The following is a 144,179-nucleotide window of genomic DNA, read 5'->3' on the forward strand; positions in this document are numbered from 1 at the left end:
ATGATGAATTGTTACTAAAGCAAATTGAAAAAGCAGCAGGAGTAGGAGACATAGTAGTGATGGGAGATTTTAACTATCCAGAGATAAACTGGAAAAACGATTCATGTGATACTGCTAGGGGCAGTATGTTTTTAAACACACTAAATGATAACTACCTAGTCCAACTAATTGAGGAACCAACTAGGTACAATGCAATCTTAGACCTGGTATTAACAAACAATCAGGATTTGGTATCGGGTATTATAGTAGGGGAACCCATAGGAAACAGCGACCACAATATGGTCACATTCAATATCAGTTTCTACAAACAGCCCTATACTGGCTCAACTAGGACTTTAAACTTTAGCAAAGCAAATTTTGAAAAGATGAGGGTGTTTTTCAGGGATATTGAATGGGAAGGTTTGTTTTTAGGAAAAAATACTACGGAGAAATGGGAGGTACTCAAATTCCTGCTAGCTAAAAATACACTCAAATATATTCCTATGATTAGCAAAAAAGGGATTAAAAATCATAAACCGATGTGGCTTAACAAAAAGATTAAGGAATTTATGGGCAAGAAAAGGCGAGCATTTAAAAAATAGGATTTTACTTACCGATAAATCTATTTCTCATAGTCCGTAGTGGATGCTGGGGACTCCGTCAGGACCATGGGGAATAGCAGCTCCGCAGGAGACAGGGCACAAAAGCAAGCTTTTAGGATCACATGGTGTGTACTGGCTCCTCCCCCTATGACCCTCCTCCAAGCCTCAGTTAGGTACTGTGCCCGGACGAGCGTACACAATAAGGAAGGATCTTGAATCCCGGGTAAGACTCATACCAGCCACACCAATCACACCGTACAACTTGTGATTTTAACCCAGTTAACAGTATGATAACAATGAAGTAGCCTCTAAAAAAGATGGCTCACAACAATAATAACCCGATTTTTTTGTAACAATAACTATGTACAAGTAATGCAGACAATCCGCACTTGGGATGGGCGCCCAGCATCCACTACGGACTATGAGAAATAGATTTATCGGTAAGTAAAATCTTATTTTCTCTAACGTCCTAGTGGATGCTGGGGACTCCGTCAGGACCATGGGGATTATACCAAAGCTCCCAAACGGGCGGGAGAGTGCGGATGACTCTGCAGCACCAAATGAGAGAACTCCAGGTCCTCCTCAGCCAGGGTATCAAATTTGTAGAATTTAGCAAACGTGTTTGCCCCTGACTAAGTAGCTGCTCGGCAAAGTTGTAAAGCCGAGACCCCTCGGGCAGCCGCCCAAGATGAGCCCACCTTCCTTGTGGAATGGGCATTTACAGATTTTGGCTGTGGCAGGCCTGCCACAGAATGTGCAAGCTGAATTGTACTACAAATCCAACGAGCAATAGTCTGCTTAGAAGCAGGAGCACCCAGCTTTTTGGGTGCCTACAATATAAACAGCAAGTCAGACTTTCTGACTCCAGCCGTCCTGGAATTATATATATATATATTTTCAGGGCCCTGACAACGTCTAGCAACTTGGAGTCCTCCAAGTCCCTAATAGCCGCAGGCACCACAATAGGTTGTTTCAGGTGAAACGCTGACACCACCTTAGGAAGAAACTGGGGACGAGTCCGCAGTTCTGCCCTGTCCGAATGGAAAATCAAATATGGGCTTTTGTAAGACAAAGCCGCCAATTTTGACAATCGCCTGGCCTAGGCCAGGGCCAACAGCATGGTCACTTTCCATGTGAGATATTTCAAATCCACAGATTTGAGTGGTTCAAACCAATATGATTTGAGGAATCCCAACACTACGTTGAGATCCCACGGTGCCACTGGAGGCACACAAGGCTTGTATATGCAATACTCCCTTGACAAACGTCTGGACTTCAGGAACTGAAGCCAATTCTTTTTGGAAGAAAATCTATAGGGCCGAAACTTGAACCGTAATGGACCCAATTTTAGGCTCATAGACACTCCTGTTTGCAGGAAGTGCAGAAATCGACCTAGTTGAAATTTTTTCGTGGGGCCTTCCTGGCCTCACCCACGCAACATATTTTTACCACATGTGGTGATAACGTTGTGCGGTCACCTCCTTCCTGGCTTTGACCAGGGTAGGTATGACCTCTTCCGGAATGCCTTTTCCCTTAGGATCCGGCGTTCAAACCGCCATGCCGTCAAACGCAGTCGCGGTAAGTCTTGGAACAGACAAGGTCCCTGCTGGAGCAGGTCCTTTCTTAAAGGCCGATGCCACGGTTCCTCTTGGAACAGACATGGTACTTGCTGAAAGCAAATCCCTTCTTAGCTCCCGAGGCCATTAGTCCTCTGTGAGCATCTCTTGAAGTTCCGGTTACCAAGTCCCTCTTGGCCAATCCGGAGCCACGAGTATAGTTCTTACTCCTCTATGTCTTATAATTCTCAATACCTTGGTTATGAGAAGCAGAGGAGGGAACACATACACCGACTGTTACACCCACGGTGTTACCAGGACGTCCACAGCTATCGCCTGAAGGTCTCGTGACCTGGCGCAATACCTGTCCCATTTTTTGTTCGGGCGGGACGCCATCATGTCCACCTTTGGTCTTTCCCAACGGTTCACAATCATGCGGAAAACTTCCCGATGAAGTTCCCACTCTCCCGGGTGGAGGTCGTGCCTGCTGAGGAAGTTTGCTTCCCAGTCGTCCACTCCCGGAATGAACACTGCTGACAGTGTTATCACATGATTTTCCGCCTAGCGAAAAATCCTTGCAGTTTTGCCACTGCCCTCCTGCTTCTTGTGCCGCCCTTTCTGTTTACGTGGGCGACTGCCGTGATGTTATCCCACTGGATCAATACCGGCTGACCTTGAAGCAGAGGTCTTGCTAAGCTTAGAGCATTATAAATTTGCTCTTAGCTCCAGTATATTTATGTGGAGAGAATTCTCCAGACTTGATCACACTCCTTGTGTGACTGCTCCCCAGCCTCTCAGGCTGGCCTCCGTGGTCACGAGCATCCAATCCTGAATGCCGAATCTGCGGCCCTCTAGAAGATGAGCACTCTGTAATCACCACAGGAGAGACACCCTTGTCCTTGGATATAGGGTTATCCGCTGATGCATCTGAAGATGCGATCCGGACCATTTGTCCAGCAGATCCCACTGAAGAGTTCTTGCGTGAAATCTGCCGAATGGAAGCGCTTCGTAATAAGCCACCATTTTTACCAGGACTCTTGTGCAATGATGCACTGACACTTTTCCTGGTTTTAGGAGGATCCTGATTAGCTCGGATAACTCCCTGGCTTTCTCCTCTGGGAGAAACACCTTTTCCTGGACTGTGTCCAGAATCATCCCTAGGATCAGCAGACGTGTCGTCGGAACAACTGCGGTTTTGGAATATTTAGAATCCACCCGTGCTGTCGTAGAACTACTTGAGATAGTGCTACTCCGACCTCCAACTGTTCTCTGGACCTTGTTCTTATCAGGAGGTCGTCCATTTTCTTTGAAGACGAATCCTCCTTTCGGTCATTACCTTGGTAAGGACCCGGGGTGCCTTGGACAATCCAACGGCATCGTCTTGAAACTGATAGTGACAGTTCTGTACCACGAACCTGAGGTACCCTTGGTGAGAAAAGGCAAATTTTGGGACATGGAGGTAAGCATCCCTGATGTCCCGGGACACCATCTAGTCCCCTTGTTCTTTGCTATCACTGCTCTGAGTGACTCCATCTGGATTTGAACCCTTGTAAGTGTTCAAATTTTTCAGATTTAGAATAGGTCTCACCTAGCCTTCAGTACCACCATATAGTGTGGAGTAATACCCCTTTCCTTGTTGTCGGAGGGGTAATTTTATTATCACCTGCTGGGAATACAGCTTGTGAATTGTTTTCAATACTGCCTCCCTGTCGGAGGGAGACATTGGTACAGCAGACTACAGGAACCTGCGAGGGGGGAAACCTCTCGACATTCCAATCTGTACCCCTTGGATACTACTTGTAGGATCCAGGGGTCCTGTACGGTCCCAGCGTCATGCTGAGAACTTGGTAGAAGCGGTGGAAGGCTTCTGTTCCTGGGAATGGGCTGCCTGCTGCAGTCTTCTTCCCTTTCCTCTATCCCTGGGCAGATATGACTCTTATAGGGACGAAATGACTGAGGCTGAAAAGACGGTGTCTTTTTCTGCAGAGATGTGACTTAGGGTAAAAAACGGTGGATTTTCCAGCAGTTGCCCTGGCCACCAGGTCCCATGGACCGACCCCAAATAACTCCTCCCCTTTATACGGCAATACATCTTTGTGCCGTTTGGAATCTGCATCACCTGACCACTGTTGTGTCCATAAACATCTTCTTGCAGATATGGACATCGCATTTACTCTTGATGCCAGAGTGCAAATATCCCTCTGCGCATCTCGCATATATAGAAATGCATCCTTTAAATGCTCTATAGTCAATAAAATACTGTCCCTGTCAAAGGTATCAATATTTTTAGTCAGGGAATCCGACCAAGCCACCTCAGCTCTGCACATCCAGGCTGAGGCGATCGCTGGTCGCAGTATAACACCAGCATGTGTGTGTATACTTTTTAGGATATTTTTCAGCCTCCTATCAGCTGGCTCCTTAAGTACGGCCCTATCCGTAGATGGTACCGCTACTTGTTCTGATAAGCGTGTGAGCGCCTTATCCACCCTGAGGGGTGTTTCCCACCGCGCCTTAACTTCAGGCGGGAAAGGGTATACCGCCAATAATTTTCTATCGGGGGAAACCCACGCATCATCACACACTTCATTTAATTTATCTGATTCAGGAAAAACTACAGGTAGTTTTTTCACCTCACACATAATACCCTTTTTTGTGGTACTTGGAGTATCAGAAATATGTAACACCTCCTTCATTGCCCTTAACGTGTGGCCCTAAAAGAAAATACGTTTGTTTCTTCACCGTCGACACTGAAATCAGTGTCCGTGTCTGGGTCTGTGTCGACCGACTGAGGTAAATGGGCATTTTACAGCCCCTGACGGTGTTTGAGACGCCTGGACAGATACTAATTTGTTCGCCGGCCCTCTCATGTCGTCAACCGGCTTGCAGCGTGTTGACATTGTCACGTAATTTCCATAAATAAGCCATCCATTCCGGTGTCGACTCCCTAGAGAGTGACATCACCATACAGGCAATTTGCTCCGCCTCCTCACCAATATTTTCCTCATACATGTCGACACACACGTACCGACATACAGCACACACATAGGGAATGCTCTGATAGAGGACAGGACCCACTAGCCCTTTGGGGAGACAGAGGGAGAGTTTGCCAGCACACACCAAAACGCTATTATTATCCAGGGACAACCTTTATATAAGTGTTCCTCCCTTATAGCATTTTAATATATATACATATCGCCAAATCAGTGCCCCCCCTCTCTGTTTTAACCCTGTTTCTGTAGTGCAGTGCAGGGGAGAGCATGGGAGCCTTCCCACCAGCCTTTCTGTGAGGGAAAATGGCGCTGTGTGCTGAGGAGAATAGGCCCCGCCCCCTTTTCGGCGGGCTTCTTCTCCAGAGTTTTAGATATCTGGCTGGGGTTAAATACATCCATATAGCCTCAAGGGCTATATGTGATGTATTTTTCGCCATACAGGTATTATACATTGCTGCCCAGGGCGCCCCCCTTCAGCGCCCTGCACCCTCCGTGACCGCTGTGTGAAGTGTGCTGACAACAATGGCGCACAGCTGCAGTGCTGTGCGCTACCTGATGAAGACTGAGAGTCTTCTGCCGCCTGGTTCCGGACCTCTTCATCTTCAGCGTCTGCAAGGGGGGTCGGCGGCGCGGCTCCGGGACGAACCCCAGGGCGAGCCCTGTGTTCCGACTCCCTCTGGAGCTATGTCCAGTAGCCTAAGAATCCAATCCATCCTGCACGCAGGTGAGTTGAAAATCTCTCCCCTAAGTCCCTCGATGCAGTGAGCCTGTTGCCAGCAGGACTCACTGAAAATAAAGAACCTAAAAACTTTTTCTAAGTAACTCTTTAAGAGAGCCACCTAGATTGCACCCTTCTCGGCCGGGCACAAAAACCTAACTGAGGCTTGGAGGAGGGTCATAGGGGGAGGAGCCAGTACACACCATGTGATCCTAAAAGCTTGCTTTTGTGCCCTGTCTCCTGCGGAGCCGCTATTCCCCATGGTCCTGACGGAGTCCCCAGCATCCACTAGGACGTTAGAGAAAATACAAATCTGACGGGGAAGCAGAGTCATTTCAGCACTATAAGGAATGTAACAAAAATTGCAAAAAGGAAATAAGAGCGGCTAAAGTAGAAACTGAAAAACTAGTAGCAAAGGAAAGCAAAGCGAATCCCAAAAAATTATTTAAATACATTAATAGCAAGAGATTAAAAAAGGAGAGTATAGGCCCTTTGAAAGACAAGTTGGGAGTCTTAAGCAAAAATGATAATGACATAGCGGACACACTAAATGAGTTTTTTTCAACAGTATTCACTAGGGAGGGCCCAATTCAGGGACTGACACACAATCTCAATAATGACAATATTACACTGATAGGTACTTATTTAAGCAAGGAAGTAGTCTGTGACCGATTAAAACATTTAAAGATTAATAAATCACCAGGGCCCGATGGTATTCATCCAAGGGTTCTAATGGAGCTTCACTCTGAACTGGCAAAACCGCTATCTTTGATCTTTGAGGATTCAGTTATATCAGGTATGGTTCCCAAAGACTGGCGTATAGCGGAAGTAGTGCCTATATTCAAAAAGGGAAGTAAAGCTGAACCAGGTAATTATAGACCAGTTAGTCTTACATCTATAGTGGGGAAAGTATTGGAAGGTATTCTAAGAGATAGTATTCAGAAGTTCCTTGAAACCAATAAGGTCATTAAAAGGAATCAACATGGGTTTATGAAGGACAGATCCTGTCAAACCAACTTACTTGGCTTTTATGAAACAGTAAGCGCAAACCTAGATCAGGGTAAAGACGTGGATGTAATCTTTTTAGACTTTGCCAAAGCGTTCGATACTGTACCACACATGAGACTTATATACAAGCTACAAGAATCAGGGCTAGGAAGCACAATATGCACTTGGGTCAAAAACTGGTTAGATAATAGGAAGCAGCGCGTTGTGGTTAATGGATCTTTTTCAACTTGGACTGAAGTGCTAAGTGGTGTGCCGCAAGGCTCAGTATTAGGACCGCTATTGTTCAATATTTTCATTAACGACCTAACAGAAGGTCTAGAGAGCATGGTGTCAATTTTTGCAGATGATACCAAATTGTGTAAGGCTATAAATACAAAGGAGGATGCCGAGTCTCTTCAGAACGACTTAGTTAAATTAGAAGCATGGGCAGCCAAATGGAGAATGCGCTTCAACACAGACAAGTGTAAGGTAATGCACTGTGGTAACAAGAACAAAAATTACACCTACCTACTAAATGGGGTAAAATTAGGGGATTCTGTACTGGAAAAGGACTTAGGTGTCCTCATAGATAGCAAGCTAAGCAGTAGTACCCAAAGTAGGACTGCAGCAAAGAAGGCTAATAAGATATTAGCATGCATAAAACGGGGTATTGATGCTAGGGACGAGAGTATTATACTCCCGTTATATAAATCACTAGTGAGGCCACACCTCGAATACTGTGTACAGTTCTGGGCACCGTACTACAAAAAGGATATCCTGGAGCTGGAAAAGGTACAGAGGAGGGCGACCAAACTAATTAAGGGCATGGAGACGATGGAATACAAGGAAAGGCTTGAAAGACTAGGCATGTTTACATTGGAAAAGCGGAGACTAAGAGGGGATATGATCAACATCTACAAATATATAAGGGGACAATACACAGAGCTTGCGCGGGACCTGTTTTTGGTTAGATCAACACAGAGGACTCGTGGACACTCGCTCAGGTTAGAGGAGAGGAGATTCTGCACAATACGGCGTAAAGGCTTTTTCACGGTAAGGACAATACGTGTTTGGAATTCCCTGCCCGAGGGAGTTGTAATGGCGGAATCTGTCAACACCTTTAAAAATGGGTTAGATAAATTCCTATTGGATAAGGATATCCAGGGGTATGGTGCATAGTCATGCATTTTAGTTACTATTAATAGGGATAAAATGCAATGGCTGACAGCAGCATCAGTCAGAAATTTTAGTCAAATCATCATGCATAGGACACCACAAATAGGTTGAACTCGATGGACAATTGTCTTTTTTCAACCTCAGATACTATGTTACTATGTTACATGACTTGCCAGGTAAGTTTACACACATTTTTTTTTTTTAAATTTAAACAAAAATCTCATATTGTTTTTATCTACTCTTTTTCCACTCATTCTTCTATTTGCTTTGCACATAACACAGCACAGGGCGGTGAGCAGGTAGAGTCACAGGAGGGTTATGTGGCTGAGGCTGAGGTGGAGGGACCTAGTGTGTCTGGCAGTGTGGGACCACAAATCCCACCCATCCAGATTCCAACTGGCCCCCCCACCCAACCCTCTGCTATCCCGGAAATCCTGACTGAAATAGCCAGGTATGGTGAGAGCCTGAATGCTTTTCAGGACAGGATGCTCCGGGAGGTAAGCCAGATACCTATCCGGCTCACTGAGCACAGAACAAGGTGTGGAGCAAGGTGTAGCTCAACTCTTCCAAGGTCTGGCAGAGATCAGGCAGGGACAAGATCAACTCGCCTCCTCCTTCCATGAACTTGCCACTTCCATTCGGCAAGGGCTCCAGGACATCGCTGTCTCCCTTGCCCACAGTGGCAGAGAGCCAGCCACATCGGCTCCCTCCCCTCCCCCTGCCCAGGAAGAACATCCCACTGGGCAGGGCCCTCGAAGGTCGCTCCGCAGACCAAGCCGAGAAGAACATCATCAGGCGGAGAAAAAAAAGAGAAAGTGATGTCTCTCAAGATGGGCAGCACCCATGTTTTACATGTTGCCTCGATGTATTTTTTTTATTTTGGCTTGTGTGGCCAGAATGTAGAACTCCCTCAAAGTGAAATGTTTTCTTTAAATTGTAGCCTGTGAGTTATTTGTGCCTACACCTGAGCCATCTTCCTCTTCCTAGCGTGCTGTGTATGTTTGTGTTTGTGTGTTGGTTCCGGAATCTACCTCAGTTCCCCTAAAAGTTTAGTCTGGCTGGGGTTTCACTTACTTAATTGAAAAAAAAACAAATTCTGGCAGAATAAGGGGTTACCATAGTACTGGGTTCTGCTATGTGCATTTGATCAATGCCATCTGCTTGCTGCTATGTCCATCTCTGTATGTGATGCTCATTTGTAGCCATGTTGTGTTGATTTTGAACTTTATTTGAAGTAAAAAAAAATAACTTTACAATTGTTTGTGTGTTTTATTAAAGGTTATGCAAACTGTGCCCTGTAAACTTGAACATGGCATATTGACATTTGTGGAACAAGGGAACAATCAGAATATTAAGGCAAACATTGCATAGTGTAATTTTAAATCTGTATGCCTTGCACAACACTTAAATTAACATATACAAAAAAATTAACCAAAAAAAACCTTGGGTTACTAGGGGCAACATGCCATAGTATTAGATATGGACACATATTTTTAAATTATTTATTTATTTATTTAAAAAAAAAATAAGTTACATTAAATGTAGGCTGCATTATGGTGCTCATGTTATTTGGTATGTACAAAGGAATATGTCTATGTTGAGAAGATTTAGCTGATGTAGTTTATTAGTTAGTTTTGTCACATTTGAGATTATAAAACAAATAATTTAAACATGCATTTAACATTAGTTAATTTTTATTGGTTCAAAAAATGCAGTGCATTATTTGTGAGTGTGTCAGATTTGTTTGTGCTAACAATACAAATATGAAGTGGCCATATAATTGCTGCTTGTATTATTTTGTAAGAGCAGTGTTTTGCAAGTAAATGCTCAACAGGTGAATTCAGTTGCTAATTAATTGCTAATTAGAGCACACACACACTTGTAACAGTACTTTGCAAGTGCTGAGTAGCTGCAGACTCACTCTTCTGCTGCGTGAAGATAGCGAAAATTTGTTATGTACTTTTAACATAGGATACGCATTTTTGCCAAAAACACGCCTACTGCTGGATGCATACTCCCACACTAGCCGCCCACTTTCACGCCCATGTCATAGGATTGCGAAGCCGTGCCTCTGCCACGCCTCCGTCACTCCCCGTTTTCGTTTGTGTAGTACGAGCAGTTTTCTTTGTAGTAATTCTGCACAAGTGTCGTATCGCTATGCTTGCGCATGCGTATTTTCGCTTTTGCGCATACGCAGTGTGTGGGTTTCCTGCCGTTTGCGATGCGATGATCCGCTGCGAACAACTCGGAATGAGGGCCTAAGAGGCTACACATTCACTCATAACTAACATTAGGCTTACCCAGACAAGCCTGGAGAATACATTTAGCCTGGGTGGAGGAACATAAAACAGTAATCACCCCACAACATAGAGCTAGTAAGCAGTGCCGTTTCTTGCAGCGGGCAAGCCATGCAACCGCATGGTGCGCCCGCCGCGGCACTTCTGGTGCTCTTTGCTTCCCCCCTCCCGAGTACCTAGCTCGGGGGGCGTAGTTTCGTGGAATGACGCGGTTGCTTCGTGACTTCACGACGCAATCGCGTCATTCTGCGAAACTCCGCCCCCTGAGCTGGGTACTCGGGAGGAGGGGGAGCCAAGCTGCAGGAAGGGGCGGCGCGACGACGATGAGGGAGAGGCGGTGAAGAGCGGGAAGAACCGCTTCAAACGTAAGTCTCTCTCCCCCCCCCGTGCCACCTCCCGGAATGTGTAAAATGGGGACACTCGCCTGCCTAATTTGTAAAATGGGGACACTCGCCTGCCTAATGTGTAAAATGGGGACACTCGTCTGCCGTCATGTGTACAATGGGGACACTCGTCTGCCGTCATGTGTAAAATGGGGACTCTTGCATGCGTAATGTGTAAAATGGGGACACTTGCATGCGTAATGTGTAAAATGGGGACTCTTGCCTGCCATAATGTGTAAAATTGGGACTCTTGCCTGCCGTAATGTGTAAAATGGGGACTCTTGTCTGCCGTAATGTGCAAAATGGGGACTTTTGCATGCGTAATGTGTAAAATGGGGACTCTTGCCTGCCGTAATGTGTAAAATGGGGACACTTGCATGCGTAATGTGTAAAATGGGGACTCTTGCATGCGTAATGTGTAAAATGGGGACTCTTGCCTGCCATTATGTGTAAAATGTGGACTCTTGCCTGCGGTAATGTGTAAAATGGGGACACTTGCATGCGTAATGTGTAAAATGGGGACTCTTGCCTGCCGTAATGTGTAAAATGGGGACTCTTGCCTGCCGTAATGTGTAAAATGGGGACACTTGCCTGCCGTAATGTGTAAAATGGGGATTTAATGTATCAAGCATAATATTTTTTATTTTATTTTTTTCCTGTGGTCGCTGTGATCTGCCGGTGCAAGGTCAGAAACTGGGGTGTAAGGTAGTCTTTTCAGACGAGGCCATGCCCATTTTAACGAGACCATGCCCCCTTGCCGGGAGTGCGCACGTCGAAGGCGCACACATACCTTTTCCTTTTTAGATCTATATGGGGGGACGCATTTTTTTTTTTTTATGTCAATGGTGCTGCAAACACCTAATCACAGACACTGGGCCAGATGTAATGTGGTCTGAGTTTGCCTTACTTGCGGGATGCTGGCCAAACTCAGATGATTTTTTAAAGGGGCAATCATTTATAAGGCATAGTTAAGCCTTGTAAATTACTGCCCTTTTAAAAAAAAGTCCAAGTTCGTCTGGCAACCCACATGTCGGGCATCTCAGATGGCATTACATCCGGCCCCTAAATTCTGAACTAGCATTTACCTGCGGCTTCGCTCGTGTGGATGTCAGCTATTGCTCTGGAAATAATTCTACAAAGACAGTAGCGCTGTCTAATATTGTGATGTATATTTTATATTGTACACATTGATCACAAAATGTATTGTTTATTTTAACGTGAGCAAGCCATATAAAACTGCCCATGGGAGAAACAGCTGGTCCTGAGATCTACACCTGCAGCCCTAAGCATTTGCCCCTGAGATTATATCAAATTGCATCATGCGTAACCATAGCAAGTAGTAGTTGTCTTGGTGCACCATCTACTGGATTGACTTGTAAACTTAAACTTCTTGGGTCAAGATAACCTGCCTAATTTGTGATTGATATATAGTCAGATTTTCATGTGAAATGCATATTGTATATTGCTATGTATTTATATACGCATACATATATAACTCTTTGCGTATGGGGTGTGCAATATTGTATATATATGGTCGAGTTATATTATTATGACCATCTCCTATATTTGACGTCGGCACCACGTAGCCCATGAAGTACGTTTTGTGCGCTGGCTTGGTGGGTATATAAGGTATGCAATAGGGCGTCTGCACGGGTGGTCTTCAGTTTGCTGGCTGTCGGAATCCCGGCACACAGTATACCAGCGCCGGAATCTTGACAGCCGGCATACCGACTCTTTTTCTCCCTCTTGGGGGTCCACGACTCCCCTGGAGGGAGAATAGATAGTGTGGCACGCATGGAGCACGTAGCGAGCCCGCAAGGGGCTCATTTGCGCTCGCCATGCTGTCGGTATAACGGCAGTCAGGATTCCGGCGCCGGTATGCTGGTTGCTGGGAGCCCGGCCACCGGCAAACACTACTACACCCCGTCTGCACAAATATCACTCATTACTGACATGGGTAAAAGGGGCAATTTATCCGAGTTGCAAAAAGGAATGATTATTAGCATTCGGGCCAAGGGTGGCAGTATTTCTGAAGCAGCGCAGTTTGTGTCACTGTTCACATGCTGCTGTGGTGAAGGTGTATCGTGACTGTATAAATGGCACCATAGCGAATAACCGAAATGGAAACTACAAAGCACAAGGTGCCATTGATGTGAGAGGTGAATGTCAGCTACAAAGGTGTGTGACAGCAGACCAACACGCTACAGTGGAGCAGCTTACCATCATAATCAACCTGGGGCTACCAGACATGTGTCTAAAATATCAGTTCAGCCTGTCTATCTGCTGTCCGTGCTGCATACGGCGGTTCTTCAGACTATTAGCTGGTGGTCAAAATAATGTGACTCGACCGTGTGTGTATATATATATATATATATTAAAATTTTGTTGACTCCATAGCAAAATTTTGAAAGGGCTCCACCGCTGTCACTACAATGCCCTGAAAGCTGGTTACACACTTTATACTTAACACTTTGATCTTTTAAATTATATCGCAGGCAGACGAACAGGGGCATAGATGGATGGACAGAGCGCCAAATTGCGGTACAGACTGAAAGACAGAGCGGCTTTGGGCAGTAGCAGTGGCTCCTCCTCCTTCCACAGAGCATCTCCAGGAAGGTTCCGGGCAGCGGCTCCTCCAACCACCCCTCCACAGAGCGGCTCCAGGCAGATTCCGGGCAGTGGCAACTCCAAACCCCCTCCACGGAGCGGCTCCAGGCAGGCTCTGGGCAGTGGTTCCTCCTCCCTTCCCTCTGAGATCACTAGCGGCTTCCAGGCAGTGGCTCCGCCTTCCTCCTTCCCTCCCAGATAGCCAAACCAGTGCAGTGCAAAAATACAGAAAGGGTGCAGGGGATTGCCTGCTGGGACTTGGGGCCCTCCAAGCGACCAGGACTTGGAGCCTGCACACTGCATCTTGTTTTTCCTTCATTGCTCCTCTCCCTGATGTCATATCAAGATCATACCTATCTCCATTTCTTTCTAGGTCACTAAGCTATAGAATGGTGAAAAAGCAATCCAAATTCATCCAGTAGTTTTTGCGGCTGTGGTATGCATGACCGGTGGTCAGGAGACCGCCGGTCAGCATACCGATGCCAGGATCCTGGCAGCAGAATCCCGGCGGGGGGTGGCAGGTGCAGCAAGCTTGTGGGCTTGGTGGTGACTTACGGTCACCACGGGTTCTATTTCTACTTTATGGGTGTCATGGACACCCACGAGTGGGAATAGTCCCTGTTGGTCGGCATGCCGACCGTCGGGATTGTTAGGGGGTGGGATGTAGGGGGAGGCTGCCGGTTACATAACTGCATTCCGTTTTTGCATGGATGCTGAAATGAACAGACAAAAATTCAGATTTTTTTTTTACCATCTTCACAGTTCATAAACAGTCCCTAGAAGTAGATTTCTAGAAAAAATTCTATATACAGGCACAACCCTTACTTTTTTTTATATGTGTAGATTGTCTTTATGTTATAATTCACTATCTATTCTAATCATAAAAAGAAACAACACAATGCTATTCAAAGAAAAAAAGTGCTCAGATATTGTCATTTTTTAGTGAGTGAATTACAGATGGAGCCACGCTAGTCGCCCGGGCGCACCTATTGTCGAGAGCGTCCCTGTCCGGCTGGGAATGCGCGCCCACGACGGAGACGCACCCCATTCACTTGAATGGAGAGTGTCTCCATAAGCGCGCCCAGACAGAGACGTCTCTGTGCACTCCCGGCGTGACTAGACGGACGGATCGCCTAGTCACGCCGGGAATGCACATTTGCGATGGAGCCGCCTCAGACGAGGGTGGATCCATCTGTAGATGAAGAACATGTATTTAACCTTATCCAAAACTCTCTGGAGGACTTTACTAATCTGATGAAGAGTCAAAGCTCTGTCTAAGGGGTCTATTCATGTAAGAATGCGATGTTTATGTTTAACTTTTCACTAAACATCGCATTCTTATTTCAGAGTTTTTTCAGATTTCTAACGCAATTCATTAATACTTACCTGTTCCCAGATGCGATGCGGTATCCGGCTGTTCCGCGATCCCGGCTTCTCCAGTCTTCTCTCTTCATACCGCGGCTGGGGTCTTCTGCACATGCGCAGTGTCCCCCTCCTGCCTCCAGGTGTCATCTGCACATGCGCCGGGGAAACAAGACCCCCAGTGGCGGGCAAGGGCAGCAAGGAGGAGGTGACCCGGCATATGCAAATGCATATGCCCTGGGCTCCTCTGATTGGCTCTTGTCACGGAAGGAGGCCGGGAGAAGGCAGGAGACTGACGTCTTCATTGCTCTTCTCCTGTACAAGCCTCCCCATCGCCTGTCTGAGATGGCGATGGGGTTTTGTGAAGGGTAACGGAAAGCTGGGCTTTCCGTTCCTACATGAATTGCAGTCACCATACAAACGTATGGTGATGCGATTCAGCCACAGAGCGGGGGTGCCGCTGGGGAAGTTAGGGACTTCTCCACGGTAACCCGCTCTATGAATTGCGGTAAGCAGAGAAAAGCCCTGTTTAACGCAAAACAGGGCTTTTCTCTGCTGCATGAATAGACCCCTAAGAATCACAAATGCAGGATACAGATCAAAATTTGTGGATATCATGGGGCATCTTAGGTGAAAAAATGTGCAGCCTGTTGGCCTCCCAGCAAAGGATGAGGGTTTTGCCCCAGAAAAATTCTTAGAGGACTGGCTTATGCAACTGTTTGGAAGAAATTAATTCACAGCACAATTTGCAGTGAAACTAACACATCATGGGGTTATTCCGAGTTGATCTGAGCTGTGCTAAATTTAGCACAGCTGCTATCATCTTCCCTGACATGCGGGGGGACGCCCAGCACAGGGCTAGTCCGCCCCGCATGTCAGTGCCGGCTCCCCTCCTCCACACACACACAAATACAAAAGCATCGCACAGAGGCGATGCCTTTGTATTTGAGGAGTAACTCCCGGCCAGCGCAGCTCCTGCGGCTGGCCGGGAGTTAATTGTCGCTGCCGCTGGCCACAGCGGATGCGTGAGATGTCACGCAGCCGCCGCGGCCCCCCCCCCCCCCCCCCCAACGGTCCGGCCACGCCTGACTTGGCCACACCACTCCCCCTAACGCCACCATTCAGCCCCCTCCCGCCCAGCGACCGCCTCTGTCTCAGAAGTGTCTCTCTTGAAGCATTGCTGCAAGGGCCCTTCAAAATGTTGCTATGGGGCACATTAAATTCTGGCTACGCCCCTGACACACATTATTGCCCAGATCCTCCATTTCCGAGCCGTTACACCATTCTCATACTAGCACATCTAAAGTATTTTGACCTCACAGCCATAGGTAAGATTAGCCCCCCTTTAACTGTTGTCTATTTTGACTTTAGTTTTGGGATAATAATAAAGTAAAGGGCCATATTCACGGCCCGATTTGGGGAGAGATGTGTGCTGAGCAAACCGCTCAGCACACATCTCTCCCCCCGCTCAGCCCAAAGCGATGTGTGCTGAAAGTGCGGGGGTGGATGGGGGGGGCGCTCATTTCATCCAGCGGGTGAAATGAGCGACCTGCTAGATTGAGCCAGCATGCCAGCCAATCTAGCACCAGCGATAGCGAAGCGTGGTGCTGCGCATCGCTATCACTGAGGGGGTACACATGGAGAGATCACTGCTTAAAATCTAAGTAATCTAGTCAGATTGCTTAGATTTTAAGCAGCGATCGCTCCGTGAGCACCCCCCTTAAGAGTAGAGGTTTAATTTAGTTTGGGATCAGGTATACTATGTTGGGGTCTGGTATGCAGGGGGGGAGGGAAGAGGGGTTATGGGTTTACTATTTTGCTTACACTTTTTTTTCTCTTTCCAAAATAAAGACTCCCGAACCAGTATAGTGTATTTCCAAAGTGTTCTCCTTCCCCTGTCTCTTCTTATATGGTTTGCTATCAACACACTTCCTAATTAACTGGGAGTGCTACCCATGGCCTAAGGACCCAATCTATCAACACACAGAAAAAGAGGCCATTTACTGGGTGCACTGAGAACCTGACAAATAACAAATAAATGACTAAAACATATCCTTTATTATTCTCTCTTTAAAATGTATTAGCCTTATGAAATATGAAAAATAAATAAAGTAAGTGAAAAAGTTAGAAATAGTGATATTAAAAATTATCAGAGACTGCTATACAGTATGTATTCCAAGGGTATATTCCCTATTATAGGCAATTATAGCCCCCACTGCCAATATACATTGCCCTATGAGATCCTATCAATCACAGTGTTTCAATTGTATTATGTTATCTAGGATATCTCATTAGAGATCTTATACACTCATAATGAACCTTGATATATATCGATATATTATAATGTATCAATAAAGTGTCTTGTAATTCCTCATATGTTTCAGTGAGCGAATTTTTATGTGTGTTACATTCATGTGTAATTCATTATTATCCCATCTAATAGAAGATACAATTGCACGGCCACAAGTTATCCATCGTGTTGCTAATTTTCAATTGTGCATGATATACACATAAATCACAGTGCAGATGGCTAGTGAAATAAATTATGACATTGTGTCTTGTGTTTATATCTGATCATTCAAGACTCACTCTATTCCAGCACAAACACATGTCACATTTTAATAGATCTACTTCCGTTTGTAAATGTAATTAATTAAATTACTATGGGGTCTATTCATGAAGCAGTGAAAAGAGTGGAGAAGTGAGCCTGTGGAGAAGTTGCCAATGGGAACCAATCAGCTACTCCATACAATTGTATAGTATGCAAATTATAAATCTTCCTTCAATGCTGATTGGTTACCATGGTCAACTTCTCCACTGGCTCACTTCTCCACACTTTTTACTGCTTCATGAATAGACCCCTATATGTGATATGAGTAGTTTTTTTTAGGTATATATCACTCTTTTGTTTTTACAATGAACTTATTCACTGGTGATCACCTCTACTCCCTCATACACCAAGGCTCACTATTATGACATATCCGTACTGTTATAGATGTCGGCATGTCTTTCAGCCGCACCTATATTGCGATGAATCCCCTCACAGCGCCGTCAGCCGAGCCTCATGCAGCGGCTGCAGACCCACCGCTGTGTGTGGCCGGCTGCTGCTCTTGTAATCTCGCCGCCCACGCTGCTCCGGGACCGTCCGCCAAACACAGCTGATTATAGACGAACGCTCTCACCGTCCAAGCTTGTTAATGGCGGTACCTGGACCAGGGCCGTGCGGTGGGTCACTCAATCTTAATGCAGCTTAGAATACACATGAATCTAATAATGGCAGAAGTTCTATAGGTTTATAGCAGTCTCTGAAAACGCCAACGCGCGTTTCACAGAGGCTTTGTCAGGTCATCCAGTCGCACGGCCCCGGTCCAGGTACCGCCATTAAAAAGCTGGGACGGTGAGAGCATTCGTCTATAATCAGCGGTGTTTGGCGGCCGGTACTGGAGCAGCGTGGGCGGCGAGATTACAAGAGCAGCAGCCGGCCACAGTAGCGGTGGGTCTGCAGCCGCTGCATGAGGCTCGGCTGACGGCGCTGTGAGGGGATTCATCGCAATATAGGTGCGGCTGAAAGACATGCCGACATCTATAACAGTACGGATATGTCATAATAGTGAGCCTTGGTGTATGAGGGAGTAGAGGTGATCACCAGTGAATAAGTTCATTGTAAAAACAAAAGAGTGATATATACCTAAAAAAAACTACTCATATCACAATAGGGGTCTATTCATGTAAGAATGCGATGTTTATGTTTAACTTTTCACTAAACATTGCATTCTTATTTCAGTTTTTTTTCTTCCAGATTTCTAACGCAATTCATTAATACTTACCTGTTCCCTGATGCAATGCGGTATCCGGCTGTTCCGCGATCCCGGCTTCTCCAGTCTTCTCTCTTCATACCGCGGCTGGGGTCTTCTGCACATGCGCAGTGTCGTGTCCCCCCCCCCCCCCCCCGCCTCCAGGTGTCATCTGCGCATGCGCCGGGGAAACGAGACCTCCAGCGGCGGGCAAGGGCAGCAAGGAGGAGGTGACCCGGCATATGCAAATGCATATGCCCTGGGCTCCTCTGATTGGCTCTTGTCACGGAAGGGGGCGGGGAGAAGGCAGGAGATGGACGTCTTCATTGCTCTTCTCCTGTACAAGCCTCCCCATCGCCTGTCTGAGATGGCGATGGGGTTTGGTTTTGCGAAGGGTAACGGAAAGCTGGGCTTTCCGTTCCTACATGAATTGCAGTCACCATACAAACGTATGGTGATGCGATTCAGCCACAGAGCGGGGGTGCCGCTGGGGAAGTTAGGGACTTCTCCACGGTAACCCGCTCTGTGAATTGCGGTTAGCAGAGAAAAGCCATGTTTACCGCAAAACAGGGATTTTCTCTGCTGCATGAATAGACCCCATAGGGGTCTATTCATGCAGCAGAGAAAAGCCCTGTTTTGCGTTAAACAGGGCTTTTCTCTGCCTACTGCAATTCACAGAGCCGGTTACCGTGGAGAAGTCTCTGACTTCTCCAGCGGTACCCCCGCTCTGTGCCTGAATCGCATCACTATACCTATACTATACTCCATGGAGTTCAGGTTCGCCATCTCAGGACGGCGTAACCTGAACTGTAGTGCGGAGACATCAGGGAAGCTCAATGCTTCCCTGATCGCTGCTCTGCACCTCGTGCTGGCTCTGCCCCCTGACCTCCCAGCAACCACTGCGGCCTGCCGGGAGGTCAACACCCTGCGCATGCGCAAAGGGACCCGCTGCTGGACCCCGCGCATCGCTGGGAAGGACCGCTGGAGATGACCTCACCGCAGGAGCCCCAGACACCGCAGCGCATCGTCGGAAGGGTGAGTATACATGAATTGCTACTGTACTTATTACAGCTATACATCGCATCGAAGCGATGCGATGTATAGTGATAAGTAGCAATTCTGTTTTCGTTTTCTGTATGAATAGACCCCATAGTAATTTAATTAATTAAATTTACAAACGGAAGTAGATCTATTAAAATGTGACATGTGTTTGTGCTGGAATAGAGTGAGTCTTGAATGATCAGATATAAACACAAGACACAATGTCATAATTTATCTCACTAGCCATCTGCACTGTGATTTATGTGTATATTATGCACAATTGAAAATTAGCAACACGATGGATAACTTGTGGCCGTGCAATTGTATCTTCTATTAGATGGGATAATAATGAATTACACATGAATGTAACACACATAAAAATCACTAATTGAAACATATGAGGAATTACAAGACACTTTATTGATACAGTACATTATAATATATCGCTATATATCAAGGTTCATTATGAGTGTATAAGATCTCTATTAAGATATCCTAGATAACATAATACAATTGAAACACTGTGATTGATAGGATCTCATAGGGCAATGTATATTGGCAGTGGGGGCTATAATTGCCTATAATAGGGAATATACCCTTGGAATACATATAGCAGTCTCTGATATTTTTTAATATCACTATTTCTAACTTTTTCACTTACTTTATTTATTTTTAATTTTTCATAAGGCTAATAAAGAGAGAATAATAAAGGATATGTTTTAGTCATTTATTTGTTATTTGTCAGGTTCTCAGTGCACCCAGTAAATGGCCTCTTTTTCTGTGTGTTGATACTTTTTTTTCTCTGTTTTCACTGTTTAGTACTAATATGATGTTTTTGGTGTTGTTTTTTTTCTAATTATTATACTATTGTTTGGCTTGGCAGGTGTTCACATGCACAATGTGATCCTCTGACTCTCTGTTTCATGGCACTGGTTCCTATAGTCCAATTCTTTTTATTTTGGGATTAACTGTTTTGCCCTGGAAAGCCCAGGGACTCAGTGATATGATAAAGAGATCCCTAATGATCCCCCATGTTAAATCCTATAAACCTGACATTGTATGCCTTCTTGAAACTCATTTAATTGGCAATAGAGTCCTGGCCTTAAAAAAACAAAACAACCCATGGGTGGGCTGGTGTTGCCACTCCACCTTTCACCCAAACTCTAGGGGAATTTATGTGATATAAGTGTGTTAGACTCTCTGTTCTAAGAGTCCAAACAGACCCATTAGGCATATTTATTATCCTTAATACCTTGATTAACTCTCATACACTTATATTATTTGTAGTCTATGTTCCTCCACCTTTCAACCCAGATGTCCTTAAGCTATGCTGTGATTTTCTTTCCTCCTTCCCGCGGGGGTTCCTGTGCTATATGTTGGGAACTTTAATAATGTGTTGATGTTGCCATGGACAGGTGGCGGGGAAGTAGAACCAATATCATTTCCACATCAACTAGCCTTTCAGCTTTGTTAGATGAGATGGGAAGTGTGGATGCCTGGTGGCTACAGCATCCTGGCATTCAACAATTCTCTTATTTTTCCTCATCACATTGTTCCTTCTCCAGAATTGATCTTGCTTTATTCTCTTGTTCATTAATGCCTGCCATATGTAGTGTACAGTATCAGCCTTGGAATATTTCCGATCATTCCCCCATTGTGTTGTGTGTTGTCAATGTCGAAAAATATTGTAATACATCTGCCTTGTACTAACCCCATGCACATGCCCGCTGCTCGTGCACTCAGTCCTCCGTTCGTGCACATATCCGCAATTTGCGTCGGATCGCTCCGGCGATCATGCGCGTGATATGGGTATTTACGGCGGAGTTTGTGAGCGCGTAGAGGGTTATTAGAACATTACATATTTAACCCAAATAGTGCACATTGTACACATAGCTCCCTGCACCACATCAGAAAGAAATAGCTGTTTAAAATGATAACAGAACAAAGGGATTCACCTTTACAGGATAGGAGGGGACAGAACAAGGTTACAAGGTGGTGTTTGGTATCCAGCTGTAGGGTATTTTAAGGGAAACATTCTGGTGTTGGTTTGAGAAAGATCGCTTGTTCCTGCGTATAGTTATGTGCAAAAGTAGAATATGAACATTAACTGTGTTTACTGTATATTATGTATGCGGGGGGAATCCAGAGGAGACCACCCACAAGAGCAGTTGAGAAAGACATAGCCCACCTTTTCAAATCAACCTATGACCTCTCCCGTAATGAAAAGGTACATCTCTGTGTCCAATAGACATAGGGATTACAGTGACCATTGTATTGTTTTGGATGAAGTGAATAAAGAGAGCTTGCAGCAGGCTTGGACACACTAGACTCTGAACGCTATCTGTATGACCAGCGGAGGACCGACTCGGGTTGCGCTTGCGAACATTCTCACGTATGTACATTCTCTGTAGCCATTATTCTGTTTAGATTTACTTGTTAGCCTGTAGTGTATGATTTGTACTGTTTTACCTTTTGGAACAAATCCACGGTTGCCTTAGAACCCTGTGGTTGCAACTACAAATCAGTGTTGTGTTTTCACTTTCCTGCATGGGCTTTAGAGTGTATTTATCTGTATAAGGTGTATAAGTATCGATAAGGTGTACGCACTGCGGTTACTTTATACCGTCAGTGCTACTTAAGGTTTAAGGTATAACATCATTGCAGTACTTTGCTATTAAGGGTTTAAAGTGTAAGCAAATCATTACATTGTATCATTAACAAGGTCTAAAGGTTATCAATTGTGTGTGCGCTTGCTGTGTGTACTCTGTACACTCGGCGCGGCGTGTGTACGCCAAGTGCGTACCTCGTGCAGGACTCTGTACGCAAATAGCGTGCAAAGTGCGTAGCACGTGTATTCAGTCTAGCGGCTCCACGGTAAAAGTGTAATTAGAGGTATAGCTTTACGGTCTAAGATAATATCGACATTATCAGTGTCAAGTTAAATCATGATAAGGGTGCATCCTTTTGGAGGTTCAACCCATTCTGACTCACTAGAATGGGAACTGGGTCCGAGTTAGTGGCAGCCTGGGTGAGTTATTTTTCTATTAATGAAAACTCTACTTAAAGCATTTCTCACAGGAACATAAATATATAGAGTAGCACATGGTTTTTTAAAGTGCCATCCTGTCTGACACTGCCGTATAAGTCCAGGGGTACTGCTGTATTAGTCCTGGGGTACTGCCGTATAAGTCCAACAATTGCAGAATATTTGAAAAATTACAGGGGCATACATGAGTTACTGTCAGTGGACTGAAGAACTGCAGGCCACTTTCAACATTCAGCCACTGCATGCCACTACTAGATGGGCCAGGTAGTTGTGTCGCTTAGCTTAGTCATACAGCAACCTCGGTGCACTTCTTTTACATCTTTGCATGATGTGCTGTTTGGGGCCTTTTTTTTTTATATCTGCCATCCTGTCTGCCAGTGCAGTGCCACTCCTAGATGGGCCAGGTGTTTGTGCCGCACACTTGTGTCGCTTAGCTTCGTCATACAGCCACCTCGGTGCAACCTTTTAAAACAAAAAAAAAAGTATTCTTTATTGAAACAACGTGACATTGTACAGAGTCAAACCATGGTAGGGTCGAAGCATCAGTATAGTATATGGCTTGATGACACAATATAGCATTGTAAACATATAAATAGTAGTAGCCAGCGCAGCAGGCCATAATACAGTGAAACCAAAGAGTTACATGCATTATCACATTGAAGTAAAAGGAATTACGTCAAACATGCCCATATCAAAATAGAATTAATTTCCATAGACCTAGTACACCGAATATGCAAATATTCCTTATTTTTTTAATTTATACAAAACTAAAAATAACTAAAAAACAAAACTATTCCCCTAACCCACACTAACAAAAATAAAATAATAGTATATGTATATAGCAAGAAGCATGGTAAGTTCCAAGAGTGCAATTCAGCAGATCTAGCTAATCAATCAATCTCCTGGCCTTCGTGAACTAATAGAAAGCACCTGCAATCCTAGTGCGCAAAACCAGCACGCAGCGGGCAGCATTGAAGACAGAAGAATAAGATGTCAAACAAGTTAAACCTTGGTTGTATATGGGGATTCCATCCACCTGGCCCAAACATTATGGAATTTGGTAATAGTTCCGCAGGACATATATGTAAATTTTTCATGCTCTATGGAATCGTTTACCAGGGCTATCCACGCCCCAAAAGTAGGGCCTGTCTGCGCAAGCCACGAGCAGGCAATACAAACCTTGGCCAAGGCACATAAGTTTTGAAAGTACTGTATATCCGGGCCATGAAGTGTCCCGCCAACTCTAGCCCCCAACGCACATGCCTTGGGCGTGAGTACCTCAGCAGGATGCCTGTAGCTACAATAGCGCCCTTAACCTGGGTCTAAAAACTGGAGACCACTGGGCACTGTCAGAGCAAGTGCCAAAAGGAGCCGCTGGCCGAGTTACATTTAGGGCAAGAGGATTGCCCACCAAACTTCACTAATCTAGGAGTTACATAGGTTCTATGTAAAATAAACAGTTGTATCTGTTGGTACCTAATAGAGGCGATGGCCTTGCAAGGAAACAGTCTGGCTGCATCCCACTCCTCATCACTAAGCGAACCAAGACTATCCTCCCATCGTCCCTGCAACTCAGGGAGATCAGTTTTATGGTGACTATTAATTAAAAAAGAGTAAGCCAGAGAAATAGACTTAGCCCTTCCCAATCCGACAATAAAGGTTTTCAGAGGAGAGGGAGAAAGGGTTGGTACTATATCCCGGAACTGGACCTGAAGAGCATGCCGTAATTGTAAATATCGGTAAAAAAGGAATGCGGTATATGAAATTCGTCTTTCCGCTTTTGAAAAGATTTAAGGGCATCATTACTGTATAATTGACCTATCGCAACGATCCCCCAAGTTCCCCACACCTGCCAGCCAGAAAACGTATCTAATTCAGAAAACCTATGGGAATGCCAGAGGGGGGTGTCGGGATCAAACTCATCAGACTTAAATAGAGTCCCAACCTCCTGCTAAACCCGGAGGGCCTGAGAGAAAATAGGCGGAGCATGAGGAAACGTTGTGCCACTAAGAAGTACTTGCAGCAAGGCAACAGATAAAGACATCGGGCCACCATCTCTAAACCATAATCCTATGTGGGCCAGCTGAGAGGCAAAGTAATAAAGCTTAAAGTGAGGTAGTGCCAGACCAACCTCTGTTTTGGGTCTAGTGAGGGTATTGATACTAATCCTGGGACGTTTATTGGCCCAGATGAGGGATGACACAATACTGTTCAACTTCCTAAAGATGGAGGCTGGAATATAAATTGGGGATTGTTGTAACACATATAAAATTTTAGGTTGCACTACCATCTTAATAAGATTTATTCACCCAGTTACATTAAGAGGAAGTTTACCCCATGTTTTGGATTTATCCTTTAACCAGTCTAGTAATGGTAGCAAATTATTAGGGAGAAAGTCAGCAGAGTCATTGGTGACCAGTATCCCTAAGTATTTGAATTGATCAACCCAGCGCAATGGTAAGGGCACCTCAGGTTCGGAGGGAGAAGGACCACGCAAGGGCATAATAGAGGATTTAGTCCAATTAATAGTCAAACCAGAATATCTACCAAAAGTTTCAATAATATCCAGAGCAGCTGGCATAGCAGACCCAGGGCCGGTTCCGGGGCTTCTGGCGCCCCGGGCGGCATTAGGGTGTGTGGCTTCATACAGGGGGCGTGGTCAGCTACGCCCCCTGTACTGTTGTAGGATGTGCGGTGCGCGATGACATCATCGCGCACCGCACAGCAAAGGTCCTCTCCACGAAGGTAAACTAGACGCTAAGCGTCTAGTTCCCTTCGTGGAGAGGACCTTTGCTTTGCGTGCGCGATGACGTGAACGCGCACCGCACATCATTACAGTGAAGGTCCTCTCCAGGAAGGGAAACTAGACCCGTAGCGTCTAGTTTCCCTTCACAGCGGGCAGCCCACGAAGGGAAACTAGACGCATAGCGTCTAGTTTCCTTTCACAGCGGACAGCGGGCCGCAGCGGGCACCACAGCAGCAGCGGATCTTGCCATGGTGCGGCGCCCTCCGGATGGCGGCGCCCCGGTCAAAAGTCCTGCATGCCCGTGGCAAGATCCGCTACTGAGCAGACCTATAGTCACTTAAAAACAATAGAAGGACCACGCAAGGGCATAATAGAGGATTTAGTCCAATTAATAGTCAAACCAGAATATCTACCAAAAGTTTCAATAATATCCAGAGCAGCTGGCATAGCAGACCCAGGGCCGGTTCCGGGGCTTCTGGCGCCCCGGGCGGCATTAGGGTGTGTGGCTTCATACAGGGGGCGTGGTCAGCTACGCCCCCTGTACTGTTGTAGGATGTGCGGTGCGCGATGACGTCATCGCGCACCGCACAGCAAAGGTCCTCTCCACGAAGGTAAACTAGACGCTAAGCGTCTAGTTCCCTTCGTGGAGAGGACCTTTGCTTTGCGTGCGCGATGACGTCAACGCGCACCGCACATCATTACAGTGAAGGTCCTCTCCAGGAAGGGAAACTAGACCCGTAGCGTCTAGTTTCCCTTCACAGCGGGCAGCCCACGAAGGGAAACTAGACGCATAGCGTCTAGTTTCCTTTCACAGCGGACAGCGGGCCGCAGCGGGCACCACAGCAGCAGCGGATCTTGCCATGGTGCGGCGCCCTCCAGATGGCGGCGCCCCGGTCAAAAGTCCTGCATGCCCGTGGCAAGATCCGCTACTGAGCAGACCTATAATCACTTAAAAACAATAAAAGGTCGTCTGCGTATAAGGCTACCATATCAAGTCTATCGTGGAATTGTAAACCTAATATATTTGGATTGGATCGTATAAAACAGGCCAACAGTTCAATGGCTATAGCAAATAATGAGGGTGACAGAGGACACTCCTGCCTGGTACCCCTAGATAGCGGAAAGGGTGGAGACACATAGCCATTGACAGAGATCCTGATCGTCGGTCTGAAGTATAAGAGTTGAACCAATTGAATGAAAATGGGGCCAATGCCCAGGCAGCGCATGACCTCCCATAGATATAACCATTCAACAGAGTCAAACGCCTTATTGGCGTCCAAGGAAACTATAGCAGAGTTAGCCTCCCCTTCATGGTCAACCTGGAGATGGGTAAAAAGCCGTCTCAAATTGATAGAGGTAGACATACCCGGCATGAAGCCGGTTTGATCTGGGTGAATTATGGACGTAATCACTTTATTAAGGTGTATAGCTAGGATTTTTGCTAGTATCTTAGCATCTGTAGGGATCAATGCAATTGGTCTATAGGAGTCGGGGAACCTGGGATCCTTTCCGGGCTTCGGCAACACCACTATAATAGCCTCGGACATAGAAGCCGGGAAAGTGCCAGCCTCAAGAAGGTTGTTAAAAAGGGTCAACAGCCTATGGACAAATACTGTAGAGTGTTTTTTGTATAATTCAATTGGTATACCATCAGTACCCGGGGCCTTGCCACCCGGAAAGGATTGGAGCGCCCCATCTACCTCATCCAATCTCAGGGGACTTCTCGATGCAACCTTTTGGCTTAAAAGCAATATTGTGAGGTGTGAGGTGTTCAGAATAGACTGGAAATGAGTGGAAATGAATGTGATTGAGGTTAATATTACTGTAGGATTAAAATTACCCCCAAATTCTGTGATTTCAAAAGTTTTTATGTTGTTGTTTTTTAAATCATCCAGATCCAAAACCAAAACACGAAAGGGTGGTTTTGGCAAAACAAATACAAATACAAAACACGAGCGGGGAATTAGAACCAAAACATGAAAAGTGTTCGCCGCACATCTCTAGTTAAATGCTCCATAACGAAGAACATTGCAAATGTTTTTTATTCTTACTTTAAGGATGTCAAATCCACTACTCTCAATTTGCCCTCTGTAATTACCTTGACGGGATAGTTCTCCCTCAGTTGTATATTGACAGCATAATGTACTTAGATTCCTCTTTTACAGTAGAGGAAATAGTGGATGCTATTAAGTCCTTTCCCAATGACAAGTCTCCTGGAATAGACAGTAATCCCATAGAACTTTAGAAGACTCTTGCCCTTCTCTTTGTCCCCAAACTGTTTAATTCCCTTTCCAAGTTAGAATATGGTAGTCTTCCTCCGTCAATGTCTGAAGCTCTCATTATTGTGCTCCCTAAGATGAGAAAGGATCCTCTATGCACTGATTCTTATCGGCATATTTCCTTATTCTCTACTGACGTTTAAATTCTTGCTAAAATACTGACTACTAGTCTTGGTGCTGTCATTGAAGAAATCATACATCCATAGCAGACACGGTTTATACCAGGAGAATCCACCTCTATAAATCTGAGAAGATTATATTCACTTCATCAATTACATTATCCAGGCAATCCCTCTGCCGCTATTGTGTCCTTCAACTCAGCAAAGGCATTTGATTCAGTAGAATAGCAATATCTTTGGGAGGTGTTCATTGCTTTGGAGCAGGGTCTACATTTATGAGATGGGATCAACTTCTGTATTCTGCACCAGCAGCAAGAATTAATGCTAATGGGTTTGTCACAGAATCCTTCCCTCTGGCTAGGGTACTAAACAGGGGTGCCCACGCTCACCTATGTTGTCTCCAATGGAGATTGAACCTCCTGCAGGTATTATAAGAGATGATTCTTCCCTCAAAGGTCTTATTGTCTCTTCCACGGAAGAGAAAATTTCACTCTATGCGGACAATATGTTGCTATTTTTGGCAGATACATAATTTTCCATTTCAGCCAATCAATTTAATCAATTTGGTTCCTTTTCTGGTGTGAAATTAAACTGGAATAAATCTAGTATGTTTCCTGGATTCAGTATGCTATCCCAGCTGACAGGATGCCAGCAGTCAGAATTCCGACGCCTGCATCCTGATAGTGTAAATCCTGACACGAGGGAAGTAAGACTTCCCCACTCTCCCATACCCCCAACCCTAACCTTTCCTTTCCACAGCCTTTCCCCAACCTCCTCTCTTATACCCCTTTTACACTCGCATGAAAATCCCGGGATATTGCACGTGAACGCGCATCATCCCGGGTTTTTTGTCAGTGTGAAAGGGTACAGGGCATACTTGCCTACCTGACCCTCTCCATGAGGGAGAAAATGCTCTGTTCCTGGACTTTCCTGGTAATGTATGATTGCCATCACCTGTGGTGAAACACCTTTCTTATCAATTAACTAGCTCACCACAGGTGATGGCAATCATACATTACCAGGAAAGACCAGGAACAGAGCATTTTCTCCCTCATGGAGAGGGTCAGGTAGGCAAGTATGGTACAGGGACAATTTCCCGGGTCGAGCATCCCGGGATTTCAACCCAGGTCTCGACCAGGGTTGAATCCGGGACCGTCCCGGGAAGCTGGGTAGTGTGAAAGGGCCCGTCCCGGGATTCACTACCTGGGACTGTTAAAAGGCCTCCGATTGGAGCTTTCATGGGCTCAGAAAAGATGATGTCATCTTCCAGAGCCCTGGGGAGCGTCCTGGATGCGTGTGAGGAAGGCAGCATGGCGACCTGGACAGACCAGGAGGTTAGAGAGTTGCTGAGCATTAGGGGAGAGGAGGAAATAATGAGGCAGATCACAGGCACAGTTAAAGATGCAGTGATTTATAAAAACATCTCCAAGATGCTGGAAGCCAGGGGAATCATCTGCACACAGCAGCAAGTGTTAAACAAAATGAAAACTCTTAAAAAGCAGTTCCTGAAGGTGCATGACAACAACAGGAAAAAGAGCGGTGTTGGCCGTATCGACTGGCAGTACTATGACATCTGTGCCAATATCTTTGGAAACACACCTATATGCAGTCCGGTGAGTCTGTCTTCCAGTTCGCAGTACACTGCTACAGAAGGCACCCCAGAAGAGACACAGACAAGCAGTGACGTCTGTCCGTCATCACCGTTGTTAATTGACGACACACCTGAGGACAGCGACACATCCTCCCAGCCGTTCATAAACACATCCAGAAACGACGACAGCATAACTGCAACCATTGAAGATGTCGTGGATGCTCAGACCAGTGACAGTGGGACTGTACAAAGTACCGTCACCCCAACTTTACAGAAAAACAGTAAGTACATGTTTAGAAATTAACACTCATAGCACAAATCCACAATTGTTAATCATCCGGTTATGTGTGTAGTATGAGTGGCCAGTGTGGCAGCAGCGTGGCGAGCGCAAATGAGTCCCTTGCAGGATCACTGCGCTCATCACGCTGGTGGCACGGTGGCACGCTTTGCAATTTCTGCCCCCACCCAGGGGGGCTTTGCATTTTTATAAATAGTTCAATGTTGCAGAGTAGCTAGCGTGTAGGTGGATTAATGCCACAAACACATGTTTGCTAACGCTGCTATTTTTATATACGCTCATTTTGTATTTCTTCTCTTCACAGTTTACACTGTACCGCCTAGAAGGAAGAAACTGAGCAAAGCGGAGCAAGTGGCTAAAGCCATGTCAAATGTCCTTGTCGACCAACTCCCAGAGATGGACGCTACAATGTCCGCACAGGAGGATGCAAGGCTCGACAGGTTTCTAGAGGCAGAACGCCAAATGCATGATGCATTTCTTTCCCAAGTCATGACAATGCAGGAACGCATGAGTAGAGAGCAGTATGACCGGCACAGGGAATTGCACAAAATGAACATGGCGTTCTATGAGCGTATGAGCAATACCTCAAGAGCACCAATCCAACACCACAACTCACAATACCCTGAGCAGGGTTTTTCATCATTTAATCCTGGCCCATACTATGCCCCAAATACTGCACCATCTAGCGCGCAAAGCACAGAGTTTACTGTATTGCGCAATTTGCCGTGAAACACAGTGAATTTCTTATTGTTGTTATTTGTTGTTAAATAACCACAGTGTGGTCAGTGTTTATGCACAACTGTTTGTGCATTCTTTAATTTTTTTTCTATGTTCTGTTTTGTATAGTGTCTACATTAAAGCACTTTTTATTTATTTTTTACACAGTAATAATATACTGCAGGGACACTGTGGTTTTGTATCTACAAGCCTACCAGTGTTTTTTTTTTTTATGCCAATCAAAACTTGATTGCAAATCTATGCATAACATTCCCACTTGTGCGTAACAGTAGACCATGTTTTCAGTGTTTTCTACATTGTTTCTCCATATATACACAGTTGCTGGCAATGTGTTTTTTTTTGAAAATCATAAATATTGAAACCAAAGATCAAAGGTGGAATACAAAATAAGAATTTACTTACCGATAATTCTATTTCTCATAGTCCGTAGTGGATGCTGGGGACTCCGTCAGGACCATGGGGAATAGCGGGCTCCGCAGGAGACAGGGCACATCTAAAAAAGCTTTTAGGTCACATGGTGCGTACTGGCTCCTCCCCCTATGACCCTCCTCCAAGCCTCAGTTAGGTACTGTGCCCGGACGAGCGTACACAATAAGGAAGGATCTTGAATCCCGGGTAAGACTCATACCAGCCACACCAATCACACCGTACAACTTGTGATCTGAACCCAGTTAACAGTATGATAACAAAACGAAGTAGCCTCTGAAAAGATGGCTCACAACAACAGTAAAAACCCGATTTTGTAACAATAACTATGTACAAGCATTGCAGACAATCCGCACTTGGGATGGGCGCCCAGCATCCACTACGGACTATGAGAAATAGAATTATCGGTAAGTAAATTCTTATTTTCTCTAACGTCCTAGTGGATGCTGGGGACTCCGTCAGGACCATGGGGATTATACCAAAGCTCCCAAACGGGCGGGAGAGTGCGGATGACTCTGCAGCACCGAATGAGAAAACTCCAGGTCCTCTGTAGCCAGAGTATCAAATTTGTAAAATTTTACAAACGTGTTCTCCCCTGACCACGTAGCTGCTCGGCAAAGTTGTAATGCCGAGACCCCTCGGGCAGCCGCCCAAGATGAGCCCACCTTCCTTGTGGAGTGGGCCTTTACCGATTTAGGCTGTGGCACGCCTGCCACAGAATGTGCAAGTTGGATTGTGCTACAGATCCAACGTGCAATCGTCTGTTTAGACGCAGGAGCACCCATCTTGTTGGGTGCATACAATGTAAACAACGAGTCAGTTTTTCTGACTCTAGCTGTCCTTGAAATATATATTTTTAATGCTCTGACAACGTCCAGTAACTTGGAGTCCTCCAAGTCGCTAGTAGCCGCAGGCACCACAATAGGCTGGTTTAAGTGAAATGCCGAAACCACCTTAGGGAGAAATTGAGGACGTGTCCTCAATTCTGCCCTGTCCGAATGGAATATCAGATATGGGCTCTTGTATGACAAAGCTGCCAACTCTGAAACTCTCCTGGCAGAAGCCAGGGCCAACAGCATGGTTACCTTCCATGTAAGGTATTTTAATTCTACCGATTTTAACGGCTCAAACCAATGAGATTTGAGAAAATTTAGAACCACGTTCAAATCCCACGGTGCCACTGGAGGCACTATTGGGGGTTGTATATGTAGTACACCTTTTACAAAAGTTTGTACTTCAGGCACTGACGCCAATTCCTTCTGGAAGAAAATTGATAAGGCCGAAATTTGAACTTTAATGGACCCCAATTTTAGGCCCATAGACAATCCTGCTTGCAGGAAATGTAAGAATCGACCCAATTGAAATTCTTCCGTTGGAGCCTTCTTGGCCTCACACCACGCAACATATTTTCGCCAAATGCGGTGATAATGTTGTACAGTCACTTCCTTTCTAGCCTTAATCAAGGTAGGAATAACTTCCTCTGGAATGCCCTTTTCTTTTAGAATCCGGCGTTCAACCGCCATGCCGTCAAACGCAGACGCGGTAAGTCTTGGAACATACAAGGTCCCTGCTGAAGCAGATCCCGTCTTAGAGGTAGAGGCCACGGATCCTCCGTGAGCATCTCTTGAAGTTCCGGATACCAAGTTCTTCTTGGCCAGTCCGGAGCCACCAGTATCGTTCTTACTCCTCTTTTCCGTATAATTCTCAGTACCTTTGGTATGAGAGGCAGAGGAGGGAACACATACACTGACTGGTACACCCACGGTGTTACCAGAGCGTCCACAGCTATTGCCTGAGGGTCTCTTGACCTGGCGCAATACCTGTCCAATTTTTTGTTGAGGCGAGACGCCATCATGTCCACCTTTGGTTTTTCCCAACGGTTCACAATCATGTGGAAAACTTCTGGATGAAGTCCCCACTCTCCCGGGTGAAGGTCGTGTCTGCTGAGGAAATCTGCTTCCCAGTTGTCCACTCCCGGGATGAACACTGCTGACAGTGCTATGACATGATTCTCCGCCCAGCGCAGAATCCTTGCAGCTTCTGCCATTGCACTCCTGCTTCTCGTGCCGCCTTGTCGGTTTACGTGGGCTACTGCCGTGATGTTGTCGGACTGGATCAACACCGGCTGACCCTGAAGCAGCGGTTTTGCCAGACTTAGAGCATTGTAGATCGCTCTTAGCTCCAGTATATTTATGTGAAGAGACGTCTCCAGGTTTGACCACACGCCCTGGAAGTTTCTTCCCTTTGTGACTGCTCCCCAACCTCGTAGGCTGGCATCCGTAGTCACCAGGACCCAGTCCTGTATGCCGAATCTGCGGCCCACTAACAGATGGGCAGTCTGCAACCACCACAGGAGAGACAACCTTGTTCTCGGTGACAGTGTTATCCGCTGATGCATGTGCAGATGCGATCCGGACCATTTGTCCAGCAGATCCCACTGAAATGTCCGTGCATGGAATCTGCCGAATGGAATCGCTTCGTACGAAGCCACCATCTTTCCCAGGACTCTTGTGCATTGATGTACTGACACAGTTCCTGGTTTTAGGAGGTTCCTGACAAGTTCGGATAACTCCCTTGCTTTCTCCTCCGGGAGAAACACCTTTTTCTGAACCGTGTCCAGAATCATTCCTAGGAACAGCAGACGAGTTGTCGGGGACAATTGAGATTTTGGAAGATTCAGAATCCACCCGTGTTGCTGAAGCACTACCTGGGTTAGTGCTACACCGACTTCCAGCTGTTCTCTGGACTTTGCCCTTATCAGGAGATCGTCCAAGTAAGGGATAATTAATACGCCTTTTCTTCGTAGAAGAACCATCATTCGGTCATTACCTTGGTAAAGACCCGAGGGGCCGTGGACAATCCAAACGGCAGCGTTTGAAACTGATAATGACAGTCTTGTATCACGAACCTGAGATACCCTTGGTGTGAGGGGTAAATTGGGACATGCAGATAAGCATCTTTTATGTCCAGGGACACCATGAAGTCCCCTTCTTCCAGATTCGCTATCACTGCTCTGAGTGACTCCATCTTGAACTTGAATTTCTGTATGTACAGGTTCAAGGATTTCAGGTTTAGAATAGGTCTTACCGAACCGTCCGGCTTCGGTACCACAAATAGTGTGGAATAATACCCCTTTCCCTGTTGTAGGAGGGGTACCTTGACTATCACCTGCTGAGAATACAGCTTGTGAATGGCTTCCAAAACCGACGTCCTTTCTGAGGGAGACGTTGGTAAAGCAGACTTTAGGAACCGGCGAGGGGGAAACCTTTCGAACTCCAGCATGTAACCCTGAGATATTATCTGCAGGACCCACGGGTCCACTTGTGAGTGAGCCCATTGATTGCTGAAAATCTTGAGTCGACCCCCCACCGTTCCTGGGTCCGCTTGTAAAGCCCCAGCGTCATGCTGCTGGCTTTGTAGAAGCCGGGGCGGGCTTCTGTTCCTGGGCAGGGGCTGCGTGCTGCCCTTTCTTACCCTTTCCTCTGCCTCTCGGCAGATAAGACTGTCCTTTTGGTCGCTTTTTATATGAGCGAAAGGACTGCGGCTGAAAAGACGGTGTCCTTTTCTGTTGTGAAGGGGTCTGAGGTAAAAAGGTGGACTTGCCGGCAGTTGCCGTGGTCACCAGGTCCGAAAGACCGACCCCAAACAATTCCTCTCCTTTATATGGCAATACTTCCATATGCCTCTTGGAATCCGCATCACCTGACCACTGTCGCGTCCATAAACTTCTTCTGGCAGATATGGACATCGCGCTTACTCTTGATGCTAGAGTACAAACATCCCTCTGAGCATCTCGCATATAAAGAAAAGCATCCTTTAATTGCTCTAGAGTCAATAAAATACTGTCCCTATCCAGGGTCTCAATATTTTCAGTCAGAGAATCCAACCACACTACCCCAGCACTGCACATCCAGGCTGAGGCTATTGCCGGTCGCAGTATAACACCAGTATGTGTGTATATACTCTTCAGTGTAGTTTCCAGCCTCCTATCTGCTGGATCCTTGAGGGCGGCCGTATCAGGAGACGGCAACGCCACTTGCTTTGATAAACGTGTGAGCGCCTTATCCACCTTAGGGGGTGTTTCCCAGCGCGCCCTAACCTCTGGTGGGAAAGGGTATAATGCCAACAACTTCTTTGAAATTAGCAATTTTCTATCGGGGGTAACCCACGCTTCATCACACACATCATTCAATTCCTCTGATTCTGGGAAAAATACAGGTAGTTTTTTCACCCCCCACATAATACCCCTTTTTGAGGTACCAGCAGTATCAGAGATCTGTAACGCCTCCTTCATTGCCGTGATCATATAACGTGTGGCCCTATTGGAAAATACGTTTGTTTCTTCACCGTCGACACTAGATTCATCTGTGTCGGTACCCGTGTCGACTGACTGAGGTAAAGGACGTTTTACAGCTCCTGACGGTGTCTGAGACGCCTGAACCGGTACTAACTGGTTTGCCGGGCGTCTCATTTCGTCAACTGACTTTTGTAGTGTGCTGACATTATCACGTAATTCCATAACTAAAGCCATCCATTCCGGTGTCGACTCCCTAGGGGGTGACATTACCATCATCGGCAATTGCTCTGCCTCCACACCAACATCGTCCTCATACATGTCGACACACCCGTACCGACACACAGCAGCCACACAGGGAATGCTCTAATCGAAGACAGGACCCCTTAGCCCTTTGGGGAGACAGAGGGAGAGTTTGCCAGCACACACCAAAAGCGCTATAAATGTATATAAACAACCCTAGAAGGTGTTGTTTACTATATATGCGCTCTCAATATATAAATATCGCCAATTTATGCCCCCCTTCTCTTTGTTACCCTGTTTCTGTAGTGCAGTGCAGGGGAGAGTCCTGGGAGCCTTCCTCACCAGCGGAGCTGAGCAGGAAAATGGCGCTGAGTGCTGAGGAGAATAAGCTCCGCCCCTTTTTCGGCGGGATTTTTCTCCCGGTTTTTAAGAAACTGGCCTGGGTCAAAATACATACATATAGCCTTAATGGGTATATGTGATGTATTTCTTTTGCCACTAAAGGTAATTATATTGCTGCCCAGGGCGCCCCCAGCAGCGCCCTGCACCCTCCGTGACTGAGTCAGTGAGCCGTGTGACAACAATGGCGCACAGCTGCAGTGCTGTGCGCTACCTTCATGAAGACTGTGGAGTCTTCTGCCGCCTGTTTTCCGGACCTCCGTACTGCCGTCTCTTCAGCGTCTGTAAGGGGGATCGGCGGCGCGGCTCCGGGACGAACCCCAGGCTGACCTGTGTTCCGACTCCCTCTGGAGCTAAGTGTCCAGTAGCCTAAGACTCCAATCCATCCTGCACGCAGGTGAGTTGGAAATCTCTCCCCTAAGTCCCTCGATGCAGTGATCCTGTTGCCAGCAGGAATCACTGAGATTGAAACCTAAAAAAAAACTTTTCTAAACAGCTCTTTAAGAGAGCCACCTAGATTGCACCCTCTCGGACGGGCACAAAAACCTAACTGGGGCTTGGAGGAGGGTCATAGGGGGAGGAGCCAGTACGCACCATGTGACCTAAAAGCTTTTTTAGATGTGCCCGGTCTCCTGCGGAGCCCGCTATTCCCCATGGTCCTGACGGAGTCCCCAGCATCCACTAGGACGTTAGAGAAAATAAAAAAATTTTAATTCACCAAACATGTGCTGATTCTTAAACACTATTGTACCAGTGCTGCAAGGTTGGACGTAATAGTGTGGCGTATTTGTTCTGCAGCGGAGTTTGAGGCAGTCCCAAACAAAGCACCTTCCACATGTGGGTTCATAACCTCAGGGTCTAGCACAGTCCACTCAGGAAGGAATACCTCATTTTTCAGTTCACAGATGTTGTGCAGTATACAGCACGCAGCTACTACATTAGGCATATTCTTTAGGTCCACATCATTGCGCTTCATCAAACAACGCCATCTTCCTTTTAACCTGCCAAAGGCGTTCTCAACCACCATCCTTGCTGAACTCAGGGTGTAAGTATAGGTTTGTTGCTCTGGGGTTAACTGGACCTGTCCTCCTGCGCAAATATTGGCGGCGACTAGCAGCCCTAGTATCCACCATAAATTGCACCCTCCTCCTCCTCATAAAATATATGTGCAGTATACTGCACAGTGTGACAAGCTGCATCATGCTGTCACTGGCTGTATGAAACATCTGCAAAGCAGAAAGAATCATGAGCTCAGGCATACACACTGGTACTCCGTCGGCCATGACTGCAGCAATGATGTGAGCAGGCACCACCCCTCCCTTTGTTGACTAGTGTGACCTCATCTATGTGAGCCAGAAAAAGGCCATTTCTAATGACATACATATGCATTTGCAAGGATATCCCGGGATCAGTGTAAATGGGGCTGTCCCGGGTCGATCCCAGGTCTTAGTGCAGTGTGAAAGGGGTCAGTCCCGGGAATGCATCCTGGGACGCATCCCGGGAAGCATCCCGGGAGTGACCCGGGTGTGCGAGTGTAAAAGGGGTATTAGTGACTGACTCTAACCTCCACGCAATGGTGCCTAAACCCCTCTTCCCTGCAGCCTAACCCTCCCCCTTACTGTCTAACCCTAACCCTCCCTGGTGGTGCCTAACCCTATCCTCCCACCAGAGGCGTCGGAATGGGAAGGGGGGCAAGGGGGCAGCTCGCTCCCTCCAAAACATGAGAGAGGCGCCAGCCACCCGGTCCCTCGATTGCCCACTGCCGCTACACCCAGTCCGGCCCCAAACTTACCCGAGTCACAGTACGCGGCCGAGGGCACTCCAGCCGCATACCGTGATTCACTGACTTCACTGAGTCAGTGGTAGTGGTGCTGCTGCTGCGGACGCGCCTGTGCTCCCCCTCTTCTCCCGTGTTGGGCCGCATCGATCATGCATATGTAATGAGCGGCGGAACGTCATGACGTCACGCCGCTCATTACATATGCGTAAACTGTGCTGGGGCCGGACATCACAGCGGGACTTGAAAACTTGCTTGAAAATGCGGGGGCCACCCGCTCCTGCACGCCCTCCCATCATTCTGTGGGGGTATGTACTGTTTATCTGGTACTGGGGGTATACGTGTATCTTACACTGGGAGCATATATGTATCTAACACTGTGAGGGCGCATATGCCCATCTGGCACTGGGGGGAATATATGCATCTGGCACTGGGGGCATATGCAAATCTGGTACTGGGGGGCATATGCGTGCGCATCTGGCACTGTGGGGGCATATGCGCATCTGGCACTGTGGGGCATATGCACATCTGGCACTGGGGGCATATGCGTATCTGGCACTGGGGGCATATGTGTACCTGGCACTGGGGGATATGCGTATCTAGCACTGTGGGGGATATGCACATCTGGCACTGTGGGGCATATGCACATCTGGCATATGCGTATCTGGCACTGGGGGCATATGTGTACCTGGCACTGGGGGATATGCGTATCTAGCACTGTGGGGGATATGCACATCTGGCACTGGGGGCATATGTGCATCTGGCACTGGGGGGCATATGCGTACCTGGCTCTGGGGGGCATATGCGTATCTGGCACTGGGGGGCATATGCGCATCTGGCACTGGGGGCATAGGTGTATCTGGCACTATGGGCATAGGCGTATCTGGCACTGGGGGGATATGCGTATCTGGCACTGGGGGGATATGCGTATCTGGCACTAGGGGGCATATGCGCATCTGGCACTGTGGGGGATATGCACATCTGGCACTGGGGGCACATGTGCATCTGGCACTGGGGGGCATATGCGTACCTGGCTCTGGGGGGCATATGCGTATCTGGCAGTGGGGGACATATGCGTATCTGGCTCTGGGGGGCATATGCGTATCTGGCACTGGGGGGATATGCGTATCTGGCACTAGGGGGCATATGCGCATCTGGCACTGGGGGGCATATGCGTATCTGGCACTGGGGGGATATGCGGATGTGGCACTGGGGGGGATATGCACATCTGGCACTGGGGGCATATGCACATCTGGCAGTGGGGGACATATGCGTATCTGGCTCTGGGGGGCATATGCGTATCTGGCACTTGGGGCATATGCGTATCTGGTACTGTGTGGGATATGTGTATTTGACACTGGGGCATATATGTATTTGGCACTGTGGGGGCATATGCGTATCTGGCACTGTGGGGGCATATGCATATCTGGGACTGTGGGGCATATGTGTATCAGGAACTATGGGGACATATGTGTATCTGGCACTGCAGATTGGGGTAAAAGTGTCTGACCACACCCCTTTCTTGTGAGACCACACCCCTTTGTGTGGCGTGCGCACTGTTCCTTTAAGAAGTTTATCCCATAAAAAAGCGCCAAAAATTTTATTTGCTTACGAAAAAAAATTGGCTCTGGCTGGCCCTGGCTACACCCTGTGTAAAGTAATAGCAGCGGTGTTTGATGCACCGCTGCTAATATAGCGCGGGCAGCACTGAAGCTGCCTGCCATGTGTTCTCCGCCCCCACCTCGTCTCCGCCAGTGTCTGAGCTCTGCGACGTGCTGCCAGTGAGGTGACAATGGAGGTAAGCAGCTGCATAGTTGCTTCCTTCTAACATACACCAACAATGTTGCATCAATAATACAGATCAATAGGGCAAACTTATTCAGGCATAAACAGATATAGGTGGTCATTCCGAGTTGATCGCTAGCTGCATTTGTTCACAGCGCAGCAATCAGGCTAAAAAAACGTCACGTCGTTCGGGCACAACGAACGATGTAGTTTTGCACAGGGTCTAGCGAAGCATTTCAGTCGCACTGGTGTCCGCAGAATGATTGACATGAAGTGGGCATTTCTGGGTGTCAACTGACCGTTTTCAGGGAGTGTTCGAAAAAACGCAGGCGTGCCAGGATAAACGCAGGTGTGGCTGGACGAACGCTGGGCGGGTTTGTGACGTCAAAACAGGAACTGAACAGTCTGAAGTGATCGCAAGCACTGAGTAGGTTTTGAGCTACTCTGAAACTGCACAAAAAAACCTTTGTAGCCGCTCTGCAATCCATTCATTCGCACTTCTACTAAGCTAAAATACACTCCCAGTGGGTGGCGGCATAGCGTTTGCATGGCTGCTAAAAACTGCTAGCGAGCGATCAACTCGGAATGACCACTATAATGCATAAATCATATACGTTCCTATCATAGGCTTTTTCCTTTGCATGGAATTCCAACTTTAGGTGCTTCTCATGCAGATCCCTTTTTCCCTTGCGATGTCACTCATAGTCATCATATATAAAACAAGAATACTGTCTATGGAGATCTCATGCAATACGTTTTTTTAATTTGGATGATCAAACAGACAGAAATACCATACGTCACATAAAAAAATGACACATAAAAAACAGTGTAAAATTCTATTAAAAAAATGTCCTCCTGACCATATAATCACAAAGCACACATCGCACAGGTGAGGTCCCAGTATCGGACCAAGAGGGGGTAATTACTAGAGGGTTTGAGAACTGAACCAGTCCTCAAACAGATGTAAAACAATGACTCCAGATGGCCTTCCATATAAGCTATGTTATGGATTTCGATACAGAGCCCCACTGGATCCAAATGTGGTAGTCTCTTGTGCACCGCCAACACGTTTCAAGCCTTTCTAGGCCATTGTCAAGACCATTTGCCGCCACTTTTCACCTGTGCGATATGTGCTTTGTGATTATATGGTCAGGAGGACCTTTTTTTTATAGAATTTTTACACTGTTTTTTATGTGTATTTTTTTATGTGACGTATGGAAGTTCTGTCTGATCGTCTAAATTAAAAAACGTATTGCATGAGATCTCCATATATTCTTGTTTTTTTATATGATGACTATGAGTGACATCGCAAGGGAAAAAAGGATCTGCATGAGTAGCACCTAAAGTTGGAATTCCATGCAAAGAAAAAAGCCTATGATAGGAACTAGGGAGGCCAATCCCGGGCCGATTTTTCAATCCCGGGATTCGCTGGAGGGTGGGTGTAGTGTAGTGACTAGGGAGCAGCGCTGGAGGGTGGGTGTAGTGTAGGGACTAGGGAGCAGCGCTGGATAGTGGGTATAGTGTAGGGACTAGGGAGCAGCGCTGGAGGGTGTAGGAAGTGGAGCGGGAGGGAGGCTGAAGCGAGCACCACAGTGAGGGAGGGTTGGTGTCAGTAAAACTACACTTACTATTAGACGGGCGGCAGGCGGCAGCCATGGACAAGACGCGCTGAGCGCACCAGAGGCCTTTCAAATTGTAGTGCTGGCCGTCAGCCAGTCAGAACGGGCAGTCCGGCAGCCAATCAGGAGCCGCTGCGTCCGCTTCCCTGATTGGCCGCCGGTCCACCAGCTGTGATTGGCTGGCGGCCGGCGCTACATTTGAAATGCCACCGCGGTCTGTGTACATGGCTGCCGCCCGCCTAATACTGCCGCCCGCCTAATAGTAAGTTACTTACACCAACCCTCCCTCGCTGCTGCGTTGCACATGCGCAATGCAATCCCGTGAATCGGGATTTAGGCCCGCCGATCTCGATCCCGGGATTGGCCTCCCTAATAGGAACGTATATAATTACTGCATTATATCTATTTATGCCTGAATAAGTTTGCCTAATTGATCTGTATTAATGATGCAATATTGTGGGTGTATCTTAGAAGGGAGAGCCTGCAATTTCTTTGTGTTATTGCTCACTGGCGTGTGGGAAGCGCCCCACAAGTGTACTAATTGTTAAGGCTGACCCCATTTTGCGCACCAGAGAAAATACCATTTTGTTCTCAGATGCATAGTTGCTGACCATGGGGTAGGGGTAGGGAAGTGGAGCACAGGAATGAGAAGGAGAAGAGAGAGGAATGAGGAGGAGGGCGAGCTCTACAATGTATATAATGGGCTCTGTCAGGCATAATGTGTGTAAGAGGCTCTACCAGAAATAATGTATATAAGGGGCTTTACCAGGCATAATGTGTGCAAGAGGCTCTACCAGAAATAATGTATATAAGGGGCTTTACCAGGCATACTGTGTGTAAGGGAGCTCTACCAGACATAATGTATATAAGGGGTCACTCACTAAGGTGGCCATAAATTAGGGGCGCCAAAAATCTGATTTTATCTTGCCCCCCACATGAAAAACGTTCTGAAGCCCCTGCCTCCCACCCTGCAGCCTAACCATACCCCCCCCCCCCCCCCCTCTCGCAGCCAAAATCTACACCCTCCACACTGGCCCTAACCTGGCCACTATACTTACGGTCTGGATGCCAGCTGTCAAGATTCCAGCATTGGTCTTCTGACCCTGTCGAGGTTCTGGTGTCGGCTTTCTGACGCCTGTCAGGATTCCAGCATCGGTATTCCGACTGCTGGGATCCTGACAGCTGGCATCTTGACCGCATTCCTGTTTCCCTTAGAAACAAATATGTACTCCCTGATCATTTACACTTTCCTCTGAGATGGGTTAATCAATTTTGATTTTTGGGTATTGAAATTTCTCATAACGTGGCAGATTATTTTCAGTTGAAAATGAAACCTCAAATTGTCTTCTTTAAAACCAAGTCTTATGTTTGGAAGAAATTGCCATTGTCAACTGTGGATAGAGTGAACCTTGTAAAAATGGTAATCCACTTGAAGTTTTTATAGACGTTCCAACAGTCCCCGATATTTTTCCACACTCATAACAAATAAATAGATATATTACTTCCTTGGTGTGTGGTGATAAAAGAGCATATACCTGTATACTGTAGGTTCGAAGACAATGTGCAGGACTAGAAATAATGGAGGTATGGCACTTCCCAATTTACATTTATATTACCTAGTTGCTCATTTGGCACATCTCAGAGAGTGGTTACGCCTAGAGATAGTGGCAAATTACCAGAGGCTCCAATTGAACAAGCAGGGTTTTATTACTGCCCTTTACAATTTTTGTTTGCCACTGGCTCAGTTCATGCATACTCCAGAGCCGGATTAAGGGGGGGGCCCAGGGGTTAAGTACCCCGGGCCCCCTGTTTTAAAAGGGCCCCCCAGCACCCGCACACAGTTTGGACCTCCACGCTGCGCTCCCAGCGGCTCCCTATACTGTAGGTTGCCTTGGCAACCTAACAGCAGCGGCGCCGGATAGAAGTACAGGACAGCTGAGCTACGGCTCAGCTGTCCAATCGTGTGTAAAGGCGCTGCGCTCTCAGCGGCTCCCTATAGGTTGCCCTGGCAACCGAACAGCGCTGCCGCTGCTTAGAAGTACAGGACAGCTGAGCGACGGCTCAGCTGTCCAATCGTGTGTTAATGTGCAGCCTGTGGCCCAGTCATTGGCTGGCCGGCAGGCTGCAGAGTGTGGAACCAGCGGAGGGTGTGTGGCGGAGCGAGCTGTCACTCTCCTGTGTCATGAGCTGTGTCTGCCAGCTGCAGAGAAAACATGTAAGCTGGCTGTATTGGGTTTTTTGTTTTTTTTGTTTTATTTACCATGCTGTCATGTTGTTAAATTGGAACTATTGGCGTGTTGGCATTATGTGTGTGTGTGTGTGTGTGTGTGTGTGTGTGTGTGTGTGTGTGTGTGTGTGTGTGTGTGTGTGTGTGTGTGTGTGTGTATGTATGTATATATATATATATATTTTTTTTATATATATATATATATATATATATATATTTACATACGGGATGTAGTTAGGTGACCGGCGGTCAGGAGACCGCTGGTCACCATACTGACGTGGAATCCTGGCTTGGAGTTGGCCGGGGAGGCCACACTGCGGGCTCGGTGGTGTGCTGCGCTCACCACAGGTTCTATTCCCACTCTATGGTTGTCATGGACACAGGAATAGTCCCTGTTAGTCGGCATGCCGACTATCGGGATTGTTAGGGGTCGGGATCCTGGCGTCGGTATTGTGACCAGCGGTCTCCTGGCCGCCGGTCACCTAACTACATCCCGTATATATATATATATATATATCTATATATAAATGTGTATATGTATATGCATGTGTGTATATATATATATATATATATATATATATATATATATAAATTTTCCTGCCTCCTTGTTAGCGGCCCCAACATTTGAAGTGCCCCGGGCCCCCCATAGCCTTAATCTGGCTCTGGCATACTCTCCATTACTGATTCAGACTAGGAAGGTATGCTCACTGCAAAATCTCTCTCTTTTAAATTAGGATTTCACCCTGACTCCCCTCTGTGGAACAATTCTTTATTTCGTAAATTAATATGGTTGGAGGGTGGAATCCTATGAAGACAATATAAGGTAGTGGCTGTGGGACAACTGCATGTAGCGGTTGTTTTGTCAGTTTTAAAACCCTTCAATCAACTTATGGCCTACCAAATTCTTTCTTTTACCACTTCCTTCAACTGCGTCATGCATTGGGTAAGCAGTTTGCACGCAGAGACGTGCAGTCAGTGGAGGCAGAGGAGGCAGTGCCTCCCCTGTCATTAATGATTAAAATAATACAAAGAAGATACTTTTGACACATAGTCTGTGTAATAAGTATCTTCTTTATATTAATCTAATAATTTTCAGAGTACATACCTGTTTAAAATTGATTTCAGAGGCACCGAGAGCGGTGCCTCTCGCTGCCAATTGTAAATGGCCGGAAGCAGGGGGCGGGGCCAAGCAGAGGGCTGTAAAAGCCCATTAATAAAAGCACTGTAAGCGGCACCTATACAAGTGCCTCAGTGCAGGGACGTGCTTTCAGCCCATATGAAAGCACGCCCCTGTCACTGTGATTGGGCAGCAGATTCAGCACTGACAGTGACCTGCATCCGTCTGTCACTGTCAGTGCTGTACAGGGAGGGAGAGATAGTGTCTGCTGCAGTGTGTCAGTGCATGTAAGTGTTTAGTTACAATACACTGTCACACAATTTACACTGTCCTCCTCACCCTCCCCTCCAGTTCCACACATGAAGGTTTTTTATTTTATAAAAATGTGCACTATATTTGCCTGCTCATCACGTTTGATGAGCAGGCACAGTTTGTGTCGCGAGACCCGGCATCGGGTGGTAGTGGGCATTTGGAGCTGTAGCGGGCGGAGGCGGCGGCGGGACAGCTTTAGAGGCAGTGGTGGGACTTAAGCTGCGGCAGTGCCGGCGGGACTTTGGTGGCAGCGGGACTCAGCTGGCATTTTGGCTGCAGGGCTGGATCATGGATCCAGTCCCTGTCAGCCGTTAAGGCACACTTTGTAGGCATTACCCATTTCAAAAATGGTGCCACAGTGCTGCCAGCTCACCAGGCAAAGATGCCGGAAGCCCTGGTGGCCGCCAGTCAACCAGGCGAAGATGTCAGAAGCCCTGATTGGCGCCAGCCCACCAGGCGAAGACGTCGGAAGCCCTGGGGGGTTGGCGGCCGCAAAAAGAAGCTATATGGCCACCAGCCCACCAGGCGAAGACGCTGGAAGCCCTGGTGGGAGCCAGCCCGCCAGATGAAGATGTCGGAAGCCCTGGTGGGTTGGCAGCCGCGAAAAAAGAGCTAGATGGCCGCCAGCTCGCCAGGCGAAGACGCTGGAAACCCTGGTGGGAGCCAGCCACGAAAAAGAGCTATATGGCCGCCAGTCCACCAGACGACCATGTTGGAAGCCCTGGTGGGTTGGCGGCCGTGAAAAAAAGCTATATGGCTGCCAGCTCGCCAGGCAAAGACGCTGGGGGCCCTGATGGGAGCCAGCCTGCCGGATGAAGACATCGGAAGCCCTGGTAGGTTGGCAGCCGCGAAAAAGAGCTATATGGCCGCCAGCTCACCAGGCGAAGATGCCGTAATCCCTGGTGGGTGCCAGCCTGCCAGCAGGGGTGTAGCGAGGGTGGTTCTGGTGGAGTGCAAGCTCCGGGCACCCAAAAAGTTAGAGGGCGCGCTGCCCTACCCTTCCCGTGGGCCACTGGAAGCCACAGAGCAGGAGGAGAAGTAGAGGGGGTGCCCACCCAGTCGGACTCTGAGACTAGGGGGGTCATTCCAAGTTGATCGCTCGCTAGCTAGTTTTAGCAGCCGTGCAAACGCTATGCCACCGCCCACTGGGGAGTGTATTTTAGCTTAGCAGAAGTGCGAACGCATGTGCAGCCGAGCTCTGCAAAACAGTTTGTGCAGTTTCTGAGTAGCTCTGAACCTACTCAGCGCTTGCGATCACTTCAGACTCTTTGTGTCCAGATTTGACGTCATACACCGCCCAGCGAACGCCCAGCCACGCCTGCGTTTTTTCAGATACACCTGCGTTTTTGCAAACACTCCCTGAAAAAGGTCAGTTGACACCCAGAAACGCCCCATTTCTGTCAATCTTCTTGCAGCCATCAGTGCGAAGGAAAACTTTGCTAGAACCTGTGCACAACCACAATGGGCTTTGTACCCGTACGTCGCGCAGAAATGCCGTTTTTTAGCCTGATCGCTGTGCTGTGAACAATGGCAGCTAGAGATCAACTCGGAATGACCCGCTAGGTAGGGAACAGGTCAGACCAGAGGGGACAGCAGGAGACACTGGCAGCCGGCACATGCCGGAGCTCTGCCTTCCTCTTTATACGTCTTACTGTCTGCTTCTGTCCTTCTCTCTCTGCCCTCGCTGCTGCAGCACCGCTCTACTTTCTGGAAGCTGCAGCACTTCTCTACTTCATATGCTGCAGCTGCTCTCTCTACCCTAGCTGCTGCAGCACCTCTTTCTGTCTCGACTTCTGCAGAACATCTTTCTGCTCCGGCTGCTGCAGTACTTATTTCTAATGCAATGTGAATTGGTACTGTTTCGTGGCTATGCACCTGCCCAGTGAAGCCATTATTTGTTTATTGTTACCAGTCGTTAATTTTTGTTGGGAGCCAATTAACCTAGAAGTATATTTTTGTATTGTGGGAGGAAACCGGAGTACCCAGAGGAAACCCACCCAAGCACAGGGAGAATATACAAACTCCACACATGGTGGTACTTGAACCCATGACCTCAGTGCTGTGAGGCAGTAATGTTAACCATTCGTAATGCCACGCCCTTATATTATTGTTGCAAGCGTTTGGCACACACTGATCCTATTTTAAACAATGGGGGGCACCCAAAGGAAACTTTCACCCTGAGCTCCACAAGGTCTAGTTGGCTAGGCCCCCAATTCAGTACAGGAGAGGGGAGCACCAAAACATAACCTTGCTCCGGGCACCATGGCACCTAGCTACACCTCTGCCCGCCAGGCAAAGTCGTCAGAAGCCCTGGTGGGTTGGCGGCTGCGAAAAACAGCTATGTGGCCGCCAGCCACCAGGCAGAGATGCCGGAAGCTCATTAGGTATTATGTTTTTATTTTAATATTTTTTTTACAGGCGGATTATGGGTGCCAATAGGCCCTTAATGTTTGGGCATACTGGCACTTGTGGTTCTTCAAGTGTCGGCATACTGGGGCAGGCTTGTTGGGACTGCCTGTAAAGAATATTAGTATGTCATGAACCCCGCACCCACCACCACCAGGGGTGCGGGGCATAGCACTGGGATGCTGGTTGTTGCTCAGGTGGGGAGACCCTATTTAAATTTTTGGGTTCCCCACTTTCTGAGGAACTCCAGCCCTGGGCTGACTGGTTTGGGGGTGTTAAATGTTATGGTAGGGGACCCCAAACTGAGTGTCTCACCTGCTATGGCATTATCACCCTTGGCTGCTTCAACCTGGTGCTGGTTTTGCTGTAATGAGGGGAACCCTATGCTGGTTTGTTTGCCTTTGGGGCGGAAGGGGGCGGCCTCCGCAATCAACCAGTGACTCACCAGTCACTGACCTCACCGCACGTCACTGGTGTGCAGGTGCTGCTCCCCTTTGAGATTTTTCCTCCATTCTCTGAGGGCCTGTAAATTTGTTTCTAATGTATATTTGTTGAGTGGAGAATTTAATAACCCTTTGCGATTTGGGTATGTTGAGGGATTGGTCTGTCACTTTGGGGTCGCCCCGTAAATCTACTGCATCAGCGAGATTCCAACACAGTCAGACATTTATCCTCCTTAGGGTTTTCTGGACTCTGGTTAGGGCTGGCTAAACAAGTGAGGGGAGCAAGTATGAATTGTAATAAGTGGAAAACCCTTGGGGCAAAATTTTGGCATCTGCTATGGGCCTGTCCTGAAATGTCCAAATTTTGGTATTTAGTAGTAGACGGTGTTATAAAAACAGGAATATGTATTCCTCTTCATCATCCAGGGATTTGAATATTTGGGATTAGCATGGAGTACTTTATGACTTCAATGCTTCAGCTATACGTTAGCAATCTATAAGTATGTTAGCAAAGGTTTGCATAGCAAGACATCGTATGGCTTCTGTCAAGTCCTCTTTCTCAAAATGGGTTGCCCTGGTTAACTCAACTATCGGCCATGAGAGGTTTTTATATGATAGCAGAAAGTGTCTCCTGAAAAATGAAGAAATATGGTCAAGAGGGAAGGTACTTAGGAATCTAGTAAATCTACATGATTTTAGATTTCTAGTTGCCCATGAGTGTTTAAACATTGTTGACTAAGTTATGCTGACACACATACCCCTTTCACACCGCACAAATAACCTGGTATCGACCTGGCATATTGTCGGGTCGACATGGGTCAGCGTGCGGTGTGAAAGCGCCATGTCAGAAATCCCGGGTCACCTGACCCGGCAATTCAACCCGGGAATAAAGCAGTGTTATACCCGGGTTGAATATCGGGTCAATGGCAGCGTAAACAGGCTCCCAGGTCGATGCGACCTGGGACCCGTTTACTTCAACAGGGAGAGGCGGCGTGGAGATGATCTCATCTCCCAGCTCCGCCTCCGCCCCGGCTGCCAGCTCCGCTTTGCTGCTATGGCAACCCGCCCGGCATATTGCCGGGTCGGGGGAAACCAGCAGCAGCGTCCAAAGCTGGATCCCACACGGGAAGGACCCTTTCCAATTCCCGGGTGGGATCCGGCATTGGCGGTGTGAAAGGGGTATTACTGGCTGGGTTTATATTCAATTTTGTAATACGAGTGTCTCTATTTAAGTTATTCAAACTACTATAGCATTTCTTTATTTATGTTCTTATTGAAAGCAGCTTAATTCCTCAGCGGTTGCTCATTAATTTACATTTCCAGGGCGGCTGCTCCGTTGTCCAGCTGCCAGGTGGGGGTGCTGACCAATCAGCAGTGATCGGCAGCTGGCAGACACTAGGGGAGGGTGCAGAGAGGCAGAGGGGCCAGGAGATCTCTCTGGGAGTGGTGGCTGCTAGAAGATTATATTCCGGAAGCCGGACACTCTGTGGACCAAATATATCATAATACTTCAGAATACCAAGACACTTTGGACAATGCTATGCTTGTCTATTCCAATATGACTATGCCCCTGTGAACAAAGCAAGGACTTTAAAGACATGGGCCAAAATTTACTAAGAATTCGAGTTTGTCCGATTTGTGGGTTTTTTTCTAAGTCCCAATCCGGGAATTCACTAAGCACCAATCTCAGCAGTGTTTGGACTATTCGTAATGGTTTGATTAGCAAAGTTCCGAAATACGAATGAATAGACCATCGGTCAAACGCGGCTGTTATTACATACAATACGGGAATTCACTTTTAATTCGTATTTGGGTGTTAGTTTCTGAGTGCTCAATTGCGGTCGTATTTTTTTGCGATTCGTTAAAAAAAGCGGCAAAAAAATAGACCTGCTTTTTTCAATCGTGTTTACATGTGTTGCAACTCAAAAATCAATCACACCTGAATACGGATGCCTATAAAAGGATGTTAGGCCCAATTCAATCCACCTACACTCAGAAATGGCAGCAGGACTGTGGACCAGTGATATTTTGTGTGCTGTGGGATTCCTCAGACTCAGACATCAGCCTGTAAGTAACCAGGGCCAACAAACTGAACATGGTTAGCAGGTTGTACAGGTTCCGCGGAGGCTGCGCAGGCCTCGTTTTTTTAGGGGGCATTTAAACTTGAACGCGTTGTCCGATGATAAGGTCATACAGATGTTCCGTCTAAATCGTAACAACATTTTCCGTATGTATGACCTTGTCAAACTGGGCCTAGACCCTGATACAGCACGCTCTCGCTCTGTCTCAGGCCTGCACAAACTCCTGGCTGTGTTGCACTTTATGGCTACTGGCAGCTTTCAGGCTGTGTCTGGGGATGTCATAGGAATCTCACAGCCCTCATTTTTGAGAATATTAACACAGGTGATGTATACCTAACTACCTCTTCTTTTTTTTTTTTTTTTTTATTTCTCGGTGGCCAGTTCTGTCCTAAAATCTCATGTTTATTGTTCTTTCAAATATACACACAGGTGTTGGCTGTTTTGCAGCCCCACATCGATGCCTCAATCTGCTTCCCTACCCAGGAGTCTCAGTGGCATGCCGTCAGGGTAGATTTCTATGAGCTGGCTGGCATGCCCAATGTGCTTGGAGCCATAGATTGCACACACATTCAGCTGAGACCACCTAGGGGCAGGCAGCACATATATACTAATCGCCATCTAGAACACTCCACAAATGTGCAGGTGGTTTGTGATGCAAATCTCAAAATAATGAGTGTTGTTGCTGGTTACCCTGGGGGCTGCCATGACTCCTTCATCCTAAGTCAGTCATCCCTCTTTGATAAGTTTGAGGATGGACAAATGCCAGATGGATGGCTGCTGGGTATGTAATTTGATGTGTGTAGGCCTGCGTATACTTTGTCCAAATACAGGGGCAGATGCATTAACCTGTAGAAGGCATAAGGAAGTGAGAAACCACTGATATGTGCAGTGATTTTTTTGGGTGCCTGCTTGTCCTGCCCTTTGCCAATAGCACTGTCACGTTGTCGTGCTCTGGTGGAGCATCTTGGTGGTGATGAGACTGGCGTGATATTTGGAGTAGTCGTACCAGAACTGCTGCTTGTTTGCTGTTGGTGCATGGATCTGAGTGTTTCATTCAAGTTAGTGAGGGTGGCATTGAGTTCACGTGTAGCAGCATTTTGATTGTCTACAATTTAGAATAAACTTTCATTAATCTTTTGATTGTTTTAAAAAAATGTTCATATAACTTTGCTGTTGTCTGTGCTGTTCTTCCATTAGTCTGTGCTGTTCTTCCATTATGCGCTGTAAGTTGCCCATGACCTGTGTAATGTCTGTACGCATGAGTTCCATGGTATTGCCAATTCTGGTTGTTTGTTCATTTTGTCTACTCAGATTTCTGGTGATTCTTCTGAGGTGACATGGTAGGCTTGCAAACATTTGTGTCTGCCTACACAGGCAATCTTCATTAGTGGCCTGCTGTCTAGCCCAAATGGTCCAAAACACCTGATCAGGGCCTTGTGTTACTGGTGTTGTTGGGCTGTGTTGTGGTGGTGGTGTGCTTTGCTGTGGTGGTGTACTCACAGGTGCTGGGGGGCTGATTCCTTGGCTTAATGGCTGCATTTTTAAGATGTTTGTCTCCTCCATGTCACTGTGTTGCTGTTGTTGCGGAGGGATGCTGTTACCAGGACTAGAAGCTGAAATGTATAATAAATTGCCGTTAGCTATCCATATGTTTGATAAATGAAAACAAATCACTACAGATGGAACACATGTCATTCACTGTTGCTTTCAGATATTCTGCCTAGCAACATCATCACTCTTAACTTAAATACATACATATGCCTGTTTGTGGCAAATGTTTCTGGTTACTTGTGACAGCAAACACTTTAGTTTTATTGTAGATCAGACATACTCCAACATAAAAACACAATGTAACCCATAATGTGTTACCTTATAGCTTTTCTCAAACAAACATAGTAATGTTTTTATATGTATTTGGCAATGTGAGCACAAACACACATGTTAAAATTTTAAAAACAACCTTACTATTTGCAAAAATTAAACATGAGTTTCTGTTGCAGCATCTTACACACAATGTGCTAGTGTATGCCTCAAGTGGACATACATATCTTTACTGGATGTGGACAAGGCCATTTTGTTTGGATTCCATTTCATGTTTTACTTACTTCGGTAATTATTTATGTTTTTGATGTGTTTTGACTTAATGCGGTTAAGAAAAAGTTTGTTTACGATCTGAAATTGTTTACATTTATTTCAGTTTGATACTCACAATCAAGATGAGGGGAGTGTGGATGACGTCTTGGAGGTGTGTCCAAAATTTGGAGTGGGGGACCGAACATACTGTGGATAATCTTCGTGGCGGGGTAGCCTGTTGTGGTTGGCCCTGGACATCAGCCCTTGCTTTCTTTGCTGCCACAGGCTTTTTGTGGTGGTGTCTTACAGAAGTCCCACTTCTGCTGCTTCTTTTGATGGACCTATTAATGAAAGTTAAATTTTGTTATGCCCATTCCTTTACAAGCATACCCTATACTACAATGGACACTTTACCTGCTTCCGCAGCGTCATCATCATCAGATATGATGGGAGTTACTGGAGGATGAGTAGTACTGCTTTTTTCAAACACTGTAAATAAAAAAAAAATGTATTCATGCTATTGTTGATACATCCACCCATTATGCTTATAAACATTTATTCTTTAAGAAATGTTTGCTTTATTTTTCTGAAAAACATAAGGACCGGAAACCAAAAAACCACTACATAAAATAATAAACATTGTCCAATAGCCATATGCACTATGGAAAGTTCAACACAGGAAAACATGTACAGAACACTGACATAGGCCACAAGTAAAAATACATACATTAACAACCAAAAACACACACATCTTAATTTTGTAATGAAAGGAAAAATATTACAGATGCAATATAGAAATTGCTCTGTGATGTGGCACTCCAAACACACATTACCACTGTATGAGCCAAACCAAAAAAAACCACAAATAAAAAAATTACACTGCAGTGTTGTGTCACGGTACAAATACAAACTCAAACTGAACAAACAAATAGTGGTTTTGATAATAAAAAATATTAGATTCTGTAATAATGACATTACACATGTAAGTGGTTTCCAAACCACTTCCCACTACTACAACCTCTAACATGACAACCACTGTTTTTGAAACATTGCACATGGATAACCTAAATATAAAACATAGGCCAAATTAAAAAAACAAAAATGTCCAAAAGGAAAACATTATTGCAGGACAATTCAATGACACACCAAGTCCAAACTACACATGCAAAATATACTGGAAAAAAACACATGACATACAATAAAGTAAGATGTTACATTGGCTTTTGTATAAAACATTACCCAAAACAATGTATTTGCTGACACACACTTGAAGATGGGAGTCATATGCAACGTGACATGACACACATTTAAAAAAATAAAAAAATAAATAAGGTCATAGGGGTATATTTACTAAGATTCGTAATGTTCAGAATTTGTTTGAAGTTGAAACGCGACTGACATCGGTAGTGTGAATTTGCAACTTTTTGGGTTTTTTACGGCTCATTTACTAAGCGTTCGTAATTTATGTTTTCGTATTTTCCGATGTCGATGTCATTCGTATTTTTTTTATGTGTTCGCGGCCGACTCTTGTTTTTCCGGACGTATTTTGTTGGTCTTTTTTACGAATTCGTATCTTTAATTTCCACGGCAGTGTTTTTGACCCTTCCCGGACGCATTATTTTCTTACTTTCGTTTTCGTCACTCGTCCGTGATTGGTTGTGTTTGTCATGGAGGAGTGTCTGTGCTCATTAGTATAAAAACGCCCCCAACCAGCCGCACCTCGTGGGTTTAGTTAGTGGAGAGGTGAGAGTAAGTTGGTGTTTTTGGAGTTGGTGATTTGTTGGTCGGTTTTGGAGGTTTCTTGCGATTGTTGAGTGCTGTATTGTGTGTGTAAGTAGTCTTGTGGTAATTGTTGTGTGGTCTCTTAAAAGTTTGTGTCATTTTTAGTATTTGTGCATTTTACTTTCAGTCTATTGTCATTGTGTGTGTGTGTGTGTGTGTGTGTGTGTGTGTGTGTGTGTGTGTGTGTGTGTGTGTGTGTGTGTGTGTGTGTTGGTGTGCAGTGGTAGTGGAGGAGTGTGTTTTGTGTTTTTTTTTAATTAGTGTTATTTGTTGTTTGTCATTATTATGTCCCAGTCAGAGGTGAGTGAGAGGGAGGAGGTGAGTGAGGTGGAGGAGGTGAGTGAGGGGGTGGAGGTTAGTGAGGTGGAGGAGGGTGAGGTTGCTGCTGTGGCCTCGAGTGATAGTGACAGTGATGGTGGTGTTGCTCCGCAGCCACGCACCACTACCAAGACGGGCAGAAATGTTAAATTTAGCTTTGCGGAAAATATGGCTTTGGTGCATGAGTTGATGCGCCATCACCGCCAGCTGTTTGGGCGTGATGTGGCCAAGGTGCCTTCGCGCAGGAAAACTGTTCTGTGGGGGAAGGTAGTAGCGGCAGTAAACAGTGAGGGTGTGGTGAAGAGGACCGAGGACACGTGTCGGAAGAGATTCTACGACATCAAGCGCCGTGTCAAGGCCAAGATGGCAAAGGAGGCTAAGTCAGCCAGGCAAACAGGGGGTGGCCATCCCTTTATAGCGTCTTATCGGGAGTGGGAGGAACCTGTGCGGACCCTTATTCCGCATGAAGTTGTTGGTGCGACTAATGTGCGGGATTCGGATCGTCCTAGGCCTGATGGTGAGTTTATTTTTACTAATCTGTTATATCTGCATATGTGTTTATGTCTAATTAGTATTATTTAAATGATATTGTATTGTTAATATATTTTTATGTTCTAAATTGATTATCTATTTCTGTTTTTTTTAAATATTTTGTGTTTGTATAGTGAGGTGTTAGGTAGTAATGGTTTTTTTTGTGATTTTTGTCTAATGTCTGCTGTATTTTACTTGTCTTTGTGGCCAATATGTTAGTGTAGATGGCTAAGTATTGTATGTTTTTTTTTTAATTAAAAAATCTTTTTTTTCGGATTTTATATTTTTTAAAAACAAATTTACTCATTAATGTAATAATGTAAACTATATGGTAATACATGTGTGTATATTCAGCTGTTGGCCATGGAAAATTAGACTACTTGGCTATGTTTATGTCTTTGGAAATGGAACCTCATTAGCCTGTTTACAAAAAATTAAGCAAACCATTGTTTCAACATTTATTGTTAGAAACTGTACCCATAATGGTAAACATATGTCCACATCACTAAATGTTGCTGCTTACAAAAGTACACACTGTAATTAAAGGTCATAAACACCAATGTATCATTTTTACAGTACGAAAGCAAGCCTCCACTTCCAGAACACAAGCAACACTGTCAAGAGCTGTGGATGCTGGCGATACAGGTAACGCAAAAACGACACCTATTAACAGAGCCGGATTAATAATGGGGCGGGTGGAGCTGCAGCTCCAGGCCCCTCCTCAAAATAGGCCCATAGCAGCATGAAGTTGTGGGACAGACAGGAACACTTTTTCCTCCTGTCATCTCCAGCGCCCAGCACCGCAGCCTTCTGCCGTCCAATTCACACACAGGACTGACTCCTGGGGCTCTGGGCACCGCACGGGCAGCACATTGGCGGCGGCACACTATAGCCCGGGAGCAGCCAGCACTTATTCCTGCCTGCAGAGTGCACCTCCGGCTCCTGTGTTCTCGGCTGGGGCAGCGGCGCATGCGCGCACCTGTATTCCCGGACGTGGCTCAAACTAGCGGCAGCGGCACGGAGCTGCTGCTATGACTCTGCCGGCACAGTATGCCGGCTGCCAGGCAGGGAAGAGCCATGGGAGCCAGTGGCTACTGTGATCGGTCACTCAGTGGACAGGAACCTGTGACGGCTGCTGGAGGGTGAGATTGGCGGAGCTGCACGTGCGGGTAACTACTAGGGGAGGGGGCTGCCACTGCTGCACATTATAGGGAGGAGGCAAACTAATATATATACTGGTTAGAAGGGTAAGGGCACACTAATATATATACTGACTGGGAGGGGGCACCCTATATATACACTGACTGGGAGGGGGGACACTAATATATATACTGACGGGGAGTGAGCACACTAATATATATATACCGACGGGGAGGGGGCACACTAATATATATACTGACGGGGAGGGGGCACACTTATATATATACTGACTGGGAGGGGGCACACTAATATATATATATATATATATACACACTGACGGGGAGGGGGGCACACTAATATATATACTGACGGAGAGGGGGCACACTAATATATATACTGACTGGGAGGGGGCACACTATATATACAATGACTGGGAGGGGGCACACTAATATATATATACTGACGGTGAGGGGGCACACTAATATATATACTGACGGGGAGGGGGCACACTAATATATATACTGACTGGGAGGGGGCACCCTATATATACACTGACTGGGAGGGGGGACACTAATATATATACACTGACGGGGAGTGAGCACACTAATATATATATATATATATATATCTATATATATATATACTGGCTAGGAGGAGAGGGGGCACACTAATGTACACTGCTCAAAAAAATAAAGGGAACACTAAAATAACATATCCTAGATCTGAATGAATGAAATATTCTTATTAAATACTTTGTTCTTTACATAGTTGAATGTGCTGACAACAAAATCACACAAAAATTATCAATGGAAATCAAATTTATTAACCCATGGAGGTCTGGATTTGGAGTCACACTCAAAATTAAAGTGGAAAAACACACTACAGGCTGATCCAACTTTGATGTAATGTCCTTAAAACAAGTCAAGATGAGGCTCAGTAGTGTGTGTGGCCTCCACGTGCCTGTATGACCTCCCTACAACGCCTGGGCATGCTCCTGATGAGGTGGCAGATGGTCTCCTGAGAGATCTCCTCCCAGACCTGGACTAAAGCATCCGCCAACTCCTGGACAGTCTGTGGTGCAACGTGGCGTTGGTGGATGGAGCGAGACATGATGTCCCAGATGTGCTCAATTGGATTCAGGTCTGGGGAACGGGCAGGCCAGTCCATAGCATCAATGCCTTCGTCTTGCAGGAACTGCTGACACACTCCAGCCACATGAGGTCTAGCATTGTCTTGCATTAGGAGGAACCCAGGGCCAACCGCACCAGCATATGGTCTCACAAGGAGTCTGAGGATCTCATCTCGGTACCTAATGGCAGTCAGGCTACCTCTGGCGAGCACATGGAGGGCTGTGCGGCCCCCCAAAGAAATGCCACCCCACACCATTACGGACCCACTGCCAAACCGGTCATGCTGGAGGATGTTGCAGGCAGCAGAACGTTCTCCTTGGCGTCTCCAGACTCTGTCACGTCTGTCACATGTGCTCAGTGAGAACCTGCTTTCATCTGTGAAGAGCACAGGGCGCCAGTGGCGAATTTGCCAATCTTGGTGTTCTCTGGCAAATGCCAAACGTCCTGCACGGTGTTGGGCTGTAAGCACAACCCCCACCTGTGGACGTCGGGCCCTCATACCACCCTCATGGAGTCTGTTTCTGATCGTTTGAGTAGACACATGCACATTTGACTTGCTGGAGGTCATTTTGCAGGGCTCTGGCAGTGCTCCTCCTGTTCCTCCTTGCACAAAGGCGGAGGTAGCGGTCCTGCTGCTGGGTTGTTGCCCTCCTATGGCCTCCTCCATGTCTCCTGATGCACTGGCCTGTCTCCTGGTAGCGCCTCCATGCTCTGGACACTACGCTGACAGACACAGCAAACCTTCTTGCCACAGCTCGCATTGATGTGCCATCCTGGATGAGCTGCACTACCTGAGCCACTTGTGTGGGTTGTAGACTCCGTCTCATGCTACCACTAGAGTGAAACCACCGCCAGCTTTCAAAAGTGACCAAAACATCAGCCAGAAAGCATAGGAGCTGAGAAGTGATCTGTGGTCACCACCTGCAGAACAACTCCTTTATTGGGGGAGTCTTGCTAATTGCCTATAATTTCCACCTGTTGTCTATTCCATTTGCACAACAGCATGTGAAATTGATTGTCAATCAGTGTCGCTTCCTAAGTGGACAGTTTGATTTCACAGAAGTGTGATTGACTTGGAGTTACATTGTGTTGTTTAAGTGTTCCCTTTATTTTTTTGAGCTGTGTATATACTGACAAGGAAGGGCGGGGTCACACTAATGTATATACAGACAAGGGAGGGGGGGCACACTACAACATATACTGACTGGGGGGGGGGGGGCATTTTAATGCATATACAGCCTAGTGAGCGGGAGCACACATACATATACAGAATAGGGAGGGGAGGCAAACTGATGAATACTGTATACAGACTAGGGAAATATCCCTAATTCTAACATTATTACTGTTAATATATAATATTTATGTGCCTATGTATAGGTGTCTTGTTGAGTGTGTACATAAATGTAAAATATTTATTATATATGTTTGCCCCATTTTATTTTTTTTATGAACACCATTTGTAGTACGATCTGCCATGGTGTCCCCAGCCAGTGTTGGAATATAGGAGAGCTGCCTCAGGATGAGAAGCTTCTGAATAATACAGATAGCACACGGAGGAATGCATAGCAACAGCTTCATTGGGGTTAATTCAATTTTGCGCGGATTGAATAGCTCCGGGAAGGAGCTCCCGCTGCTATTAAATTCATCACACTGTTATGTCAGAGAAGGCCGGTTCTTGCGGACTAAACAGGGTATTTGGTCGAGAGAACCGGCATTCTCCGACCTAAGTGCCCGGCGTGATGCTATTTCTGCCATGCTAAGGGCAGAAAACAGCATTGCGACAGTACTTTTGTCAGATTTATGCTCGCACGAGAAGAAATCACATCGCTCTGAATTCAATAACTCCGGGAGCTCTATCCCCGGCACTGTTCAATAGGTACTGAATTGAATTGACCTCATTGAGAGATAGGAAAGCTTAATTTAAGAAATAAAGGCCCAGATTCATCAAACCTTGGAGAGGGATAAATTGCACGGTGATAAAATACCAACCAAGCAGATCCTAACTGTCATGCTACAGGCTGTGTTTGAAAAATGACAGGAGCTGGTTGGTTGGTACTTTATCCCCGTGCAATTATCCCCAAGGCTTGATAAATCTGGGCCAAAATGTTTTACTATTCTCTTCTGGTGTTTTTTTTTTCTTCAGATTTTGGAAAGGGTATTTGTGTGTCAGTTATGGATCAGGACATCCTGATGAGTGAGGAGTATGATATTGGGTCAGTTGCAGTATGTGGTCAGGGAGTAGAGGTATAAAGTATTTCAACGTTTTAGAGCAATTGTTCTCAACCTAAAACCTCAGGTTTTCCAAACGGGTCATGTTTTGAGAATTTCTGTCTGTGGAACAGGTGAGATAATTACTGATCTAGCAAAATAGATTGAAAAATATCCACAAACATGCCATGTTGGTGGTATTGAGAACTGGAGTCGAGAACCCCTGGTTTGAGGAAGGGTTGTGAGTGAGGATTAGTTTATTGGAGGAGATGTGGGATTGGGGGTTAATAGTGAGAGGTTTTTCAGTGTTTGAAGAATGTTATTTGTAAGTTGTAGTGGGAAGGGATTGCTGTATATAGCACTGATAGATAGGCGAGATATATAGCAGTGAGTGGGTGGGTGGTGTATTTGGTGAGGGGTATGTGCGATGGGTGAGGTAGTGTTGTACAGCAGCAATAAATACACCTGAGCGTGCAATGACAGTGTCTGTGTCTCTGGTGCTCTTTTTGGTCCAGGGCCCTAAAATGTATTGTTACGGCTTGCACACTACTAAACATCATGGGCCGGTGTCCATTGTCTGCACTCTTGCGTTACACACTAAACTGCCGCTCACAGAATCACACCGGTCAGTCAAGGACAGGCAACCATTCTGCGGTGCAGCTTAGGCTGGTCTTGCAGAGGATGCTGGGATGGAGGGACAGGAAGTGGGGGCATTTCTTTGTGTCCTGTGAGCTGCTCAAGGCAAGCAAAGTCACAAAGCAGGTGATTGGTGGAAAGTGTAACTAACACAGCACACATCTGATCTACTGCCTCCTCCACCATATGGTATCATGGTCAATGACTCCCTCAATGTCAGTGCATCCTCTCCATCTGGGAGATGATTAACACATTGGGGGCAGCAAGAAGTGGGCTGGTGCATGAATTGACACGAGGAGAGCACATGAATAAATATATATATGGGAGGGTGATCACACATTAATATATAGATGGGGGGAGCAACCATAACTTGTGGTTTTTTTGAATTCTTTTTTTTATTTAGTGGTCAATAAAATGACAGGCATTACTTGCTTCATATAAAGCGAAGAGGAGAGGGAGATTGAGTTAGTTTAAGGTAGGTGTTAGCTATGTCCTCCATGGTGCTAGCCACACCTCACGGCGCAGACTATGCCCACAACCCATGTGTAGGTCACACCCCCACAGCACTGGTCATGCCCTCACATCACTAGTTACACACATACAGCGCTGGTCACATCTGCGATGCCACCCAATAGGCCCTTCACAAATTTCAGCTCCAGGCCCATGTGAACCTTAATCTGGCACTGCCTATTAATGTGTCCACCACAAAAAAAAAAAAGTCTAATGTTTGCAATAATCCATAGGAACTTCAACATCGCATCACAGTCCACAAAGACGTCCTTCACAGGGGTCTGGCAGCCACACGAGCAGGCCTAGCAAGAGACGTCATCCTGACGTCGCACCAACACCAGCATTAAGCACACCCCCACGTCGTATTTCTACTGTGTTGCCTCAGTCACCAGAACACATTTTGGAGAGTACTCAATCACCGGAACCACATTCCCCTCAGCTGTCTGGTGAGTAAACACAAAACACAAATTACACATCAGCCAAAAAATGTAATAATCATAGGGGTATATGCAATTGCGGTCGAATTCCCGAAATTGTCGAATTTCGGGTCATTTTCGACCAAAAAAAAAAAATCGCCTATCGCCAGTGCTTTCCGACCAAAAAACGGACTTTCAAAATTCGACTTTTTGAAATTCGAATTTTTGCAAATTCGACTTTTCTGCAATGATACAAGTGCTGCAATTCGACCAAAGCATATTCAATTCAAGTTTGGAAATTCGACAGCAGTGCTTTTAGACAGCAAATTCGTCATTTTCAATCCGCCACACTTTGGAGGGTGAAAACAAATAAAAAAATTTTAAAGATGTTTTTTTTTGTGTTTTTTTTTTGGGGAATAGCAGATCTACTTATATTAGAAGGGATTAGGTACTTTTTTTTTTTTTTTTGGAGGCACAAATATTATTTATATATTTTTTAAAATATTATTATTATTATTATTTTTTTATGCTGGAACGGTGAAATCATAAAAAAAAATGGCGTGGGGTCCCCCCTCCAAAGCATAACCAGCCTCGGGCTCTTCGAGCTGGTCCTGGTTCTAAAAATGCGGGGGAAAAATTGACAGGGGATCCCCCGTATTTTTAAAACCAGCACCGGGCTCTGCGCCTGGTGCTGGTGCCAAAAATACGGGGGACAAAAAGAGTAGGGGTCCCCCGTATTTTTAACACCAGCATCGGGCTCCACTAGCTGGACAGATAATGCCACAGCCGGGGGTCACTTTTATGCCGTGCCCTGCGGCCGTGGCATTAAATATCCAACTAGTCACCCCTGGCCGGGGTACCCTGGGGGAGTGGGGACCCCTTCAATCAAGGGGTCCCCCCCCCCCCCAGCCACCCAAGGGCCAGGGGTGAAGCCCGAGGCTGTCCCCCCCCATCCAATGGGCTGCGGATGGGGGGGCTGATAGCCTTTTGTGATAATAAAAAGATATTGTTTTTTCCAGTAGTACTACAAGTCCCAGCAAGCCTCCCCCGCAAGCTGGTACTTGGAGAACCACAAGTACCAGCATGCGGGAGAAAAACGGGCCCGCTGGTACCTGTAGTACTACTGGGAAAAAAATACCCAAATAAAAACAGGACACACACACCGTCGACAGTAAAACTTTATTACACACTACCGACACACACATACTTACCTATGTTCACACGCCGACATCGGTCCTCTTCTCCATGTAGAATCCACGGATACCTGAAAAAAAAGATCAATATACTCACCTCAGCCATGGTCCAGAGATAAATCCACGTACTTGTTAAAAATAAAAAAACGCAAATACCCGCTCCATAACGGACTGAAAGGGGTCCCATGCTGACACATGGGACACCTTTCCACGAATGAGACCTGTCAGTGACAGCTGTCACAGAAAGGTCTCTAAGCCAATCAGGAAGCGCAACTTCGTTGCGCTCACCTGATTGGCTGAGCGCTGTCTGTACTGTGACAGCGCATCGCACAGCTCCCTCCATTATATTCAATGGTGGGAACTTAGCGGCTAGCGGTGAGGTCACCCGCCGGTCAGCGGCTGACCGGCGGGTGACCCCACCGCTACCCGCAAAGTTCCCACCATTGAAAGTAATGGAGCGGCTTTGCGATGCGCTGTCACAGTACAGACAGCGCACAGCCAATCAGGTGAGCGCCACGGAAGTAGCGCTTCCTGATTGGCTGAAGGGACGTCAGTGACAGGAGTCACGTGATGTCCCGGCATTCGGGAGAAAGGGGTCTGATGTGAAAGCATTGGACCCCTTTCTAGTCCGGTATGGAGCGGGTTTTTGCAGTTTTTTTTTTTTAAACAAGTACGTGGATTTTACTCTCTGGACGTGGATTTATCTCTGGACGCTGGAAGGTGAGTATCATTTTTTCACAGGTACCCTCGGATCGTCGGAGACCGTGGCAGTCGGCGTGTCAACATAGGTAAGTATGTGTGTGTCGGTAGTGTGTAATAAAGTTTTACTATCAAGGTGTGTGTGTCCTGTTTTTATTTGGGTATTTTTCCCCCAGTAGTACTACAGGTACCAGCGGACCCGTTTTTCTCCCGCATGCTGGTACTTGTGGTTCTCCAAGTACCAGCTTGCGGGGGAGGCTTGCTGGGACTTGTAGTACTGCTGGAAAAAACAATATCTTTTTATTATCACAAAAGGCTATCAGCCCCCCCATCCGCAGCCCATTGGATGGGGGGGGACAGCCTCGGGCTTCACCCCTGGCCCTTGGGTGGCTGGGGGGGGGGGGGCCTTGATTGAAGGGGTCCCCACTCCCCCAGGGTACCCCGGCCAGGGGTGACTAGTTGGATATTTAATGCCACGGCCGCAGGGCACGGCATAAAAGTGACCCCCGGCTGTGGCATTATCTGTCCAGCTAGTGGAGCCCGATGCTGGTGTTAAAAATACGGGGGACCCCTACTCTTTTTGTCCCCCGTATTTTTGGCACCAGCACCAGGCGCAGAGCCCGGTGCTGGTTTAAAAAATACGGGGGATCCCTGGCCAATTTTTCCCCTGCATTTTTAGAACCAGGACCAGCTCGATGAGCCCGAGGCTGGTTATGCTTTGGAGGGGGGACCCCACGCCATTTTTTTTTCCGGGTTTTTCACGTTTTTTTACCGTTTTTTAAAATCGCGGCAAAATCCGCCAAATCGGCCGATTTTCGCCCGCGACTCTGGCGAATCCGTTTTTCATTGAATATGGTGAATTCCGGAAGCCACCTTCCGGAATTCACCTGGCGAATTTATTCGAATTAAAAAACGGCGAAAAATTGCCGCGATTCGCCGTGAATTGCATATACCCCATAGTACTTATCCACAGCAGCAAGCACATGGCTTGCAAATTGTTAAAATTCAAAAACCAATTATTATTTTTTTTTAAATTAAAGTGTTCTCTTGCGCCTTACAGTAGTATTGTGTTTTGTTTTGTTTTGTTTTTTAATAGTAAAATATTGACCTTCAGGTAGTTTCACACACTTTCACAATGGTGATAGAATTCATATTGTCATTTACTGTTTGATATTTTAATGCAAGTACAATATGGCGGGTGACAAATCACTTTTTTTCATGGTGTACACTTTGTACCTCTGTCTGTTTGTTTTGTAAGTGTGTTATTTGTCAAACATTTGTCCACTTTTGTTTTGAAGTCATTTTTGACAACATAAAAACCATCATAATTTGTCTTTTTGATTGTGTATACGAGTCTTGGTGAACATCCTAATTTGCTTAAGAAAAATGTTTGACAAACAAGTCTAGAAAGTTAAACTAAATATCAAAACCAACATAATTTTAAAATACACTCAAATGTTGTCCCCTTAAACCCCATACAGAACCAGACATCATGCCCCCAGAAGCCCAGCAGGAATCTGAACAGGAAACATACACCCTCCAACTGCAAGCAATAGATGTTAACCAACCAAGCATGCCTCAGGAAAGTACCCCGCCACCTCAAATGTCACCACACCCACAATTGAGCCAAACAACCCCACCCCACCCCACCAACCTGAACCATCATTTTGGGTAACATGGAACCAACAACAGGCACAGAATATTGATTGCCTACGCACACACACCCAATACCTAGCCAGTCTGCCCCATCATCTACCGAGACTGTGTAGAAACACAAGCAGGCTCAATGTCCAGCTATGCAGAGTCGCAAACAGTATGGAGCAGAAGAGAGCAGATAACAGCCAACTTATTGTTACCTTTCAGCGCATAATGGATGAGCAACACCGACATCAACAGACCCTCATTCAGTTAATTCAAAGTAATCAAATTTTATCAGAAACCATGTCTCGCATCATAGACAACAACACAACAGCCACAACACAACTTATCGCAACCCTGGCAAACCTCAGTCAAAATATTAATTTGTTGGCACAACACCAACAAGGTTCCAGCTCAGGGACCAACACACCTACACAGACCCCAATTTCATCACCAGTTCAAAGATCCAGCCGAACCCGCTCCACTGCCCAAACCAAACCCACGTCAGCCACCAAAGAACAGCCTAAGAAATAGTCCACCCTGCAGCTGGATACACATTGTTGACAAAACTAGGTCTACACAATAGCAGTTATTTGTAATGAAAACACATGTTGTACAGTAATAAATGTAAAAAGTGATTGATGTGCAATGTGTTATGTGCAAAAAACTGTCAGTGTAAGAGGAAATTTCTTAGAGTTAACACTCACATGTGTTCTGAATATTCAAACATCATTACTAACATGAACGTTTACCACATCACAGCCATAATTATGTGTCATCAATTTTGTAAGGTTGGTGTTAGTCAATGTATGTATGGCTAATTGGCACACAATACTAAATGTCCATTATGTTGTGCTAATGAGGTAACATTTGAAACACAGCTTTAGAAGAAAGTCGACACACAACAAACACAAACAATAGGCTAAACAATAATGGTTGTTAGTGCATACTAAATTATTATGTGGTATTGTGGCAAACATTACCTTTAAATGTGTTAAAAAAACTTTGAACATTATAAACACATAATTACTTACCAAAACCGCTATACAATTAGCTAAGTAACTGATACCCAACAGTTAGACATAAACACATATCAAGCAAATAAACAACACTCAGCTGACTAGCTCAAGAGGGAGCAAGAGCCACATTACTACAGAAAAAACATTGGTGTGCCTTAATTGTTCATACAAAGCACACAGGCAAATTTACTTACCACTAAAATGTGACAAAATCAGGTCTTGCCTTACCTGCCTCCCTATATCTGTACTCACAGTGTCGCCAGATGTTTCTAACTCCTCTGCTTGCTGACTGTTTTCATCATCATCATCATCATCATCATCTGGCAGATGTTGCTGCAAACACATGTTATGAAGAAAACAGCAGCAGAACACAATCCTAGTCACCTTTAAGGGACTATACAACAAAAGCCCGGCAGACTTATCCAGACACCGAAACCTTGATTTCAGTACACCAAAACATTGTTCTATCACATTCCGCGTAGACTTATGTGCATGATTGTAATTGTGTTCAGCAGGGAAATCAGGGGCGGACAATGGAGTCAGAAGCCAAGAGTAGCAGCCATAACCCCCATCACCTGAAAAACAGAGATTAGCAGCATTGTAAAACATTGATGCACAAACACAGTGCTAACATAATATGCAGGTTGAGGTAAGCACAAAATTAAACACAAATACTTGGTACATACCCAGCATCCAGCCATCTGGCATTTCTCCAGCCTCAAATTTATCAAAGAGGGATGACTGACTGAGGATGAAGGAGTCATGGCAGCCGCCAGGGTAACCCGCAACAACACTCATAATTTTGAGTTTTGCATCACAAACCACCTGGACATTAGTTGATTGGCCAAAATGTCTATTTATATAAATATATTGCCTGCCCCTAGGTGGTCTCAGCTCAACGTGTGTGCAATCTATGGCACCCAGCACATTTGGCATGCCAGCAATCTCATAGAAAGCTACCCTGACTGCATGCCACTGAGACTCCTGGGTACGGAAGCAGATAGAGGCATCTATGTGTGGTTCAAATGCATCCAAAACCTGAATGTACAGTCAAACATATAAGGTGAGTGTCTTAAGCACTTTGTTCAAATATACTGTTATAAATTCACATTACACAATACAGAAATGGGGCATAGAGGAGTATGTATGGTTTGCCTCACCTGATTTAAATATTTTGAAAAGGTGGGCTGTGAGATCCCTATTACATCGCCTGTCACAGCCTGAAAGCTGCCAGTAGCCATAAAGTGCAACACAGCCAGGAGTTTGTGCAGGCCTGAGACAGAGCGAGAGCGTGCTGTCTCAGGGTCTAGGTCCAGTTTGACTAGGTCATACAGACGGAAAATGTTGGTCCTATTTAGCCTGAACATCTGTAGGACCTGGCCATCGGCCAATGCGTTTGAGTTCAAACGCCCCCTAAAAACCGAGGCCTGCGCAGCCTCCGCGGCACCTGTACATCCTGCTGACCATGTTCAGTTTCCTGGCCCTGGTTTCTTGTAGCCTCATGGAGCAGTCTCAGGAATCCCACAGCAAAACCAAATTCACTGCTACACACGGCAGCAGCCATTTCAGAGTGATTGATTTGGCAAATGTGCTGGCCCACCTTTTAAAGGGCCAAAAATGCTGGTGTGATTAATGATGAAGTCGGAACACATGTAAACACGCTTCTCAAAAGCAGGTCTACTTTTTCCCCGTGTTTTTTTACGAATTGTATTTTTTTACGAGCGCAAATGCTCTTTCTCGGTAGAGATTTCAAATACGAATGCATAGTAAATGACCGAGTTCTATACCTAAACAGCCGCGTTTGACCGATGGTGTATTCATTCGTATTTTTACAACACAGCCGTAATAAAAATACGAATGCCCTCATCACTGCCGTGATTTGAGTTTAGTAAATTCCCGAGATGACACTTTGAAGAAAAAACACCATCTCGGTCAAAATCGGGGGCTTAGTAAATATACCCCATAGAATGTTAATGCTCACCATTCTCACACATGCTCACCATTCTTCCTGGGCCTATCTGAATCCAGGACATGGGTTGCAGAGACTACTTCAGGAGGTATTACACTCCGCATGGGCTCCTCATACTCCAGATATCTTGCAATATAGGGCTGCCCACCACCGTTTTTTCGAGCCGACTTCGCCTCCTTGGCCATTTTGGACTTGACACGTCGCTTTATGTCATAGTACCGTTTGCGGCACGTGTCCTCCGTCCGCTTGACCACCCCCTCACTATTGACAGCAGCAACAACTTTCGCCCACAACACCGTCTTCCTCCGTGTTGGCACCTTGGCAGACTCAGGCCCAAATAGCTGCCGCTGATACTTCATCAGCTCACGCACCAATGCCACATTTTCAGCAAAACTAAACTTTACATTCCGCCCAGTCTTAGTAGTGGTGCGTGGCTGCGGAGCTGTCTGACTGTCACTATTACTGTCACTTGAGGCTGCTGCAGCAACCTCACCCACCTCCTCCACCTCACTAACCTCACTAACACTCACCTCCTCCACCTGACCGACCTCCTCCCCCTCACTCACACCCTCCACCTCACCCACCTCTGAGTCACACATAATTGTGTGTCTAAACACTTAACACAGGGAAAAAAAAGACAAACAACACACTCCTCCACTACCACTACACAACTCACACACACACACCCACACACACACACACACACACACACACACACACACACACACACACACACACACACAAACACTGACAAGGGACTATAAAGAAAAATAACTTGGACCAAAAATGAGACAAAACCACAAAAAACAAGACTACAAGAATGACAAGACGACTTGCAAACACAATACCACACTCAGAAATCGATACCAACACTCCTCACCAAACCACTAATTCACCTACCTCCACAGCACAACCTCCCTCCTCCTCACCACTAACTAAACCCACGAGGTGCGGACGGTTTGGGGCGTATTTATATGGTTGCGCACAGACACTCCTACCATCTGAAACACAACCAATCACGAACGGGGATGAAAATCGAAACTAAAAGTGAAAATGCGTCCGAGGTCTTAAAAAAACCCTGCCGCGTTTAACTTAGAAAAAATACCGGTAAAAACAACCAAAAGACGTACGCAAATGACAATGACGGCCGAGAGTGGTCCAAAAAAACCCGACTGGCATCGACATCGGAAAACACGAAAACCGTAAAGTCGACTGCTTCGTAACTTGGCGTATATAGTTTCAAAAAGTTGCATGAAAATGCACCCGATACAAGACGAGTTTAAACACTACACAATCCGACACAAACACGAATATTAGTAAATATTGGCCATGGTTTGATGAGTTCAGGTTGGAAGAACTTGACTGGCCCGTGCGAAGCCCTGACTTCAACCCCATCGAGCAGCTTTTGGATGAACTGGTATGGAGATTGCATGCCAGGCTTTCTGGTCCAACATCAGTGCCTGACCTTATAAATGCTCTACAGAATGAATGGGCACAAATTGCCATAGAAACACTCCAAAATCTTGTGGAAAGCCTTTATACAAGATGCATCCTGATGTATCACATTTAAAGTACCTTGAATGTCTCTGCTAGACTGGTATGCTTGAGAAAGGTCATGATATGACCGAAATGTCACAAATACCCTGCAAGACCTTGTAAATTTTAATTAATTAAATTAAACTAGCACCTGTTTGAACTTTGGTGAGTGCCTACCTCCTTTGGAACTACATAATATCGGACTGCACTGAGTGTATATAACCAGTTGTAGTGCACCATGTAAGACTTTTTATAAGATGTGAGTGCGGGACCTTTTATATATATATATACACACTGCTCAAAAAAATAAAGGGAACACTAAAATAACACATCCTAGATCTGAATGAATGAAATATTCTTATTAAATACTTTGTTCTTTACATAGTTGAATGTGCTGACAACAAAATCACACAAAAATTATCAATGGAAATCAAATTTATTAACCCATGGAGGTCTGGATTTGGAGTCACCCTCAAAATTAAAGTGGAAAAACACACTACAGGCTGATCCAACTTTGATGTAATGTCCTTAAAACAAGTCAAAATGAGGCTCAGTAGTGTGTGTGGCCTCCACGTGCCTGTATGACCTCCCTACAACCCACACAAGTGGCTCAGGTAGTGCAGCTCATTCAGGATTGCACATCAATGCGAGCTGTGGCAAGATGGTTTGCTGTGTCTGTCAGCGTAGTGTCCAGAGCACGGAGGCGCTACCAGGAGACAGGCCAGTACATCAGGAGATGTGGAGGAGGCCGTAGGAGGACAACAACCAGGCAGCAGGACCACTACTTCCGCCTTTGTGCAAGGAGGAACAGGAGTAGCAGTGCCGGAGCCCTGCAAAATGACCTCCAGCAAGCCACAAATGTGCATGTGTCTACTCAAACGATCAGAAGCAGACTCCATGAGGGTGGTATGAGGGCACGATGCCCACAGGTGGGGGTTGTGCTTACAGCCCAACACCGTGCAGGACGTTTGGTGTTTGCCAGAGAACACCAAGATTGGCAAATTCGCCACTGGTGCCCTGTGCTCTTCACAGATGAAAGCAGGTTCTCACTGAGCACGTGACAGACGTGACAGAGTCTGGAGATGCCAAGGAGAACGTTCTGCTGCCTGCAACATCCTCCAGCATGACCGGTTTGGCAGTGGGTCAGTAATGGTGTGGGGTGGCATTTCTTTGAGGGGCCGCACAGCCCTCCATGTGCTCGCCAGAGGTAGCCTGACTGCCATTAGGTACCGAGATGAGATCCTCAGACCCCTTGTGAGACCATATGCTGGTGCGGTTGGCCCTGGGTTCCTCCTAATGCAAGACAATGCTAGACCTCATGTGGCTGGAGTGTGTCAGCAGTTCCTGCAAGACGAAGGCATTGATGCTATGGACTGGCTCGCCCGTTCCTCAGACCTGATTCCAATTGAGCACATCTGGGACATCATGTCTCGCTCCATCCACCAATGCCACGTTGCACCACAGACTGTCCAGGAGTTGGCGGATGCTTTAGTCCAGGTCTGGGAGGAGATCCCTCAGGATACCATCCGCCACCTCATCAGAAGCATGCCCAGGCGTTGTAGGAAGGTCAAACAGGCACGAGGAGGCCACACACACTACTGAGCCTCATTTTGATTTGTTTTAAGGACATTACATCAAAGTTGGATCAGCCTGTAGTGTGTTTTTCCACTTTAATTTTGAGGGTGACTCCAAATCCAGACCTCCATGGGTTAATAAATTTGATTTCCATTGATAATTTTTGTGTGATTTTGTTGTCAGCACATTCAACTATGTTAAGAACAAAGTATTTAATAAGAATATTTCATTCATTCAGATCTAGGATGTGTTCCCTTTATTTTTTTGAGCAGTATATATATATATATATATATATATATATATATATATATACACACACACACACACACACACACACACACACACACACACTGCCTCACAACAGCCTGCTTCCCCAGAAACCCACTGGGTCCCCCTGTTAGCCACTGCCTTCTACTGTTAACCCGTCAGCCACTGTCTCCTACCATCAGTAGCGGCTCTTGCCACGGGCAAGCAGGCTTTTTGCCCGAGGCGCCGCTACCCTGAGGGCGCCGCCGTGACAAGAGCCGCTACTAATCCTCCCTCCCCGCCCCCGGCTGCAGCGAGCGCGGTGTGCGCCCGCTGCAGCCGGCGTCGTTGACTGACGCTAGAGGTCAAAATTGACCCTAAGTGTCAGTGCGGCGCTGCTATGGGAGAGACGTCATGACGTCTCTCCCATAGAGAGGAGCCAGAGACGGAGGACAGCAGCAGCAGCGGTCCGGAAGCAGGAGCGAGGCTGGTAAGTATTGTTTTTTTTCTTTTAGGGTTTGAAAGCGTCGCTACTACAGGGGACACATACTGAGGGCACTACTACATGGGGCAGATGTACAGGGGGCACATACTGGGGGCACTGCTACAGGGGGAACAGCTACTGGGGGCACAGCTACAAGGATCACATCTACTGGGGGCACTACTACAGGGGGCACTGCTACAGGGGGAACAGCTACTGGGGGCACAACTACAAGGGGCACAGCTACTGGGGCACTGCTACAGGGGACACAACTACAGGGGGCACTGCTACAGGGGGACCAGCTACTGGGGGCAAATTAACTGGGGGCACAGCTACAAGGGGCACTGCTACAGGGGGCACTGCTACAGGGGGACCAGCTACTGGGGGCAAATTAACTGAGGGCACAGCTACTTAGGGCAAATCTACAGGAGGGCACAGCTACTGGAGGCACAGCTACAGGGGGCAAATCAACTGGGGGACACAACTACTTGGGGCAAATGTGGGGGCACAGCTACTGGGGGCATAACTGTGGCCACGCCCCTCCCCTATGAAGCCACGCCCTATTTTTCGTGAACTAACTGTTTTGCCGCTGGGGAAGGGGGGCAGTGGAAACTTTCGCACTGGGCGTCGCAAGGTGTAGAACCGGCCCTGCCTACCATTACCATCTGTCACCCACTGTCTCTCCCTGTCGCCCTCAATTTCTCCATGTCACCCTCAATTTCTCCATGTCACCCTCAATTTCTCCATGTCACCCACTGCCTCTACCGGTCACTCTCTTCCTCTGCCTGTCATGCACTGCCTTCCTCGGTCACCCATTGCCTTCCCATCACCTACTACCTCTACCTTTCACCTACTGCCTCTCCAGTCACTCACTGGCTCTCCCTATTACCTACTGCATCACCCTCTGCCTCTACCTCTCCATGTCACGCACTGCCTCTCCAGTTACCCACTGCCTCTCCGTCAACCTGTACCTGTCACCCACTGCCTCTCCATCACCCAATGCATTACTGTCATCCCCTACCTTTCTTTGTTGCCCACTGCTTTCCTCTGCCACCCACTGCCTACCCCTGCTATCCACTGCCTCAACCTGTTTAAGTATAGGTTTAAGTATCTTGTACTGGAAATCACACCTTTTCTCTAAATTTGTGCAAAGATGCACTCAGTAGCTTAGTTAATATTTTTGACGGAAATGAACTATGACCTATATAGTAAAAACACACAATAGTAATAGTTAAATATAATGCTGGGGGAGTTTATATAGTGTAATTAGCTTGAACTTTAAAGGCCATTTTTAATATTTCTGCTGTGCATATTTTTCTAAATAATCACAAGTTTAGGTGCAAATTATTATCAAAGACTGGGAAGTGGGCATCCATAATGAAATGCACTACTGACCAAATAAGAAGCAGTAACATATGCCAATTTCCACATTCATTGTATTGAAACAACGGTAAATGTCATTAGTGAATTTTCCACATAATAACCTGGATTGAATTTGCTAAATACTTAATGTCAATTTCTTCATTTTTGGAACATAAGTGGAAAAAACTGTTGGTAGATATGTGTTTACATATTAATAATTAAGATCATGACCAGAGGTGTCTTCAGAGAGGAGGAGGCATGTATCTCCTTCTAGGGTTCCCCTTCTGTATCCGGCAGCGCTCTTGAATATGGGCATTAGGGTCACTAGTGGGGGTATAGGTCATTGGGTCGACAGTCATTAGATTGACAGTCATTAGGTCGACCACTACTGGTTGACATGCATTAGGTCGACAGGGTCATTGGGTCGACATGGTCATTAGGTCGACATGTACTAGGTCGACAGCTCTAAAGGTCGGCATGAGATTTTTTAACTATTTTTGGTGTCGTTTTCTTCATAAAGTGACGGGGAACCCCAATTAGTGCACCGTGTCCCCTCACATGGCTCGCATCGCTCACCATGCTTCGGGCAAGGTGTCTCGCTGCGCTCGGCACAGGTTACCATTCCCAATTGTAGTCCACATGGATTGTAAAGTATGAAAAAGTCCAAAAATTTAAACAAATATGTTAAAAACTCATGTCAACCTTTTTGAACTGTTGACCTAGTACATGTTGACCTAATGACCCTGTCGACCTAATGCATGTCAACCAATAGTGGTCGACATAAAGACTGTCGACCTAAGTGGTGTTGACCTAATGATCATATCCCCACTAGGGAACCTAGCACTTTCCCAGAGTCTAGTGCGCATTTTCCCAGTGATTTTCCTACTGCACATGCACAAAACACCAGGAAAATCATTATTATCCCTGGAAAATGCGCATGCATAAAACACCAAGGAAATGGTAATTTTCCTGGGATATCTACAGCGCAGCTGCTGTGACGCAGGACTCTGGGTAAGTATTGAAAGAAACGGGTACAGGGTGTGCGGTGTGGGCCCCCCTGGAACCCAGCGGCCCGTGTGAACCACACACACTGCACCCATTATAAATACACCATTGATCATGACATACTGTAGGCAAACAACATAAACTATGGCAGCAAGCTGACATGTAAGAAAATTTCAAACTGTAAGTTAATATTTTACTGAACCATTATAAAAGGTACTTTTAAACACACATACTGCCTTAAGCAAACTTTAGCAACTTTTTTTTTAAACTTTTATGTATTAAGTAATAAGCTATTAGATTACTCTGTATACTCACCTACAATTACGTCCATAAGATTTGGTTGTAGTTTTTTTAATTCTGCTTATAGTTATATAGACAGTGATTACAGAAGGTAACAAGTGTGTGATGCTGCCAAGATGGCAACATATCTACTGGATGACACAGTGGCAGAACTAGCAAGTGGGGGCCCAGGTGCAACAATATGCTTTGGGCCTCCCCCCACCCCCTTCCCAACACCAACAAAGGCATACCTCCCAACATTAGGGAGGATGTTGTAAAGCAGGGCTAGCCAGACCATTGGATTCGGTCATCTACTTTGAAAGCTAAAGACCTTTCATGATGTACCAGGGCAACTGCAGGAGGAGAGAACTTACTCAGAGAGGTGGCACCCAGGGAGAGATAACCAGAGGTGTGGGGCCCTCTTCGCTGGCTAGACTGCCTCCTTCTCACTCTTCATTACGGCCCGCGGCTGCCAGCATACTATAATTAATTAGTCAGCCTGACTAATCATTAGTGCCTGGCTGGTGCAGCAGCCTCTTCATAGCAACGGGCTCCTTGGGGTGGCATTCTCACCCTGAGAGTTGCTGCAATGTATGGTACTAAATAATGGGATTGCATTGCGGTTCTGCAAGCTATCAGTGAAACGCGTTTTTTTGTGGGGGGGGGGGGGTTGGATATTTCTATTTATAATTTCTTTATCTGCAGGTTATATATTAATCAAATCTTCATTTTTTTGATTTGTTTTATTTCTTCAATATTCCTACTGTGTTCCATGATTGTTTAATTGCAAAAGTTAGTTGTGGAAAATAATGCCTCCCCCCTCAAACATTTCAGAGCGTGCCTCTTAATGTACAAAGGTGTGCACACACCAAGAGGTGGGTGACGCATCACTGAATGGGTGTGGCTTCATGACAGTGGGTGACTGGGAAGACAGAGGGTGTCAGTGCCTCCAGCCATCAAATCTCTCCCACTTAGGTCTCCAGCCATTATATATCTCCCCCCTTGTGTGCCCCAGCCATCAAGTCAACACCCATCTTGTGTCTCCAGCCATCAAGTCTATCACCTTTGTGTGTCTCCAGCCATCAAATATCGTCCCCTTGTTTGTCTCCAGCAATCCAATCCCGAACCAATCTCTTTAACAAGTTGTCTTAATTTACATACCTTTTCTGTTTTCCCTCTGCTTCTATTCTCTGTGGCATTCTCTCACTGCTCTACTTAGGTCACCCCAATGTCACAAAGATGAAAGCTGCAGAAGCTGTATGACCGGCACTGGGCTGTACATGCTTTCTGCTGCTACTGCTGCCAATCATATGCTAGAAAACAAGAGTTATGGTAGACTTACCTTTGTTAACACTCTTTCTTTCAGGTTCATAGGGCCCACAGGGAGAACATCAGGGATGTAGGTGGTGGATGAGGGTCTGGACACCAAACAGTTAAGCTTTCAGGCTTCACAGAATGCTCTGCTCCTCTCCCCTATAACCCCACCTCCATGCTCAGGCAGGTTAGTTTTATTAACAAGCCCAAAGCAGGAAGTGGATAGGAGAGAAGAAAGATATTTTACACATAAGAACACATTCTCAAAGACAGGCGAACCAGTGACTAATGCCACAAAAACCCAGAGAGGCCACGTGCATCAGGGTGGGCGCCCTGTGGACCCTCTGAAACTCGAAGAAAGAGAGATAACAAAGGTAAGTCTACCATAACTCTAGTTTTCTTCTTCGGGTTTTATAGGTTTCCACAGGGAGAACATCGGCGATGTCCTAAAGCAGCATTTTTAAGGGATGGGACACGCCTGAGAGGATAACAGAATCCTGCTTCCTAAGAAAGCATCCTGTGATACAAAGGTATCAAATGAGTAGAATTTTAGAAATGTGTGAATGGAAGAACATGTAGCAGCTTTACTATTTGCTCAGGAGACAACCCACGGCATACCGTCCATAAGGGTCCTACAGATCTAGTAGAATGGGCAGAAATTTATGTTAGGACAGGCAAATCAACTTGATTGTATGCTTGTGCAACAACCATTCTAATCCAGCTGCCAGCATCTGTTAGCTGGCCAGCCACGCTTGTGAAATCCATAAGGTATGAATAGAGAGTTGGATCTTCTGATAGGACTGGTTTGGTCTATGTAGATATATAAGGCAGGTACTACATCCCAAGACCATTCCTTTTGATGAAAGATCTCATGAGACAAACGTTGGGACTACAATTTTTTGATATAGGTGGAACCTGGAGACCACTTCAGGAAGGTGACCAGGCCTAGTCCGTAGAACTGGCCCATTATGATGAAAAATCAGGAAAGGTGGACGACAGGAGAGAGCTCCTAAGTCCAACACCCTCCTGGCAAATGCAATAGCTAACAAAAATAATTTCTTAGCCGTCAACCATTTGAGGTCCACTGATTATAAAGGTTGAAAAGGGGTCTCTTGAAGTGCATCCAATACTACAGAAAGATCCAATGTAGCGACCGGTGGGACATATGGAGGTTGTACACGGATGACACCATGAAAAAAAGTTAAGTATATCAGGAAGTGTAGCAATTTTCCGCTGAAAACATACTGATAAAGAAACATATGTACTTTCAGAGAAGCAAGGCGTAATCCTAGATTTACACCTCTTTGAAGAAAAGCAAGTATTCTTAATACTTTAAACATAGTTGCATCATAGCGCTTAGAAGCGCCCCATGTGAAATAGGTATGCCTAACATATTATATATATGCGCTAAAGCAGGCTTCCATGTCTTAAGCATCATTTGAATTATAGAGGTTGAAAATCCTTTTGCTCTTAAAATGGATGATTCAGAGGTATGCTGTCAAAGACAGCTGTTTCAGATCCGGGTGTAGACACAGCATTTGAAATAGAAGGTCATGTTGCTGAGGAAGTTGAAGGGGTTGCCCTACTGAGAGGCTCTGTTGGTAGGGGAACCAATGCCGTCTGGGCCACGCTGGGGCTATCAGAATGAGGTTTTCTTCTTCTTGTTTGAATTTCCTTATTACCCTTGGCAGAAGGGATATTGGAGAAAATAAGTATGGTAAATGAAAGGTCCTTTGTACTGCTAGAGTGTCAACGAATGCCACTTGAAGATCCCATGACCTTGATCCGTATACTGGGACTTTGTGGTTGTGATGTGAGGCCACCAGATCCACCTGTCCACCAATAGTTGGAACACTTCTGGATGGAGAGCCCATTCACCCTTGTGCACAACCTGACGACTGAGGAAGTCTGCTTACCAGTTGAGGAGGCCTGGTGTGAATACTGCTGATATGGCCGGAAGATGACGTTCGGCCCACTTTAGTATTTTGCCTCTTGTATTGCCATTTTGCTTCAAGTGCCACCTTGGAGATTGATATATGCCACTGTTGTGGGCCTGGCGTTGTCAGATTGAATTTGCACAGGCCTGCTTAGGAGTATACTGGGTGCCAGTGTCAATGCTTTGTATACTGCCCTCATTTCCAGTACATTAATTAAAACTGAGACTCTGTCAGGCTCCATTTCCCTTGAAATGAGTGTTGCCCGGTTACAGCTCCCAAACTGCAAAGGCTGGCATCTGTAATGAGAAGCACCCAATTTGGGATCCAAAATGAGCAACCCCTGTCTAGGTGATTGCTGTGAATCCACCAAGTTAATGATAGGCAAATCTCCAGAGTCAGAGTTATTATCTGCAGTTTGATCTAATGAGACTGGTCATTCCACTTGGCCAGAATCAACTTTTGTAAAGGCCAAAAGTGAAATTGGGCAAATTCTACCATGTCAAATACAGATACCATCATGCCGAGGACTTGCATGGCAGAGTGAATTAACATCTGAGGATGGTGAAGGAACTGATGTATTTTGTCTCTCGGTTTAGATTTTTTGCTAATTGGTAGAAACAATCTTATTTTGGGAGTCTATCAGGGCTCCCAAATGCACCTTCTTTTGGATTGTATGAGTGAGGCCTTTTTCCAGTTGATAAGCCATCCATGACTTTGTAGGAAGGCTATCATTGTCTTTGTTGGCTGTGCAATACCTCCTTTGATTTGGAAAGTAGCAGTATGTCAGCCAGGTAAGGAAGTATCCTGACTCCCTGATGACGCAGGTGTGCTTCCATGACTTTTGTAAATATTCTGGGTGCTGTAGCTAGGCCAAATGGCAGCACCTGGAACTGATAGTGTTGGTTTAGTATCGCAAACCTCAGGTATTGTTGATATGAAAGAGCAATAGGTACATGCAGATATGCATCTTGTATGTCCAATGACACCATTAAATTCCCAGGCTCTAATACCAGAACTATGGAGCATAGGTTTTCCATGCAAAACTTGAAAACGTTCACAAATCTGTTAAGATATACAGTATGTACCATTCAGCTCTGGTACAAGGAACAGGGTCGCATAATAGCCCCTTCCTTTTTGAACCTGAAGAACTGACATTATTACTTCTGATTGGAGGAGTGATTGAACCACTTTTTGTAGTGTCAGAATTTTTTCTGTGTCTGATGTAAGACTCGTGCGACAAACTGCTGAGTGGGACATACTTGGCATATCCGTGAAAAACTACCTCTTGCACCCATATGTCTGAAGTGGTCTTGATCCAGACTTGTGCGAAGTGAAGATGTCGGCCCCTGAGGTCCCCCAGGGGGAGGCCCGTCAGGATGTTGGTTTGTCAGGTTTTGCTGGGGGTTGCATTGCTGCCCATGGCTCCTTAGTCTTGGGCTTAGTAGACCTTGAGGCATTTTATTGTCTAGGAAAACACTTGTCCTTTTGCTTTTCCTTGTGAATGAAAGGTATGAAAATTAGAGCTCTTAGGCCGTGGTGTAGCTGAAGGGAGAAAAAACTGTTTTGGCAGCCACTAAGGATGCCACTATTTTGTTTAGTTCTTCTCCAAACAGAACATCTTCCAGTAGTACTTCCAGAATTTTCTTGGAATCTTCTTTCCTAGAGCGTAACCAGATAATTGCCGCCAACACACCAAAATCAGATAGTGCTTCACCAATGTAAGAAGTCGCTTTCTTGATATAATCCAAATAGATTCTGCACTCTTCTGATATATCTCATGGCATTTCCTCCTGTATTGCCTGTAACCAAGATTCAATAGCTTTTGCTGCCCACGAGGCTGTCACTGTAGGCCTGTTTACAGCACCCTGCCAGTGAAAAGATCAACTTGACTCAATTTTCAATGCTTCTATCTGTGGGTTCCTTTAATGGTAGTGACAGGTAAAGTAGATGTCTTTACCAAACGTGTGATATGAGAATACACTGGAGGAGTAGTCTCCCACCTTGCACAATCCCTGCAGGGATAAGATAGCAAGATGAGAGATGTTTAGACAGAGAAAACTTTTTACCAGGGGTGTTCCATGGTTCCTGTCTATTTCCATCAGATGGTCAGAATGTAGAAATTCTGATTTGATTATTTTCTGTCATTTAAATACATCAGTTTTCCTAGCAACAGCCGCAGGTTCATCTTCATATAACTGAAGGATTTGTTTAATTGCATGTATTAATGCTGGTACATCTACACAGTAATAGAAGCCTCCTCCTCTGCTACACATGAATCTGTGATAGGGAGAATATTATCTTCCCCTTCCTCCACAGATTGAGTCTGATGTAATAGTGGACTGACAGGAAGACGTAGTATTTATAGTTAATCTAGAATGCTGTTTGTTCCATGGCAACATCTTTTGAATAGCTATAGATGTCTGTGCCAGATTTTGAACTGAACTTGCCAGAGTTTCCACCCAGGGTGGCTTTGTATCTGGGGATGGTATTGGTATAGAGGCACCCATGACTGGTGTAAGTCTGTCCACCAGGGTACCCAATAACTGTGTAAAAGAAGCCCAAGGAGGTTCCTGCATAGGTACAGGAGTAGCTGATATACCAGGAGGTGTGTAACATTTAACACATAGTCCATCCACAGAGCACATTTTACATGAAAGCAATAATGGGGTTCTGTTTGCAACCTTTTGCTTTGTTACACATAACTGCAAAATTTGTGTGTCGCACTCACACATGTTTATGGCAACAGTGACTGTATAACCAAGAGTTGTGAGTGACAAAAGTCAGCAATTCAACTGCTGCTCAGAATAACCCTGAAAGCACCTGAGCGTGGAATAGTAAGTATACTGTATAGTGGAACAGTCGTACCTTTGCTTTCAGTTGTCCTGGTCTTTGCAGAGAGGTGAGTCTTACTAATACACTCCAGACAATAATTGGATTACTTTAAATGAACACTCCACTTTATTCACTAAACAGCTACTATGGGTATGGGTCGTTGAGTCAACCCAACTTAGGTCAACACTCATTAGGTCGACCACTGAAGGTCGACATTGCCATTAGGTCGATGTGCATTAGGTCGACATGGGCGTTAGGTCAACATGTACTAAGTCGACAGGTCAAAAGGTCGACATGAGGTTTTTGGCTGTTTTTGGTGTTGTTTTCTCTGTAAAGTGATGGGGAACCCCAATTAGTGCACCGTGTCCCCTCGCATGGCTGACTTTGCTTGCTATGCTTCGGGCATACCATTCCAATTGTAGTCCACGTGGATCGTTAAGTATGAAAAAATCCCAAAAAATGAAGATATTTAAAAAAAAAACCTCCTGTCGACCTTTTGACCTGTCTACCTAGTACATGTCAACCTAATGGCCATGTCGACCTAATGCATGGTGACCTAATGGCATGGCCGACCTTCAGTGGTCGACCTAATGAGTGCCGACCTACGTTGTGTCGAACTAACAACAGTTACCCGCTACTATCTGTAACATCAATTCTAATAGCAAAGAATACAATGGTATCTTTCAACAGTTAATTACACAGCAATGACACAAAATATTTTTATTTCACAGCGGCTGGTAGCTTCAGTAGTCTCTTTCCTGAGGAAGCAAAATGCTTTTAAGTTACATGCAACAAAATAACTATCATAAAATCGTACCAAGGGGGTGATTCCGAGTTGTTCGCTCGCTAGCTGCTTTTAGCAGCATTGCACACGCTAAGCCGCCGCCTACTGGGAGTGTATCTTAGCATAGCAGAATTGCGAACGAAAGCTTCACTAATTTTCTCGTAACGATTACCCCGCAGTTTCTGAGTAGCTCCAGACTTACTCAGCCATTGCGACCAGCTCAGTCCTTTTCGTTCCTGGTTTGACGTCACAAACACACCCAGCGTTCGGCCAGCCACTCCCCCGTTTCTCCAGACACTCCCGCTTTTGGAACTCAAACGCCTGCGTTTTTCCGCACACTCCCATAAAACGGCCAGTTTCCGCCCAGAAACACCCACTTCCTGTCAATCACACTACGATCACCACAGCGATGAAAAAGCTTCGTTATGCCGTGAGTAAAATACCTAACTTTTGTGTAAAATAACTAAGTGCATGCGCTCTACTAACCTTGCGCAGTAAGCGACTAATCGCAGTATAGCGAAAATTAGCAACGAGCGAACAAGTCGGAATGACCCCCCAAGTAGATACACTTGCTATTGGCAACTTCTACATCAACAATACTATATACAGCAAGCACTGCCAATAGATACCTTTATATCTCTTTTTAAATTGGTACCAATTAAGATTACCCCTCTTTTAGAGTCTATACTGCACAGTTTCTAATGGCCATATTGTTGGTGCACATGAAGTCTTTGTTAATTAATAGCAGCAGCAGCAGTGATATATATAATGAGAAATACTCCTAACTCAGGGGGCAATTCCAAGTTGATCGCAGCAGGAAATTTTTTAGCAGTTGGCCAAAACCATGGGGGTCATTCCGAGTTGTTCGCTCGCAAGCTGCTTTTAGCAGCTTTGCACACGCTAAGCCGTCGCCTACTGGGAGTGAATCTTAGCATATCAAAATTGCGAACGAAAGATTAGCAGAATTGCGAATAGACACTTCTTAGCAGTTTCTGAGTAGCTCCAGACTAACTCGGCATCTGCGATCAGTTCAGTGCTTGTCGTTCCTGGTTTGACGTCACAAACACACCCAGCGTTCGCCCAGACACTCCTACGTTTCTCCAGCCACTCCTGCGTTTTTCCCAGAAACGGTAGCGTTTTTTCACACACTCCCATAAAACGGCCAGTTTCCGCCCAGAAACACCCACTTCCTGTCAATCACACTCCGATCACCAGAACGAAGAAAAAACCTTGTAATGCCGTGAGTAAAATTCCTAACTGCATAGCAAATTTACTTGGCGCAGTCGCACTGTGGACATTGCGCATGCGCATTAGCGACTAATCGCTCCGTTGCAAGAAAAAAATACAGAGCGAACAACTCGGAATGACCCCCCATGTGCACTGCAGGGGAGGCAGATATAACATTTGCAGAGAGAGTTAGATTTGGGTGGGTTATTTTGTTTCTGTTCAGGGTAAATACTGGCTGCTTTATTTTTACACTGCAATTTAGATTGCAGATTGAACTCACCACACCCAAATCTATCTCTCTCTGCAAATGTTATATCTGCCTCCCCTGCAGTGCACATGGTTTTGCCCAATTGCTATCAAAAATCCTGCTGCGATCAACTTGGAATTACCCCCTCAGTTCCTATATGAAGTTCACTATCAGTGTTGACAGGAGCATGCTGTTACTCTATATTACTTGCTGCTGAACAAATCCAAATTAAATTAGTCACTAGCTGAAGTACTCGGTAGTAAGGATCTTTCCTGAGGTAAATTATATGCAGCTGCCTGACGATAACAGTAATTAATCCTGTTAGACTGTATGGTGCTATCACTCCTTAGGTGCTGAGAGTGACCTAACCTCAATCATTTGGATCAAATTTAGATGACTATATTTCATATGGAAGGTTTCCTTTACTCGGAAATAAGATGAGATGACAGCCAGCTATATCGGTGGCGTAACTACTGCCCCCGCAGCCACTGCAGTGGCTTGGAGGCGCAGGACTGCGGGGTTGCCGCCGCCACTGATTGTTGCTGTGAGTTTTGGGAAGGAGCCGGAGGGCACAGCGCGTGCCTCTACTGTGTGTCCCTCCTGTGTCTCCGGTGGCGTGCCTGTTAAATGAAGTGTTGGTTCGTGAGCAAATCAGAGCTCGCGGACCGGTCCGTGAGCTCTCATTGGCTCATGAACCGACACTTCATGTGACAGACACGCCGCTGGAGACACATACAGGACGGACACAGCCAGGAGAGGCGTGTGCTGTGCCCTCCGGCTCCTTCCCAAAACTGACAGCAGCGGGGTAGCCTGGGGAGGGTGTGTAACTGGCACTGGGGGTATATGTGTACCTGGCACTGGGGTGGCATATTTGGCACTGGGGGTATATGTGTACCTGGCACTGGGGTGGCATATTTGGCACTGGGGCTATATGTGTAGCTGGCACTGGGGGCATATGTGTATCTCGCACTGGGGGGCATATTTGGCACTAGGGGCATATGTGGCACTGGCAGCACTGCCCTAGCAACAAGCATTACCCCCTGGTACCAAGCACAACACCTAGCTCATGAAATCCCTGGCAACAAGCATTACCCCCTACCAACGAGCATGACACCCAGTGCATGAAACCCCTGGCAATGAATATTACCCCCTGGCAACAAGTTTGAAACCCAGCACATGATACCTCTGGCAACAAGCATAACACCTAGTGCATGAAACCCCTGGCAACGAGCATGACACCCTGAGCATGAAAACCCCTGGCACCATGCATGGAACCAAGAGCATGAAACGCCTGGCAACGAGTAGGTAATTTAAAAGTAATTAGAAGCCTTACTGTAGGGCTTAATGTGTAATGGGTATTTCGGTGTGTGGCATAATGTATCACAGGCATTACGGTGTGTGGTATACTATATCACAGGTATTGCGGTATGTGGTATAATGTCTCTGGGGTATTGCAGTGTGTGGCATAATATATAACGGGCATTGCAGTGTGTGGCATAATGTATTACGGACATTGCAGTGTGTGGCATAATGTATCACGGACATTGCGGTGTGTGTCATAATGTGTCACAGGCATTGTATGTGCTATAATGTATCAAGTGCATTGCACTGTGTAGCATAATGTATAACTGGTATTGCGATGAGTGGCATAATGTGTCACAGGCATTACGGTGTGTGGCATAATGTGTCGGGGCATTATGGTGTGTGGCATATTGTGTCATGGGCATTATTGTGTGTGGCATAATGTCTAAGGGCCATTGCAATATGTGGCACAGTGTATACTGGGCCTTACTATAAGGAGGAAAAATGACAAATAATGTAAGGGGCATGAATCAGGATTATTTTTTTTCCTGTGGTGGCCAACATCTGGGAGTGCAGGTTGCAAAACTGGGGTATAAGGTAGTCTTTTCCTGCAATACCACACCCCTTTATGCAAAGCCAAGCCCATTTCAGCAAGGCCACACACCCTTTTTTGCAGATTCATCACTTTGCTAGTGGCAATTATGGGGGGTGGGGGGGGGGGGGAATGCCACTAGCAAAGTGATGAATCTGCAAATAAGGGTGTGTGGCCTTGCTGAAATGGGGGGTGGGATCCCCCACTGAGCCATATGTGTCGGGGAACTACAAATAAACCGCTGGCAAATGCTTAATAATGATAGTCTATGCACTGTTGTACCGGTAAGTCCGTCTATTTAGGAGGCAGGGTACTATGCTTTCTTAGCCAACTATATCTCCTTGACACAATATAATGTGTTTTTTTTCAGCCTAGACAGCTTTTTAGCTATGTTTAGTTAGTGAATGTCACTTTGGACAGAGTTAAGGCAGAATAATGAGATGATTTGCTAGATCCCCTTCAGTGAGATGCAGGGACGCTGGAATGTTTTTAGGTTGGGGGGGGCGTAGAAAAAAAGTATTTTGGCGCCCCTATGGTGCCGGCCTCCTCTTCCTTTTTAGCCGCCCACCGCTGTGCGGATGAGCACTTACCTCCAGATCCACGCGGGCAGCATCTCCTTTAAAAACAGTCTGCTACCGCAGGGTGCTGTGTCCTCCTATCTTCAGTTGTGTCCTAGCCACCGCCGGCTGTCTCTCCTTCACAGATGCATTACTTGGAGGAGGCGTGGCCAGGCTGGGACATGCTGAGACCATAGCCACACCTCCTCCCCGTAATACAACTATGAAGAAGAGACAGCCGTCGCGATCCGGAAAAGGGGGCGTGGCCACTCAACAGGGGGCGTGTCCTTCAGTGTAGTAATATCCCTTATACTATCTAGTACTGGTGCCCCTTTCACATTGTAGCACACGGTAGGAGCCGAAATGCACATTATAGCACACGGTATGAGCAGAAATTCACATTATAGCACACGGTATGAGCCAAAATTCACATTAAAGCACACCGAATGAGACGAAATTCACATTATAGCACACTGAATGAGCCGAAATTCACATTATAGCACACGGTATGAGCAGAAATTCACATTATAGCACATGGTATGAGCCGAAATTCACATTCTAGCACGCTGAATGAACCAAAATTCACATTCTAGCACACTGAATGAGCTGAAATTCACATTCTAGCACAATGAATGAGCTGAAATTCACATTATAGCACACTGAATGAGCCGAAATTCACATTATAGCACACGGTATAAGCCGAAATTCACATTCTAGCACACTGAATGAGCCGGAAATTCACATTCTAGCACGCTGAATGAGACGAAATTCACATTCTAGCATGCTGAATGAGCCGAAATTCACATTGTAGCACACTGAATGAGCCGAAATTCACATTGTAGCACACTGAATGAGCCGAAATTCACATTATAGCACAACGAATGAGACGAAATTCACATTGTAGCACACTGAATGAGCCGAAATTCACATTATAGCACACTGAATGAGCCGAAATTCACATTATAGCACACGGTATGAGCAGAAATTCACATTATAGCACATGGAATGAGACAAAATTCACATTCTAGCACGCTGAATGAGCCGAAATTCACATTCTAGCACACTGAATGAGCTGAAATTCACATTATAGCACACGGTATGAGCCGAAATTCACATTCTAGCACGCTGAATGAGCCGAAATTCACATTATAGCACACGGTATGAGCCGAAATTCACATTATAGCACAATGAATGAGCCGAAATTCACATTGTAGCACACTGAATGAGCCAAAATTCACCTTGTAGCACATGGTATGAGCCGAAATTCACATTGTAGCACACGGTATGAGCCAAAATTCACATTCTAGCACACTGAATGAGCCGAAATTCAAATTCTAGCACACGGTATGTGCCGAAATTCACATTCTAGCACACTGAATGAGCCGAAATTCACATTATAGCACACGGTATGAGCCGAGCCGAAATTCACATTATAGCACACTGAATGAGCCGAAATTCACATTGTAGCACACTGAATGAGACAAAATTCACCTTGTAGCACACGGTATGAGCCGAAATTCACATTATAGCACACTGAATGAGCTGAGATTCACATTCTAGCACGCTGAAAGAGCCGAAATTCACATTCTAGCACACTGAGTGAGCCGAAATTCACATTGTAGCACACTGAATGAGCCGAAATTCACATTGTAGCACACGGTATGAGCCGAAATTAACATTATAGCACACCGAATGAGCCGAAATTCACATTCTAGCACACTGAATGAGCCGAAATTCACATTACAGCACACTGAATGAGCCGAAATTCACATTACAGCACACGGTATTAAGTACTGCATACTTCTGTAATGCACTGTAAAGTCTCTCTGGGAGCTGACACTGTAATGCACAGCTGTGCACCTTCTACAGGGCACACTCTGATGTGTAGCCTCTGACCTAGTTAAGGGTTTCCCTACTCCTCTGCCTTTCCAGCTGCACTGACCTTGACCCCCTTATCTCTTTCCTCAGTTTCCTTTATTTGCACCCTCAAAGTTCCTGATTCCCCCAGCCCCTCTATCTCACACTTCCCTCTGCATTCCCAGTCTTTTCTCATGCCCCCGGAGTCCCCTCTAAATTCAGCCAACAAGACACAGACTGCCTGCAAACCTGTATAAGAAGCAACCTTTAGAGAGAGACTTCCCTTTCCTCATATAACATGCCCAGGTGCTTTCTCTGAGTCTGTGAGATCCTCCTCACTCCGTGTTCCAGCAGGGGTCAGAGGAGCATGTGACCGCTCTGCCAATCAGGAGCTCTTCTAATCAGCATGTGCCGAGCTCCTCCAATCACAGCTCGGCACATGCTCTTCTGACCCTGTTGCTAAGATCAGGGAGGAGACTGAGGCTCGGTCGGTACCACAGTGAGACTGTGAGTTACAGGGACTTCCCCTGCTGCTGTTCCGTGCTCTCACACAGTGAGTCACACGATCTAACAGCGGGGCTCCCATCCCTGTGCTGCCGGCGCCGCTGCTTGTTATGCAGTGTGTCAGGCGGCGCAGTGGTAGCCGGCAGCACAAGTAGCAGAGCGGGGAGAGCGCCTTCTTTGCAGACTGCTGAGCGGGTAGCGCCGGAGCTAAGCGCTCCCCTGCGCCTCTGTCATATTTGGGGGCGCCCCTCACTGAGATGCTATACTAGTCACTGTACCTCTCCTGACGGGGCTACTGCAGAGATCCCTTGTGTTATACCTTACAGGGAGCTCCGGTCCGACCTTCCGCTGTCACTCCCGGCCTGTACCACCTCTTTGGGGCTGGCTTGGCTAAGGTAGTACCGCCTGCTCATGTCACTCACTACTGGGGCCACCTCGCAGGTGGGCTGTCGTGGCTGGGGTGGTTCTATCTCTTACCGCACCTCCGGATCCTCACCTCTATACTTGGCCACAAGGAAGGGCAGGCAATCCGCGCCGGTCCCGCCTTGTCTCAGCCTGTAGCCGCCTCCCGATCGCTGCCTCTCCGTGTGGGTTGTACCTCCGGGATCTACCCTGCGACTCCCGCTTTCAAGCTCCTTACCACATACTGTATGGAGTTTAGCAACTGAACAGGTAAGTACCGAGGTCATCGTGTCTATCTGCGCTACCCCAGCTCACAGCGCGGCTTCCTCCTTGCTCTAGTCACCTCAGCACCCCTAACGGTCCGCAGATCTCCTATCTATCACCTCCGTTGGAGTACCCGCTAGTCGCTCTTTGCACGCACTGACTGATTCAAAACATCCCACAAGGAGAACCACCCTTTTTCCTAGGGTATGGATCCATCTCCTTGTCCAGTGCCCATACAGTCTTTAAAGTTCTCACCAAGTGGTTTGTTCCAACTCCCCTTTGTTACTCATACCTGCTCTCTATGAGAGTAAATGTACATCTACTTTAATTTCCCTCTATGAGGGATATTCTTAAATTATAAACCTTCACAACACTAAATATTCATACTTAGATATATACACATACAGTTTTTTATTGTTGTTTTAATCCAGCACCCACGCAGTGGATAACCAGAGTGTCACATACCTCCCTGCTTGAAACATACAGTACGTGTCCTCATGCATCTTGTTAATTTCACCATAAACAGATTTCAAACCATGTTCAACAGTTACATGAATACACATATTTTCAACTCATCTTAGAACCTCTAGCGTAACTTCAGATACATTACTTAGTAACATTTCAACATCTGTATCGAAGTGGCAACACGCTCTGAGCTTCTCAACACAACATGCAAATCTGTTACATTATGACCATCTATATTTGTTACATTTGTTTTCATCACATCAGACTATGCTACTCCTGGCACATTAGCAGATTCTTTACTAACAGAAACTCCTATATTAAGCTATAGTACACTATAGTACACGGGCCAGAGCAGTCTCATTATATTCCTGGGATTTTCAAGGTCAAAATCTGTAGGTGAACTCGATCTCTCTGCTTTTTTTCTTTCTCTGGCATCCATAAGGGATACTGGGGTTTACTTAATACGATGGGGTATAGAAGGGGTCCAAAGGAGCTTGTATACTTTACATTTCTTCAACTGGGTGTGCTGGCTCCTCCCCTATATGCCCCCTCCCACAGGCAGTTTAGAAAAAAAGTGCCCTCAGGAGAGGATGCAGATCTCTGCAGCTCCAGAGTAATTTTCTTCAGCACTGCACCTTGGTGGTCACAATCGCAGTACGCCGCACACCCTTAACATAGTCTGAAGGTGAGAAGAGTGGTGAGTACAAACCGGGGGCCCCGGTGTTTGGTGTGGCAAAACGCGTATGGGACACTCCATGGGGACACCCATGTACACTGGCAGCGGAAGTGCAAACTAGCAGCCTCTGTGTGTTTGCACAGTGTAAGGTGACTTTGCCAGTATAAATATTCTATGTCGCTCCGGCGCCATTACAGGGGGCAGAGCTTACTCAGTGCGGGACCAGCAGCATATTGGCACCTTCCTCTGCCCAGTGCTGCAGCAGCAAGGATACACAGCTCCTCCAGGCACTCCGGGATACACAGGAAACTGGTACAGGGGTGTACAACAAGGGGGAGAGCCGCTATTGCACAGAATCTGGCGTCCTACATAGGGCATTTAATCCAGTTTACACTGTGATATAGATATATTCAGCCTGCAGTTTTCCATAGTCTGACAGGCTGGGGTGTGCTGTATCCCTCTCACTCTGGTGTGGAGACTGGGGGGAGGGTCCGGAGCCATCCTGGCTCGGCGCCATTAAAACTATGATGGCAGATATGTCATCCCAGCTCAATGCTAATAAACAGACAACACAACAACTACAACAGGCTGTTGCAGACCTGGCTGCTAAGGCTGATGAAAGGCAGCTTCCCCCTGCTAGTGCAGGGCCACTTAAACGTGGACTCCCTGTTCTACTCTCAGTCTCTGATGAGGATATTCAGGAGGAGGGGAAGGAATTGGAGACTGATATAGAAGATTCTACTTCCACACAGGGTATTGAGCCCCTCATTCTTGCTATCAGGGATGTGTTAAAAATCTCCTTGGAAGCCGCTGCTGCACCGCAGTCGTTCTTTCTAGCACAGAAAAAGCTCAGTATCCCTTTCCCTGATTCTCCAGACCTAGATGAGGTTTTTAAACAAGCCTGGAAAGAGCCTGAGAAAAGATATCAGGTTACCAGGAGGTTTTTACGCTCTTTCCCATTTACACCCGAAGGTAGGAAACATTGGGAAGAACCCCCAGCCGTAGATTTCTCAGTCTCCCACCTCTCTAAGAAAGTGGTATTGCCTGCACCTGGGTCTTTTCAGCTCAAGGACCCTGGGGATAGGAATATAGAAACTACACTGAAGTCTATTTACACAGTAGCTGGCATATCACAAAGACCTGTGATTGCGGGTTGTTGGATGTCTAATACCATCCATACCTGGGTGACTCAAATTCAGGAGGGACTGGTGAGGGATATGCCTTTGGTCACTATGGTTACCCTCATCAAACACATTCAAGACACTGCCCGTGTGATGTGTGTCTCTTAAGGAGATAGGTACAATTAATGCTAGAACTACTACCATGGCAGTGTCGGCGCGCAGAGCTTTGTGGCTGCGTCAGTGGACTGTGGATGCGGATTCCAAGCGGATTATGGAGTTTCTCAGTGGAGTGGCTCTTCGGGGCTGAGTTGGATACATGGATTTCTAAGGTTACAGCAGGGAAATCCATGTTTATCCCCTCTGGGGCCCCGCCGGCTAGGCGTTCCTACTCGGGCTGTCTACTTGGTCTTTTATGAGGATAGAGCTGAGCTCAGGACTAGACAGCAGTTCCTGCCGAAGGTTGTCTCTGCTTTCCACTTGAATCAAATTATTGTAGTCCTATCCAGTTTTGGTACATCTGATCCTCCGGAGTCGTTAGATGCTGTGAGAGCCTTGAAGATCTATGTCAAGAGGATGTCTCGACTCAGAAAGACTTGATTCCTTGTTCGTGCTATATGATGCGCACAAAAAAGGTTGACCTGCTTCTAAACAGTCCATTGCTCGTTGGATTAGGTTGACTATCCAACAGGACTATGTTTCGGCAGACTTACCCGTTCCACAGTCTCTGAAGGCCCACTCTACATGATCAGTGGGGTCTTCCTGGGCGACTGCCCATGGAGTCTCAGCCTTGCAACTATGCCAAGCTGCTACCTGGTCAGGGAAGAACACCTTTGTGAAGTTCTACAAGTTTGATACCCTGGCCAAAGTTGATACTCTGTTTGGACAGGCAGTTCTGCAGATGTTGCCGCCCGTTCTGGATGTTATGGAACGTCCCCATCGTATTAAGTAAACCACAGTATCCCTTATGGATGCCAGAGAAAATGAGATTTTAATACCTACTGGTAAATCCCTTTCTCGTAGTCTATAAGAGATACTAGGCTCCCCATTAGTGCGTTGACTTTTCTGCAGATTCTATCTTTTCATATGCTACCTGTTCAGCTGTTGCTGTTTTGTTCCAGCTGTTGCTGGTTGTTTTATGTTATGTTGTGCTGGTGTGTGAATCTTACCACTCCTTGTTGTTCTGTTCTTTCTCTTAAATATGTCCTTTCTCCTATTTCTCTAACGTCCTAGTGGATGCTGGGACTCCGTCAGGACCATGGGGAATAGCGGGCTCCGCAGGAGACAGGGCACATCTAAATAAAGCTTTTAGGATCACATGGTGCGTACTGGCTCCTCCCCCTATGACCCTCCTCCAAGCCTCAGTTAGGTTTTTGTGCCCGTCCGAGAAGGGTGCAATCTAGGTGGCTCTCCTAAAGAGCTGCTTAGACAAAGTTTTTTTAGGTTTAAATCTCAGTGAATCCTGCTGGCAACATGATCACTGCATCGAGGGACTTAGGGGAGAGATTTCCAACTCACCTGCGTGCAGGATGGATTGGAGTCTTAGGCTACTGGACACTTAGCTCCAGAGGGAGTCGGAACACAGGTCATCCTGGGGTTCGTCCCGGAGCCGCGCCGCCGACCCCCCTTACAGACGCTGAAGATCGGAGGTCCGGAAAGCAGGCGGCAGAAGACTCCTCAGTCTTCATGAAGGTAGCGCACAGCACTGCAGCTGTGCGCCATTGTTGCTACACGTCTCACTGATTCAGTCACGGAGGGTGCAGGGCGCTGCTGGGGGCGCCCTGGGCAGCAATATTAAATACCTTTAGTGGCGAAAAATACATCACATATAGCCATTAAGGCTATATGTATGTATTTAACCCAGGCCAGTTTTCTTAAAACCCGGGAGAAAAGCCCGCCGAAAAAGGGGCGGAGCTTATTCTCCTCAGCACTCAGCGCCATTTTCCTGCTCAGCTCCGCTGGTGAGGAAGGCTCCCAGGATTCTCCCCTGAACTGCACTACAGAAACAGGGTAACAAAGAGAAGGGGGGCATAATTTGGCGATATTGATATATTAAAAGCGCCTATATCAAAAACAACACCTTCTAGGGTTGTTTATATACATTTATAGCGCTTTTGGTGTGTGCTGGCAAACTCTCCCTCTGTCTCCCCAAAGGGCTAAGAGGGTCCTGTCTTCGATTAGAGCATTCCCTGTGTGGCTGCTGTGTGTCGGTACGTGTGTGTCGACATGTATGAGGACGATGTTGGTGTGGAGGCAGAGCAATTGCCGGTAATGGTGATGTCACCCCCTAGGGAGTCGACACCGGAATGGATGGCTTTAGTTATGGAATTACGTGATAATGTTAGCACATTACAAAAGTCAGTTGACGAAATGAGACGTCCGGAAAACCAGTTAGTACCGGCTCAGGCGTCTCAGACACCGTCAGGGGCTGTAAAACGTCCCTTACCTCAGTCAGTCGACACGGGTACCGACACAGATGAATCTAGTGTCGACGGTGAAGAAACAAACGTATTTTCCAATAGGGCCACACGTTATATGATCACGGCAATGAAGGAGGCTTTGCAGATCTCTGATACTGCTGGTACCTCAAAAAGGGGTATTATGTGGGGGGTGAAAAAACTACCTGTAGCTTTTCCAGAATCAGAGGAATTGAATGACGTGTGTGATGAAGCGTGGGTTAACCCAGATAGAAAACTGCTAATTTCCAAGAAGTTATTGGCATTATACCCTTTCCCACCAGAGGTTAGGGCGCGCTGGGAAACACCCCCTAGGGTGGATAAGGCGCTCACACGTTTATCAAAGCAAGTGGCGTTGCCGTCTACTGATACGGCCGCCCTCAAGGATCCAGCAGATAGGAGGCTGGAAACTACACTGAAGAGTATATACACACATACTGGTGTTATACTGCGACCGGCAATAGCCTCAGCCTGGATGTGCAGTGCTGGGGTAGTGTGGTTGGATTCCCTGACTGAAAATATTGATACCCTGGATAGGGACAGTATTTTATTGACTCTAGAGCAATTAAAGGATGCGTTTCTTTATATGCGAGATGCTCAGAGGGATATTTGTACTCTAGCATCAAGGGTAAGCGCGATGTCCATATCTGCCAGAAGAAGTTTATGGACGCGACAGTGGTCAGGTGATGCGGATTCCAAAAGGCATATGGAAGTATTGCCATATAAAGGAGAGGAATTATTTGGGGTCGGTCTTTCGGACCTGGTGGCCACGGCAACTGCCGGCAAATCCACTTTTTTACCTCAGACCCCCTCCCAACAGAAAAAGACACCGTCTTTTCAGCCGCAGTCCTTTCGCTCCTATAAAAACAAGCGACCAAAAGGACAGTCTTATCTGCCGCGAAGCAGAGGAAAGGGTAAGAGAGGGCAGCAAGCAGCCCCTGCCCAGGACCAGAAGCCCGCCCCGGGTTCTACAAAGCCATCAGCATGACGCTGGGGCTTTACAAGCGGACTCAGGAGCGGTGGGGGGTCGACTCAAGATTTTCAGCAATCAGTGGGCTCGCTCACAAGTGGACCCGTGGATCCTGCAGATAATATCTCAGGGTTACATGTTGGAGTTCGAAAGGTCTCCCCCTCGCCGGTTCCTAAAGTCTGCTTTACCAACGTCTCCCTCAGAAAGGACGTCGGTATTGGAAGCCATTCACAAGCTGTATTCTCAGCAGGTGATAGTCAAGGTACCCCTCCTACAACAGGGAAAGGGGTATTATTCCACACTATTTGTGGTACCGAAGCCAGACGGTTCGGTAAGACCTATTCTAAACCTGAAATCCTTGAACCTGTACATACAAAAATTCAAGTTCAAGATGGAGTCACTCAGAGCAGTGATAGCGAATCTGGAGGAAGGGGACTTCATGGTGTCCCTGGACATAAAAGATGCTTATCTGCATGTCCCAATTTACCCCTCACACCAAGGGTATCTCAGGTTCGTGATACAAGACTGTCATTATCAGTTTCAAACGCTGCCGTTTGGTTTGTCCACGGCTCCTCGGGACTTTACCAAGGTAATGACCGAAATGATGGTTCTTCTACGAAGAAAAGGCGTATTAATTATCCCTTACTTGGACGATCTCCTGATAAGGGCAAAGTCCAGAGAACAGCTGGAAGTCGGTGTAGCACTAACCCAGGTAGTGCTTCAGCAACACGGGTGGATTCTGAATCTTCCAAAATCTCAATTGACCCCGACAACACGTCTGCTGTTCCTGGGAATGATTCTGGACACGGTTCAGAAAAAGGTGTTTCTCCCGGAGGAGAAAGCAAGGGAGTTATCCGAACTTGTCAGGAACCTCCTAAAACCAGGAACTGTGTCAGTACATCAATGCACAAGAGTCCTGGGAAAGATGGTGGCTTCTTACGAAGCAATTCCATTTGGCAGATTCCATGCACGAACATTTCAGTGGGATCTGCTGGACAAATGGTCCGGATCGCATCTGCACATGCATCAGCGGATAACACTGTCACCAAGAACAAGGTTGTCTCTCCTGTGGTGGTTGCAGAGTGCCCATCTGTTAGAGGGCCGCAGATTCGGCATACAGGACTGGGTCCTGGTGACTACGGATGCCAGCCTACGAGGCTGGGGAGCAGTCACACAGGGAAGGAACTTCCAGGGCGTGTGGTCAAACCTGGAGACGTCCCTTCACATAAATATACTGGAGCTAAGAGCGATCTACAATGCTCTAAGCCTGGCAAAACCGCTGCTTCAGGGTCAGCCGGTGTTGATCCAGTCGGACAACATCACGGCAGTCGCCCACGTAAACCGACAAGGCGGCACGAGAAGCAGAAGAGCAATGACAGAAGCGGCAAGGATTCTGCGCTGGGCGGAAAATCATGTCATAGCACTGTCAGCAGTGTTCATCCCGGGAGTGGACAACTGGGAAGCAGATTTCCTCAGCAGACACGACCTTCACCCGGGAGAGTGGGGACTCCATCCAGAAGTCTTCCACATGATTGTGAACCGTTGGGAAAAACCAAAGGTGGACATGATGGCGTCTCGCCTCAACAAAAAATTGGACAGATATTGCGCCAGGTCAAGAGACCCTCAGGCAATAGCTGTGGACGCTCTGGTAACACCGTGGGTGTACCAGTCAGTGTATGTGTTCCCTCCTCTGCCTCTCATACCAAAGGTACTGAGAATTATACGGAAAAGGGGAGTAAGAACAATACTAGTGGCTCCGGACTGGCCAAGAAGAACTTGGTATCCGGAACTTCAAGAGATGCTCACGGAGGATCCGTGGCCTCTACCTCTAAGAAGGGATCTGCTTCAGCAGGGACCTTGTATGTTCCAAGACTTACCGCGTCTGCGTTTGACGGCATGGCGGTTGAACGCCGGATTCTAAAAGAAAAGGGCATTCCAGAGGAAGTTATTCCTACCTTGATGAAGGCTAGGAAGGAAGTGACTGTACAACATTATCACCGCATTTGGCGAAAATATGTTGCGTGGTGTGAGGCCAAAAAGGCCCCAACGGAAGAATTTCAATTGGGTCGATTCTTACATTTCCTGCAAGCAGGATTGTCTATGGGCCTAAAATTAGGGTCCATTAAAGTTCAAATTTCGGCCTTATCAATCTTCTTCCAGAAGGAATTGGCGTCAGTTCCTGAAGTACAAACTTTTGTCAAAGGTATACTACATATACAACCCCCAATGGTGCCTCCAGTGGCACCGTGGGATTTGAACGTAGTTTTGAATTTTCTCAAATCTCATTGGTTTGAGCCTCTAAAATCGGTAGATTTAAAATACCTTACATGGAAGGTAACCATGTTATTGGCCCTGGCTTCAGCCAGGAGAGTTTCAGAGTTGGCGGCTTTATCGTACAAAAGCCCATATCTGATTTTCCATTCGGACAGGGCAGAACTGCGGACACGTCCTCATTTTCTCCCTAAGGTGGTTTCGGCTTTTCACTTGAACCAGCCTATTGTGGTGCCTGCGGCTACTAGCGACTTGGAGGACTCCAAGTTACTGGACGTTGTCAGAGCATTAAAAATATATATTTCAAGGACAGCTGAAGTCAGAAAATCTGACTCGTTGTTTATATTGTATGCACCCAACAAGATGGGTGCTCCTGCGTCTAAACAGACGATTGCACGTTGGATCTGTAGCACAATCCAATTTGCACATTCTGTGGCAGGCCTGCCACAGCCTAAATCTGTAAAGGCCCACTCCACAAGGAAAGTGGGCTCATCTTGGGCGGCTGCCCGAGGGGTCTCGGCATTACAACTTTGCCGAGCAGCTACGTGGTCAGGGGAGAACACGTTTGTAAAATTTTACAAATTTGATACTCTGGCTAAGGAGGACCTGGAGTTCTCTCATTCGGTGCTGCAGAGTCATCCGCACTCTCCCGCCCGTTTGGGAGCTTTGGTATAATCCCCATGGTCCTGACGGAGTCCCAGCATCCACTAGGACGTTAGAGAAAATAAGAATTTACTTACCGATAATTCTATTTCTCATAGTCCGTAGTGGATGCTGGGCGCCCATCCCAAGTGCGGATTGTCTGCAATGTTTGTACATAGTTATTGTTACAAAAATCGGGTTATTACTATTGTTGTGAGCCATCTTTTCAGAGGCTACTTCATTTGTTGTTATCATACTGTTAACTGGGTTCAGATCACAAGTTGTACGGTGTGATTGGTGTGGCTGGTATGAGTCTTACCCGGGATTCAAGATCCTTCCTTATTGTGTACGCTCGTCCGGGCACAGTACCTAACTGAGGCTTGGAGGAGGGTCATAGGGGGAGGAGCCAGTACGCACCATGTGATCCTAAAAGCTTTATTTAGATGTGCCCTGTCTCCTGCGGAGCCCGCTATTCCCCATGGTCCTGACGGAGTCCCAGCATCCACTACGGACTATGAGAAATAGAATTATCGGTAAGTAAATTCTTATTTTTACTTGACTGCCTGTGGGAGGGGCATAGAGGAGGAGCCAGCACACCCACTTGAAGAAATTTAAAGGGCACAGGCTCCTTTGGACCCCTTCTATACCCCATCATATTAAGTAAACCCCAGTATCCCTCGTGGACTACGAGAAAGGGATTTACAGATAGGTATTAAAATCTAGTTTTTATTTCCAAGAGCATAAATCTATCTTGTACCTTTCTTTAGGTGGTTCTTAATAAAATTAATTCATGGAGTTACACTTTTATTTATATCTAATGGGTTGAAATCCCTTTATGCCTCTTTCCCAAGGGTCTTGATGCTGTTGTGCCACTTCACTTGCACTGATAATAGTGTATTTTTCCTTGGGGACTCCATACTTGGCTAGAACTGATATTATGGGTTTCTTGTGCATAACACAGGGTTCATCAGGCACAGCACATGTCAGCTTTTGTATTACAGGATCCTGGCGGTTCTGTTCTAGAGATCCAAGCTTCTCTACCCAGGGGTGTAGTGGCAACCCCTCCCACGTCTTCTCTGCAATCAGTAACACGGTGAGGTGGTTGATTAGGATAAGAAACTTTTGGATCAGTATTATTCATTCTGAATTTATTCTGAGATGATGGATCTTGCAAAGGTTGAGAACTGATTGCTCCTTGTGTGCTCTGTTAACTTATTCCACATTGTTCTGAATAACTGGGATTTTGTTGTTGGTATTCATCGGATCTCTGTACAAACTCTAGCGGGTAAGGACACATCCGATAAATCTGTGATTGGCTCGTGCTTTCAATCACATTTTCTACTTTTTTGTGCTCCTCTACATCTTTGTGATATCTGCAAGATGGTAGGTAATTTCATGAATAACTTCTGCGGCAGGGACAGCACCAAGAGCTTCTTTGATTTGGGGCATATTTGCTGCCTTGAACTGGTACACCACCGGGACCAGCAGGGACGTGCAGTCAGGGGAGGCAGTGCCTCCCCTGTCATTAATGATTAAAATAATATACAGAAGATACTTATGACACATATTCTGTGTCATAAGTATCTGCTTTAGATTATCGTAATCATTATCCCTGTTTAAATGTGTTTGGGAGGCACCGATTGTGGTGCCTCCCGTTGTGAATGGGGAAAGGTGTGGGAGCGAGGGGCGGGCGCAGGCCGGGCCTAGCCATGAGCATTAAAAGCCTATTGGAAATACATGGGAAAGTGCCACCAGTAGAGCTGCCGCTTTTATACAGGGACGTGCTTTCAACTCATGAAAGCATGCCCCTGTCAGTGAGGCAACAGTGATTGGCCAGCGGATCCGTCACTGGATCCGCTGTCATCACTGTGTGGGTGCGGCGAAGGGGCGGGTGGCGGTGGCGGTGGCGGCAGAGGTGTGGGAGGCTGTAGGTGGTGGAGGTGTGGGTGGTGGTGAGAGTATTAGTGGCAGGCAGGGATACGAGATCCCTGCCTGTCATTCTGCAGAGTTTGGCAGCGGAGTGGTACCAATTTCAAAAATGGCGCCTCAGCATCATTTTTTAAATTCAAGATGGCTGCCGCGAGCCAATTACGGCTTGCTGTGTCATCGCCCTGCCCCCTCCGGCTCACTTATATAAGTCAGCGCGAGGCATTGGCATCAGTCCGACGGCAGAGGAGCAGAGAAGAGCTCCTGAAGACAGAAGACGCCGGAAGTCCTGAATGGGCGGCGGCTATGCAAAAGAGCTAAACAGCTGCCGCCCACCAGGTGAAGACGCTGGAAGCCCTTGGGAAGGCGGCGGCCATACAAAAGAGCTTAAAGGTCACCAACCCCCAGGTGAAGACGCCAGAAGCCCAGGGAAGGCGGCAGCCATGCAAAAGAGCTTAAAGGCCGCTGCCTCCCAGGTGAAGATGCCGGAAGCCCTGGGGAGGCAACGCCCCCCCAGGTGAAGACACCGGAAGGCCTGGGGAGGTGGCGGCCATGCAAAAGAGCTTTAAGGCTGCTGCCCCCAGGTGAAGACCCTGACTAATAAACTTTTTTTCAAAGGTGGTGTGGTGTTTTTATTTTAATATTTTCTTTACAGGTGGACTACAGGTGCCCTTTATGTCCGGGCATGCTGGCACTTGTGGTTCTCCAAGTGCCAGCATGCTGGGGCAGGCTTGCTGGGACCTTTAGGCCAGCTGTAAAGAACAATATTAACAATGAACCCCGCACACACCGCCACCAGGAGTGCTGGGCACAGCACTGGGCTATCAGCCTAGTGCTGGTTATTGCTCGGAATGGGGGACCCCATTTGTATTTTTTGGGGTCCCCACTTCTGAGGAATTCCAGCCTTGGGCTGACTAGTTTGGGGGGCAGATTAATGTTATGGCAGGGGGACCCCACACTGAGTGCCTATCCTGCTATGGCATTATCCCCCCTGGCTGGTTCTGCCTGGTACTGGTTTTAACAATGTATGGGGGACTACACTTTTTTTCCCACTCTATGGGGGAGAGGGAGGAGGAGGATGGTTAGCTGCCAGTGCCTCCCCAGCCACTGACCTCACAGCACGCCACTGGGGACCAGTGACATTTGCTGCCTGTAAGCCTTTTGCTCCTTGAACGACATCGAACTCTGCAATCTCTCCATCTCTAAGGGGTCTATTCATGTAAGAATGCGATGTTTATGTTTAACTTATCACTAAACATCGCATTCTTATTTCAGGGTTTTTTTCAGATTTTTAACGCAATTCATTAATACTTACCAGTTCCCTGATGCGATGCGGTATCCGGCTGTTCCGCGATCCCGGTTTCCTCAGTCTTCTCTCTTCATACCGCGGCTGGGATCTTCTGCACATGCGCAGTGTCCCCCCCTTCCTCCAGGTGTCATCTGCGCATGCGCCGGGGAAACGAGACCTCCAGCGGCGGGCAAGGGCAGCAAGGAGGAGGTGACCCGGCATATGCAAATGCATATGCCCTAGGCTCCTCTGATTGGCTCTTGTCACGGAAGGGGGCGGGGAGAAGGCAGGAGACGGACGTCTTCACTGCTCTTCTCCTGTACAAGCCTCCCCATCGCCTGTCTGAGATGGCAATGGGGTCTTGCGAAGGGTAACGGAAAGCTGGGCTTTCCGTTCCTACATGAATTGCAGTCACCATACAAACGTATGGTGATGCGATTCAGCCACAGAGCGGGGGTGCCGCTGGGGAAGTCAGGGACTTCTCCATGGTAACCCGCTCTGTGAATTGCGGTAAGCAGAGAAAAGCCCTGTTTACCGCAAAACAGGGCTTTTCTCTGCTGCATGAATAGACCCCTAAGTCTTTGATAAAACTTTCGTGGGTTGTTATTTTGGATCGCAGTGTAATGTACAAAGATGTCTTGGTTTGTGTCCTACCGAGTAATAAATCCACATCCTTTTTTCACATGGAACCAGATGACCTGGCCCACAACGTTGCTTGTGTAAACTTGAGGATCAAAATATGACATGGCGGTCACCTCACTGTTATGAACCACAAGCAGTGTTTCATTCCTGTTCGCTTTCTGTTCATGAATTTTATGTTATAGGTCTGGTTGCATGCCAGGATTTCCATTGTACTTGTTTAGAAGACTCTTGTTGGCCGCCGGTGGTGAGTCTGTGTAACTGCAGCCTGTTTTCTATGTGTTTAGACTCACTTGCAGGTATTTTGGCAATTACCTTGTGCCTGGCTTCCAGCCATCCTGATTGGGGCGTGTTCACTTATTACCCAGCTAGCTCTGCAGTTCAGGGCTGGTGATAAACGTTTTGTTATGATACCTGTATGTTCCTGGTTGTTTCATGTCCAGTATTGTATCTGTGTCCAGGTCCTGTTTGCCAGTTAATTCTGTATCCTGAGTCCTGGTGTCTGGAGCCTGATCATTGGAATTCTCATCCAGCCTTCCAGTCCTGTTGTCCTGTATCTGCAGCCTTGGGGTTCCTGTTCCTTCAGCATGCACCTTTACCGGTGTTGTGAGTAGCGGCTCTGCCACACCTTATGGCTGTGGCCGTATTTGTTCTTATTTTCTGGCTTTTGTGTTTCTCTGCGGAGGTTTCCGCTATTGCTGTCCTCACCGAATTACGACGGTGTCGTGTTTGGTATTCGGGCACATTATCTTGGTTCAGTGGCGGAACAAGCAAGCGGTGGGCCCAGGTGCGACAAAATGCTTTGGGCCCCCCCCATCCAAGTCCACCCCGGGGGCAGTGCGCGCCGTAGGCGCGCGCAAAAATACATAGTGGCGTGGCTTCGTGGGGAAGGGGTGTGGCCACAAAATAATACCAACACAGTAGTCTCCATTATTCAAATTACGCCGCACAGTAGCACCACTACACCAGGTAGAGACCCTTTTACACCTTACAGCGAACAGATTCCTCTTTTTACACATTACAGCAGACAGCGTGCCCTTTTTACACATAACGGCAGACAGCGTGCCCTTTTTACACATAACGGCAGACCGCGTGCCCTTGTTACACATTACGGCAGACAGCGTGCCCTTTTTACACATTACGGTAGACAGCGTGCCCTTGTTACACATTACGGCAGACAGCGTGCCCTTGTTACACATTACGGCAGACAGCGTCCCCATTTTTACACATTACGGCAGGCAGATTCCTCCTTTTTACACATAGCAGCAGGCAGATTCCCCATTTTTACACATAGCGTCAGGCAGCCCCCCTTTTTTACACATTACGGCAGGCAGATTCCCCATTTTTACACATAGCGTCGGGCAGATTACCCCTTTTTACACATAACGGCAGACCGCGTGCCCTTGTTACACATTACGGCAGACAGCGTGCCCTTTTTACACATTACGGCAGACAGCGTGCCCTTGTTACACATTACGGCAGACAGCGTCCCCATTTTTACACATTACGGCAGGCAGATTCCCCTTTTTACACATAGTGGCAGGCAGTCCCCCCTTTTTACACATTGCGGCAGGTAGTCCCCCCTTTTTACACATTGCGGCAGGCAGTCCCCCCTTTTTACACAGTGCGGCAGGCAGTCCCCCCTTTTTACACATTGCGGCAGGCAGTCCCCCCTTTTTACACATTGCGGCAGGTAGTCCCCCCTTTTTACACATTGCGGCAGGCAGTCCCCCCTTTTTACACATTGCGGCAGGTAGTCCCCCCTTTTTACACATTGCGGCAGGCAGTCCCCCCTTTTTACACAGTGCGGCAGGCAGTCCCCCATTTTTACACATTGCGGCAGGTAGTCCCCCCTTTTTACACATTGCGGCAGGCAGGCACAAGAAAGAAAGAAGGAAAGAAAAAGAAAGAAAGAAAGAAAGAAGAATTATACTTACCCTCAGGCTCCTCGGTGCAGCTGCGTCAGACGACGATTCCCGGGCAGTAGAGAATGAGGAGGAGGGAGCCGGAGGACGGAGCCGCAGCAGCGCTTTGTTACTGGTGGAGGCGCTGCTGCTGCTGCCCCTCTGCTTCCCTATAGGCTGTTCTCGGAAGACAGCCTATAGGGAAGCAGAGGAGCAGCAGCAGCAGCGCCTCCACCAGTAACAAAGCGCTGCTGCGGCTCCGTCCTCCGGCTCCCTCCTCCTTCCCCCGTCTGTACCGCTGCTCAGCTCCTATCTCCGGGCGGCTGTGCGCTGCGGGCAGCGGTTGCCTGCAGCGCACAGCGGCATGTAATGAGTCAGTTTGACTCATTACATGCTTGGGCCCCTGGACAGAGGCGGGCCCCAGTGCAGTGCACTGCCTGCACTGCCGGTAGTTCCGCCTCTGTCTTGGTTACAGTTTGTCTTGGCGGCCGCACCGCACATACCTTTGTTGTTGTGTTCAGTAGTTCCCCCTATCTCTGTGTTTCTGTTTCAGTTAGAGGTTCCCCTTGTTCTCACCCTGTCTCGGTTTACGCCTTGTCTCCAACTAAGACCGGGGGGCATCGGAGTTGGGCAGACCTAATCCGCCCTGCAAGCGCGGCTGCCGTGGGCCCAAGCAAACATAGTCTCACAGGCGTAGACCGACCACGTAGGGGAGACAACGGAGTCAGGGTTTTTGTAGGGTTTGCTGCTGAACTCAGTTCCTACTGCAGCATCACGTTCCTGTACTTGGGGCTCATTCACCCTGTCTCTGGAGTACCAAGTACAGTGAATGTAACACTCACACCCACTTATATGACATTGTGGGACCACCTTTTAGTGATAGAATCTATGCCGATTGTTCCTCCAGAGGCTCATTCTCCAACCTCGGGGTATTGGCATTTAAAGACCCTTTCTGTCGACACAGCCGCTCTATATGGCCACTGCAGTTACACCTTCTACAGATGGGACGTCCCTGAGGATCAAAGCGATCCAAAGGCCTTCGGCCTCTTCCATGCAATGGTTCCCACCAATCACGCCAAACTTCTTGTCTCTCTGTGCACTGATTCAATCCATCCTGGACTTTTAAGGAGTTTTTGTATCTCTTGGTTCATTACAGCCATTCCCACTGTCAGTTCATCCATTTGTTTTTTCAATGTGTTGATGGAACCAAGATGGCCTGTCTGCATACTCTGGAGTGCAGCTTTCTTTGCTTTTGCCATGTCCGTGAAGGAATCACAGGAAACACTAGTTTCACCAGATCGCTCCTGATAGCCAGGCATTTCCAGAAAAGATACTTCCTTGGTTTGTACTGGGCTGATCACTTTAATGGCCACTTCTTTAAAATCCAAGAAAGAGTCTGTACTCTTTTGCATTCTTAAGAGTTTCAATTGAGCACTAACACTTTCACAGTTGGCGCCATCGATAAACTGACTCACCAAGGCTTCATCAACCTCTCTTACTTCGAAATCATCCACCTCTTGGATATCACGTAGGGCCTCTTGCAAGCTCAAAGTGTAGTCCCTCAATGACTCCCAAGGCTGTTGCTTGCATGCATAGAAATGAGATTAACTCAGATAAAGTATTTGTATCAAATGTAGTTGCCAATCTTTGGAACACTCAATCCACAGTTTGTCACTCTTTTAAAGGCCAAGATAGTACTTCTTGCAAAGCCGACCCTTTTAGTTGACCAATTAATATTTCCACCTGCTGTTGGTTTGCCAGCGGATAGTGTGAACATAGATTGTAACTTTGTCTTGAATTCAATAAATGTATTTGAATCTTTTCTCCTGACATCTCCTGAATATGTGGGAAGCCACGAAGCCCCAAAATAATATGTGAGCGTAATGTGATTCACATTAAACATAGTTGGTTGTGCATTTGTTGCCTGTGTACTTCTCGTATGTACACCCGTTAGCTATGTACTTGTTGACACTCCAGGTGCTTGTTCCTCTGAAGACATTTTCCTGTTCGTAAACCTGATCGTGGGACGCCAAATGTAAACCTCCCTTGGAGAAAATAATATCCGTCTCAGTGTATGTGGAATAGTAACTATACTGTGTAGTCGAACAGCTGTAGCTTTGCTTTCAGTTGTCCTGGTCTTCGCAGAGAGGTAAGTCTTACTAATACACTCCAGACAATAATTGGATTACTTTAAATGAACACTCCACTTTGGGGGTAATTCCAAATTGATCGCAGCAGGATTTTTGTTTGCAATTGGGCAAAACCATGTGCACTGCAGGGGAGGCAGATATAACATGTGCAGAAAGAGTTAGATTTGGGTGGGTTATTTTGATTCTGTGCAGGGTAAATACTGGCAGCTTTATTTTTACACTGCAAATTAGATTGCAGATTGAACACACCCCACCCAAATCTAACTCTCTCTGCCAAGTACTCACATGCCCCCAGTGCCAAATATAGCCCCCCCGTGCCACATATGCCCCCAGTGCCAGATATTCCACCACAGTGCCAGGTGCTCACGTGCCCCCAGTGCCAAATATAGCCCCCCTCCATGTGTCAGGTACACATACAGTGCCATATATGCCCCCTCAGTGCCCCCCCAGTGCCATATATGCCCCCTCAGTGCCATATATGCCCCCTCAGTGCCCCACCCAGTGCCATATATGCCCCCTCAGTGCCATATATGCCCCCTCAGTGCCCCCCCAGTGCCATATATGCCCCCTCAGTGCCCCCCCTCCCCCAGTGCCATATATGTCCCCTCAGTGCTCCCCCGCTGCTGTGAAGGAGGGACAAGGAGGGCACAGCGCGCGCCTCTCCCGTGTCCCTCCTGCATCTCCTTCGGGTCTAATAAAGGAAGTGCCAGTTCGTGAGCCAATCAGAGCTCACGAACGGCACTACTTTTATTAGACTCGACGGAGATGCAGGAGGGACACGGGAGAGGCGCGCGCTGTGCCCTCCGTGTCCCTCCTTACAGCAGGGAGGGTTAGTGACAACAGATTGACATGCTCTAAATCAGTGGCGGCGCCCCCGCAGCCCCTCGCCCCCAAGCCACCGTGAGGACTGCGGGGGCAGTAGTTACTCCACTGAACATCGGTAGTAATAGCAATGAATACAATGGTATCTCTCAACAGTTAATTACACAGCAATGACACAAAATAATTTTATTTCACAGCTGCTGGTAGCTTCAGTAGTCTCTTTCCTGAGGAAGCAAAATGCTTTTAAGTTAAATGCAACAAAATAACTATCCTAAAATCGTACCAACTAGATACACTTGCTATTGGCAACTTCTACATCAACAATACTACATACAGCAAACACTGGCAAGAGATACCTTTATATCTCTTTTAAAATTGGTACCAATTAAGATTACCTCCCTTTTAGAGTCTATACTGCGCAGTTTGTAATGGCCATATTGTTGGTGCACATGAAGTCTGACTCAGTTCCTATATGAAGTTCACTATCAGTGTTGACAGGAGCACGCTGTGTTACTCTATGGCCCTCATTCCGAGTTGATCGGTCGCAAGGCGAATTTAGCAGAGTTACACACGCTAAGCCTACGCCTACTGGGAGTGTATCTTAGCTTCTTAAAATTGCGACCGATGTATTCGCAATATTGCGATTACAAACTACTTAGCAGTTTCAGAGTAGCTTCAGACTTACTCTGCCTGTGCGATCAGTTCAGTGCTTGTCGTTCCTGGTTTGACGTCACAAACACACCCAGCGTTCGCCCAGACACTCCTCCGTTTCTCCAGCCACTCCTGCGTTTTTTCCGGAAACGGTAGCGTTTTCATCCACACGCCCCTAAAACGCCGTGTTTCCGCCCAGTAACACCCATTTCCTGTCAATCACATTACGATCGCCGGAGCGATGAAAAAGCCGTGAGTAAAAATACTATCTTCATTGTTAAATTACTTGGCGCAGTCGCAGTGCGAATATTGCGCATGCATACTAAGCGGATTTTCATTGCGATGCGATGAAAAATACCGACCGATCAACTCGGAATGAGGGCCAATATTAACTGCTGCTAAACAAATCTAAATTAAATTAGTCACCAGCTGAATCAATCGGTAGTAAAGTTCTTTCCTGAGATAAATTATATGCAACTGCCTGACGATAACAGTAATTAATCCTGTTAGACTGTACGGCCTAGACAGCTTTTTAGCTATGTTTAGTCAGTGAACTTTGGACAGAGTTAAGGCAGAATGATGAGATGATTTGCTAGATGAGATGCTATACTAGTCACTGTACCTTTCCTGATGGGGCTACTGCAGAGATCCCGTGTCATATACCTTACAGGGAGCTCCGGTCCGACCTTCCGCTGTCACTCCTGGCCTGTACCACCTCTTTGGGGCCAGTTTGGCTAAGGTAGTGCCGCCCGCTCCTGTCACTCAGTACTGCGGCCGCCTCGCTGTTGGGCTGTTGTGGCTAGGGTGGTGCTGTCTCTTACCACACCCCCGGATCCTCACCTCTACACTTGGCCACACGGAAGGGCAGGAAGTCCACTCCCAATCGCTGACTTTCCATGTGGGTTGCGCCTCCGCGATCTCCCCTGTGATCTCCCCTGCGACTCTCGCTTCCACATTCCTTACCACATACGGAGTCTAGCAACTGAACAGGTAAGCACCAAGGTCATTGTGTCTGTCTGCACTACCCCAGCTTGCAGCGCGGCTCCCTCCTTGCTCTAGTTGCCTCAGCACCCCTAACAGTGCGCGGGTCCAGAGGCATCACTAGGGTTGGTGTCACCCGGTGTGGTAACTCATGGTGTCACCCCCCTTCCATTGACCTCCTTCCACTTTACACCACATGGAATACTTAGTAGATATGTGCACCTGCCCATTTTTCATATTTTTTTTATTTTATTTTTTCATGTTTTGGTATTGGATTGGTTTTGCCAAAACCGCCCTTGTGTGTTTTGCTTTTGGTTCTAATTTTTTTTTAAATCATAAAAACAGCTAAAATCAAAGAATTTGGGCCTGTTTTTGTTCCTACAGTATTATTAACCTCAATAACATTAATTTCCACTCATTTCCAGACTATTTTGAACAGCTCGCAGCTCACAATATTGTTTTTAACCAGTTTAGGCCAAAAGGTTGCACCGGGGTAGCTGGATGACTAAGCTAAGTGACAGAAGTGGGCGTCAAAAACACCTAGCACATCTAGGAGTGGCATTGCAGTGGCAGACAGGATGGCAGTTTTAGAAACTATGCCCAAAAAATGCTCCAAAGAGCACTTAATGCAAAGAAATAAGGTGCAAGATGGAATTGCCCTGTTGTATATATTAAACAGGACATGCACAGTTTAACAAACCAATCATTTCAGCGAGAGGGACCGTCACTTGTCGCTCAAATGGTTGCTTTGTTTGGGCCCCCACAAAACAATTTTTTAGAAGGACTTCCTCCTTTAAGTAATTACTCTGAGGATGTTAATGATGAGGTGTTAATTGCATTATAATATTGTACTGGTGGCTGACTTATACAAACAATATCAACATCCTCACTGTCCGATAGTACACACATATCACCCTCATCCTGTCCCACTTCCACACACGAATCCTCAATTTGTATTATGTCCTCTTCCATATACCCCTTATACACATTATGCACCACAATAGTAGGAACCCTTATACTATCTAGTACTGGTGCCCCTTATAAATTATGCCACACGGAATGAGCCAAAATTCACTTTACGCCATACAGAATGATCCAAAATCCACAGTACCCCACACAGTATGATCCAAAATTTAGGGACAGGGAGAGTGACAGCACGGATATAGGGACATGGAAAGTGACAGAAGGAACAGAGTGACAGGGAGAGAAACAGCAGTAACAATGACAGAGTGACAGCAGGGAGAGTGACAGAGTGATAACAGGGAGAGTGACAGAGTGACAGCAGGGAGAGTGACAGAGAAAGTGATAGCAGGGAGAGTGACAGAGAAAGTGATAGCAGGGAGAGTGACAGAGACAGTGACAGCAGGGAGAGGGAGAGTGACAGCAGGGACAGTACCTAATGAGCAGTGGACGAGGCTGTAGTCGGCGGTGGTGCTGAGGCTGAAGTCAGCGGCGGCGAGAAGGCCCTGGGCAGCGCCGGTGAACAGGAGAAGGCCCTGGGCAGCGGTGTGGAGGATGACCAGAGCCGGATTAAGGGGGGGGCCCAGGGGTTAAGTACCCCGGGCCCAGAGGCGTCACTAGGGTTGGTGTCACCCGGTGTGGTAACTCATGGTGTCACCCCCCATGATCCTCCTCCTGTATCACACCACACGGAACCCTTAGTAATGTACTAGTACTAGTTTTACTTGTAAATGATAATTCCTGTATATCACTGAATGCAATGGCAATAGTAGTGACATAAACAGCTAACAAAATTAATATCATACCTTTAAATTACAATATCATATGCACAGCCCACATGAACAAAAAAAAAACCTGTAAAAGCCATATACACTTAAAAAAAAAAAGTTACAGCACTATACTCACCATTGGCTGAAGTCTTACTGTTATGCGGGTCCCTCACCGTGGAGCTCACAAACGGGCAGGCTGTGGGAGACCAAGCAGCAGGAATGCGAAGCTGCAATGCATCAGGCCATCAGTGGGATGGGGATAACCAGGCACAGTGGTGGGCGGCCAGGAGCCATTTTAAATGTGGCGCCTACTTGCAAACCAATAGGAGCTTGCGGTCCGGCAACGCTCCTGATCGGCTGTCGGTCCGTGAGCTCAGAATGGCTGGAGGTCGGCGCCTCATTTGAAGTATCGTCAGCGCTATCATCCATAGCTGTCCAGCCCCTGCCTTACCGCTTGTGTCGATGTTCCCTTCGTGATCAGGACCAGGAAGTGACAGCACGAGAGGGCAGTAGATTACTTCCGCCCTTACAGCACCTTAATGTTTTATCCATTCTCCGTTCGTTTGTGGTTATTTCGTTTTACCTATGCACCATTGGACGCTCGACACGCTTTGGGCTGGGTGTCTCGCTCTGCTTCGCTCGCCACAGGTTACTATTAAAAATAGTTTGTGACATGGACCCAGGAGGTTATGGGAAAGGTCCCCTCACGAAAGATAACTAGACGCTACCCTACCTGACCGCATGCCCGGCCCCATCCTCACTACGTTCCCAGTCCCCTCCTCATAGTGTTCACGGCCCTGGTCGCCTTGCACCAATAGTCGCCATGGCGTCTTGGCCGCCGGAATTTGTCGTGCCATGCAATACACACTTACAAAATCTAATCTAAATTACCTTTTATCTTTTTGATAATCAAATAAACATTTAGTATCAGTTGTACAGCAGTCACATAGGGTTGTGTCTATGTTGCCTTCGTGCAAAGGACCTGGACGTGACAAAATGAGTGGGCATGAGAGAACTTCCGCCCTTACAGCTCCTACATGTTTTCTTTGTTCTCTGATTGGGGTATTTTTTTTGTCTATGCAGCATTGGACCCTCGCCACGCATCGGGCTCGGTGTCTCGCTCGCCACACTTTTCTATTCCAAATAGATTGTGACATGGACCCAGGGGGTTATGGGAAAGGTCCTCTGCACGAAGAGAATCTAGACTCTACCAGTCACATAGGTGTACTAACCTCCCCTGCAGTATTATTTGGCTTGTCTCGGAGCTCTTTTTGTATTATCTTTGCGGATACTGGTCACCGCTCCGCTGCCCGGCGCTACCCATTGCTCCCCGTCTTCATTCTCCTCTCTGCCATCCGCATCATCACCGCCGTGGCCACTGATTCCTCTGCTCTCCGTAGAGCTTAGTCAGCACTGCGCTCCCCCTGTCATCTGCCTAACAGGAAGTTGTGACAAGTGCGCATGCGCAGCTGACAGGAGGAGCGCAGCGCAGACCAAGCTCTACGGAGAGCAGAGGAATCAGTGGCCGCGGCGGAGATGATGCGGATGGCAGAGAGGATAATGAAGATGGGGAGCGTGGGGGCGCAACGGGTAGCGCCAGGCAGCGGAGCGGTGACCAGTAGCCGCAAAGATAATACAAAAATTGCGCTGAGAAAAGCCAAATAACATGGTGGGGGAGGTTAGTACATCCCACCCTGAGACTGTACAGGAGAAGCTTATATCCACTTACTCAGCACTGCAGTCTCAGCTCCAGATGAAAATACAGGCCAGCCCAGCCCCTGCTTCAAGATGTGAGCTGCGCCACAGGACTCAGCTACATGCACCGACCCACACAGTGTCAGCTTATCCCGCAGAGTCCCCGCCCGCTGCTCCCAGCCCCTCCCAGCCTCCCTCTACAGCCGCTACAGTGCAGAGAGAAAGACTCGCGAGATGATGATGTCATCATCTCACGAGTCTGTTCTCCGTCGATAGCTCCGCAGCGGCACAGACTGAGACACAGTGCCGCTGCGCTGCGGCTGCCGGACCCCAGTAGCAATGACAATACCCCGGGCGGCAGCGCACACGAAGCGCGCTGTCCGGTGTCTGTTTAACTTTAAACATAGCGGGCGTGAGTGACTGCGGTCCGCTTTAGGAGGAGGGGGTGCGGACGTGAGAGTGCCTGTACATGGTGTCACCCTATTGAAGGGTGACACCGGGTGCGGGCCGCACCCCCCGCACCCACTAAGTGACGCCACTGCGGCCGGGCCCCCTGTTTTAAAAGGGCCCCCCAGCACCCGCACACAGTTTGGACCTCCACGCTGCGCTCCCAGCGGCTCCCTATACTGTAGGTTGCCTTGGCAACCTAACAGCAGCGGCGCCGGCGCCGGATAGAAGTACAGGACAGCTGAGCTACGGCTCAGCTGTCCAATCGTGTGTAAAGGCGCTGCGCTCTCAGCGGCTCCCTATAGGTTGCCCTGGCAACCGAACAGCGCTGCCGCTGCTTAGAAGTACAGGACAGCTGAGCGACGGCTCAGCTGTCCAATCGTGTGTTAATGTGCAGCCTGTGGCCCAGTCATTGGCTGGCCGGCAGGCTGCAGAGTGTGGAACCAGCGGAGGGTGTGTGGCGGAGCGAGCTGTCACTCTCCTGTGTCATGAGCTGTGTCTGCCAGCTGCAGAGAAAACATGTAAGCTGGCTGTATTGGGTTTTTTGTTTTTTTGTTTTATTTACCATGCTGTCATGTTGTTAAATTGGAACTATTGGCGTGTTGGCATTATGTGTGTGTGTGTGTGTGTGTGTGTGTGTGTGTGTGTGTGTGTGTGTGTATGTATGTATATATATATATATATATTTTATATATATATATATATATATATATATATTTACATACGGGATGTAGTTAGGTGACCGGCGGTCAGGAGACCGCTGGTCACCATACTGACGTGGAATCCTGGCTTGGAGTTGGCCGGGGAGGCCACACTGCGGGCTCGGTGGTGTGCTGCGCTCACCACAGGTTCTATTCCCACTCTATGGTTGTCATGGACACAGGAATAGTCCCTGTTAGTCGGCATGCCGACTATCGGGATTGTTAGGGGTCGGGATCCTGGCGTCGGTATTGTGACCAGCGGTCTCCTGGCCGCCGGTCACCTAACTACATCCCGTATATATATATATATATATATATATATATATATAACGAACAAATGATCCCGGCACTCCCCTGGATAACTGCTGTATTGCTGCGGTGCCCTCCTAGTGGAATATGCTTTCCACAATGCACAGTGAAGGGATGACGGCGGCACTCAATCAGACTTCGCAACTGGACTAAATTCCTTTTATTTTGCCAACAAGTTTCGGGGATTAAACCCCGTCCTCAGGGCCAGACGTCTGGCCCTGAGGACGGGGTTTAATCCCCGAAACATGTTGGCAAAATAAAAGGAATTTAGTCCAGTTGCGAAGTCTGATTGAGTGCCGCCGTCATCCCTTCACTGTATATATATCTATATATCTATATATAAATATGTATATGTAAACATATACTGTATATGCATGTGTGTATATATATATATATATATATATATATATATATATTTTCCTGCCTCCTTGTTAGGGGCCCCAACATTTGAAGTGCCCCGGGCCCCCCATAGCCTTAATCTGGCTCTGAGGATGACGTCGGCGGCAGGCAGCAGCGGAGGACGTGGGCTGCAGCAGCGGAGGATGTGGGCAGCAGCGGCGAAGGGGAGAAAGCCCGGGGGAACAGCAGTGATGTGGAGATGGCCTTCGGTCCCTATGACCGTGGCGCCACCATTTGAAATCTCCCGCAGATCGGTTCCAATGCTTGACAGCGCAGAATTTGAAAGGCGGCAGTGGGGGTTGGTGCTCGAAGTGCCGGTATGCCATACCATTATATACTGGCCCACTTCGAGCACTGAGGGGGTAAAAAATATATTAAAATATGAATAGGAGCGCTGAATAGATATGAAAGTGCTGATACCTGTGAAAAAAACGGAGGTTAGTGAAGCAATGTTTAACAGCCCTTTTAGGTGTAGGTGCTTTGAGTCCGTCATTGATCCGTTTTTGTGTGTTTAAGGATTCCATATATTGTCGGGGGTCAGGACCGCATGTAGGTAGTATGCAGAAGTTAGCAAAGGGATCCTAACTTTCTGTCCCTACTACCTACATGCGGTCCTGACCCCCGGCAATATACGGAACCCTTAAACACACAAAAACGGATCAATGACGGACTCAAAACACCTGCAACTAAAAGGGCTGTTAAACATTGCTTCACTAACCTCCGTTTTTTTCACAGGTATTAGCGCTTTCATATCTATTCAGCGCTCCTATAGAAAATGTTATTATTGCTTTTATTTATTGGAGCCGCTTATATACAAAAATATATATTTAAATGACTTGATCAAATTTACCACACTAGCAGGTGAAACGACTGGCAGCCGCCAGGGTGTGACAGCAGCAGGAGACTTTAATGAATCGCCACTGCAGAAGAGATCCTCCGAGTTAAAACAGCGGCAGCTCTACAGATTGGAGTGTCCTCCACTTCTACCTCCCAGCATTGCAAGCGGCACTGAAGTTCATGGTGACATCACAGCGCCCGGGATCCGGAGAGTTTATTGTGAAACAGCCCGGCTGTTCTACAGAGTCCGGACCCTCCCGCAGCGGTGTTCTGCTGCTTGTACAGGCAAGTGGGACTGACATGGGGTCGGCGGGTGTGCGGCACTTGGTGAAAAGGAGGAGGAGGTGTGCTCGCAGCCACAGTGCGCGGACCTTGTATGCGGCTCGTTTTGATGTCACCCCATTGAAGGGTGACACCCGGGTGCGGGCTGCACCCCCGTCATGACGCCACTGCGCGGGTCTCCTATCTATCACCTCCATTGGAGTACCCAGATCAGTCCTGCCAGATGCTCTTTGCATGCGCTGGCTGATTCAAAACATCCCACAAGGAGAACCCCCCTTTTTCTCAGGGTGTGGATATGTCTCCTTGTCCAGTGCCCATACAGTCTTTAAAGTTCTCGCCAAGTGGTTTGTTCCAACTCCCCTCTGTGAGGGGGAACATTTGTTACTCATACCTGCACTCTATGGGGGTCATTCCGAGTTGTTCGCTCGTTGCCGATTTTCGCTATATTGCGATTAGTCGCTTACTGCGCATGCGCAAGGTTCGCAGAGCGCATGCGCTTAGTTATTTTACACAAAAGTTAGGTATTTTACTCACGGCATAACAAGGTTTTTTCATCGTTCCGGTGATCGTACTGTGATTGACAGGAAGTGGGTGTTTCTGGGCGGAAACTTGCCGTTTTCTGGGCGTGTGTGAAAAAACGCTGGCGTTTCTGGGAAAAATGCGGGAGTGTCTGAAGAAACGGGGGAGTGTCTGGGCGAACGCTGGGTGTGTTTGTGAAGTCAAACCAGGAACGAAACTGACTGAACTGATCGCAATGGCTGAGTAAGTCTGGAGCTACTCAGAAACTGCTAAGAAATTTCTATTCGCAATTCTGCTAATCTTTCGTTCGCAATTCTGCTAAGCTAAGATACACTCCCAGAGGGCGGCGGCTTAGCGTGTGCAATGCTGCTAAAAGCAGCTAGCGAGCGAACAACTCGGAATGAGGGCCTATGAGAGTAAATGTACATCTACTTTAATTTCCCTCTATGAGGGATATTCATGAATTATAAACCTTCACAACTCTAATTATTCATACTTAGATATATACATATATCATTTTTATAGTTGTTTTAATCCAGCACCCACGCAGTGGATAACCAGGGTGTCACTCAAGTCACATACAATGCAGATATACACTGCTCAAAAAAATAAAGGGAACACTAAAATAACACATCCTAGATCTGAATGAATAAAATATTCTTATTAAATACTTTGTTATTTACATAGTTGAATGTGCTGACAACAAAATCACACAAAAATTATCAATGGAAATCAAATTTATTAACCCATGGAGGCAGGGGTGTACCTAGGGGTCCGAGCGCCCCTGGCAAAGTAAGGGGCAACCCCCCCCCCCCCCCCACCCCACACACACACACACACACACACTACACACATTTGAAATAAGATGTGAGTATTGGAAATGGGGCATGGTCTTGAGTGGGAAGGGTGTGGTCACAGTAGTACTTCCAATTCAAATGATGCCATACAGTAGTATCCCTTATTCACTTTACACTGCACAGTAGTGTCGTATTCACATTACACCATCCCTCCCCCCTAACCCACCTTTCCCACAGCCTGACCCTAACCCGCCTCCCCTCGCCCCAGCCTCTTCAGTGGTGCCTAACCCTACCCCACCCTTCCTAATCTCCCTCCCTGCAGCCTAAGCCTCCCACCCTCGCAGTCTAAATCTAATCCTCCCACCCTCGCAGCCTAACCCTAACCCTCCCACCCTTGCAGCCTAACCTTTTGGCACCAACTCGATCCGGATTTTGGCATTCTGCATCGCTATCTATGTTGGGATGCCAGCATCAGCATTCCAAGCAGTTTCTGGATGCTGGTGTCAGCTTTCCGACCGCCAGGGTGCCGAACACTGGCATCATGACTGCATCCCGAATGAAATGCTAATGAGATGCTGTGAGATGAGCTATTAACCAAACACCATTAGTTGGATGGTAGAAGTGCTTCCTGTTAGAAAAAACATCAGGGTGCCATCACGTCCAAGATAAATTGATCAATTATATAATTAACTGATATACATTTCTTTGAACCTGGCCTTGAAATAGGTAAGATTTGTATTTTCTTTATTACACTCAACAAGTTAAAGTTTTCGCTTACTTACTACTTACTTACATCTAACATGCATGAAAATCATGTAGTTTTCCAGGTACTACAGTCCCTTCTCCCAAACACTGCCACTTTTTTATTATCTTCAACAATAAATAGATCTATAGCACTGTGCTATGTAACAATTGCTGTGTACCTGGTCAGAGTCTGTTACTGCCGCCGCGTCCCTGGTGTTCGTCAGCACTGCACTGCACTAGTGCACAACAAGGGCTGCTGGGAGCTGTAGTTTATTTTGAGTCTGATTACAAAGTGCGGTGCTGCTGGACACTAGTCTGATCACTAGTGCAGTGCGGTGCTGACGGACACCAGGGCCTCGGCGACAGTAACAGACTCTGACCAGGTACAGTCTGACAGTACCACTTTTCTAATCTTTGGCCGCGGGTGGCACTGCCAGGTGGCGCCCCCTCCTTGCCTGGCGCCCCTGGCGAGTGCCATCCTGGCCAATGGGTAGATACACCCCTGCATGGAGGTCTGGATTTGGAGTCACACTCAAAATTAAAGTGGAAAAACACACTACAGGCTGATCCAAATTTGATGTAATGTCCTTAAAACAAGTCAAAATGAGGCTCAGTAGTGTGTGTGGCCTCCACGTGCCTGTATGACCTCCCTACAACCCACACAAGTGGCTCAGGTAGTGCAGCTCATCCAGGATGGCACATCAATGCGAGCTGTGGCAAGAAGGTTTGCTGTGTCTGTCAGCGTAGTGTCCAGAGCATGGAGGCGCTACCAGGAGACAGGCCAGTACATCAGGAGACGTGGAGGAGGCCGTAGGAGGGCAACAACCCAGCAGCAGGACTGCTACCTCCGCCTTTGTGCAAGGAGGAACAGGAGGAGCACTGCCAGAGCCCTGCAAAATGACCTCCAGCAAGCCACAAATGTGCATGTGCCTACTCAAACGATCAGAAACAGACTCCATGAGGGTGGTATGAAGGCCCGACATCCACAGGTGGGGTTGTGCTTACAGCCCAACACCGTGCAGAACGTTTGGCATTTGCCAGAGAACACCAAGACTGGCAAATTCGCCACTGGTGCCCTGTGCTCTTCACAGATGAAAGCAGGTTCTCACTGAGCACGTGACAGACGTGACAGAGTCTGGAGACGCCAAGGAGAACGTTCTGCTGCCTGCAACATCCTCCAGCATGACCGGTTTGGCAGTGGGTCAGTAATGGTGTGGGGTGGCATTTCTTTGGGGGGCCTCACAGCACTCCATGTGCTCACCAGAGGTAGCCTGACTGCCATTAGGTACCGAGGTGAGATCCTCAGACCTCTTGTGAGACCATATGCTGGTGCGGTTGGCCCTGGGTTCCTCCTAATGCAAGACAATGCTAAACCTCATGTGGCTGGAGTGTGTCAGCAGTTCCTGCAAGACGAAGGCATTGATGCTATGGACTGGCCCGCCCGTTCCCCAGACCTGAATCCAATTGAGCACATCTGGGACATCATGTCTCGCTGCATCCACCATTGCACCACAGACTATCCAGGAGTTGGCGGATGCTTTAGTCCAGGTCTGGGAGGAGATCCCTCAGGAGACCATCCGCCACCTCATCAGGAGCATGCCCAGGCATTGTAGGGAGGTCATACAGGCACGTGGAGGCCACACACACTACTGAGCCTCATTTTGACTTGTTTTAAGGACATTACATCAAAGTTGGATCAGCCTGTAGTGTGTTTTTCCACTTTAATTTTAAGTGTGACTCCAAATCCAGACCTCCATGGGTTAATAAATTTGATTTCCATTTATAATTTTTGTGTGATTTTGTTGTCAGCACATTGAACTATGTAAAGTATTTAATAAGTATATTTCATTCATTCAGATCTAGGATGTGTTATTTTAGTGTTCCCTTTATTTTTTTGAGCAGTGTATATACAACAATATAACTGCAATGAGCACTTGTACTAACTACTCAGCCTGTTTTTGAAAGCAGGTACTACATATAAGTGTTTGTAAAAACCTGGCTCCTCAGAGACGTTTTTACAGGAAGACTGAGCCCAGCGTTCCTGGAGACCTTGATTGCTGTATGCTGAAAATGGCTGCCCTGGTCTCTGTGGGAAAGAGGGAGTGTTGCTGAAGGGCAAGAAATCTGCAGTAGACTGACACCCAAAGATAGGGGAGGGGCTACAGGTTAGGCGATGCCTCCCCTTGATGGTCTTCCACAACAGGAACTAAAGGCATTTATAAATTTAGAGTATACACTAAAACCTGTGCCTTATATGCCCTGGTGGTCTAGTGGAATTCTTGACCGGAGCCAGTGTCCACACCAGAGCCGTGGTCCATCTCCCGGGACACGCAGTGGTCAGCAATTTAAATGCGGGTCCTTTTAAGATGGGACCTCTTACCAGCCCCCATATGCTAGCCACGCAGTCCTGGGGTCCGCACAGTGAGCGGTGCTGGATGTGGTGTGTAGCTCCTGCTGCAAGTTCCTATCTTGGCACTGGCCATGCGGGACTTTCGGCACCAGTGGAGGCTGATGGAGCTGTAGTGCTGAAGTCTGACAGATTTACAGCGCTGACCAACTCAGAGAAGGAAAAAAAAATTACATTTGAAAGCATAGGGATGCCATAGCAGCCCCCTTTAAAGGTGCAATCAGCTTTCCTGTTGGCACCAACAAAAACTGACCTGCCTGAGCATGGAGTTGGGGTTATAGGGGAGAGGAGCAAAGCATTCTGGGAAGCCTGAAAGTGTAACTGTTTGGTGCCCGAACTCTCATCCACCACCTACAACCCCGATGTTCTGCCTGTGGAACCCTATGAAACCCGAAGAAGGAAGAGTATTCATCCATTTGGAGGACAGCCATTGTCAGCCAGGACTTCTGAAATATGGAGCCAGTGCAATGAAGCTTAAATGTCCAGCCTACCCAGATGCCCCTAGACATTTCCATATGCCTCTAGGCATTTGCCTATACTGCATATTCCTAGAGCCAGCTCTGTCAGTGTGTACATCTCCATATCTAACCCCCAGTCACAAGACTATATTTCTTCATGACTCCCCAGTCACCAGTTTACTTCTCTATGCCGCCCCCCTAAGTCACCAGTGTGTATTTCTTCATGTCACCCCCAGTCACCAGTGTGTATGACTCCATGCCATTGTTCTCCAGTCACCAGCATGCATTTCTTCATATCCCCCTTCCCCCAGTCACCAGTGTGTATTTCTTCATGACTCCTCCCCATCACCAGTGTGTATGTTTCCATGTCTTCTCCCCAAAGAGACCATGATGTGTATGTGTCCATGTGCGCCCCCCAACCACCAGTGTGTAGTTCTTCATGTCACTCCCAGCAGTGGTGCAAGTAGAAAAAAAGTCTTACAGAGCGGCACCCGGAGTACAGGCTGAGGCCAGGGGACGCCCGGCTGAGGTGAGCAGGACAGCAGCACGTACGGTAGCATATGTGAGGCAGGGATGAAAGGAGTTTGGTCACCTGATTGCCCTCACGCAGGGTAGAGGACTCTGTTACCGTGTCAGGACAGGTGAAGGGGTGATGAGGGGGCAGGAGCAGGATACATTGGGGGAAATGTAGCAACCCTGTCCTGTGCAGCCGCCTCTCTCCTGCTGGCCACTGGAGCCGCGATCTTAGGTCTCTGAGTCCCGCCGGCGCCTGCATCCCGCCACTGTCGCCTCTGCAGGGGACTCAGGAGTGCTGTCATAACTGCCAGCTCCCAGGTCAATGCCTCCTCTGCCATTGACAGTGTACTGTGGATGCTGGGTCACAGACGAGGGTGAGTATAACACACTCTCACTCACTCTCTCTCTCTCTCTCTCTCTCTCTCTCTCCCCCTCCCTCCCATAAAAGGACAGCCTGCCTAATGTGTAAAAAAAGGGGGACTGCCTGCCATAATGTGTAAAAAAAGGGAGACTGCCTGTCATAATGTGTAAAAAAGGGGGGACTGCCCGCCATAATGTATAAAAAAAGGGGGGACTGCCCGCCATAATGTGTAAAAAAGGGGGGACTGCTTGCCATAATGTGTAAAAAAGGGGGACTGCTTGCCATAATGTGTAAAAAAAAAGGGAGAATCTGCCTGCCATAATGTGTCAAAAAGGGGGAATCTGCCTGCCATAATGTGTCAAAAAGGGGGAATCTGCCTGCCATAATGTGTAAAAAAAAAAAAAGGTGACCCTGCCTTCTTAGTGTGTAAAAAGGGGACTCTGCTGCTGTAATGTGTAAAAAGGGGGACTGCTGCTGTAATGTGTAAAAAGGGGGCTCTGCTGTTGTAATGGTGAAAAAAAAAGGGGGGGGGGACTCTACCTGCCGTAATGTATAAAAGTGAGCTCTGCCTGCCGCAATCTGTAAGAGGGAGCTCTGTAGCCACGCCTCTTCCCCATGTAGCCACGCCCCTATATTTTTGCGCGCACTGGCCCTTATTTGTATATATGGGGGGGGGGGCGCCGATGCTGTTTCTTGCACACAGCGCTAAAATGTCTAGTTACGGCACTGACAAATGCCCCCAGAGTGCCAGATACACATTGCCAGATACACATTACCCCACAGTGCCAGATATACAAATGCCCCCAGAGTGCCAGATATACATTGCCTCACAGTACCAGATACACATTTCCCCACACTGCCAGATACACAAATGCCCACAGAGTGCCAGATATACATTGCCTCACAGTGCCAGATACACATTGCCCCACAGTGCCAGATACACAAATGCTCCCAGAGTGCCAGAAATACATTGCCTCACAGTGCCAGATACACAAATGCCCCCACTGTGTCAGATATACATTGCCCTCAGTGACATATAAACAAATGCCCCTACTGTGTCAGATATACATTGCACCCCAGTGCCAGATACAGAAATGCCCATCCAGTGCCAGATATGCCCCCAATGCCAGATACACATGTCCCCCCAGTGCCAGATATGCCCAGTGCCAGATACAGAAATGCCCCCAGTGCCAGATATGCCCCCAGTGCCAGATACAGAGATGCCTCCAGTGCCAGATACAGAAATCCCCCCCCAGTGCCAGATACAGAGATGCCACCTATGCCAGATATGCCCCCCAGTGCCAGATACAGAGATGCCACCTATGCCAGATATGCCCCCCAGTGCCAGATACAGAGATGCCCCAGTGCCAGATAAAGAAATGCCTCCCAGTGCCAGATATGCCTCCAGTGCCAGATACAGAGATGCTCCCAGTGCCAGATATGCCCCCAGTGTCAGATACAGAAATGCCCCCCAGTGCCAGATATGCCCCCAATGCCAGATACAAAGATACCTCCAGAGCCAGATATGCCCCCAGTTCCAGATACATATGTCCCCGCAGTGCCAGACATGCCCCCATTACCAGGTACACATGCCCCCCTCCCCCGTCCCCTGCAGCTTACTGCGCTGCTGCTTCCTGTGTTTGAGGGGAGGAGAGCGCAGCATGTGCCTCTCCTGCCCCTTAGTGTCTACCTATAATTAGGCGCCAATCTGTGATCACGGGCCAGCGCTGAATTGAAGGTAGCAGCAGCGCGGTGAGCAGCAACAGGGGAGGGAGGGAGCGGCGGCGTAGGTACAGCATAAACCACGGCTAAATTCTTAAGGGTACGTGTACCCACCCATACCCGCACACTTGCAGCGCTGACTCCCAGTCACCAGTGAGTATGACTTCATGCCATCATCAGTGGCATCACAAGGGGGTGCGGCCTGCACCCGGGTGTCACCCGCCGAGGGGTGACACCAAAGTGCCGGCTCCAACTCAGTGACAGGAGCCGGGTGCTGCACTGTAACATTATGTGCAGCAACCTGCCTCCTGGCACTCTGTAGAAGCCAGCACAGCAGGCAGCCAGTCTCTGGGGGCAGGCCGCATCTCCCGGACTCCAGAGTGACAGAAAAAGGGGTCAGGATGCTTAGCCCCACCCCCTCCACAAAGCCCCACCTCTACCCCCATTAAGCCACTCCCCTTTTGCAGCAGCACTGGGTGCCTCTGGCCATCGCACCCCAGTCATCAGTGTGTATTTCTTTATGACCTCTCCCTTCATCAGTGTGTTTTTCCATGTCTTCTTCCCGAAGAGTCCCTGGTGTGTATGTCTCCATGTCCCCCTAGGCCCCAGTGTGTCTTCTTTTTATCAGTTTATCCTCCTCTTTTGCCTCTGTCTTCTGTTACTCCTATTATATCTTTCCCCCCCACATAATTCAATCATTTATCCCACACCACCCATGTTTTTCCCTGTGCCCCACAACCCGCCTTTCCATTGTGTCCCTCACAAACCACTTTTCCTATTGCCCTATTCCTCCTACTGCCGACCCCTTTCTTTTTCCACTTCTAGTTTCTTAATCCCACACCTTCCTCCTCCTCTTCTGCTGGAGGCGATGGAGTCCTACTGGCTGCTGATCAGAAGCAATATTGGGGTAACCTGGGGGTGGCATAGACTTCTGTTTGAAATATTTTTTTTTTCCTGTGTGATGCTGCTGCAGGATTCTGTATATATAATTTTATGAGTAGCTAAGGAGATGATTTTTTTGGGGGACAGGGAGAGAAGCAGAAGTGTTAATCCAGCTCTGCCCCCAAGTACTATGCATGTCATTTTTGTTTATTCACATTTTCATTTTCAAATCTAAATCTAATGAAACAGCACTAATAACAATATAAAAATAAGAAATATATGTGTAGACCACAGGTATGGAAAGTAAGCTAAGACACAATTAAATATAATTAGTTTAATAAGTTAAAGAATCAGCATAGACAATAATATCGGTATTCATAAAATAAATATAACTTCTGTAAAAAAACATCAATGATATGATAAAACTTTACATTGATCTTAATGAATTAATTGCATATAAATATATACTGTGTGAGGCTTGCAATTTCAAGTGAAGGAAGCCTTGTGGAACTACAAGTCCCAGGATGGATAAGTGATGCAGATAAACATATTTATATCAAGGTCTTCCAAGCAACCAGCTGTAGCAGCTAATTAGGTGTATGTCCCTGTGTCGGGCAAAGTGTGCACTAGTGTATGTGAGAATTCTGAGCTGGTAGGAAGAGTCTGCAGACTGAATGTTCGTCCTCCGTCAACTCGCCACTGTAGTGTCGCCAGTGTGGGACTGGAGCATGAAAGGTCCACTGGGGGTATGCAATGGTAAGGACCCATGTTTAGGGGTGTGTCCAGTTGCCGCTGAGATTTGGCTAACCATTAGAGAGTTCATCGTCAGGGCCCCTTGATAAATATATATATATCGTAAATACTACTTGTGCATGCATGATAATGTAACAGATTAATAACAGCAATGTACTGTACTGTAGAAAATACGCATAGTCCTGTGCAGTATTAGGTAACAATGTATAATTCAAGTGCACAGTCTGGAACCTGATCCCTAAAGGAGGAGGTGGGGCCCCAGGCATTAGGGCCCACCAGGGGGCTTACAATGTACCCCTGTGGGCCAGTCCAACCTAAGTGTCGCTCTCTATAGTTGTTATGATTCCAGTACTCCTGACCGGAGGAGATCTAATGACAATGGCCAGAGTACTGGAAGGGGAATGCTTGTTACGGGAGCTAGAAAGACTAGTTGCCCCTGGCGCCCTAACTCTATTGTCTCACCCGTGCTATCGAAAATCCCTTGCGAGACTATGGTTTCTTGAGCCCCTGGCAGCCACGTTTGAAAGGCGGATTATGTCTGCCCAACTCCGGTGCCCCCCGGTCTTAGTGAGAGACAAAGGGAAATCCGAGGCAGGATGATGACAAGAGGACCTCTGACTGACAACAGGCCAGGGGCAACAAGCTAACTAACCAAACCAGAAGTATGCGCGGAAAAACCGCCAGATAAAAGGACAACCAAAATCCACTAGTCCGTTACTCCTACCCAGCACCGCTGGATACCAGAGTGGATCTGTGGGAGCGGAATCCTCCGCAAAAGCTCCGGAACACAAATGATAAATAATAAGTAATAAAGCGGCCAAGCCGCAACACACGGCTACGCTGTGACTCACGAACACCACTGGATGTTTAAAGGTGCTCAGTCAGGACTCCAGGAACAGATGACGACTTCCGAGTACAGGACAACTGAGGACAGGAACGACCGGGTACAGCAGGACTGGAAACACTCTCAGCAAACAGATACAGCATGCAGGAAGCTATTACCGGCGTCTGTGAGAAGCCCAGGAAGTGTACTTAACAGGGAGTCCTCCAATCAGCTGTTCAGAGGCTGATTGGATTAAATGCCGTGCAGCTGCCTTGCTGCACGGCCAGGAAACAGGTGCCCTATTAATTTAAATGGACCCAGCAACGGGGAACGTGGTCCGCCAGTGGCGTCCCCGTTGCTATGGTCCGTGCGCCCGGCGTCTAGCGTTGCCAGGGAGCCGGCGGCTGTACGCGCACGGCGTCCCTGGTTGCTAGGCGCCGGGCCGCACCGACGAGCGGACCCCGGCGCCTAACAGTACCCCCCCCTTGAGGAGGGGTCAAGGAACCCCTAAAGCCAGGTTTCCGAGGAAATTCCCGAAAAAATGCCGTCTTGAGCCTCGGGGCATGGAGATCCTTATCCAGGACCCAAGACCTTTCCTCTGGACCATAGCCCTTCCAGTGCACCAGAAAATAAAGCCGACCCCGGGACAATTTGGAATCGAGAACCTTCTCCACCAAGAACTCCTGATGTCCCTGTACATCTACTGGTGATTTCCCCTGAGAGATCTTCCGAGGAAATCTACTGGAAGAAACGTATAGTTTCAACAGGGAGCAATGGAACGTATTTCCGATTCGGAGAGCTCTTGGTAAACGTAACCGGAAAGCAACTGGATTGATTTTTTTAATAATATGAAATGGTCCAATAAATTTGGGGCCCAATCTAGCTGAGGTTTGTCGAAGTCTAATGTTACGAGTCGACAACCATACCCTGTCTCCCACCTTAAAAGTGCAAGGACGCCGGAGCCTGTCAGAAAACTTGGAATTGTTGTAAGCAAACTCCGCCAAAGGAAGAAACTCGGACCAATCATTCTGGAGTTTGGCTGAGTACAAACGCAAATACTGTTTTAATGATTGATTAACTCGCTCGGTCTGCCCGTTGGATTGGGGATGATAGCCGGATGTTAAAGACAATTTCATCTTTAATGAGGCACAAAAAGACTTCCAGAATTGTGCAATGAATTGTGGACCCCGATCAGAAACAATATCAGTGGGCAACCCATGAAGTCTGAAAACATGGCGGAGAAACAAAACAACCAATCCCTGGGCAGATGGCAGTCGGGGAAGAGCAATGAAATGGGCCATCTTGCTAAAACGGTCCACTACCACCCATATGACTCGGAATCCGGCTGACAGAGGGAGGTCTACCACAAAATCCATGGAAATATGAGACCATAGCCTGAGAGGAACATTTAAGGGCATAAGTTGCCCGATAGGCAAGGAACGGGGAACCTTATGCTGTGCACAGACCTGACAAGAAAAAACAAACTCCTTAATGTCTTTAGAAAGACCAGGCCACCATACTGAGCGGGAGACTAATTCCAAAGTCTTAGAGATCCCCGGATGCCCGGCAACTTTGCTATCATGAAACTCAGTCAAAACAGTAGCTCTCAAAAACTCAGGGACGTAAAGACGACCAGCAGGAGTATTTCCAGGAGCTTGATGTTGAAGCTGCTTTAACTGGGTAAACAAATCTTGTGTGAGGCCTGCCCAAATGACTGAAGACGGAAGTATGGGAGTAACAGGACTGTTATTATGAACTGGAAGAAAACTGCGTGACAGGGTATCCGCCTTGGTATTCTTGGAACCTGGCCTAAAAGTGATAATAAACTTGAAACGAGTAAAAAATAAAGCCCAACGAGCCTGCCGGGCATTCAGCCGCTTAGCTGATTCGATGTACTGAAGATTTTTGTGGTCAGTCAATACTGAAATGGTATGTGTTGCTCCCTCAAGCCAATGCCTCCACTCCTCGAAAGCCCATTTAATAGCCAGTAACTCCCGGTTACCAACATCGTAGTTGGATTCAGCAGATGAGAATTTCCTGGACATAAAGGCACAAGGATGTAGTTCCAGAGAGTCCGGATCCTTCTGAGATAGGATAGCCCCCACTCCAACCTCCGAGGCATCAACCTCAACAATGAAGGGCAATTCTGGGTTGGGATGTCTGAGGACTGGAGCTGAGACAAAAGCTTGTTTCAAGGCCTGAAAGGATAACTCAGCTTCACGTGACCAGTTGGTAGGATCCGCTCCCTTCTTAGTCAGTGCCACAATGGGAGCAACCAGGTCGGAAAAAGAATGAATAAATCTTCTATAATAATTCGCAAACCCTAAAAAGCGCTGAATTGCTTTTAAGTTGGTGGGTTGCGCCCAACTAAGGATGGCTTGGAGCTTCTTAGGTTCCATACAGAATCCCCGAGGGGAAATAATGTACCCTAAAAAGGATACCTCCGTGACATGAAACTCACACTTCTCCAGCTTGGCATATAGGTGATTTTCACGTAATTTTTGAAGAACCTGACGCACCTGGGTAACATGTTGTTCAATTGAGTCAGAATAGATCAGGATGTCGTCTAAGTAAACGACCACGAATCTTCCTAGAAAATCACGGAGCACATCGTTAATGAGATCCTGGAAAACTGCCGGAGCGTTAGACAAGCCAAACGGCATCACCAGATACTCGTAGTGACCCGACTGAGTACTGAAAGCCGTCTTCCACTCATCTCCCGACTTGATTCGGATGAGGTTATACGCTCCCCTCAGGTCAATTTTAGAAAAAATCACAGCCGAACGCAGCTGATCAAAGAGGACAGAAATCAGCGGCAGAGGGTAAGTATTTTTAACTGAGATCTTATTCAGGGCTCTAAAGTCAATGCAAGGTCTGAGTGATCCATCTTTTTTCTCCACAAAGAAGAAGCCTGCACTTAAAGGGGATTTAGATGGCCTGATAAATCCTTTCCCTAGGCTCTCCTTAACATACTCATTCATGGCCGCAGTTTCTGGCCCGGATAATGCATATAACCTTCCCTTTGGCAATGTGGCACCAGGAATTAGCTCAATAGCACAATCATAAGGCCGATGGGGAGGCAGAATGTCCGCATTGCCCTTGGAAAACACATCAACAAAGTCCTGGTATTCCACGGGAATGAGTTCGGGAATGGCAGCAGCTATTCTGACGGGAAACGTAATACATTCCTTATTACAGATGGTACCCCATTGTGAAATCTCCCCCGACTGCCAATCAATGATGGGATTATGAAAGGCCAGCCAAGGGTGACCCAGAACATCTGGAACTGCTGGGCAATGGGTAAGGAAAAACTCGATCTTTTCGGAATGAAGAGCTCCTACCGTAAGTAGTATAGGGGGTGTACGGAGGGAAATAACCCCATTGGACAAGGGACTCCCATCTAAACCATGCATGGTGATACACCTACCCAAGGCTAACTGAGGAATACCTAAGGCTTTGGCCCACGTTAAGTCCATAAAGTTCCCTGCAGCTCCACTGTCAACAAAAGCCGACACCGAAGAACTGAGGCTGCCAAAGGAAACTTTAGCTGGGACTAAAAGGGAGTTATTCGAGGAGATAAGCTGCAGACCAAAGTGAACCCCCTCACAATTCACTTGGTCGAGGCGTTTCCCGACTTGTTCGGACAATTACGGGCAAAATGTCCCTTACCCCCACAGTACAAACAAAGACCAGAGTTTTGCCTTCTGGCTCTTTCTTCTGGAGACAGCCGAGAGAGACCCATCTGCATGGGCTCCTCTATGTCCTCAGGAATGGAAAATACACATGGAGTAGACCTGACAGGTGCTCCTTTTTCAGCCCTCCGCTCTCTGAGACGACGATCAATCTTAATAGAAAGCTCCATGAGTTTATCGAGAGTCTCAGGAGCGGGATACTGAAGGAGACTGTCTTTTATAGACTCAGATAAGCCGAGGCGAAACTGACTGCGCAGGGCTGGGTCATTCCAGCCACAGTCGTTCGACCAACGGCGAAATTCTGTACAATAAACCTCTGCAGGATTTCTACCCTGTCTGAGAGCGCGTAACTGACTCTCAGCGGATGCCTCTCTATCAGGGTCATCATACAAAAGCCCTAAAGACCCCAAAAAGGCGTCTACTGACAACAATGCCGGATCCTCTGCTTTTAAACCAAAAGCCCAGGTCTGAGGAACCCCCTGGAGCAAAGAAATAATAATTCCGACCCGCTGAGATTCAGTACCTGAGGAGATCGGTCTTAAACGAAAATAAAGTTTACAGGATTCTTTAAAATTAAAAAACTCCTTCCTATCACCAGAAAAACGGTCAGGCGAGTGCATTTTTGGTTCAGGGACTACCCTCGGGGAAGTTCGTAAAAGATCTTCCTGCGACTTCACCCGAAGGGAAAGATCCTGAACCTTCTGAGTAAGTTCTTGAATCTGGCTGACTAGGAGCTGGCCAGGATTTGGCCCTAAACCTGTGGGATTCATGAGGCCGATAACTCTTACAAAACTGAATAAGGAAAAAATCAAACCCTGTTTAATTTTAAGTTTTGGTATGGCCGGTAATAATGTTATGATTCCAGTACTCCTGACCGGAGGAGATCTAATGACAATGGCCAGAGTACTGGAAGGGGAATGCTCGTTACGGGAGCTAGAAAGACTAGTTGCCCCTGGCGCCCTAACTCTATTGTCTCACCCGTGCTATCGAAAATCCCTTGCGAGACTATGGTTTCTTGAGCCCCTGGCAGCCACATTTGAAAGGCGGATTATGTCTGCCCAACTCCGGTGCCCCCCGGTCTTAGTGAGAGACAAAGGGAAATCCGAGGCAGGATGATGACAAGAGGACCTCTGACTGACAACAGGCCAGGGGCAACAAGCTAACTAACCAAACCAGAAGTATGCGCGGAAAAACCGCCAGATAAAAGGACAACCAAAATCCACTAGTCCGTTACTCCTACCCAGCACCGCTGGATACCAGAGTGGATCTGTGGGAGCGGAATCCTCCGCAAAAGCTCCGGAACACAAATGATAAATAATAAGTAATAAAGCGGCCAAGCCGCAACACATGGCTACGCCGTGACTCACGAACACCACTGGATGTTTAAAGGTGCTCAGTCAGGACTCCAGGAACAGATGACGACTTCCGAGTACAGGACAACTGAGGACAGGAACGACCGGGTACAGCAGGACTGGAAACACTCTCAGCAAACAGATACAGCATGCAGGAAGCTATTACCGGCGTCTGTGAGAAGCCCAGGAAGTGTACTTAACAGGGAGTCCTCCAATCAGCTGTTCAGAGGCTGATTGGATTAAATGCCGTGCAGCTGCCTTGCTGCACGGCCAGGAAACAGGTGCCCTATTAATTTAAATGGACCCAGCAACGGGGAACGCGGTCCGCCAGTGGCGTCCCCATTGCTAGGGTCCGTGCGGCTCCGTGCGCCCGGCGTCTAGCGTTGCCAGGGAGCCGGCGGCTGTACGCGCACGGCGTCCCTGGTTGCTAGGCGCCGGGCCGCACCGACGAGCGGACCCCGGCGCCTAACAATAGTCGGTTTAATGAGTGTAGCATACGTCTATAAAATCTGTATTCTGAGATGGACCCATCCTCTGGTCCTAACTGGCCTGCACGGGAGGCCCGCCTTTCTCAAATCTGTATGTTGGAAGTGACTCCTTTAATGTATACTTCTCAGCTGATGGCCCAATATGTGCACTGACAGTGGTACTGTAACTCAGTGTGAAAACGGCCCCATGCCAATGGTGCCTTGCATAAAGGTGCATATCACCTTTCCCAACATCAATAAAGTGGTGGCCAGTGCCTCCTTACGCAAGTCCTCACAAAGTAAATTGGTAGGTAAATCTGGAAGCAACACTCACATACCTCCCAACATCGGGAGATGATAAGGAGGGACTCGCTGACGCAATGAGGCGTGGCTTTACGGGAATGCAACGATCGCGAGCAACGCCACTGTTTTCCATCACTATGGGGGCATGGTCAGTACTCTGTGAGCTGCTGGCATGTCCCCAGTCCTTCTGTCTCCCGTGAATAGACGCTGTGTGCATGCGCACAGCATCTATTCACTGCTGCTCTGCTAGGAAGAGCAGTGACTAACAGGAGCCTCCCAACTGCTCTCCCTCCATCGTGGGACCCTGAGGCCAGCGGGTGGGACAGCGGGACAGTCCCAAAAAAATAAGACTGTCCTGCAAAAATCAGGACAGTTGGGAGGTATGCATTCGGTCTGCAGATGCCCCCAAAACCCCCCCAAAAATGGACCGATGCTGTGTGTGGCTACATCCACTCAGCTGAGGCCACACCTCACCCACCCAAGGCCATACACCCTTTCATGGTCATGCACGGCTGCTCTGTGAGAAGTTCCCCGGATATCTGCTGACAAACGGTGGGAGGTATGTATATTTTTATGCAATCAATTCATTAATATCAATGTGAAGTTTTATTACGGATGTTTGTTTACAGAGGTTATATTTATTTTATGAATACTGATATTATTGTTTACTCTATGCTGGTTCTTTTTGTTTATGTCTTGGCTTACCTTCCATACCTGTGGTCTACACATATATTTCTTATCTTTATATTGTTATTAGCGCTGTTCCATTGGATAAAGATTGGTTGGAATATTATGGTTGAATTGTGTCACCATTGTACGGGTTATGGGCTGAATACAAATGTTTTTCCCCTGACAGCCACTAGATGGCACCCAAACAGAGCTATTCAATTGTTGCTCAGGTCGGGCGTGATTGCTGCAGGCATTTTCATTTTAGGTCGCACACACTCCCCCCCCCAGGTGATGGCAAGCTGAAATGCACAAAAAGTGACTCACATGGGCGCCCAAACGGCACTTTGCATGATAGTGTCCAGCACTTTGGTCAGGTTTAGCAGCTTTACAAGACTAAACATGACTTTTATGGGTGTGATCAGCGCGAAAAAAAAATTCAATTGCACCCCATGATCTCCCGTGACTTTAGACGGGAGATCAGGCACGCAAAACATTTGAACACTGCCCTATGAATTTATGGTTAAAATTATTCATATCTATTATAATGCACCATATTGAGCACTTTATATCCCCCCTAATGGCGCCAAGGAATTTGTTGGTTCTTTTTTTATTGATTTATGAACATGCGCTACAGTCAAAGCTTTTTTTTTTCTTACAAAAACATGACCGATATTAAAGGATCTACTTTCATATAAATGAATGATTACTGCAAGAAACTGCGATAAAGGAAAATGTGCAAGCTTAGTAACATGTTATATAGGTTATCCATTGAATCTCTGCTTGAAAACGCTACAGAAATTCTATAAATAAGCACTATACACAGCGTCCATGGGCTGGGTTCCATGCTAAAAACGAAACTCGATTTTTTGTTAAGTTCAGAACTGTTACAGCACATTCTTTGGCAGCTGTTCATGATCTGGGAGTGAGCAGAGAGAAAGCATCTCATTATGTCAGGTCACAGAGACACTCCCTGGTGATATAAATAGCTTGCTACACAATGCAAATGTCTTTCTCTCCACCATGAGCAGGAGTCCAGACTAGATTCTGTCAGGATGTGGCGGGGCACAGTGTACTGACATTTACTCCTTCATCCACTGTGTAACACTGACTGACTTCTTCTGCCATAGAGACACCATTGTGCTGATCTTGTCCGTAGGCTAATCTTTATTGTTGTAATCAGGCTCATCATAGCGTAACTTGCAGTCTACCATAGATCATATTTCACTTCCAGTATCAGAATCTATTATATTATTTAAAATTGTGTGGCTTTCCATGCTAAAGTACTATGATGCAGGCAAAAAAAATAGATATTTTGAAACTAGTGTCAGAAATGATACATTATTTCCAGGTATGGCTACCTCCAGTGTCGGTGCATCAAGGGAGCATTTGAACTCTGCACACAGCAGAATTTGAACTCTGAACTTTTCCAGCTACAAAAAGAAAACTTGCAATAATTGTTCATAACAGCTAAATTGTTCTTGTTACAGGTTGTAATGAATGGGAATTGCTCCTGCCTGTTACACTGAAGCTATTCAGCTGAGAACAGAGGGGAGTGTAACCCACAACTAAAGTTTTTGCCATGACAGCGATTCAGTTAATAAGACTGCTGAACATGAAAAGCAATGGTACAGCCCTGTCATGTGACACCACCTTTAATCTCACTACAGAGAGTGTTTGGAATCAGGGCCGGTTCTAAGACTTGTGGCGCCCCCGGCAAAATATGCGGGCGTGGCTTCAATTGGGGGCGTGGTCACGACGCTGCAAGAAAATAAATAAATAAATAAAAAGAATACTTACCATCCCCGTTCCTGATCCAGACCCCCTCCGCCGGCGGCACAGCTCTTCTCCCCTCTCTCTTCTCTTCGATCTATGGGAGAGACGTTATTACGTCTCTCCCATAGAACAGCATAGACACTAGAGGTCAATTATGACCCCTAGTGTCTGTGCCACTATGCTGTGCGGTGCGCGATGACGTCATCGCGCATCGCACAGCAAAGGTCCTCTACACGAAGGGAAACTAGACCATAGCGCCTAGTTTCCCTTCATGGAGAGGACCTTTGCTGTGCGGTGCGCGATGACGTCATCGCGCACCGCACAACTAAGGTCCTCTCAATGAAGGGAAACTAGATGCTACGCGTCTGGTTCCCTTCAAAGCGGGGGGGCACAGCAGGGCACTGCGGGTGGCACAGTGGCGGATCTTGCCCTGGTGCGGCGCCCTCCGGATGGCGCCGGCGCCCTCCAGAAGGCGGCGCCCCGGGCAAAAGTACCGCTTGCCCGTGGCAAGAACCGCCACTGTTTGGAATGTACATGATGATTCATCACCTGTATGGAAAGGGGCTAATTATATAAATAATGCAGTGCCAGGAGGCAGGAAGTAGCACAGGGCCTGTAATTACCAAGTACCTGGAAGCAGGAAGTAGCACAGGGTCTGTAATTACCAAGTACCTGGAAGCAGGAAGTAGCAGAGGGCCTGTAATTACAAAGTACATGGAAGCAGGAAGTAGCACAGGGCCTGTAATTACCAAGTACCTGGAGGCAGGAAGTTTCACGAGTTGGGTATGCTTGACTGGCGGTCAGGAGTCCACCGGTCACATAACTACATCCCATTTGCACAGGTCCTCTAATCACCAAGTGCCTGGAGCCAGGAAGAAGCACAGGGCCTGTAGTCGCCAAATGCCTAGAGCCAGAAACTATCACAGTTCCTCTAATCACCAAGTGCCTGGAGCCAGAAACTAGCACAGGTCTTGTATTCATCAAGTGCCTGGAACCAGCACAGGGCATGTAATCACAAAAAGTCTAATATGCAGAAATGCTACTAGAAAAGAAAAGTAAAAATGATACTTACTTAAAAATTGAAATTGTTTTATTGCAGATTCTAAATTTCCTTTTTTTTTGTTTAAACCATTGGGTTTGCGGACAAGTATGAACTATACCCTGTGTACTAACTCATAATCCTCAGTTATTTGTCTTTACATTATTATTATTATTATTATTATTATTATTTATTAAGTATTGTTTTCTTTTGTTTCAGCCTAAGCAGCTGTTATGCAATAAATGTCACACTCTTGCTCCCCTGGGTACAGTCATATTCTCAGTATGAGAAAACATGAATGTCACATCGCTTGCATTGCACTTGGAATATAGTCAGTAAGTTGATGACCACTGCATACTGTCGAAGTCAAAAATATTACATTGAGAGAACATACAGACTCCACACATTATGAGTCGCTATGCTTGTGAATACGCACAGCGTACACAGCAATATATGGTAACATACGCATTTATACAGACATGCCACTAAGATATATTCAACACATATTTCATACAGCACATAAATTATACCTAGACATTAAGGTTTTAAATTATTTAATGGAGTATAACGTCATGTATGTGTATTGTTGGAGCGGAGCAAGATGGACATGTCATGCTTGGTGTCAACGTAATCAGATTAATGAGTGGATTCATTTGATGCCTGTGATTAGGTTGTAGCACATTGCAATGAGCAGTTACGATTGAATGTATGAATATGAAGCCACAGTTCAACTGAGAACAAAAGATAGCATGTGTGGCCAGGAAACCAGAGGCCAGCAACCTTGAACAAAAGCCCTAACACTGACCAGTGACTCATCATGAATGAGAAAGTTCCCTCCCCTGGACCAATAACAGAAGACCTGTACACCAACAGACACAGTGTATAGCTGATCCCACACACAAGAGCTTCCTGTTTTCTGCTGGGTGCTGATCGAGATGCTGTTCTGTTCAGTTGCTGTTAGCTGGTATGGACAGAGATCCAAAGATGGAGGAGATGGAGCATAGTGAGCATGAGACAGGGAGATGGTAATTGTATGCTAGCCGTGACTGTATGATTTCTTTTGTAACAATTGCTTCCTATGAAAATGTACTCTGTAACCATATATATATATATATATATATATATACTGTACATGTGTTATATTGTATACATACCCTTTTAAATATCAAATATATGCAATGAGCGTTGGACCTCAATCAGACAATGTGTGTGAGTACTTGTTTTCTCTTAAGGGATGTAGTGTTTGCAACGTACAGCACACTTTTATCGTATGTGGTAATAAGATGCGCCTGGCGTCAACAATATATATTAGCACTGGCATTTTGGATATTTGTTAGAAAATAGATCTGACTCTATCAATACTATGATTACTTAAATATAAGTTTTCGAATATGGCTCTAAACAATCTGTAACTCTAGCCTCCACAATAATAAAGAATTAACAGCACAAAGCCTTCACTAAGGAACCTGTGTCCTCATGTGACTTGGGATAGGTATAATCTTAATTATATAAGAATTGTGCCAGACATTTCTCAGGTCACAAGTAGAAAGCACTCCTGAGCTTAGGGCTTCCTTCCCCTTAGTCGTAGTCTATGCCAGTGAAGATACAGCTAATACTCAGTGCTATAGCCAATTAAAGTCCTCAACACAGATATAAAAACTTGATAGTCCTATATAGACCACACCATACATCTATAAGTACTCTAAGCAACATTGTATCTAAAAATTGTCTGTATTTATAATGCATAAAGATATTACATTAGATGAGTACTTAAGGCCTATACATACTAGTCAATTTTGAGCCCAAAGTAGCTCACTGTTGGCGCTTTGAGCTACTTTGAGCTCAAACTTGGCCAGTGTGTTAGGCCGAGCAATGAGCAGTGAGCGCTGATCCACGCTACCGCATCAACGCTGGGCGTCGGGCTGTTTGAACAGCCGAGTGAAGCAGTTTCCATAGTCTCCTACTGTGGAATGTGCTCCATATTGAGGATGAACCCTCGGTCCCCGACACAAGGGTACACATGTTTATGGAAAATAAACAGATTATTAATTTTCCCACATCTCATGAATTAAATGATTTCTTTGGAAAAGCTTGGGAGACTCCGGAAAAGAGACCGCAGATCCCCAAAAGAATTTATATGGCATACCCCTTCCCTAAGCGCTTGTCCAAGAAAGTGGCGCTACCGTCTCCTGACACAGCGGCCCTTAAGGACCCTGCAGATCGCAGGCAAGAAACTACCTTAAAGTGTATTTATTCTCATACGGGTGCTGTGGTAAGACCGACAATTGCGTCGGCATGGGTGTGTAGCGCAATTGCAGCTTGGACAGATGAGCTGACAGATCAATTTGATAATATGGATAAGGATACTATATTCTTAACTCTAGCCCATATTAAAGACGCAGTCTTATTTATGAGGGATGCTCAAAGGGACATTGGACTGCTAGCTTCTAGGGCCAATGCCATGTCTATATCGGCGAGAAGATCCTTATGGACTCGCCAATGGACGGGTGATGCGGATTCCAAAAAACATATGGAAGTACTACCCTATAAGGGTGAGGTATTGTTTGGGGATGGGCTGACGGACCTGGTTTCCACAGCTACAGCAGGTAAATCGAATTTTTTACCATATATTCCCCAACAGCAAAAGAAAGTAACACCCTATCAGATGCAGTCCTTTCGGTCGCACAAGTCCAGAAGAGGTCGGGGATCTTCTTTCCTCACCAGAGGTAAGGGAAGAGGCAAAAGAGCACCTGCTTCGGCAGGTGCCCAGGACCAAAAGTCCTCCCCGGCTGCTCCACAACCCACAGCATGACGCTGGGGCTCCCCTGAGGGAGTCCGCACCGGTGGGGGCACGTCTTCGACTTTTCAGTCAGACCTGGGTCAGATCAGACCTGAATCCCTGGGTGTTGGAAATAGTTTCCCAGGGGTACAAACTGGAATTCGAGGAGGTGCCCCCGCGCCGATTTTTCAAATCGGCCCTACCAGCTTCCACATTGGAAAGGGATGTAGTGTTAGCTGCAATTCAAACGCTGTGTATACAGCAAGTGATAATCAAGGTTCCCCTGCACCAGCAGGGAAGAGGTTACTACTCAACCCTATTTGTGGTCCCGAAACCGGACGGTTTGGTCAGACCTATTTTGAATCTGAAATCCCTAAACCTGTACATAAAAAGATTCAAATTCAAAATGGAATCACTCAGAGCGATAATAGCCAACATGGAGGAGGGGGAGTTTATGGTGTCTCTGGACATAAAGGATGCGTACCTTCATGTCCCCATATATGCCCCCCATCAGGAATACCTGAGATTCGCTGTACAGGATTGTCATTACCAATTTCAGACGTTGCCGTTTGGACTTTCCACGGCCCCGAGGATTTTCACCAAGATAATGGCGGAAATGATGGTGGTCCTGCGCAAGCATGGAGTCACAATTATCCCATACTTGGACGATCTCTTGATAAAAGGGAGATCAAGGGAGAAATTGCTGAGCAGTGTGGCGCTCTCTCTGAGAGTGCTCCAGCAACACGGTTGGATTTTAAATCTACCGAAGTCACAGTTGATTCCGACACCTCGACTGCCGTTCCTAGGTATGATACTGGATACGGAACAAATGAAGGTCTTCCTCCCAATAGAGAAAACCCAGGACATCCAGAACATGGTCAGAGACCTGCTAAAACCGAAAAGGGTGTCAGTTCACCAATGCACTCAAGTTCTGGGAAAAATGGTGGCGGCCTACGAGGCCATTCCCCTCGGAAGGTTCCATGCAAGGACTTTTCAATGGGACCTTCTGGACAAGTGGTCCGGGTCCCATCTGCACTTACATCGGAAAATAACTCTGTCCCCAGGGGCCACAGTGTCTCTCCTGTGGTGGTTGCAAAGTGCTCACCTGCTGGAGGGTCGCCGGTTCGGAATTCAGGACTGGATCCTGGTTACCACGGACGCGAGCCTCCAAGGATGGGGAGCGGTCACACAGGGAAAAAATTTTCAGGGACTTTGGTCAGACCAGGAGTCCTGTCTACACATCAATGTGTTGGAACTCAGGGCCATTTACAACGGCCTTCGACAAGCGGAGAGTCTTCTTCGAAACCTACCGGTTCTGATTCAATCAGACAATGTCACAGCAGTGGCTCATGTGAGCCGCCAAGGCGGGACAAGAAGCAGAGTCGTGATGGCGGAAGCCACCAGGATTCTTCGCTGGGCGGAAAATCATGTAAGCGCTCTGTCGGCTGTCTTCATTCCGGGAGTGGACAACTGGGAAGCAGACTTCCTCAGCAGACACGATCTCCATCCAGGAGAGTGGGGACTTCATCAAGAAGTCTTTACAGACATAACACGTCTTTGGGGAACTCCTCAAATAGACATGATGGCGTCACGCCTCAACAAAAAGCTTCGGAGGTATTGTGCCAGGTCTCGGGACCCTCAGGCAGTGGCAGTAGACGCTCTGATAACACCGTGGGTGTTCAAATCGGTCTATGTGTTTCCTCCTCTTCCTCTCATCACAAAAGTGTTGAGGATCATAAGGCAAAGAAGAGTACAGACGATACTCGTTGTCCCAGACTGGCCTCGAAGGGCCTGGTACTCAGATCTACAAGAGATGCTCACAGGAGATCCCTGGCCTCTTCCTCTGAGGGAAGACCTGTTGCAACAGGGGCCCTGTGCATTTCAGGACTTACCGCGGTTACGTTTGACGGCATGGCGGTTGAACGCCGAATCCTAGCGAAAAAGGGGATTCCGGAAGAGGTCATCCCTACTTTAATAAAGGCTAGGAAGGAGGTGACGGTTAAGCATTATCACCGTATCTGGCGGAAGTATGTGTCTTGGTGTGAGACCAAGAATGCACCTACGGAAGATTTTCATCTGGGTCGTTTTCTCCACTTCCTACAGACAGGAGTGGATATGGCCTGAAATTAGGCTCTGTTAAGGTACAGATTTCGGCCCTCTCAATTTTCTTTCAGAAGGAATTGGCTTCTCTTCCAGAAGTCCAGACATTTGTAAAGGGAGTGCTACACATCCAGCCTCCTTTTGTGCCTCCAGTGGCACCGTGGGACCTCAACGTGGTGTTGCAGTTCCTAAAATCACACTGGTTTGAACCGCTTAACAAGGTTGAGTTGAAATTTCTTACTTGGAAGGTGGTCATGTTGTTGGCCTTGGCATCAGCAAGGCGAGTATCAGAATTGGCGGCTTTGTCACACAAAAGCCCCTACTTGATTTTTCATGTGGATCGAGCTGAATTGAGGACACGTCCGCAATTTTTGCCTAAGGTGGTTTCTTCATTCCATGTGAATCAACCTATTGTGGTGCCTGTGGCTACAAGTGACCTGGAGGATTCCAGATCCCTGGACGTAGTCAGGGCCTTAAAGATTTATGTAGCCAGGATGGCTAGAATTAGGAAAACAGAGGCTCTGTTTGTCCTGTATGCGGCCAATAAGATTGGCGCACCTGCTTCGAAGCAGACTATTGCTCGCTGGATCTGTAATACGATTCAGCAGGCTCACTCTACGGCTGGATTGCCGGTACCAAATTCGGTTAAGGCCCATTCCACTAGGAAGGTGGGCTCTTCTTGGGCGGCTGCCCGAGGCGTCTCGGCATTACAACTTTGCCGAGCAGCGACTTGGTCGGGGTCAAATACTTTTGCTAAATTCTACAAGTTTGATACCCTGGCTGATGAGGACCTAGCGTTTGCTCAGTCGGTGCTGCAGAGTCATACGCACTCTCCCGCCCGATTGGATGCTTTGGTATAAACCCCATGGTCCTTACGGAGTCCCCAGCATCCTCTAGGACGTAAGAGAAAATAAGATTTTAAACCTACCGGTAAATCTATTTCTCCTAGTCCGTAGAGGATGCTGGGCGCCCGTCCCAGTGCGGAAACTCTGCATGACTTGTATATAGTTGTTGCTTACATAAGGGTTATGTTACAGTTGAAATCGGTCTTGGACCGTTACTGTTGCTGTTCATACGGTTAACTGGTTATGTATGATCCAGGTTACATGGTATGATTGGTGTGGGCTGGTATGAATCTTGCCCTTGGATTTCTAAATCCTGCCTTGTATTGTCCATCTCCTCTGGGCACAGTTCTCTAACTGAGGTCTGGAGGAGGGGCATAGAGGGAGGAGCCAGTGCACACCCATAGTCAAAGTTCTTTTTAGGTGCCCTATCTCCTGCGGAGCCCGTCTATACCCCATGGTCCTTACGGAGTCCCCAGCATCCTCTACAGACTAGGAGAAATAGATTTACCGGTAGGTTTAAAATCTTATTTTTTTTCTCTGTGTGGGCAGATCCCTCCTGTTCCATTCAGAATACGATACTCACAAGTGCCATCTCTGGTGACACTGCCCAGTTCCTACACTATTAATAACCTCAATAACATTAATTTCCAATCATTTCCAGTCAATTTTGACCATCTCCTAGCTCATAATAGTCTTCACTAATATTGGCCAAAGGCTGGCTGGCTAAGCAACAGAGCAGCGGCACAAAAACACGGCGGTTATTTCCGTTTAAAAATGTGTTGCAAATTATTAATGTATACGGGGGAGGGGGAGTTTGGACTGCATACCTTACTAACAAATATAATGAGTGGTGCCATCATACTAGGACCTGTAATTACTAGGTCCACACAGAAAGAGAAAATATAATGCCAATGAACACTCTATAGTGGCAAGCACTGCTGATCAGAATAATAAGTGTCCTCACACATCTTTACTGAAAAGGGCTGCATAACGTGGTATTGCCACTATCGCAGCAAAGCCACACCATTGCAGTTCTTTGTTCTGCTAAAATTTGAACGCACCCGTGAACGCCGTAGAGTAAATCACATAGAATCATGGGTAGCAGGAGCATGCCTGCCCGCTACCTGTGCCCATACTCTGCAGCAGAGTCCTCCTCCATATGTAGGGTAGCGGGAGCATCTTACTCCCACTGCCTGCTAAGAACCTGCTAATGCCATGTTGTGCTGGGATTCTTTGCCTACAATGCGAAAGGATTGCAGGCAAAGCTGTATAAGGACATATCTGTATAATAAGCTCTACAATGTAGCATAGAGCAAAATTGAGGTCTTAGCATACTTTTTGAACAAAAAACATTGGCCGACCAACCACCTTCCAGGTGACCCTAACACTAAGTTTAAGGGGTCTATTTACTAAGCCTTGGATGGAGATAATTAGATGGAGATAAAGTACCAGCAAATCACCTCCTAACTGTCATTTTTCAAACCCAGCCTATGACATGGCAGTTAGGAGCCGATTGGCTGGGACTTTATCTCCATCCAAGGCTTAGTAAATAGACCCCTAAGTCTGGGACTCCATCAAGCCAGTAAAGACAAGCGACCCCAGGTCAGCACACTATTGAGAGGCTAAGGTGTTAGTAAGTGCTAATGAGAAAGAAGCAAAAGCTATGTGTTAAAGAGTGTTACATATGTGAGAGGAATTAATTAAAATGCTAAAAAGGGTTATATTAGTAAAAAAAAAGTAATTCAAAGTGCTAAATTAAATATTATAATGTGCCACCTCAAAGCAGCCTGGCTACACCACATATAGATTCATGCTAGTTAAAAACAATCAGAGCAGGTGGGAATGGAGCTAATAAAAGCTGAAAGAGCCTCAGCCTTCAAGTCTACTATGTACCCAATATAGAGTATATGGGGGAGGGAGGCCTTGGTCTGCACGCCCTTATTCCAAATATAAGAGGTGCCATCATGCTGAGACCTACAAGTCCAACATACTTAGCAGAATTGGTTCCCTTCATCTCTTCCTCCAGTTTGTCTAGCTGCTTTTCCAGTAGTTTAATTAAAGGGAATCATCTGACTCAGACTGGCAGTGTCTGAACTCACTTTATTGGATGATAGATCAAATGATTTCAGTAAGTTGAATAAAATAGAAAGTATTCTCCACTGTGTTGGACTAAGATACCCCTGCACTAACATGTAATGACTTGTTGTGTATGCTTGGATGGCTTGTTGCTGTTCCCCTATTTACTGAGGCATACAAAGGGTGATATTACCACCTCTTGCTTCAGATGGTGGCATGCAAATTGAACTGTTAGTGCAGCCACTACAATCTTCTACATGCAGTTGCTTAATGCAGAAAATGGCCAGAATTTTTTTCGGGCCGCAGACAGCATCTCCTGCATGCCCCAGTAATTAAAAAAAAATTCTGTACCACCAAGTGTATTATGTGTGCAAAACATGGGATGTGTTCGAATTCACCCAGTTGTGATGCTCTCACAGTTTTAGTACAGGTTGAGTATCCCTTATCCAAAATTCAAAATCCCACATTTTTGGGTCCCCTACTGAGATAATGACATATATATATATATATATATATATTATGTGTATATATAAATATTATATATATATATATATATATATTAGAGATGAGTGGATTCGGTCCTCTGAGAACCGACCCCTACCGGACTTTGCCTTCCAAGTTCGGTTCCGAGCCTGGCTCGGGTTTTCCCGCCTGACTCGGAAACCCGAATGTGGCAAAATGTCATCATCCCGCTGTCGGATTCTCATGGGCTTTGGATTCCATATAAGGAGCAGCGCGTCGCGGCCATTTTCACTCCAGTCTCGGAGAGTGTATTGAGAAGACGTGTCCTCAGTGTTCAGTGTCTGTGTGGGGGCGGGAAAGTGGGGTGGCGAGTCTTGTGCTGTGTTGTGCTGCTCAGTCCAGTCCAGTGTAGTCACAGTGTTGGTGTCCTCTGCTGCCATATATCCAGTGTAGCTTTATAACATGGCGCTGTGTTGTGCTGTCCAGTCCAGTGTAGTCAGTGTATTGTGCTGCATCAGTCCAGCCAGTCACAGTGTTGGTGTCCTCTGCTGCCATATATCCAGTGTAGCTTTATAAAGTGGTGCTGTGTTGTGCTGTCCAGTCCAGTGTAGTCAGTGTATTGTGCTGCATGAGTCACAGTGTTGGTGTCCTCTGCTGCCATATATCCAGTGTAGCTACATAAAGTGGTCCTGTGTTGTGCTGTCCAATCCAGTGTAGTCAGTGTATTGTGCTGCATCAGTCCAGCCAGTCACAGTGTTGGTGTCTAATGTTGGCAAATATCCAGTGTAGCTGTATAAAGTGGTGTTGTGTTGTGCTGCATCAGACCAGTGGTAGTGTCCTGTCTCATCAGTCATTCCAGTGACAAGGCAGTCACAGTGGTATACGCTGCTGCTATATGTCCACTGCTGCCGTATAATAACAACAACAACAGGTCCCTTACAGTGTTGCTGTGTTTGTGCTGCATCAGAACAGTGGTAGTGTTCTGTCTCATCAGTCATTCCAGTGACGAGGCAGTCACAGTGGTATACGCTGCTGCTATATGTCCACTGCTGCCGTATAATAATAATAACAACAACAACCACAAGTCCCTTACAGTGTTGTTGTGTTGTGCTGCATCAGACCAGTGGTAGTGTCCTGTTCATGAGTCATTCCAGTGACGATATACGCTGCTGCTATATGTCCACTGCTGCCGTATAATAGTTATAACAACAACCACAAGTCCCTTACAGTGTTGTTGTGTTGTGCTGCATCAGACCAGTGGTAGTGTTCTTTTCATCAGTCATTCCAATGACGATATACGCTGCTGCTATACTGTATGTCCACTGCTGCCATATGATAATTAAAACAACAACCACAAGTCCCTTACAGTGTTGTTGTGTTGTGCTGCATCAGACCAGTGGTAGTGTCCTGCTCATCAGTCATTCCAGTGATGGTATACACTGCTGCTATATGTCCACTGCTGCCGTATAATATTTATAACAACAACAACAACAAGTCCCTTACAGTGTTGCTGTGTTTGTGCTGCATCAGACCAGTGGTAGTGTTCTGTATTATCAGTCATTCCAGTGACGAGGCAGTCGCAGTGGGATACGCTGCTGCTATATGTCCACTGCTTCCATATAATAATAAATAATAATAACAACAACCACCACAAGTCTCTTACAGTGTTGTTGTGTTCTGCTGCATCAGACCAGTGGTAGTGTCCTGTCTCATCAGTCATTCCAGTGATGATATACGCTGATGCTATATGTCCACCGCTGCCGTATAATAATTATAACAACAACCACAAGTCCCTTACAGTGTTGTTGTATTGTGCTGCATCAGACCAGTGGTAGTGTCCAGTCCATCAGTCATTCCAGTCATTCCTGTGCCGCATGTTGTCTCATATAACTCCCAAAAAATAATGGAGAACACAAATTTTGAGGATAAAATAGGGAAAGATCAAGAAGAACCACTTCCTCCTAGTGCTGAAGCTGCTGCCACTAGCCATGACATAGATGATGAAATGCCATCAACATCGTCTGCCAAGGCTGATGCCCAATGTGATAGTAGAGGGCATGTAAAATCCAAAAAGCCAAAGTTCAGTAAAAAGAACCAAAAAAAAATTAAAATCGTCTGAGGAGAAATGTAAACTTGCCAATATGCCATTTACGACACGGAGTGGCAAGAACGGCTGAGGCCCTGACCTATGTTCATGGCTAGTGGTTCAGCTTCACATGAGGATGGAAGCCCTTATCCTCCAGCTAGAAAAATTAAAAGAGTTAAGCTGGAAAAAGCACAGAAAAGAACTGTGCGTTCTGAGATGGTATCACAAATCCCCAAGGAGAGTCCAAGTGTGTCGGCGGTTGCGAAGCCTGACCTTCCCAACACTGGACAGGAAGAGGTGGCTCCTTCCACCATTTGCATGCCCCCTGCAAGTGCTGGCAGGAGCACCCACAGTCTAGTTCCTGATATTCAGATTGAAGATGTCACTGTTGAAGTACACCAGGATTAGGATATTGGTGTTGCTGGCGCTGAGGAGGAAGTTGACGATGAGGATTCTGATGGTGATGTGGTTTGTCTAAGTCAGGTACCGGGGGAGAGACCTGTTGTCCTTGGGATGAATAAGCCCATTGTGATGCCTGGGCAAACTACCAAAAAAGTCACCTCTTCAATGTGGAATTATTTCTCCACAAATCCGGACAACAGGTGTCAAGCCATCTGTTGCCTCTGTCAATCTGTAATAAGTAGGGGTAAGGATGTTAACTACCTAGGAACATCCTCCTTTATACGTCACCTGCTGCGCATTCATCAGAAGTCAGTGTCAAGTTGTGAAACTTTGGGTAAGAGCGTAAGCAGTTCACTGACACCTAAATCCCTTTTTCCTCCTGTACCCAAGCTCCTGCAAGCCACACCACCAACTCCCTCAACATCAACTTCCTCCTCAGTCAGGAACGTCAGTAGTCCTGCAGGCCATGTCACTGTCAAGACTGAGGAGTCTTCTCCAAACCGGGATTCCTCCATAGGATCCTTGAGTGGTACGCCTGCTGTTGCTGCTGCTGCTGTTGTTGCTGCTGGGAGTGGTTCGTCATCCCAGAGGGGAAGTCGGAAGACCACTTGTACTACTTCCAGTAAGCAATTGACTGTCCAACAGTCCTTTGTGAGGAAGATGAAATATGACAGCAGTTATCCTTTTGCAAAGCGGATAACTGAGGCCTTGACAGCTATGTTGGTATTAGACATGCGTCCAGTATCCGCCATTAGTTCAGTGGGACTTAGAGAATTGTTTGAGGTACTGTGTCCCCGGTATCAAAAAATCCCATCTAGGTTCCACTTCTCTAGGCAGACGATACCGAGAATGTACACAGACGTCATAAAAGAGTCACCAGTGTCCTACAAAATGCAGTTGTATCCAGTGTCCACTTAACCACGGACATGTGGACAAGTGGAACAGGGCAGACTAAGGACTATATGACTGTAACAGCCCAGGTGTCTGGCCTCCCGGAGCAACAACAGCAGCGGCACCAGTAGCAGCATCTCGCAAATGACAACCTCTTACGGAAACTAAGGAACATCATCACAGAATGGCTTACCCTAAGTGGACTCTCCTGGGGATTTGTGATATCGGACAACGCCACCAATATTGTGCGTGCATTACATCTGGGCAAATTCCAGCATGTCCCATGTTTTGCACATACAATTAATTTGGTGGTGCAGAATTTTTTGAAAAATGACACGGGTGTGCAGGAGATGCTATCGGTGGCCCGAAAAATTGCGGGCCACTTTCGGCATTCTGTCACTGCGTGCCGAAGACTGGAGCACCAGCAAACACTCCTGAACCTGCCCCGCCATCAACTGAAGCAAGAGGTGGTAACGAGGTGGAATTCAACACTCTATATGCTTCAGAGGATGGATTGTTATTGAGGTACCATAGGAGCAAAATTACCCCCAAATTCTGTGATTTTAGCTGTTTTTATGTTTTTTTCAAAAATCATCCAGATCCAAAACCAAAACACGAAAGTGGAATTAGAACCGAAACCAAAACACAAAACATGAAAAGTTCCCCCCGCACATCTATGATATATATATATATTTGTGTCATTGTCTCAGTAGGGGAACAAAAAATGTGTGATTGTAGATTTTGGATAAGGGATACTCTACCTGTAATTACAAATCCTTAGGAGAGCGCTAGCAGTGTAAGCCATTTTGCTATGACATTCCTGAGTTTTTCTATCAGGTTGATCGCCGGTGTGCCACTTAGTGAAGCCAGTAACACAGAGAGTAGTCTGCCTGTGAATG

The 144,179-nt window shown here is 46.9% G+C and overlaps 1 long non-coding RNA gene across 1 annotated transcript; it reads right to left on the minus strand.

Annotated features, from left to right (window-relative positions):
• Nucleotides 1–19,910: 19,910 nt before the first annotated feature.
• On the minus strand, nt 19,911–86,214 carry LOC134966244 (uncharacterized). Its single transcript, XR_010188609.1, has 5 exons — nt 86,083–86,214; nt 51,926–52,000; nt 51,648–51,852; nt 50,939–51,051; nt 19,911–23,000 (listed from the first exon to the last, which is right to left on the minus strand). It is a non-coding gene; the product is annotated as an uncharacterized LOC134966244 (long non-coding RNA).
• Between the last annotated feature and the right edge of the window lie 57,965 nt (nt 86,215–144,179).

Source organism: Pseudophryne corroboree, chromosome 10 (assembly GCF_028390025.1).
Source record: "Pseudophryne corroboree isolate aPseCor3 chromosome 10, aPseCor3.hap2, whole genome shotgun sequence".
Lineage (NCBI taxonomy): Eukaryota > Metazoa > Chordata > Amphibia > Anura > Myobatrachidae > Pseudophryne > Pseudophryne corroboree.